Here is a 144,179-nt window from a genome sequence, read left to right on the forward strand (position 1 = left end):
AAGGAAAGATAAAAAATGTAACGTGGGACTGTATAAGATAGTAAAACCTCATGTGAAACACAAATATGGGGGATATTACATATATAAGTTTTCACAAAATATAAATACAAATAAACTAGAGAATGGAAAGATGAAAGAGAATAGCAGGTATATACGGCAGGGAAAACCTAGAGAAATTGAAAGGTGATGAGTTTTTCGTTTTAGTGCTCTAGTTAGCATTTGCAATCCCAAATCTGTTAAGTGCACTCATATCATTAAATCAGCTGATATAAATTATATTCCTTTTTCATGGCACCACCAGAAACTATTTCCTCACATTTCCCCCAACTTAGTTTATTGTTGTTTTACCGTTATAAATACGGTAGTTTGAAAAAAATGGTTACCAATACTTCACACCATTTCCATCAGGAGGTGAAGTCTATTTTCCCACTTCTTGAAGATGAGCAGGCTTCTGCCTAACTTCAACCAATAGAATAGGGAGGAAGTGATGTTGCACAAGCTCTGAGTCCAAGCTTCGAGGTGTGTTGCAGCTTCTGGTCTCACACTGAAAACCACTGCACCACCATATGGAAAAACCAAACTAGCAGGTTGGAGAATGAGGGCCACGCGAAGTGTCCCCTGCCAGGCCAGCTATCATAGCTAAGGTCCCAAACCTGTGAGTGAAACCCGCTGTAAATAGCTGCACCTGGACCAGACCAGAAGAACCACCCAGCTGATCTCAGTCCAAATTGCCAACCACAGACTCGACCTAGATATAATTTTTTGTTGCTGTAAGCCATGAAGTTTTCGGTTGCATATTATGTAGCAATAGATAATTGATAAAATAAATTAGCAAAGTCATGTTTGTTTGTTTGTTTGTTTGTTTGTTTGTTTGTTTTTTGGCTTATAGCCATTCTCCTCCTAGGTTTGACTTTTTAATCGGTCTCCTGAGGCATATTGGGATACTATCCTCGTTTAAAACCTGAAGGCAATTAAAGATGGTATAGGAGGAAAATGTGTCTTCGAGCAAAGAAAGAACAATTTTAGATAGAGAATGAGAGACTGATTCTGGTGTCAAAGGATGATCAATAGAGTTTGGAGAATTCAAAACCATATTAATGTTCCCAAATGTCTGTTTTAGATGTTACGTGGAAGTTCTTCTTCTGATGAGGTATAAACACAGATAGCCAGCCAACCAGAATACATGAAAGGATACTTTGTTCGATCAAAGAGCCTGCAGGAGAAGGGAGAATGAGGGCAGTGGCCAGCCAGGCTTACCCAGCAGGCTCCCAGGAGGCTCTGTTAAGAGATAGGGGGAAGAGTACGTGTGGGTCTGGACTCTTGCCTTTATTGTGCCCTGAAGTATGGGGTAGAGCTTTCCCATGGATACTGGAGAGTGGCAGTTTTACATATAAGGCATGAAAAGAAAGAGCTATTTGGAGGTGAGGGCAGCTCTTATCATCGAAGCCATATGGAGGTATAAGCCTTGCTAGTAAATTATGCTGTGCAAAAGGGCAGAAGTGGCAAGGGCCATTTGGAGAAGTGGTCAAGGTCTTTCACAGAAGCTAAGGGTGGCTCTTATCATCCAAACCACATGGAGGTGCAGGCCTTGCTAGCTGTGGTTATGCCCAGGACAGGGCTGGGGTGGTTGGTTACAAGAAGAACTAATGATTAAGCTGAGCAAGATGATGAGACACCTGTATTAGTCAGTCAAAGGGGTGCCGATGCAAAGTACCAGAAACCTATTGGCTTTTATAAAGAGTATTTATTTGGGGTAGAAGCTTACAGTTACAAGGCCGTAAAGAGTCCAGCTCAAGGCTGCTCTCTCACCAAAGTGAGTTGCCACATGTTGAAGCAAGATGGCCACGGCCCTCGACCTGGTCTCTCGTTTCCCTCCAGGCCTCCAGGCCTCTCTCTCTCCTGGTTAGTGCTCGCCTCTCTGGGCCTCCTACATCAATCTCGGCTGTCTTCCCAAGGTCTGCTGTAAGCTGTGAGGCAAATGGTCCAACTCTCCCAGGGGCCCCTGGATCAAAAATGACAGAGCTCTCTTCTGGTGTGTCTTCTTGAGAGAGCGTCTGCTTTTATCAGTCCACCAAGGGCGGGGGGCTCAGCCTGGGTCACGCCCTACTGATGTAGCCGAATCATAAGCCCTAAACTGATTTTATCAAGTAAATTTAATCAGAGGCACCTCACTGAGGTTATAACCAAAGGGTATCACACCCAGAGGAAGGGTAGTTTAAAAACATATTTTTTCTATTTTTGGGATTCATAAATAATCTCAAACTGCCACAGCACCAAATATAATTTCTTTTTGTGCCATTACAGTGTAGTCATGGTTCTACCATTTCTTGGTCAATTCTCTGCTTTCACAAAACAGACATTGTATAAATACCCTTTATAACCCGCCCCCCCCACACACAAAGAGACTTTGTAAGACCGAATTCACCATCCTGCATCTGATTTTTAGCTACAATTTTTTTTTTTTTTGAGGCACTGGGGGCTAGGGATTGATCTGACCTCATATGTGGGAAGCCAGCCCTCAACCACTGAGCCGCATTGGCATCCCTGAGTTGGTTTTTACATTTGTTTTGCTTGCTTGTTTTTGTTCATTCAGGAAGCACTGGGAACTGAACCTGGGACCTCCCATGTGGGAGGTGGGTGTTCGACCACTTGAGCCACATCTGGTCCCTACAATATTCTTTATTTTTTTAATGGTTTGTTTCACTTTTTATTTTTGAGATGTAGGTTTCTTTTTCTTTTTTAAGATTTATTTATTTATTTATTTCTCTCCCCTTCCCCCCCCATCCCCAACCCCGCCCCGGTTGTCTGTTCTCTGTGTCTATTTGCTACGTCGTCTTCTTTGTCCGCTTCTGTTGTTGTCAGCAGCATGGGAATCTGTGTTTCTTTTTGTTGCATCATCTTGTTGTGTCAGCTCTCCATGTGGGCAACGCCATTCTCAGGCAGGCTGCACTTTCTTTCACACTGGGTGGCTCTCCTTATGGGGCGCACTCCTTGAGCGTGGGGCTCCCCTATGTGGGGACACCCCTGCGTGACATGGCACTCCTTGCGCGCATCAACACTGTGCGCGAGCCAGCTCCACACGGGTCAAGGAGGCCTGGGGTTTGAACCGCGGACCTCCTATGTGGTAGATGGACGCCCTAACCACTGGGCCAAGTCCGCTTCCCTACAATATTCTTTAGATAAGGTATTATTTGAGGGTATTCTGAGAAGCACCCTGGTTGTCTGACCGTGTCTTGATCCAAAACTTTACAGCACTAAGCCTGTAAGTTACTTTCTTTAAGCTCTGATACGTAGTTGGAAGCATACAACTCTTAGTACAGGTGTTGTATTTCTTGTATCTCTCACATGGAGCTATGGAAGTAGTCTCCCATCCACCAAAATCATTCCTTCAACAGTCACTTTCTCCATAGGACTATCATCAATAGGTTAAGTAGCTATTTTGGTGCTGCATATCAAGAATTATAAGTATCCCATTCTTTAATGGCAACTGGATCTTCACTATCTTCCAATCCGACCAAGTTACACACAGTCACAGAGTCCCATCCTTGAGTGTCTGTGGCTACATTCAGTCAAAGTACCAGACAGTGTGTAGTAGCAGATAACAGAATCCACTCAAGCCAATTTTACACAGAGATTTAGTATGGGGAATTAAGTGCTTACAAAATTTTTGAAGTCTGAGTAGCAGCTTTAGACCAAGCTTTCTGGAATGAGTACAATAGAACTAGTTCATAAAGTGAGCTTGTACTTTTTCCATACCACAAAGCAGGAGAAACAAGAAGCCACCACTGCTGATTCTGGAACCACTCCCTTCCCCAGCTCTGCCATGATGTGAGGCTTCTTGCCTCTGAACACCCAAAAAACTAGATGGTCCTCAGGGACCAGTTTCTCTTCTAACCAACACAGATATACCTCCTTGACACTGCTTTCCAGAAGATGCAGTAGAAGCACAGCATCCAACTCAATACATACCCTTGAAGCTTCTCCCTTCATACTTGGTCATGCTTACATGTCTACATGTCTGCTTGGCCAAAGCTAACCTGAACTAGAAAGAAATCAGGGAAATGTAGCCTTTCACTGTCCATCCTCTATTTCCTGACTACACAAAGTATGTCTGGGCCCAAGGGCGTCAGCATCATCTGTAAGGAAATAGAGGAAATAGAGGTAGCAAGCCTATTTGCAGAACTGGACCCAACGTTTAAAATGCATGCAGTATGCTTAGTACAATGCCATAAGATAGGGCGTGCACAGGTCATGCTAACTATTAATATTAGCCTTGTAGTTATTGGCCTGGCACTGCTCATCTGTGAGGAAAAGCAGACTCCAAGTAGAGGGAACCTGACACTTCTTCGGATCCACTATAACAAGTTCATATTTTTAATGCACTTAAATCAGTTCCAGGCACATAGTAAGCACACTTGGAATATTTTTATTTATTCACTAACATTTTAAAAATGGACATACTTTAGGAACACTCTGGGGCCCATTCTGTCTTACAGTGCTTTCCTTTTAGAATTTCAGGAATTTAACCACTTTGGATGTGGTCCAAGATGGACTCATTTGATACAAATCTTGCTCTTGAGTGAAAAACATGAGAGGATGATTTCATTGTTCCTAAGACAAAGATTCTAAACTTCATTAATGGTGTAGCTCGCACATAGTAGGGAGAATGAATGGATGCTGAATATTAGGTCTAATTTCACGTGATTGAACCTAAACATGGCAAATAAAAACAATCCAGTTGTTTTAGAGGCTCACTTTTATGTTTCTCTTAACGCCTGTTTTTGTACTTATCTGTACTTCTCAACAACATGGGGTACTGGCTTTGCAGAACAACCCCAGAATAATTGCAAGGGAACTGCACATCTATTCGTCGCATAAAGGTTTTGTATTTGGGCCAATTTCAGTCATAACCTATACGTGCATTTTTCAAAAAGACCCTAAAGGCAGCAAGAGAGAGCAGGCACATCATGCAGAGAAAAGAACCTCTCAGTCTGCGAGGAGGTGCCGGAGACTGCACTCAGGGGCCCCATCCTGGGAAACCTGTATCCTGGGAAGCCTTGCCTGTAAAGATGTCATTTAATCCTTGCAGTATATGGTGGCAAATCCCGAGTCTGGTTCACCTGTGTGCCCTCACAGCTCCCGGATGCTTGGTTTTCCTGCCCTTCAAGCACCGCTGGACTTAGGAAGGCCGCTTGTGGTCTTCTTGTCCACACCTGCTTACTTATATTTCCCTCAGCTGTGCGTAGCCCACTTGGCTGCTGTGTCCAGTGCTCTGAGGTGGAAATTTTCTCTCTTCAGTCCATTCAAAGGAGAATTTTTATCGCTTCTGCTTCTCAGGTTTTGACTGTGAGGAAATGATCATTTTAAACAAGACTCACAAGAGACCTCAAATTTGGTACCTTCTTTGTTGATCTAAGCGCTTCAGGGCCAAGCAGGATGGCACAGCGGGGGGCTCACGTCAGTGAGGGCAGCCATTAGCCTACTTTGATTCAAGAAGGACTAGATCCTGAGGTTTGCGCTCTGTCCCTCCCGGGGTCGTGGATAGACTGTAATTTAAGTTCCTCAGGAATGGGGAGGAAAGCCCAGTGCTGTTGTGGCAGAGTGAGGGTTCAGCTGTTTGCTCAGACGAGGGGGGGCTCTACCCATGTGGCCAGTGTCACTATGATGGGTCCCTCATAGCTGGATGACCCATCCTCCACTTCCCAGGACAGCCCCGGCTTCTGCAGATTGTCCCCGTATCCCATCCAGTTAACAGCCCCATTCACTCCCAGACGTTTCCAGGTTTGGGCATGAAATTATATGGTAAACCTAATTTATCAACAAACACCAAGAGCCCAGGAAAAACTCACACCAGGATATACAGCAGCTGCTCCTGCCCTGTGTGGTTCCTGTAATTCCCATACACGGTTGTGATTTCTGCTCATTGAATTGGGCACTTAACTGAACCTTCAGGGACAATCTTGGGGTGGTTGGACAGGCACTTCCTTTTAATCTGTAGTTATCCTGAGCATAACTCTACTCTCCCTCCAACCTCCCTCATACAAGTCAAGACCATTGCCATCATTTTGCTTCTTTCTCACTTCTCTACTCACTTGATGTGCTTCACCTCCTAGCCTTTTCGTTTTTTAAAGAAACCATTGCTCCAGGTTGTTTTTAAAATTGTTTTTCTAGTCTAAAATAGAATAGATTCCTAAGAATCTCTGTTTAACAATTGGAATGCATGTACAGTTGCACCATAAGAAATTATTTATCTTGTTTATCTGCTTTACTGGACACTTGTTCTCTCTTTCGTGTATCCCATGTCTGTCCCTTCTTGGATTACATTTTTTATTTTGAGTAATATTTTCAGAAGGGTATGTGGGTAGTGAAATTTCTAAATTGGCCTGCATGTTGAAAATTATCTTCACTTTGCCTTCATAATTGAATGGTATTTGGCTGAAATGAGTTTCCTTTTTCTTCCGAATATTTTGACTTTTCATTGTTTTTTAGCTTCTCTTCTTGCTTATCAGAGGTCTGGTGTTTGACTCATTTTGATTCCTTTGTTAGCTTTCCTTTTCCTTCTACACCGTTTCTCTCTCTCCTTGGAAGCTTGTAACATTTTCTCTTTAGCCTTGGAATTCATAAAATCACCAAAATGTGCTGTTTCTTAATATTTGTTTAAAGTACAATGGTGGGCCCTTTTGATCTGCATGTGCAAGTCTGTCTTTAGCTCATGGAAATTTCTTCCATTATTTCTTTGATTTTATTTTTCCTTCCACACCCTCTATTCTCTAATGCAATTAGGTAAATGTTAGATTTTCTGGATATAACTTCATGTTTATTAACTTTCCTCTTATAGTTTTCATCTTTCTTTTTTGGACTTTTTTGGACTTGGAAAAGTTTAATCTCAAATCAGCCTCCCCCTTAAGGGTTTTTCTTACAGCTTTTTTACTGGTTGAAACAAGGAAAGTTAATTATTAGGGTGACATTCCTAAGGAGAGTCTGGAAAATTTAGTTTTTGCTTCCTTAGTCTTAAAGCATGTATGATACCTTGGATTGGGTAATCTTGGGTTGATAGGATGAGGATGGCACGGATGTGAAGGTACGACTGATGCCAGTGAAGATAACAAGTGAGGAAGCACATAGTTGTACATTTTTGGTGGAACTAAATCTGGTTAGCTCTGCCTGCCTCCCAGCCCATGAGGAGAAGTCACATTGAATGTTTCTAGCCTTCTAAAGTTCAGTACAGTGCCTTAATATTTAAGCGATCCTGGGTTTTACTAGTACTACCATATCTGAAAGTGAAATTGCTTGGCACATGAGAGGTGCTCCTAAGCTGTTAGTTACTTTTCCCTTTCCCAGGAGGACAGGCACTGGGTCTTCTACTTCCCTTCTGGTGCCCAAATACCTCGCACAGTTCTGAGAACACCTGGTTAATCGTGAACTACTTCCAATGGCTTTTCTCTAGATGGATGTAGGTGCACATGTTAAAGAGAAACTTCCTTTTTAGCCTGGTTACTATGTGGTAGGCACTATGCTGAGGACTTCACATGCTGTGATTCTATGATCCTCACAAACCATCCTCACCTGCACTTTACAGATGATTAAGCTGAGGCACAGATAACTGAAGAAACTTAACCAAGAGTATAAAAGAGACAGAGCCAGGATTTTACCTCAGCCAGCCTGAGTCTACAGTCCTCATGCTAACGCATTGCACTGTCTGTCTTTCTGTCAAACTATTCTGCCTATTTGGGGCACTTTTTGATTGGTTATCACCTCTGTGTGAATATATGTACAAATTCCCTCTACTAGAGTCTCTCCCCACCCACCTCACAGACTCATACACTTCCTAGCCAAGATGTATCCTTCCCCATCCTCAAGATTCTTTCCACCCTGAAAGCCCTTTCTGGTTCACTGTAGACCCCACAACACTTCTGTGTTCTTATAGATCTCATATTGCTGCCCTTGGTATTCTTTTTACTATTAAACAATTGTCTGTGTTTGATTTGTGTTGCACAAGTAGAGCGTAATCTCTTCAAAGTAAGGCTCTGTATTCTCCATTTGTTCTCCAATGTAATTTGGACCATGCTTGACTTTGCCCAAGGTAAGCATTCAATTATATGCTTGCTGAATGATTAGAAAAAGCCTGGTGGTTATTTTCATTCAGACTCAGGAGACAGAAGCCAAAGGAATGTACTGGAAGGACCATATGTACTATCTGAGAATTTGGTATAAGGCAGAGATGGGATTTTTAATTCAGAGAAAGGACAACGGATTATCCAGAAAGAAAAAAGAATTATGTCCTCTTTTTATACCATATAAAAAAGTAATTTAGAGATGGAGTAAAGACATAAAAAAAGTTCAAAATATTTTTAGGATCTTGGAGTTTGGAAGAAAAATGCAAATAAAGAAGTGGTTATTATGCCAAAACTTAGCAAGTTAAGCTTCAGCATAAGGGGGGAAATGATGTGGTCTATGGGTGGGAGGCCCGTTTTCTCTTCAGAGATAACCTTAACCTAAGCTGTCTGTCCTGACTTGTGGGTGTGGGATGATGAGAGGCTGCAGTCCTGCCCTTGGTAACCATGGCAACGACTCCAGTCCCAGGAAACAGTTATTTTATCAATGCAAACTCTATAAACTTTAAATATTTAGGGAAAATGCAAACCAAATGTGCTAAAAGCTTATCTAGAATGTATGAAGTCCATGCTAAAAGCTTACCTAGGATGTGGAAGATATATGCTAATTCAAGCCTATAGAGAACTGAAACAAAAGGACCATTTGGCCTTTCCTGTCTGTATAAAAGGAACTTGAAAGTCTTGTTCGGTGCTCAGGTTTGAAGCAGAAAGCTCCCGAGTCTGGTTGGCCGTCAATAAACCATTTTTCCTTCTAAAAAAAAAAAGTGATAAATTAGGCAACATTGAAATAAAAAGCTACTGTATGAAAAAAACATTATAAAGAATGCTAAAAGACAAGGGACAGATTAGAAGAAAATAATTACAATATATAACAATCAACCACTACCCAGGATATATAAAAATATGAGTAGGCAAAAAACAATATAACAGAAAAAAATGGGCAAAAAATATAAACAAGCAACTTTCTAGTGATAATACAATGGTCATAAACATATAACTCAATATTTATTCAAGGTTATGCAAATTAAAACAACTGCAAGCAAGAGAGTCCCATCCTTCAATCCTATGGGATCGAAGACCCCTCTCAATTAGAGGTGGAGGGGACATCACCATCCCAGAATTCTCAGGATTGGAGAATGAACTATAGACTAAAGTAGACTTACCGGTGTTCTACTAGAGACTCATTGTGATTTTAGCAATGGAAGAAATATTGCTAATGTGGAGGCAGTGGCCACTGAAGATTCTGAGGGGAGGGAGAGAGAAAAACAGATATAATAGGGGGGCGTTTTTGGACTTGGAAATTGTCCTGAATGACATTGCACTGACAGATACAGGCCATTACATATCTTGCCATAACCTACAGAATTGGGTGAGAGAGAGTGTCAAGCACAATGTAAACTGTATAGTCTATGCTAAGCAGCAATGCTCCAAAATGTGTTCATCAGTTGCAATGAATGTACCACACAAATGAGGGATGTTGTTAATGTTGGAAAGTGTGGGAGATGTGGGGAGCAGGGCATGTGGGAATCCCCTATATTTTTTATGTAACATTTATGTAATATAAGTATCTTTTTAAAAATTAAAATTATAAAGAAAAAACATAAAACAAAAAAATCACTATACTACCATATTTTATCCTTAATATTGGCAGATATTTAAAAATTTGGCAATATAAGGAAGTTATCAAATTGTGGAAAAATGAGTACTCTCATATGATACTAGTGAGAGAATAAATTGATGCGGTTATTTTAAAGAGTAATTTGGTAGTTGTTAATAAATTAAAGATAAGCGTGTTATATGACCCAGCTAGAGAAACACTTGCACATATATACAGGAAGATGTGAATTATGAACTGCATAATTCACTGCAGGATGTTTGAAATAATGAAAAAACTGAATAATTGAGTTACCATTACTTGAGGAATAGTTAAAATAAAATGTGGTGTATACATACAGTGTAGTACTATATAGTAGCTAAAGCAACAAATAAATCTATATGGATCAACAAGAAAGAACTCAAAAATTGTTAAGAAAATGCAAGTTTTGAAATAAATACTGTATGTAAGTTTACATTTCAAGATTGGGGATGAACAACAGACTAAAGTATACATTACTATTCTACTGTAGACATTATTATTCTAGCAATGCAAGAAGTCTTACTATTGATGTAAAGGCATTGGCCACCACAGGTTCTGAAGGATGGGAGAGGGAAGAATAGGTGTAATAGTTGGGCATTTTCAGGACATTGGAGTTGTCTTGCATGACAGTGCAGTGATGGATACAGGCCACTGTTTATTTTGTCATAGCCTACAAAATTGCGCAGGGCAGAGTGTAAACTATAATGAAAACTGTAATCCACGGTTAGTGGCAATGCTCCAATATGGGTTCACCAATTTTAACAAATGTACCACACAACTGAGGGATGTTGTTGATGTGGGAAAGTGTGGGAGGGGCGGGGGTGGGGATATGGGAATCCCTTATTTTTTTTTATGTAACATTTATGTAACCTAAAGCTTCTTTAAAAATAAAAAAATTAATTTAAAAAATGACACAAAATAATTATATTTTTATCTACTGATATAAAAATGTAGGAAAAAAATGTGTGGAACAATGCACAACAAACCCTTACTATTGACTTCTTCAGAGAGTGTAAGGGGAAGTTTCTGGGCCTCTGAAAGGCCCCGGGCTGGAATAGGGTCGTTGCCACTACATGCTATTGTTGAGGGGAAGGCTCAAGAACAGCCCAGCTTCGAGGGCAGGGGAAACAGACTCTGTCTCTTGCTGGGAGGAGAGACACACACACGGGCAAGGGTGCGTGTGGGGAATATTCGATGGCAGTCATCTTTGGAGACTGTCTTTCCTTCCTGTATTTTAGGCAGCTAGCATCTTCTAGCTCTTGAATCTTTTGCTTCCCACTTTATTTCCCATCAAAGCTTGTTCTGAAGAATAGATTTTGTAGGAGTCTTCTATTTTAGTTGTGAATTTAAAGCAAGATGTGCCACTCCCAGCAGAGCATTAATATCTTCTCTCTGATCATAGAAAGAAATGATTTATCTCTTCTTAAGGCAAGTTCAGGCATCAGCAAGTGGAGGAAGCTTCTCAGAGCTTTGCTTTTGAATCACGCCTCATGGTTCTCTAAATATTTCTTCCACTCCATCTTCTTAAATGCTGGCTAGGGATAAAAAGATAATGCTACCCTGGAGGTACGAAGTTCTCCATGCCCAGCTTCTGCTCTAGAGCTTGGCTCCCGGTAGGGTAAATAGACAAGGAACTGGCAAGTGTAATTAAAACCTGCAAGGTGTTATTGGAAGAATGCAGAGGAACCTAGTGGTCCATGGTATGCTGGTGTTTAACAACTGGATCTTCTGGGGGGGGGGGGGAAGGGTCCTAATTTGTTTTAGTGTTTGCCAGTTTCCATCATGTAAATAATACCATTAGTTTTGAGCTACCAGGGCATGATTACCACTGAACACAAAGTTAGGAGGAGAAATGTAGCTCTGGAGACCAAGTACTAGGCAACTGCTCTATTCCATAGCTCTAAACCAGTGGTGGTGGTAGGATGGGGATCTCAGAAGACTTCCTGGAGAAGAGCCATGTAAGGTGAGAACTGAAGGATGAGGAAGAACCCGTCAGATGAAGAGGACCACAGGTAGATGTTCCACGTTTCAAGGTCGAAAGGTGTCAAGGTCATCAGAGCAGGCATGGTGCCTCTGGAGAGTTAGAAAAGACCAGTGTGGATCAAGGGCAGGTTGCAAAGTGGTGTGTGTGTGTGTGTGTGTGTGTGTGTGTGTAGGGCCATGTGTAGGGTAGTGTGTACATATATGCCTTACAGAGTGGACAAGTGTGACCTGGGAATGATATAGTATAATGAGTATGGTACGTATGTGTGAGTATTGTGCTCATTTATGTGTGTGCATATACATGTGTGCATGTGGTGCGGCACAGTGAGGGGTGTGTGTGTGTGTGTGTGTGTGTGGCTGATGAGAGGAACGAGGGACTGGGGGGTGAAGGGGTGTGTAAATCAAGAAGCCATGTTCTGACTCTTTTTCGACACGAGATTCTGCTCACACTGTAGGGTAATCGGTCTTGGGGAGATGTTTAAAATATCACAGGATCCCAGCTAGTTTACAACTTGTGCCTTGGTAAACTTTCCCCTTGGTTGTACTCTAGCAGATGGCTCCTTGGTAAATTCAGAGCCTTCTTAGGGAAGACCCAGTTCAGTTCCGTCGTGTTTTCTCTGTGTCAAGATTTGATGGAGGGAGGAACTTTCCCAGATGACCGGGCCGAAAGTAATAACCAGAACTCAGGCCTCCGGAATCGCAGTTCTTGATTTTTCTACTTTCCCATCAGTAAAGCGGGAGTCAGAAATGAAATACTTCATTTGGTCCACGCTTGATTCTAAATAAGTAGCCAAAATACATACACGAAGCCCTACTTAATTTTATAACATTATTCAATAGAAAGCTACCCAACGGGATGAGCACCCTTCAGAGGTAAATAATTATTTTATGAAATATTCCACATCTTTTCATTTTCCTGAGTGACAAGACGAGGAGTCCTTTCATCTTAGCAGTGGCTCTACTCTCCCAGCAACACATCAGCAGCTGGCCAGGATTTGTAACTTTAGGAAAAAGAGAGATACAAAACAGCAACTATGTTTGGCCTTCTTTAAATTGCTGTGTTAGCACATGCTGCAATAAATGCTCATTATTCATCTGGGAATAGGGGTTTGGGTTGTAGATCAGGTTTAGACAATGTCTTACTCACAAAATAGAACTTGGTGACTCTCCAAAATTTTGAGTTAAAAATTTGGCACTAATAAAAGAAACGTGCCCATCACATGTTTTGAGATGACAATCCTGGGAGCCTGACCATAAAATAATCAATCTCACATAGCTTATTCACAAATGACCCTGACGAAATGCTTATCTAAACTAGGGTGACCGAGTCATGCTGAAAAGGAAAGAATTAGGTTTCTGCCTTTCTCCCTGTAGCCCCAAGGCTGATGGAAAAACTCCAGTTTACACTTAATATCAAATTAGAGCAAAGAGAGTTGAGTGGGAGACCTACTGGAACAACACACTGCCTGAGTCAGACTTTAGATTTACAGAGACCTGAAAGGCCAACTGCAGTGTGGAGACCCTTTTGCTCTTGCTCCTTACCATCTGGGGGCCTCAGTTTCCCTTTAGGAAAATGGATATAACATGTTCATCCTGTGAGACTACTGAGCTAACCCGAATTGACTGCTTTGAAAAAGTTTCAGACTCCGGTGAGTTCACGTTTTATTTGGTCACTTCCGTAACTCTCCTTTGGCTTAGACTGGCCCCCTATCCACAACACGCACACATGCACACACACCGTCCTGGAATTGAGTGACACATGGTGACAGTAAACATACCGTTTTGTACTACAAAACACATTTTTAAATTGGGTCATTTGTCTTTTGATCCTTAAATTGCTGGGTCACTTTTTATATCATGGATGTTAAACCCTTATTGGATATGTGATTTCCCAAATTTTTTCCTCCCATTGAGTAGGCTGTCTTTTCACTTTGATGATAAAATTTATTTAAACTACAAAAGTGTTTAATATTGAGGAGGTCCCATATATCTATTTTTTCCTTTCATTGTTTGTGTTTAGATGTACATTCTAAGAACCTCCCTCCTACCAACAAATCTCAAATATGCTTTCCCACATTATCTCCTAGGAGTTTTATGGTCTTGGCTTTTATGTTTAGGTTTTTGATCCATTTTGAGTAAATTCTTGTATAGGAAGTGAGTTGGGGATCCTCTTTCATTCTTTTGGTTATGGATATTCAGTTCTTTCAGTACCATTTGTTGAGAAGACTGTTCTGCCCAGTAAAGTGGACTTTGTAGGCTTGTCAAAAATCAGTTGACCATAGAGGTAAGGGTCTATTTCTGAACTTTCAATTAGGTTCTATTTATCATTGCACCTATCTTTATGCCAATACCATGCTGTTTTGACCATTGTAGCTCTGTAATATGCTTTTTAAAAGTACTTTTTAAAATTTTTATTTTTGAATACTTTAGATTACATAAATGTTACATTATAAACATAGGGGATTTCCCCTATGCCCCACTCCCTACCCCTCCCACACATTCCCACATTAACAACACCCTCCATTAGTGTGGTACATTTATTACAATTGATGAGCACATATTGAAGCATTGTCACTAAGTGTGGATTATAGTTTACACTATTTACATTATACTTTACACTGTCCCACACAATTTTGTAAGTTATGACAAAATATGTAATGGCCTGTATCCATCATTGCAACATCATTCAGGACAATTCCAATATCCCAAAAATGCTCCTATATTATACCTATTTTTCCCTCTCTCTCCTCTCAGAACCTTTGGTGGCCACAGCCTCCAAATCAATGATAAAAGTTCTTCCATTGCTAGAATCACAATAAGTCTATAGTAGAATAACAGTAAGTTTATGCTAGTCCATCATTCTTTCCCCAATCCTGAAGGTTCTGGGATGGTGATGTCCATTTCCACCTCTAATTGAAAGGGGACTTAGATTCCGTGGGCAGATGGATGAGACTATCTTGCTTGTAGTTGCCACTCTCCCTGTTCCTTGTAATGGGTGTTGTCCGTCATCATCTCCTTGTTAGTTGTCCTGGGTGAGTCCAATGAACTGGAGAGTAGGTGTTGCAACTCTCTTGAGATTCAGGGCCCAATTGGCACATGGACAGCCCAAAGACCTAAGTCTCTTGGACATAGACCTATCAAGTCTAGTACTAACTATAGGTTCACATAGAAGGAGCGGAAGAGACAAGTATAGGGAAACCACAAATGAGTCCAACTCTGTGACACTGGGGAGTGTAAATTCCACAGTAGGGCCCACTGGAAGAGCACCAAACTCTTGAGCTGTCTGCACTGCCTGTAGTGTCTTGTTATCTCTAGAGCCCTCAGGAGCCCTGCTAGGGTAGTCAGTGAGATCCTGCTGAGATGCGCATAAGCATAACTTCTGGAATGACCCCCTGACTCACTTTGAAATCTTTTAGCCATAAAAACTTATTTGTATTTACCCCTGACCTTATATTGAGTGAAGCAAGCCAGGCACCAAAGGATAAACATTACACGACCTCACTGATGTGAATTAAGCAAATTGAGCAGAATCACAGAGCTAGAGTCTGGAAGATAGGTGTACAGGAGACGGAAAGGGAGTAGATGGTTATGAACTGATGCCCATATGGGCAGAATCTATGATAAGGTGGAAGGGTATCGTTGTGCAGTGAATGGGCATGACAGTGGTGCAGTGAGGCTATTGGTTTTGGTGGTGCTGGTCTGTGAGGGAGATTGGGTGGGGATTTGGGTGGGCTTATCCATGGAACTGGGGGAGGGTCAGGGAAGGAACAGGTGAACTCTGGGGATTTGGGAATGTTCTTTTGACAAGTATGGTAGGAGAGGGTTACTGGTATAGGGTGTAGGATGTTACGAAGGGGTGGCATACAGGACAGGGCACTTCTGGGGCAGGCTTCTGTGGAATATGTAAGTGTTCGTCTTGTCATACATGTTATATCAGTGGGTAGAGACCCACGTAATAAACAAGGAAATATTAAACTCCCATCCTGGGGGGTCCTGCTGTGTTCTCAAATAGAGGGTCAAGAGTCTTTCAAGAACATAGGCCGTGCCTAATAAAAGAAAACAGACAATATGTCAAGCCCTCAATATTATTGCAAGTAATTGAATATTATTCTTCAAAAGGTGAAACTTAATGATTACCATAGGTCCCGAGGCGGGGAGGAGGGACGAATAGAATAGATGGAGCATAGGGCATTTTTAGGGCATTAGAATTATTCTGCATGATCTTGCAATGATGGGTACAGGCCATTTTAAATTTCATCAAAATCTATAAAAATCCAAAATGTAAACCATAATGTAAATCATTGACCATGGTTAGTAGCAATGCTTCAATATTTGTGCATCAATTGTAAAATGTACCATCCAAATGTAAAATGTTCTTAATAGGGGAGAGGAGAAAAGGGGGAGCATGTTGGATATATGGGAATCCCTTATATTCTGTATGTGACTTTTCTGTGACCTAAAGCTTCTTTGAAGATAAAAAGGAAAAAAAAAAAAAAAAGACACTGGGGGAATATACAGAAGAAAATGTCACTGTACATAGAAGACAACAGATCTTACAGTGATGAAAGACAATGTCAAAAAATATTTTTTTATTATTTCAAAATTTCTTTCAATTTTTTTATATTTTATTTGTTCTTTTAAAAACTATCATTATTTAATTTTCTTATTAATTTTATTCGGTCATTTTGTTGGTTTCATTTTTGAAGAGGTTTTGGATGACAGAGGGTCACAACTCTGGTAGGGGAGGGTCACTGGTGCGGGGTGTCAGCGATGGGGGATGCATGGGAGGAGGTGCACCTGGGGCATGCCTATAAGGCATATGAATGTGTTCAAGTGCTCATGGGGCATGGCCACATTGGACGGAGAGCCACATAATAACCAAAAGAATATCCAATTCCCATCCTGGGGAACCCTGTCCCATTCTCTAATGGAACAGCAAGAATTCCCTGAGTAGAAGGGAAGTGCCTAGTGAAGGAGGACAGACTATTGTGATGTGCATTGATATTGATGACTGTACTTAAGAACCTTTTGTCTTGAAATTGAAACTTAGCCTAGCATTATATGTTGTCTAAGAGTTACCTCCTGAGAGCTTCTTGTTGCTCAAATGTGGCCTCTCTTTAAGGCAAACTCAGAGAAGATGTGACAACAGAAGCAGAGGTATGTCTAAGAAAGAGAATAGATTTGAAGCTGCTACACTGATAGCTTCGAAGATGAAAGAAGGGAGCCCAAGCCTCTGGAAGCTGGAAAAGGCAAAGAAACAGGTTCTCACCTAAAGCTTCTGGAAGGAGCAAAGCCCTTGATTTCAGGGCACCCTGATGCTAGGGCTTCTGGCCTTCAGAACTGTTAGATAAATTTGCGCTGTTTTAGGACGCTGAGTTTGCGGGAGTTGGTTACAGCAGCGTTAGGAAACTTCTAGCAGGGGTGTGCATGGTGCGTGTCCTGTGGGGAGGCGCTGAGGAGAGGGTCATGCTTTTGCATGCTGCGCCCTCTACCTGTCTTTGTTTGCCTGATAACTCCATTGTGTCCTATAGGATTCAAGTTGGGGAGCATCTCGTTCCAGAAACCTCCTCTGCCTAGTCCCTCCCCTTAGAGGCTCCGTGGAATCCTGGTTATATAACATGGCATTTTTTTTGTCCTGTATGTTAATTGCATTTTAATTGTTCATGTGCATCCCCTCCTCTAGACCAGGGACTCTTAACCTTTGTTGTTCCGCTGACCCCTTTGCCAGCCCGGTGCAAACCACGGACCCCTAACCAAGCCCACACTGTACTGTGTGTTATTTAGTAAACATCTCACTCCCGCACCAACACGTGCCCACAGGAGTAACGTTTATTTGGATTTAAATTCAAACTCACCAACCCCTTGTTAAGAAACCCCTGCTCTAGATTGTAAGGACTGTTCTTATTTTCCTTTGTATTCCTGTGCCTTGGGCAATATCTGGCCCATGGTCTTCACTGGATAAATGTTTGCTGATGAAATTATTCAGTTGGGATTGTCAAGGCAGCGTGCTCCTCAGAAGCATTTGACTTATTTCCTCACTTTCAGGACGGAGTTGCTCAACTCATTGCTGCAAGGTTTACTTGGAGCTTTCTGATGACCCCTTCTTTGTGACTATTGCCAAGAATTCATACTAGAAATGTGACTACGTTATGAGGCCCTTCTGATAATCCAAGAGCTAAAGAATCATGGGAACCACATTACACAGAAACTGTTCTCACAAACGTGAGGAAACTGAGGCTCATAGAGGTAAATGGTTTGTCCAAATCATCGGGTACTCAAATGCTGGTCTGCTGGCAACACAGAACCAGTTTCTTCAACAAGCCATTCCCATCTCTTCCTGGCCTGTCTCCAGCCAAGAACTGTCCCGTCCCTTCAGCTTCTGATCCAGGCATCAGCAACTGTTCCCCAAATGTGTCTTGCACTTTCATCCAATCCTGCCTTTAGGCTTAACTGTAAATATAAAAATATTTAGAAACTAAATATTTTAGTTCTTTTTCCAGAAAACATAAATTGGCAAAAAAACCTTTCCTCTTTCTTAAAAGTTTTTACTTTTACATCCTTTTTGTAGAAAATTTGGAAAGTAACAGGAAAGTATGAAGATAAAAAACCAAAAATCACTCATTATTTTACTACTTAGCAATATCCACTTTTAACATTTTAGTCTATTTCCTTTTGTTGATTTCGATTTCCATGCATTTTTAAATATTTTAAATTGGGATATTAAAGCTTATATTCTCATTTTTCTGCTTAATATTATGCGACAGTTTTTCATTTCATTACTGATTAATTAAAAACATTTTTAATAACTGCATCATAGACCAACCTGTGGAGGTGCGATAATTTATTGAATCATTCCACAATTTTGGACGTTTAGAGCATTCAAAAATTCTGACCATTATATGTTAGTATATGTTTATTTATAAACCTCAGTTCAATTCTATGATTATTTTCTAAGAATAGAGTCCTAGAACAAGAAATGAGTGGGTCAAAAGCATGAGCATTGTTCCCATAGTTTCTTACAGCTTCTATAACAAATAGCCACAAACATAGTGGCTTAAAACAATGCTTGTTGGTTATCTCACGTTCTGCAGGTCAGAATTCTGGTGGGTTCAGATGAGGGCTCTGCTTGGGGTCTCACATGGCTCAGATAAAGGCACTGGTGGCCTGGGTTCCCAGCTGGAGGCTCCGGGCGGAATCGGCTTCCAGGCTCATGCAGGTGCTGGCGGAGTTCACTTGCAGCTCAGGTTCCACATGGCCTTCTCCATCGAGCCAGCAATGGCAAGCTGAGTCCTTCTTAGCCTTCAGATCTGACTTCCTTTTTGCCACATCAAACTTCAGTTGAAGGAAATTGTTTTTCAAGAGTCATGTGATTAAGTTATCCAGGATAATCTTCCTATTTTATGATCCATACCTCGATTATATCTGCAAAGTCCCATTTGCCATGTAAAGGAACATAATTGCAGGTGCCCAGGATTAGGATGTGAACTCTTTTGGGGGTGTGGGGTGGGAGGGGGTTGTTATAAAGGGCAGTGTTCTGCCTACTACGCATGTTATGGCTCTTTTTTTTTTTTTTACCTATTATCAAATTTCTTTTCTGAAGGTCTGAGGCAAGATTTTCTGCCACCAGCACAGTTTGAGTGTTCGCCTCCTCACACCCATCGGCACTGAGTATTATCTTTTGTTTATCTTAGTAATCTAACAGTTGTGTTTAATTATGATTTTGCTTTGCATGTCTTTGATTCATAGAGAGGCCAAACTATTTGTAAATATTTATTCAGCATTCATTTTTTCCTGAATTCATGTCCATACCCATTCTTTTATTAGATATTTAGTGTTTTCCTTACTGGTTTGTATTATCCCTTCATACATTAAAGATACAGTGGTTTATCTTTTGTGATAGCTAGATTTTAAATTGTTTATTCTTTAATGTACAGAATTATTTTTCACTGTTGTGTACTTATGTGTATTTATCTTTGCCTTTGCAATCTCTTCCATTACGTTTTACCTTCCCATATATCAAATAGTTCTTCCAAAATGTCTACTGTTATATTTCAGCTTACATATTGAGAGTTCTTTTATTTTTTTATATGGTGTGATGTAGGCTGTAAACAAAATTTTTTTTCAGTTTTCTGCAGGTCATCGATTGGAAAAGATACTGACAGGATGCTAGAGAAGCCAAGGCTATGCAAATTTTCTGCACAGGAAAGAAACGCAGAGGAGTCAAGAAAATGGCAGAACTTCCAGGCTAGTAAACAGGACCCAGTGAAGTACTTCCTCTGGCTTAGTCTCTTTGTGCCTCTAACAAGAGCTGAGAAAACTAATAACATTGCGTTTAAGTGGCCAGAAAAGGTTTGTGATGTCCTCAGGCTATCTAGGTGGTCCTAGGTCTCCTAACCAAGATTCCAAGTGACTTAAGAAGTTATTTTTAGTCAAATAGCTATATAAAACCAGAGTTAGATCAGCATACAGTAGGTATATCTAAGTACAAGGTAAAAAATATACTAACAAAAAAGAAAAAGTAATAGAAGCCTCTTTCTTACCCTTCAAACTGGTTAAACATTTAGTTAAGATGATACCATTCCAATTAATCTTGTCCCATTAAGACATGGATTGCAGAGCTTCAACCTATGAAGACCTGGCCTCAGAAAGATGTAATTAGGAAAATAAATAGACATGCCATAGACTGGGAATATATATTCACAATCTGGCAAAGGACACATATCCAGAATATATAGGGAACTTCTACTAACCTAGAGTGAAAGATGTACAACCTAATTTTACAAATTGGCTTGACTTGAGCAAACACTTGATTAAAAAAAAGATATATGAATGGTTATAAAACACAAGGAAAGGTTTTGACATCATTAGTAAATAGAAATGAAAACCACAATATCATTTCACATATACTAGATTAGCTAAAATGCAAGACAGTGCTAAATGTGGTGAAGATATGGAACAGCTGGTAACCTTACATGTGACTGTGGACCTGAAAGTGGTACAACCATTTTGGAAAACTGTTTGCAGTTTCTTATTAGGTTAAGCACACTCTTAATAACCCACCAATCCCACTAATAGTTCAACATTTCTACCCAGCCTAAATGATTGCACCTTCATTAACCATAAAGAAACTCCTTCGCTTCACGCCCATTCTAAGAGGTGTGTATGTGATGAAATAAAATGAAAATGATTTAGGATTGAATGCTTATTTTGTCGAGATAAGATGGCAACTACTTTCTTGACAGTTATCATGTTAGTTCTATCTTGAGGCTAACAGGGAAAATGGAACATATGCCAATACTGTAAGAAAGATAATATTTAGATTTTAAATTTTGTTTCATGTATAAATAATTCATAGCCTTCTTTACCAACAGAAAAAAAAATCACGTCATAATCATTTGAAAAGTTCATTTATTATATACCAATATACACTTTCTGTAATAAAAAAAAGCCTCCCAATACATTGAACCATCTTATAAATGAAATAAGAAAATATAATTTTTATCTGTTTACAAATGGGATTAAATTAACCAATACATGATACCATATGTATGTCTGCCCTGCAGGAAATGTGACCTATAATCCTAAAAATGGCCACGAGAAAAATGGTGCTTCATTATTTGGCACTGTAATATATTGCTCTGGAATATTTGTATAATTATACATGTTGATATTTTCAAGTTAGATATTTCAAATGGTAAAGCATTCAAAATATATACAGATTTTAGTCTTCCAATTTTTTGGATAAATCTTTGATATTTACATTTATATGTATTCAGATTAAGCATTTTTTTCTCACTCAGAAGATACCTTTTCCTGCTTTCTATTTTAATATACCCTTTCAATGAATGGAAATGGATATATATCTTAAAGATGCTATTCACTATTTTTTTCTAATAACATTAACTTAGAGGTTATGACAGTTTCTAGTATAGTGCAATTTCCATAACAAAGTGCACCATTTTACAGTATTATGCCTCTCAAAAATAACAGGAATCATGAATGTTTTCTTAGGCACATTTCAGAAAAACTATTACAAGATGATTTAGCAAGAGTTTGTTATCATACTTGGCTTTACTAAAGTATAAACTATACAACAAATATTCTTGCTACTGATTTGGAAAAAAGGGAGCAAACTTCAAAAATTCTAGGCAGTGAGTAGTAATTTTTAAATCCATTTTTTATGCTATAGAAGTGAGCAAAAATGATTGTTTGCATTTCTTGTAAGGTTAACTCTTTTATTTTTACAGAGAACTCTTCAACATTGTATTAAATGCCAAGTGGATGTCAGCAAATACCTGTGCAAGCTAAAATGAAATAAAATCCAATTTTAGACATGCTAAATGAAAAGGAGCCACCTCAGTATTGTTAATTATTTGCAAATAACTAACTTACTTTCTTAAAGATGATTATGATATTGTAAACATTGAAGAAGAGCATTACTGAAGTATGTATAACTTAGGTTTCAAATTTAAACTATCCTCAGTGGGCAGACACATACAAATGGATTCTTGAACCCACCAACTGAATTCCCTGTCCTTACCCTCAATAATATAAACAGTTTGACTGTGAGAGAAAACTACATATGTAAAAAATAAAAATCAAATGTACCATACATTAAAATTCTGATGACTACAGAATAATATATACATAAACATATAGCAAATCACAGTTTCCTGCACTGAATGTTTATCAAATAAAAATGTATCAAACAATACTGGGTAGTGTATCGCCACGTGAATTGTGGTCTTCTAAAAATTCTGAATGAGAATGGAAGACGAGAGGGAGAGCATTGTTCAATGATGAGAGAATGACAAGAAGACTAGTAATCACATTAAAAAGCAGATACTTCCAGAGCAGGCAGTCTAGCGATTAGTACTTTTTGTTGTTGCTCTGTAATTTAAATAGCCCCTCTCTGTATTTAGTTAAGATGTTATAACATTTATTTTAAAAATCAATTGAATAAAGAAGTTGCTAATTCAATGTCAAAGCCAGGATGGACAAAATATTCCTTTACTTTTGACAATAAGATGCTCGACTAGGGTCTAATCATTCATGTACTTTACAGGCATAGTTCCTAAGACACGCCTTTTGCTCCTATTATTAAACAGACTCAGAGTGTTTGGTGCAAAATTGGAGGGAGGTATTCCCTACTGATAGTTTTCCCACCAGGGCATTTTTGTTTGATGTTCTGAGAATGCAACTATTTGGTACTTTTTTGCAGGGAGGTATTCTCTGATGACCATTACATGCAGCTACCCTTCTATTCTGGCTTTTTTGGCAGCAAAAATATACCTAGATCATCTCACACTGCTCTGGTAAAACTTGGGTAGATACGTGCACCGCAGATTTTTAACACATAAACATCCAGTCTTGATAAAAAAAAGCGATGGTTCTGTCTTCGCAGGAACCTGGTGATATTACTAGTAAAAGTCTTTGGAATCTTCCTGTTATTTCCTATGAATAACATTCCAATCAAGAGAACTCAAATGTCTATTGGAGCATAACTTGCAACCATTTCCAGTAAAATAAAAAAAGAGTGTATTTTTTCCTTTGGTTAATGATGTTTGGAATTTGGAGGATTGTAAATCCAGTCAATTATAATGAGTGCCATGCTTCCAATCATGAAGATGATTCCAATCACAAGGAAAATTAAAGCCTGCAATTCAAAGAGAACTTGTTAGAGAGCAAAGAGAAACCATATTTCTTAGTACAGTTTGCTTTTATGTAATAAATAAAGTAGCAATCTTATTTGCATATCAAACTGTATTATTCTTGGAGCTCAGATGTCCATGTCTAACAGATTACTCTATTTAAAACCCTGAGGAAGGGCAGGGAATACACTGGTGAGATACAGCCTATGTGTTCAACTGTAGGGTAGATGGTTAATTGATTATGGTATATTAAAATGGTAGAATACCCAGCGATCATTAAAAATCAAATCATAAAAAAATATTTAATGGCCTAGGGAGTGCTCACAATCTTTTAGGCAAAAAAGAGCAGGCCATAAAGGAGTTCTATTTATGGTATTATTCCAATTTTATAAAACAAACACATAAAACCAAAAGTCTAATATTTTGGCAAATTCTTTTTTTAAAAGACTAAAAGAAATATATGTACGTATTTATATATTTATGTACATACATATATGTACACATGATGTCTTTGGATTGCATACATATATGTACACATGATATCTTGGGATAATAGGTGAGGGTGAGTTTGTTTTTCCTCTCAGTTTTTTTTTTACATAACTTCTCATTTTGTACAACAAACAAATTGCTTTGATATTCCTAGTAATTGTTATAATAAATAAAACTAAAATATCTTGTAATTTTAATACTAAAAGTGGTCTTATATATTACCACACAGATCTTCCTTCTAAGTCTATATATGAGAAAAGAGAAGCTAAAAATATCTTCACTAGAAAGCACCTCCGAGATAATATGACTCATTTTACAGCTGGTCAAACTGGAAATGGATTACAGAAAGGACAAATAACTTTTGCGGTCACACAGCTGTAGAAGTCCAAGAAAGATGGACTACACAGAGTAGGGAGAAGAGCAACACTGGTGAGATGATGGGAGAAGCTTTTGATACTAAACTGTCCTGAAGTCTCTGTGAATGACTTCTAGGGCAATTCAGTAGGAAACATTCTTTTCAATCCTTACTATAGGACTTTATTAAGTAGTTTCTGGTAATATTTAACTAGTAGAAAATCACAGTATTTCTAGTATATGTTTTTGTAGTACTATTATGGAAAAGAAATATGCACTCTCTAATAAGACTGTACTTTATATCTGTAGAGGTCAACTGGAAAACGAATGGTCCTTTTCTGACTCTCGGTCCACAGACAGAGGAACACTCCCTTTAGGAAAGAGCAGGGTACTATGGAGGGGAAAACCGAAGCAGCATCTTTTCTTTGGCCAGGCAAATCTAAAAAACATGGCCAAAATGTTTAAAGCCTAATTCCTTCCTGCATAACTTTGCATGGATAGTGCATCTTGGTGTGGAAACTGTTATGCACATAAGACACAAATGCCTGCAAGAAATCTCTATTAGCATTTGACATGTAGGACAGACTCAACAAAACATATTTGATAAAATCCTGGAATCTTCTAAGTGCCAGAAATCCACCCCTCTTTCCCTCCACCGGACAGCCAATCTATCTTTGAATTTAGTTCATCAATTCATTTGTATCATGTGCATTTTCCTGTTTACTTTTAATATAGTTCAAGAACACCTTACAATGGGGGAAATTGCAAGCCTTACTTACCCCGATCTTTTGAGGCGACCTAAGAGGTTCTTTCTTGACCAGTCTAAGATAAAAAGCTGCTGGAAGAATGAAAATCAGCATCGTGGCAGAAGAAGCCCCTGCGGGGAGAAACATAGGACAGTTCAGTGTTTCACCACAGCAGGACTTCTCAGCTTGGCAGTAATCTGGGACACGCACTTTAAAAAAAACAGCCAACTAAATGTTAAGCTACTCTATTCTCCTTATTACTAAAAGCACACACTTAAATCGCATAAGCTCATCTTGATTGCTTATGCACAGAAAACATATTTATAAAGAAAAGTGAAATTACCTGACATCATAGCTGCACAATAAGCATACCTAACACATAAATAGCAATGAAAAAGTTGAACTTAATAAAATTGTAAAGGGAATTGCCAATAAAATACCTAAGGAGGAACTCATCACACAACTGTTCCGTTTACTTCTTAATGTTCCAGTTGCCAACATCTAGTTTTTAAAGCTGTCGTAACGTATTTAAAATTTGAGTACCCTCTCAATCAATAGAATGAAAAATCAAATATAGTAACAGGCTACACACTTAAGGGAAATAACGTGATTTACATCATCAACCTTCTCTCCTAAAAAGCTCCTTTTCTGCTCAGCTGATTCTCACAGACCTGACAGCGCGTCCTGTAAAATCTACCTTCCTAATTCCTTCCTTGATGGCAAAGAGTTAAGACCTAAGTCCAAATCCCAAACCAACGACAAGATATGGCATCACTTGCATGGGACTCAGTCTCTCATCTGTCAGAAAAGGCAACCAGACTAGATGACCATAAGTAGCTTCCAGTGCTAACGTTTTCTGATCCGGTGAATAACTTCCATTGTTACTTGAGAGGGAGGTAAGGTGACCAGCTCAGCACTGGAGCCTGGCAAGGCAAACTGGGATGCTTGGAGTCCCCGATGAGCCAAGTATCCTTGACTAACCCAGGCACTGTCCACTCCACTTAAGGAAATATATGCTTGAGTGGATTAAATAAAAGTCTTTCACAAACTTACCTATGAATCCAAATATATACTTTATCGTTGGCACAAGGATGACCAGAATATTATTAAGTGCAAGGATTATGGCCGCAATCAGGAAGTGCCTTATCCAGCTAAAGGGTCTTTTGGGAAATAACAGTGTGGTCACTGATGTACGAATCTGAAATGAAAAAGTTCAAACACGAGGCCACTTCTTAGTTCTTGGGCTTTAATTACTATTTCAAATATTCTCATTTCAAAAGCATTTTCTTTCTTTTTCCTTTTTTCCCCAGAAAAGATCTTGATGCTGATTTTTTTTATTTTTTAATGTTTAAGAGAGAGTGACTGTTGATTTTCTTTGGTACTATAGCTTGAGCTCACTTTCTCAGTTTTCAGACTTGTTGTGGTAAAAATAATCTAAGTCAGAATAAGATAAAATATATAGATAATATATATAATTCACAAACCTAGCAAGACACTCGATCTCTAATCATGTCTCAACAGGAGATTAAGTTTTAAAGGCAAGCATTAAGTTGATTTATACATTATTGCAAAAGTAATTTTTACAGACCTAGGTTTTTCTTAATTTTGCATTTTGTTTTACATATTTTTGCCATCTGATTTTGAAAAACATAATCTTTCTTATACTCCTTTGCATTCTTTCTCCTGTTACCTCGCCCCACCAAGGGACTATAAATCCACGAAAGTCATGACAAAATAATCTTAATTTTCTTCAGTGTCTAGTGGTGTGTGCATAGTAAGTACTAAATACATGTTATTAAATTGAGCAGCAAGAATCATTTCCCTCTCTTCGGGAACCTTAACAGATTTTATCCCAATTTAGTAGCTGAAATAAGTAGGCAAAAGGTCGAGAGTGGCTCCATTTGCAGTAGCTGCTCAAATTACTCTGATGTAACTGGATATAGATCCCCGGGGGTAGAAGGGAGAGTGCTGATTATATTTGTAACAGCTTAACAAAGTTGAAAATATTCTTCTCTTTGGAATTTTTCAGTGAACACCTGAATTTAGAATTAGTCTACTGGCTTTTCAAGAAGTGAGTACATCATTTGATCTAGGAATTCACATTTTTTAAAATTCTGGGTTACTTTTCACTTTAAATTTTAGTTCTGAAGCCTCTGAGTGGTGGCGATGGGAACTCATACAGGAAGAAAATGTAAAATATACTTCGAAAAATGTACAAATGACAAAAACTTCAAACTGAACCACTCACAATTTCTAATGTGACATTCCTTTCATACCACCCCACCCAAAATTAAAGTCATCTGTTTAGATTTAAAAGGCAATTTCATTTCTAGAATGGTAAACCAGATAGTGGCTGGAAAGGGTTTGGGTGACTTTGTAGCGGATTTTAAAAATTGGGTTAGCTGAAATTACGAAAGTCATTCTGAAGAGTAGAAGGAGAAATCAAATGGTTTGTATTTGTTTTTCCCAGCAACCCAAAAATGCTACATTATGACCCAGAATTAGTGCTTAGTCTATACTGTCCAAGCTGGTCTAATTGGTAGATTTTGAACAACCTTTCTATGATGCTGACGTACTGCTTAAGGACTTACTTTTCTGAAAGTGTTTTAAACTTGTTCAACAGTGTTTCTACAGCTTTAAAAGACTCGTTTTCAAGGAGAGATCACACCTATGTGATTTTTAGGCCTTTGTTAAAAGTGTGCATTTAATTCAAAAAGCTGAGTAGAGGCAATCCTGTACTTCCTGGGCCTCTGAATTTAACTGCGATTTCCTAAGGTCTCACGGCTTCCTGAAAGACTAAGGTTTGGCCTAAAGATATGAGCACAGAAAGTTTCTGGGGATAATGGGTAGCCACTGTGGGAGTAAATGGTGCAGGCTTGCTCCACACAGTGAATAAGGAATAATAAAAGCCCCAATGGAATTGTTCTATAGCATTTACAAAGCATTCCCAGAGAGGACCTGAGGGCAGATGGGGACATGGTGGGCTGGTGGTGGTGGCGAGTGGTGGAAAAGAAAGAGGAAGCCTGCCGGTCATTTCATGTTAAAATGCTGCCCGAGGCGGTGAACCTGGGATCATAGGATCCTCAGTACTTGTATTTCCTGGCACCGGGACAGGGTGGCAGCTCTGGCTCTTTATCCACATTGCCTGCTCTTCCACATCGCTATGTGCCCTTTCCTCTACTGACACCAACTGATAAGAACCTGGGAATGTGCGTCAGGCCCTGTGGGTGGGGGAACTCCCTAGCCACAGCCACAGCCTAAGACCCAGAATGCTTCTGGAAAGGTTCTGTGCGGCTCTAGAGAATACAGCTATTGCAAGAGAAGGTGACCCCCACAGGACCCTGCCAGGAGGTGCTGTGTTCCAACGTGGGACCCCAGTGTGAGGGTCGGAAGTGTGGGGCAGAAGAGAAAGAGAATGCCTTGGCACTGAATTCCTTTTTGTGTTTTTTTAATCAACTCTCCCTTTGCTTAGAAGCGAATCAGTTTTACTTTGTACGATTGTTTAGGGCAAGGGTGTTGGAAACACCTATAGATCACTACTCTCTTCCAGTTCATGGCATATCTGTCCTATTTCCGTACCTATATCTACATACACTTCAAAATGCAACAGAAGGCAACGTGAGTGAAAAGAAGAGTTTTACTATAATAAAGTGAAATAGAATTAACCAGGGGATCCTAGATGTGATCTCCTTTTTTTAAGGAGTGGCAGGTGGCTTTTGAGGCTATATGTTTATAATAAACCTGAAAGAATGATTTGTTTTGCCCTTTTTTATGTTGGCATGTGAACTTTACTGCATAGTGGGAAGCACAACTTGGAAATGGCATTATCACTCCAGGGGGGGGAGGAGTTGTCCCAGAACCGACATCCCCACCTTATATCACCCCGCTCTACCAAGAGACTGCTAGTGAAAAAGCTATAGTCTTAAAGCACTTCATTTAGTCCTTTGTCCAACACACATTAAAAGTGGCCACAGTATTGCTGAGGGCAGGGAGAGGGAAGTAGAGATGTGATGTGGGGCATTTTTGGGATTTTGAGTTGTTCTAAATGATATTGCAGGGTCAGATGCTGGACTTTATATATCCTGCCGTAACCCACTGACTGTACTGGGGGAGAGTGTGAACTACAGCGTAAACTATTATCTGTGTAGTGCAGCAGTGCTCCAAAATGTGTTCACCGAGTGCACTGAGTGTGCCACGATGATGGAGGAGGTTGTTGGTGTGGGAGGGCTGGCGTAAGGGGTGGGGGGTATATGAGAACCTCTTATATTTTTTAATATAATATTTTTTGTGTGTGATGTATATATCTTCAAAAAAACAGTTTACAAAACTGATGATGTGGGGGGGGTGGGGAGTGGGTTATATGGGAACCTCTTATGTTTTTTGTTTTTTTCATGTTTTTTAATGTAATGTACCTTGTAATCTATTAACTTTAATTTTTAAAAAATAGGGGAAAAAAAGCTATTATTATGTGCCTTTTACTAAGAAAGGCAAAAAATGAACCTAATTAGAGAAAAGAAGGATAATAAATGGAGACATTATTTTGGAGACAAAAATAATAATAACCAAAAACTCTGTTGTCTCTTCTTAGGCTTCAAAGAAAAAGTGCTCAGTTATCATTTGTTGGAGGAAGGGGGACACAAATAGTACCTCAAACTGATAGGTTTCGTCCAGATTAGGTTTTATTTGTTTGCCTGTTTTACTAAATGTATGTGGGGATATCAAAGCAAAGGAAAAACACTTTTTATTGTTCAAGAGTTTCTTAAATCAAAGAAACCTTTTAGGAGAAACATGCTGTGACTTAGCTTTGACATACTGAAAATCTTGGCTCTAAATTGTAAGAAACAAACAAAAACACGAATAATAACTGGTATCACTTTGGGAAAAAAGTGTCTGAATTCTCCTTTGTGTAGGGCTTGATTGGGACAAGGGGGTGGGACACACTTACCAATCACCAGCTCTGTGTGTTCATCTCCAATTGTGGAGGTTTCGGGTTTTTAGCCCAGATTCTTACCGAAACTGGAATTCAGGGCAAGCATCAGCAAGGAAATAGGCTGTGCTTTATCCCGAAGAGCAGTTCATACATTTCAAAAGAATACAAGACTCATTCGGAGACTGTTTTGCTGAGTAAACATCACTGAGCTCCTCGTGCGCATCAGTCACCGCGCAGGTCCCTCACCTCCAGGGACTTACAACCCAGCGGGGAAGCAGACAGGACACAGATCTTTTCAACGTAGCCTTGTGAGGGCATAGACCCAATTATGTGCAACATGTTTCACAAATGCTAGTGCTGAACGAAATTCCATAATGAAGGATAAGCATTTCATAATTTCTCTGAATGTCAGTTCTAATGGACAATTTTGGTTCTAATGGGAGATGTTACAGACTATTGCTTTTTCTGACGGTCAGATTTACACCAGTGCTTTCTTATTTATCATGTAAGGGATGAATTTCTAGGGGGAGATCTGGATTTTCACTGTTGAGGTAAAATGTTCATCTAGTGAACGAAAGACTTATTTTCACTTCCCATTATCACAATTGCAGCCATCAGCATCAAATGCTCTGAGCACTGCATTATTCACATGTCACCATGGCCAAGTCCATCAGTCTCTGGAGACTCAGCTTAAAGCACTCTATTGGGGGCTTAAGAAAAGAGCAATACAGAAGCACATAATGTATTTCTTTTATAAAATGCTTTGATTCAACAATGATGTGAGTACCCACTTCGTGCCAAAATGTAGTCAATCAAATCTTTACACACATAAAGAAGAACTCCAGATATTCTTTTTGCAGTGAAGCAATTTGCTTGGAAGTTTTACCCTACAGAGTACCTTCTGTGTACAGCTGTCTTCTGCTTTGTACCGAAGACTGAGCTGATTTTAGCCTAACACTATGGGTATGTCATCTGAAATACTTACACATTTATTAGAGTGAAGACATTCTTTAAAATATTAGCTGCCATAGTAATAAAGATCTGATTTCGTACACTTAAGAAAATGAATGTGCCAAAAATATTTCAGCACACAAGCCTCATTTAAAGCAATCATGGTATCGTTTTATAAGCAGTTCTCATGCTGGGCTCTGTATGGAACATTCTGTGCCGACTACAGAGTCACTGATTTTCCCCCCCTAAAATAAATAAGTAAATTCAACGTTTATGAAAGGAGAAGAGTTGGCAGCAGGCTTATCCATAGGTGGTGATTTTAGCTCACGTGGCTCAGATCTCCATGCCAGCCCTACTCTGCGAATTCCGGAACAAACTGACTCCAACGGCAAATGCCAAGAGGGCGACCTAGTATGAGTTTGGCAGAGACCTATGTCACTTTGAGAGGAAGAGGAGATATATGGTGGATAATATAACCATTTTTTGAGAAATTTGGTTCTAGTGTGTAATCTACTTAACATGAATCCCCTTCTCATTAACTTTTAATGAATCAGATTAAGTAAGGCGGACTTTTGGATGTTACTGCCACAGAACACTTTGGGGAAAAGGAAATGCTTTCAAAACCGTGGTGAAAATGCAATATGGTTTGAAAGCTGATGTGGCTTTGGCTTTCAAGTTTCAGAAGTTCTATGAACCCTTACTCTTTTGTATTAATCCATTGGATTGAAACTCAAGATCTACTTATTGAATTTGAGTTTAAAAATAACTCTCATGTCTTTCTCCCACTTTAAAAATACTTAACAGCCCATATAGTTTTTATACCTACATATTAAATAGCAACTTTTAAGTGGCTCCAAATGCTACATAAAAATAATAATGTCCTTGGACATAACAATTGAAAACACACGTTATAGTTAAATCCACAGCGAGCCAGAACACGTGTACTTATCCACGGGGTCGAGCAGGATTCCTTCAGCAAGGCTTTATGTACTTACTGGGAACAGGACAATGGGCACAGTTAGCGTGACTGCCACGAGGACTGCCAGGCGCACCAGGAGGAGAGGGGTGTCAAAGGTGTACACTTTGATGTAAGCATGAAGTAATTCATCTTCAACTTCTCCTACAAAGAGAACTGAGTCAGCTTGGTATTATCAAGCCTGCAGTGGCTAACGGTAACAACATTTAACTACGGGGGCACAGTGCAGTAGAAGGGGCCCAGGTCTGAGAATTTAATACCTCCATTCTTATCCTGTCTGAGTTCATTATCTATGCAGCCTTTGCTTAAATGAAACCTTTACATAAAAAGGGCAGATCCAGATTTGGGAGTCCCCAAAGCTTATACAGTTGCAGGAGCTAATATAAAATTGCTAAGGCACTTCCTTATCTTATTTGCATCAGGATAAACTCATCACTGTTCTACAACAGCATCACAGAACTGACAAAAAACTGGGGTGTTCTGGTTGCAGGGGAGGTAAGGCCCAGCCCCTCCAGCTGGTCTGTCGCCTCCCAAACCCCACCCAGTGATCCTTGACACTGTTTTGCTGAACCCAATACTGAAACCTTAGGGTCAGTGACCTTTGAAGGTTTTCCCAGCTCAACAATTTTGACTCCATCATGACACTGAAATGCATATTTTTAGGTTTTTTGAGGTTTAAGTTTTCTTATGAAACTCAGGGTGAGTATTAAGTACCCTGAAAAGCTGAATTAATATGATTTTACAGGCTCTCTCAATGAACAATGCTCTAAGATTAAGATGCTATTGTCCTTAAAAATCCAGACACAAATGACAAGGAGATACTTATGAAATCAGATGTAGTTTGATTACTTCCCTCAAAATCAGACAAAAAGGGGTGAAAAAAATCTTTCATTAACTCATGACCAGCAAGGAATTAATGCACAATCTAAGGTGAGTGCTTGGTTAGTAATCAAAGTAAAAGAAGACCTAAGCAAAGAGTGTTTCCCCCTCCCCCTCCATATATTACTCTTCAGTTTAGCATGCAATCAGTCTAATTTCCCAAGTCAGGCAGAAAGTAAGATCCAAGAAGTCAGAGCAGTTTATACATGTATTTATGTTGATATATTAGTAAGTATGAACATTTACTATTAGGCCAATGACTAATCCCCTGAAATTTGTCTATAGGGCAGATTTCCCTCCTTCAAGGAAGGGAACAATTATCCTACTCCTTTTGTGTTCTTTTAAGATGCCATAAAGGAAATGTTTCGGGCATTATCTAATGTGGCCATAGTCACATAATTTCTTCTTTTTTGTTTCTTTTTAGTAATAAGTTCCCAGACTTAAAGGAATTCTCTCATGCCCCTCTCTTTCCTTAGGAAACCATTCATTATGACAGAACAGAAAAGTAAGGAAATTTGTTTAATGCACAAAGTCCCCAGATTTGACTAGACTGGAAAATAAGAAGAAAGGTCAAACTCAAGTACGTTATACTTTTTCTGCCATTTGCTTGGTAGTTAGTTATTCCACCAAAAGAGCTTTGCTGCATGGAAGTGTATCCACTCTCATGACTTCCAGCCTAAGATGGACTAAGAAGTCAAGCCCCCCAAAATTCCATCCATCTCTGAAAGAAAATAATCTGAGGGAAATGTTTTACATAATATATGTGGATTCATAAATTGTCGGAAGCCAGGCTGTTTCAGGCCCAATTTCCCCAGGTCAAGTGACAAGGCTACAATAGCATTTTAACTGAGTACATGTCATCTGTAGATCATGCTGCTTATAAAGGGTAATTAAAAGAATTCTAGGGGAGCAGATTTGGCTCAACTGATAGAGCATCCGCCTACCATATGGGAGGTCCGGGGTTCAAACCCAGGGCCATTTAAAAAAAGAAGAAGAAAAACAAAAGAATTCTATTAAAAGAATTCTGCCTGCTTGGGTCATGATCAGGCTAACCAGGAATTACAGAAGGAGAATGACCTTGACAGAGTACCCTACCGTAGAAGGTCAGGTAGCCAAAGAGGGCAGCAAGCAGGTACATGATGAGCATCCCAGTGATGGAGATATTGGACACTGTTTGCATCTTCCTCCGGGACCGGCTGAAAGGAGAAAGAACACAGAGTTTTGATTTTTTAAACTCACAAAAATATTACTTTATAAAATTAAAATGAAATTCAATAGAGAAAGGATGTACATCTGTGTTGCTCATTATAAAACCACATCTCTAGTGCACAAACTTAGAGCTGATTTAAATTTGTCTCAGAGAGCTGCAGAGGGTTTGTTTCCATTTTTCCTAAATACCACTTCAGTCTTAGAAACAACCATTTCCCTAAAAAAGGAACAATTTATTTCATGTCAACAAGTAAGTGTGTCTGAATAGTTAAGAATGTAATTAACATAAAGGCCAAACTGACTCCTAACATAGAAAGCTTTTGCATTTCATGGTAAAATGAGTTTAATAAGGAAAAGAACCTAATAGGCTCAGCACAACACAAGTGGGAGTTCAGACTTCCAGGAAGCCTGATAACATCACTGGACAACTTCCAGAAACCCTCCTAGAGGACACACAGTGCCTGAGGTCACTTGTCAGGCCTTGAGTATAACTGCAACATGTGAATAACAGAAAGTGTCTCAAAAACAATTTTACAAACAAAATGAGAATTTATAGGGACAGTTACTGCCACTTAGTGAGAATGAAGACTGGCGCTATTGATGTCTGGGCTAAAGGAGTTGAGAATTACAATGCAACACTTTCCCCCTAAGTGTAAAGAGAGGAGCTGCCAGGCATGGACTCAGACCTTGCTTTTTTCCCAAGCAGAGGTCAAACTCTAAGAACCATCCTCAAAGGGAAAAGGAGATGAACAAATCAAAGAATATTAGATGGAAAAAACAAGATTGTCTAGCAAACGTTTCGATTTGACAACTGGACCAGGAAGGCAGAGGCTGGCACGTGTCTCGTGGAGAATGACTTCTAAACAAGGGATGGGAATGGGCTCCCAATGACCCCGTGGTGTGCCCAAGGTCACTTTCAGTTCTGATTATATCACGTCCTCCCGCCAAAATCCACACATAAGTTCCCTACCCCTGCCAAAACTCTCCTCCTCCACCCGCTCTGAACCCCTTCCCTGGACCATTTGGGTGGGGAAACAGGAGAGAGTGAAGGCAGCCAGGGAGTGGGCTGCTTCACACCTGAGTCCTTACAGCACATTGCTGAGGAGGGGTGTAGCACAGACTCTCTCAAGGGAAAGCCGTAAACCATGTTTCTGTGTCAAGCCCCTCCGAACAAATGAGTACATTTTGAAAGCAAATGAGAAAGCCGAAATGGTGACTGCCTTACTCTTTAAGTTCGCTGTAGATGGGAAGGACCTCGGGGTGGCATACAAAAGCAAATGCTAGGATAGGAATTGCATAGGCCGTCTGAAAAACAGAGACAACACCACATGTTTAGCATTCCAACCCAGATCCCAATCCCAGACTTCTGACATAACAATTCGGAGGCCACGTTACTTACCCGGGAGTTGAAGACAAAATATTTTGGTTGACACTTGTCATCAGTGTGGGCTTCATACTGCACCCCACTGTCACGAAGAGGACCCTTGCTCTCCTCCAGCCCTGCAGGATGCCGCTGGGTGTAATCCATCATGAAGTTCACCCCAGTACTCTCAGAGTTGTTGGGTAACGTTACTATGTGCATCGGGAGCGTATTGTTAAATGTCAGGTTTCCAACGTTGTGATCCAGAACAGGCAGAGGGCAGGGTATTTGGAATTTCTTGTAAATCACCTAAACCCAGTCATTAAAAAAAAAAGTCAGCCTGCTGAGGAAAAACAATGAAACAAAAATTCGTATGTCTGGCTTATTCAGAGTGGGGAAAACTCTGCTGAGGATTCCTTTTAGGACTAATGGCCATGAGAGACTCTCTCTAGCCTCTGTTCTAAAGGAAGAGTTGGAGCTATGGTTGGCAGCTCTGCCCCTTACTGTCCACAGGACAGTATTTTGTATGAACCCTTCCAGTCCCTTCCATGAGAAAGATGACCATTTCCTTGCAACATATCATACCTTGTATTTTTAAAAAACTAATGATGATATGTCTCTTTGAGGAAATGCTGTTTTAATTTTGGCATCCATGATACTGTAAGAAGTCCAATGGGGGGGTGTTCTTCTTTAATTCCATTTCACTGCCCTCTTTTCATGGGTAGAATATGTGAGAGAAAATGGCTGATTCATGTGGCTATGGCTAATTTTACAGTCTACTCGTTTTTCTTGTGGGACTCGTCACTGGTTTATTGCCATGTCTCTGCCTAATGCATTCCTTTGGTCCTAATATACACCGAGTGTACGTGGAACAGACATACCATTAGCAGCTGCCTTGACATTCGAGCTCAACTATTTTTAAACTCAGTGACCACTCTTTTCTCACTCCAAATTAGAATACAAATAAATTGCTTGTGATGCAAGAACTATTTCATGCCATTGAAGTGCTTGAGCAAAAAGGAGGGCACTCATTCTGGCACTAAAAGCATTTCATACTGCACCAAACTACAAGGATCATGACAATAAATCACTTACCACGCTGACAAAAAACACCATGCAGGTGAGAGAAAATCCACTGGTATATCCAAGGTAACCTAGGAGTTGGCAAAAAATATCGGGAAGGTGAATACGGCATCTACAATCAGCTTATCTATTAGAATATGAAAAGCAAATAAAAATATTTTCAGTTAAAAAATGGCTTTACCTAAATTTTTAAGAAGAGAAAGTGGGAGAATAATTCCAACAGACACAAATATGACGAGGTAGTTGCCATTGAGGTACCATTCTCTAGAAAATAAAGAGAAACAAGGATGTTGGGATCCGAAACGATGAAGTACAATGAGTCAGGTGATGCCACGGGGAGAACCGAGGACATACCCAGTGTCTTCTTCAAGTCCCATGAATGTTCTGATGACTTCAGGTAGCTCGTACTTAATAATAAAGAGGTAGCTTGACATTGCTGGAAAGGAAAGCATGAGAGCTCAGGGGTACGAACAGCACTCAAGGCATATCTACGTTACAAGAAGTCATGACATTCGGGAAATCCTTTCTTCTCAGTAGGATGAGCATCCAATCTCCCAAATGGACAGAAAAGCCATCATGTATTTTCCATTGCTTCTGAGCTCTTTTCAAAAATAGACATTAGGCTCCAGCTCCTGTGTGTGGACCTTTGTTAACAGCCTCAATGCTGATTCTTTGTGATTCAGTGGAGCTACATCTTCAAAGTTTTATCCTCATTAGTGATGAATCATCATGGCCCTACTGAGTGTGCCTGTTTGGGTGTCTGTAACTTGGGCAAGGGTCTGGCAGCCAATGGCATGGGCCAGAAGAGAGAGGGCAGAGTTGTCGGGCAGAGTTGAGTAGACCACCCATCACCCTGACTTTCCCCAGATGGGCCTTCTGTGACTCTCCCTGAGGGGCAGGTAACGTCTCAGACAGTTTATTGTCTAAACTGACGCCTTCTGGGACAGGAGATGATAGCTTCTCTCCAATGAGGTTCTGAAATTTTTCTTATCTATATCCTAGTCTCCCTGTGGCCAAATAAGAAATGATCCAAAGTGGTAAAAACTCTTGAGTCTCTAGATAAGTGATATAGATGTGATCATATACTTTTTTGAAAGTCTGATGAATTCTATAAACCCTCTCCCTAGAAAAATGTATATTTATGCATTTGGCATTTCACACAATTTTGCCTACAGTTGTAGGAATTTATGAAGCACCCTATCCCCAGGTTCATCAATTAAGTGAAGTATGGTACAAATTTGTTACTTTACACTGGTCAAAAGAATTAAAAATAAAACCAACAAGTTTTGCATAGGATATTTCAGTGTGTGCTACATCGTTATGGTGAATTTTTTATAAGAGACATTTAAAACATATCTAAGTTACATGTCGAACTATTAATGATTTAAGAATATTTCTTTAACTTCAAACAAAAGTAATATGGAGATAATAATTCCACATTGTTTCATTTATCACATTATTTTGGCCGATCATCCAAAAAGCCCTGTGAAACGAGATACATGTTATTATCCTCATTCCCCAGTTGATGATATGAATATTAGAGCAGTTAAATGACATGTTCCAGATCACAGAGCTCAAAAATGACAGACCATGTCTAAAATGTAAATTTCCTGATTTCTGGGCTAGAACTTCTTCTCTATTATCAAATAAAATGATTTTTTACAGTGTCTGATCTGTCATTTTCAAACATCTGGTTAATCTTTACAAAGATCTCAGCTAAAGTTAAGTCATCTAGAGAGTAAACAAGGGAGATATTTCTGCTTAACTGGCTCAGTGAGATACCATTTTAGAGATATTAATTACTGACTTTCAGTGACAACACCACTATTCATGTGCTCGGTCTTCAAAAATTCAGAATAACCCAGACCTGTCTGGGAAATGCCAAGATTATTCTGCTAAAGTTAAAACATCTATGGTAACTGTTCATTTTCCAAGGGATTGAGAAAATTAATCCTTCGTAACATGGAGCCGCTAAATACAGAAATACAAGTGACTTCCCAGATACCAGAATAACCAGCAGTCACACAGAGTAACTGCAGTGGCAGCATTTCAGGGATGGTACTATGAAATTGATTCTTACTTCCTAAGAGCCGCCTTTCTTATGTGGTGTGGTTTGACTGAGGGACCATTTGGTAATTTATCCCATTATTTATGCATAGGAAAGGCTGCGTTGTGCACTACAGGTGGTGGGTTCAGGGCTAAACATGCTCATGTGCAGTTATTTCAGTTGCCAAAACAAGTAAATCAGATAAACCGTGAGGTGATACCAAAATTGTTTGATAATTTTCGTCTTGATAAGGGTGAAAATTTGAACCAGATGTAAAACTTAGAGGTAGGGGCCTGGGAGAGGTTGTTTATGCTTGTGGCTCCAAACCAATAAAATAAATGAGAAAATCCTGTTGTTATTGCCAAATTCTACCCAGTATTTTAGTCTGAATGTATAATACAAATATGAAAATTAACACAAATCAAAGATTTGGCCAGCTTTTATTTATATGCTTATTAATAATCCATTATCAGGAACAGGTATAGTTGGATACAGGATATTAAAAGAATTACTCCATTCTAGAAATCCTAGATAATCCCAAAGAGTTTAAACAAGGAGTTGCTTCCTTCAAAGAAGATACCTGTGCAAATTTATTCACTGAAGCTTGGTTTGTAATAGTGAAAAATTAGAAACAATCCAATTGTCCATCAATAAGGGATGAGGTAGGCCAATTACAGTACATATATACAATGGAAAATTCTAAATCATGAAAAAGACTAACATGCAAATACACTCAAGGCATAATTGTTAAATTAAAAAAGCAAGCTGCAAAATCGTATTATAAGATTACCCAATTTTGACATTAACAACATATTTGTTAAGTTAGGCATAGAGGAAAACCCGGAGTGGTTATTCCGAAGGTAACTTATTTTTTGTAATCTGTATATTTATGTCATGTTTAGTTTTTCACAATTCGCATATGTTTGTTTTATAATTATAAATGTCCACTTAAAAAACAATCACAGGGACTCCAGAGACATGGCTGTTGAAGCCGAGAATGGGAAGGAAGGGAGCAGACCCTGGGCCCTTAATGGGTGCCACATGTTACGTTGTGTAATCCTCACAGCGCCCTTGTGAGGAGGAGGCATTACACTCATTTTCATTCATGGGAGCATTAGACGCAATAAAGTGATTTTCCCAAGGTCACACGTAGTAAGTGTTACAGAAACAGACTCAGGTTCTGGTGTATCAGACTCCAAAGTCTATTCTATACCTCGAGGGTTTTAAAATATCTTTTTAAAAAATCATACCAGACCAGATACATGGCAAAGAGGGGAAAGGGGGCCAGAGGAAGAAGACCCTAACAGGCTAGAGAAGGGATGGGCCACGGCCACAGGAAGGAGAGAGAGAGAGAGGGACAGGCTGGAGGGTAACCAAAGCCGCCCAAGGGGAGGAAATAGCATGTGAAAGAAAGCTCAGATTTTAAGTATTAAAATCACTAAGGGTGGGGAGTGAATGTGAATGCCCGCCTCCCCCATGGGAGGGCCCAGGTTCAGTTCCAGTGCCTCCTAAAGAAGACGAGCAACAAGCAGACATCAAGCAAAACAACAAGCAGACAGAGCAGACAGCGGGGAAAAGCAGACAAGCAGGGAGCAGATGTGGCTCAAGCAGCAGAGCGCCGCCTCTCACATGGGAAATCCCAGGTTCAGTTCCTGGTGCCTCCTAAAGAAGATAAACAACAAGCAGACAACAAGCAGATATCAAGGAGACAACAAGCAGACAGTGAGCAAAAGGAAACAAGCAGGGTGCAGAGGTGGCTCAAGCAGTTGAGCACCTGCCTCTCACATAGGAAGTCCTGGGTTCAGTTCCTGATGCTTCCTAAAGAAAAAACAGACAACAAGCAAAAAGCAAACAAACAACAACAACAAAAATACAAGCAGACAATGAACAGACAAGTGCAAACAACGACCAAAAACAAAGAGCACACAAACAAGATAGCCATCTTGGGGTGGGAACCATTAGAGGAACTGAATACAGTTTGTTATGGTATGACTCAGGATGCAGAGAGCATAGGTAGGTAGGTAGAAAAATAGATATTAATAATTATGGGGGTTTGTTTGAAAAGTGTCAGAAAGGTAGATGGGACAAATCATGAAGAGCTGCATGTGTCAGACCAAGAAATTTAAATTTTATCTTGAAAATGATGGAGATGTGCTGAAGAATTTTATGTATGGGAACTGAACTTGAAAAAATTTATCTGGAGGATGAATTAGAGGTGGTAGCAGAGAAAACTCAAGGCAGGGAGAGATCAGTTAGATGGCTACTGCAACCGTCTGAACTAGAAATGGTGATCACCTGAACTGTGGCGGTGAGGATGGAAGGCGAGAGAGTTTCAAGAGAGAAGGAGGAGAGAGAGAATCTTTAAATCCCAGAACCATTGTGAAGGTGCTGGACAAACGTTATCATTGGCAGCACTGTTAAAAGTACCTATTTCTAGGCTCTACCCTGGAAATTATAATTCAGTAGGAATTATAAGAATCTGTAGGCCCAAGAAATCTGTGGTTTATAATGCTTCTGATGCCTAGTATAATTTCTAGAAACATTCTCCAATGAGCTGCTCCCCCCAGATACTTAATACTCAGTTTTATGGGGAGAAAAATTCAGTCCTATGTATAAAACATCATCTGTACTGGAAAAAACAGAAATAAGAACTGGGGATTTCATTATTGAAAGTAATAATTAAAGCCACAATTGTATTAGAAATCAAGAAAGGTTTTACTCTGTTTTAATTATAGAATTCAATTGGTAGAGTTTCATGTTTATGTTTTATCCTCAGATACTGCTATTTTTAATTCCAGAGCGAGAGAAATCTAAGAAACTTAATGTTTTACATTTCACAACTATAGAGCAGATATTTTTTCTGTTTTGAGTACTTATTCATTGTGATAAGACTTTTCTTATTTACTGAATATTCTACTGGAAGTTCAAGCAGTCTATGAAAGCCATATCCCCTTACCTCCAAGGTTCTGCATTGTAATAGAGACGAAAGCTCCAATTTTTCCAGGCCATCCAAAAGCCTTTTCCCCCAGTTTTTCATAAATTAAAGAGCCTAGGATTAAGACAAAATAACCTTGTTGAAGGATTGTTTTAATGCCTAAAATATTTCTATAGTATAATTCTACACTGGAGCCTTAAACATGGAAATAAACACCATTACGTACATTATAAACCCAACATACGCACCCTCCAAAAAGCCAAAAAGAAATATTTAAAATGTTTTCCACACAAGACACAATGGCTTCATTCATTTTAGCCTGAAAACTGTTATTTTCTATCATCTCCCTGAAATCTCTTTTTTTCTGTTTGGCTTGAACCTGAAGCAGTTGACTTTCACTCCTGTCTCTTACTTGCCCAAATAGCTAAAAACACTGAGAAACTGTATCTTCTGGGGTCAGAAAAATGAGATGTGAAACTGACTGAATCATCCTATAGTTAAGGAGCTAAAGTCTTAACTATGCTTTCTTATGGGAATGCTTTCTTATGGGAAGCGAATCCGAGCATCTGGAACTTCAGGGGTAACGTACCTCCTTCCTTGGCTGTCTTTAATAAAAGGTGAACTGAATACAGAGACAGGATTGCCACAGCAAGCAGCATGATTCTGCGAAGGGAATAGAGAGTAGAAAACAAAGTTTTATAATAAGGAGAATAATGTTAGGTGTTACAAAAAATGATCAAACTGAACTTTCCAATCGTTAATACTCCAAAAGTAAAGGTTTTTTTGGAAGTAATTTTCAGAATTCCACATATACCCTGTAATGTCACAGAACTGGAATTTCTCTGTATTATATGACAAAACCTATTACCTGAAGTTTCTAAGAAAGTTTTTTAGAGTTACCCAGTTGTAGAAACTGGTTCATGATTTAGAGGCTAAGTTTATACTTACTCAGCATATGGGTACATGTGTATCATATTTGTATGCTGCTCCATGAATACTGAAAATTGAAGGGCTATTTGATATCCTGTCTAAATCTTAAGTCTAAAATCTAGTAGCTAGTGCGTGCAGCGTCTGAGCTCCAGTTTTGCACTGTTCCTATAGTCCTGTCTATTAGATGACCAGGTGACTTAGGGACCAGATGGTCAGCCAATTGCGTGTGTAATTGAGAAAGCAGAGAGAGGTAAGTATTCGCTGCAGGATAGTTGCTGTTTTTTCATTCAGAGAGAATCATTTCTAGTTTGAGGACCCTCTACATGCCCACATATATGTATGATGTGTTTACATGTCATTATACAAGATGTGTAGTGATCAGTGTTTCCCTCCAAAAAAGAATTGTAGTCTGGAAATAATGTTATAGATAGAAGCATGTACATGACAAAATGAAGGAACAATATAAAACTTTGCCTGAAACTTCTAAAAAATACTGTCTTTTTTTCTTCTTCTTCTCTATTTGACATGGCAAGGACATACCAAATATTTTCTTCACAATTAATCTAATTCTTTGGTAATAACTGATGAAGCCAATGTAGCAAATATACATTTGGGCCCCTGAGTTGTAAATTTTTAAGTACATTAAGCTACATTGTGCTCTTATTATTTCCTACAAATATTGGTCTAGCTAATAGCTTATTTTACCATATGCCTTTTGAACTTACCTGTTTTTATAGAATCATGTAATTTGGGTTACATAATTTTGTTCTCTGTGAAAATAAGGAGCATTCCCTGTATTCCAAATTTATGGTTGCGCTGACAGAAAATACTGGAAGCAACACCAATCAAATACCGTGTTACTTGCTCTGAATTAAGGGAGATAGCTCAATCCAGTCCAAGCTATGCTACATGAACACATAAAACACACCCCAGGATGTTCAGCAATTCAGTTGCTGTGGCAAAATTAATCGGCTACATGTTAATTGCCTGGAATGAGTCCCTTGGTTTTGAAAGCGGAAGATTCTGGGAAGTGGCTGAGGCTCAGTCGGGCTCCCCTCTACCATATGGGAGGCCCTGGGTTCACGTCCCGGGGCTCCTGGTGAAGGCAGGCTCGCCCGCACGCTGTGGAGCGCCGCCCGGCCCGCAGGTGCTGTGGAGAGCCGACTCAGCAAGGTGACACAACAAAAAGGGAGACAAGCAAAAACACAGGAGAGTGCACAGCGAATGGACACAGAGAGCAGACAAGCAAGCCGCAAGCGGGGTGGGGGGGTGTAGATAAATAAATAAACACAGACACAGAAGAACACACAGTGAATGGACACAGAAACCTGACAGCACGCAAAAAGCCATAAGAAGGGGGGACGGGAAGTGGAGGAAGATTCTCCTCCCATGAAAAAGAGCTATGGCTCTAGGATTAGGGGAATTATTTCACATTTCTCTTCATGAGTGATCTACAATAACCTACTAGATAATTTTAATGGTATGTGCCATTGATAAGGTGAAGGTTATCTTATTGTCTTAGAGCTGGTATACACTACAAATGTATACAAAAGTATACATGAATGTATCTCTAGCCATTATGATTCAGAGAATAAAAATAAACTATTTCAAAGCTGGCTTATAAAGTTAAACTCGATATAAAAACCCACCCGCTAAAGAATATTCTACATCAAACGACTCAACCAAAGCCAAACCTGTTTATTATTTCACTAACAATATAAATATTTAGAGCCTTGATCCTTTGTCCTCAGATACTTATGTGATTATCTAATCATAAGTGGAGTTTAGAATATAAATAGCACATATTTATAATATAAATGTTGCGTTCCTAGACAGTTATTTCACCCTCCAGCACTGCATCTGGAACTGTGCCCTGCATCCACACCAATGCCTGACTAACCTGAGAGTTTATTCTCGTGAAAAATTCCACTGCTGCCAACTCTGTCCTCGAAAATACCAAGCTGTACATAACGCATGCGAACACCTGTGCCTGCCCGTCACAGGCGGTGTGGCATCCATCCGACAGGCCCCTGGCACGACACCCAAGCAGCGTTTGCCCGAGTATGGCTAAAATATGTCCACGTAAGAGTGGGCTTTTGTCATTCAGCAAATACTCCCTGTACCAGGCACGGAGGTAGGTCCCGGGGATACAGCTAAGGGCTCCACTCACTGGAGATTACAGTTTAATAAGGGAGATAGGCATTAGCCAAATAAATCAGACAAATGCACTAACATATTAAAACTGTGGTGAGGGTAAAATAAGGCGACTGGCCGTGGTCATGGATGTCAGGGGAAGCAGCACTGGGGGCAGGGCGGACCTGTGATATGAGAGGAAGTTACCTGGGTAAAGGAGAAAGGGTGTGTGCAAAGGCCCTGTGGTGGAAGGGCCTGTGGCACGTTCACAGCACATGCGAGATGAAGCCAGGGCAGGCAAGGCTCTGAGGCGTAGGGATGCGGGCTTTATCCCACGAGTAGAACAAAATCTGATTTGCGTCTGGGGCAGATCTTTTCTTGACTAATAAACACCAGATTACTCTTAAGCATCCACCGAACAATGAACTCCTTTATAAAATATACGAACTATTATATATATATATGAACAGGCGGGGCTGCTCCAGCACCGCGGGGAGTGAGCTTGCAAACTGTCTGCAATTTGGCTAGGGAGAGTTGAACAAGCCCCACAATGAGACTGTTCGGATTAGTTTAACCGAGATTGCTGTTTCAGCTAAATGCATGAGAAATTTGTTAACACTCTCTCGGCTCGTTCTTGCTCATAAAAATCAATCCTCAGATTGTGTAACTAAAGAACACCAGGGCGGGGAATGAATAATCAAAAATGAAGAACTGCAGGGACGCAGACCTGGCCCCCAAACGCGGGAGCGCGCCTGCACTTACACAAACAGGATGATCCCCGTGTTGGCCACGGCGTAGGACAAGCCCAAGATGCCGCTGCCCATGATGGCGTTGCTCAGGTTGAACGAGGACATTCCAAACGTGGTCGTGCCCGGGTGCTGGGGAAGGAAGGGACGCGTTACACACAACGCTCGTTAAATGAAGGCGGTTTCCAGGGCTCTTCCTCTTCTCACCCTGTCTTTGCTTCTGGAGTTGACTGCAGTCCCAAATGGAAGACTGAGTCGGAATGACAGTGAGTGACAACCATGACCCACCCTCATGAAAAGCCGGTGGTTTCCAGTGGAATGCAGGGCTTGGTCTCACTGGGGGTCTAAACCAAAAACACAGGTCAAGGAACATGAAAAAAAAAAGGGAAGCAGGGAGCCAGTGTGGCTCAGTGGTTGAGCACCGGCCTCCCACACACAAGGCCCCAGGTTCAATCCCCGGCCCTGTCACCTCAAAAAAAAAAAAAAAAAAAAAAAGGCAAGCATGTACGATTGCAGATTACATTTTAGATAGAATGATTTCTCCAAAACACCAATGAATTTCATCAATGATTTATTCAGCCATATGGCCGACAGGAAAAACAAGCCCTTCTTCCAGTAAGGGCCTGAATAAACAGAGAATGTGCTGATCGAGGCTTGGAAAATTTCAGTCACATTGTTTTTCCCACAGAGACCTGGATAAATCAGACACCGTCAAGCCCTGTTTACTGCTTGAAAGCATAGATTAACTTACATGCTCATCATCATAATGTGCCAGCTTCTTTTCCCCCAAAAATCCATTTGTCAGGAATTTCTGACTTTCAGCATCTTCATTAGCAAATTTGCTGGACACACACAAAAAGAGGAAAATAAGAAAGTGAAAACAAGTAAGCACTCTGAGTTCTATTTATGCTTCAGGTGATCTAACTAAGTGAATTGAGGGTGGAAAATAAGACCTCCGAAACTCTTTTTCCTCCTCTTTTCCACAAGTGCCCCTTCCAGAGCAACAACTGGGCTCAATTTGGGTATATATTTTGGGAAAGCGGGAAGAAATTTAAAAGGAAGAAAATAAGTTCGTTGAAAACTTTTATACCACATTTCTCCTTTCTTTCATTAACTATGCAAGAGAGAGAATCATTAGAGCTGATTTTGTCCCCGGGAAGAGTGCTTCCCAACAGGGTACCTAGTCTTGACTCTAACTGGGCTTTCTCAAGGACAGCCACACCATAAGCACATGATTTTATACATTCGACAATTATTTACTAAGTGCCTACCATGTGTCAGGCACTGTGATCCTGATTTCAAGTGATGCTGCAAACAACCCTGTGCAAGGAAATTTCACAACCCAACTCTAAATGAGAAGCTGAATGCCACCGTGTCTCAGAAAACGAAGCAATGTGCCCATACCCACTGCTCTTGAAGTCTGTGGTTTGTCGCAGAACCAAGGATCCCCAGGAAGCACAGGGTCCTTTAGTTGGTATTTTCCTCTTTTTTTGGTGCCATCTGTGTATACATATATCTCTGGCTGCAAAGTAGTTCAATGGTAGCTCTGTACTGTGTTTGGCTGGTTGTGTGTATGTTTTAATTACTCTGAAAATGAAGCTGGGTTATTAGACAATGGATGAAACTAAGAAAAATATCAAGGAAACCCAATGAATTCATAGAAGAGTTAGGAAGAGGACTGTAAAATGTTACTATCAACAGAATATTCTGATTACGGTCTACTTGGACATCCTGAAAGCTGCACAGCTTGTTCCGAGGTTACTGTACGGGTCAGCTCCTGCAGTTAAGGCCAGGGGCTCTCGAGCTGTGGACCTAGCACCGGCCACATTTCCAAAAGGCTTGGCTAATGGGTCCAGCTGCCACCATTGTATTTTTAACACTGGAAAATATCCAACAGGTTTTGTTTTGACTATATGAAATGCTTAACTATGCATGTTTCTTAAAAGTGCTTTCTAATTAGGTAAAAGGCAATGTTTACGGCATTTCTAGCAGGAAAGTGTAAGTTAAAGTAATTGAAGAGCGTTATTAAAATAACTGTCAGAAGTAAAAAAAAAAAAAAAGACAGATTGTCTTTGATAATAGGAGCTAATCCTGAAAATAATCTCCTGAGGAAGAGAGATGGCAGGGTTGCTTTTTGAGAATAGAGAACAATGTAAGGTATATGGAGAGCAGAAAACCCAAAAGTTTTATGTGCTTTTCTTTTTTTTTTTTTAAGATTTATTTAATTTATTTCTCTCTCCTTTTCCCCACTCCCCAGTTGTCTGCTCTCTGAGTCCATTCGCTGTGTGTTCTTCTATGACTGCTTCTATCCTTATCAGCAGCACACAGGAATCTGTGTTTCTTTTTGTTGCGTCATCTTGTTGTGTCAGCTCTCCGTGTGTGCGGCACCATTCCTGGGCAGGCTGCACTTTCTTTTGCGCTAGGCAGCTCTCCTTATGGGTGCACTCCTTGCGCGTGGGGCTCCCCTACGCAGGGGACACCCCTGTGTGGCGCGGCACTCTTTGCGCGCATCAGCACTGCACATGGGCCAGCTCCACACGGGTCATGGAGGCCCCGGGTTTGAACCGTGGACCTCCCATGTGGTAGATGGACGCCCTAACCACTGGGCCAAGTCCGCTTCCCTATGTGCTTTTCTAAAACTCAGGAAGAAGATACATCCCATTACACAAGTCAGGATAATGTCCTGGGATTCTACCCATATTTCTCATAGGAAGCCTAACACCCTTAGATGCTGCCAACTTCCATCTCCACTACCCATTTTTGTGCTCTATTTTAATAGAGTTTCATTAATATACTTGCTCTGTGAAGACTGGTACCTCATGTTCATAATTGGAAGTTGAGACAGTAGGATAAAATGAAGCCAAAATAGGCCTAAGGACTGAAAAACAGAATTGTCATCTGGATTTTATACTTAAGAATGTCCAACTCCCTATTTTTTACTTAAACCAATAAACTAAAATCTTTTATTCCAAGAGTACTTTTAAAATTTTTAAAGTAAAGGTAAACACATTATTTTCTTTTTTTCTTTTCTGAGGTATCTTCTTGTTCTTATTTGGCGATGAGGAGGTATAGTCATAAAATATACTAGGATTGCATAAAATGTATGTGAAATATCATCAGTGTCTCAAATGTTTTATATCAAACCCAGCATATATTGAAAACATAAGTACATTGATTCCAAATAAATGCATTATGTCAAATTTCTCAAAAATTTGCATTTAAGGGATCCATCCAAACCAAACAAAAACAAAACCCATCTTTTTAAGTGATCATGAAACTGCAAAATGATGACCAGTGTTTGAGCCAGGAGTGGCTAGGCCAGTCCCTGAGAGCGCTCCAGAACACATTCTGTGAAGCTTAACAAAAGCTTTTTTGCTCTTTTCATTATGACGTTTTGAGAAATCAAGTAGAAATACTCTGTAGGACTGTTTTGGAACAGTCTGCCTTTCACTAACCAACCCCCTTCAGAGTTCTTATTTGCAGGCATCCATCTCAGAAATAAAAGGTCTTCTGATTTAGATCAATTTACTAAGGTGGAGGAGAAAGAACAAAACTTCGTTGAGGGTCAACTATATTCTAGATACTCATTTAATCCTTAGAAAAGTGAGTATGGGTTTTCCTACTTTATAGAATTAATTTGCTGTTCTGCATTTGACTCTGAAGCTCAAAGAAGATAAATATCTTTCCAAAGGCAAGTGACTATTCTGTGCAGACTCCAAAGCCCTGAGTTCTACAACCTTGTGTTTCTTCAAGAGTCACCAACGTTCCTTGTAGCCTGAAGGGCAGGTCTAGAAAACACCATGATTTATATCTCAGTGGCCCCTCTAGGCCTTGAACATTACAACCCTAAAGTTCACTGCACTGAGCTCCTTGGAGAAGGAGCAGTTCCTCTTTCTGATGGCCTTTCCTGGATGTTGTAAATGAAATGAGAAGTCCTTGTTTGGAATTAAAATTCTCTACTTTAGAATTAGATTTGGGTCAAAAATTCCTTTCTAAGACTCTTATATCATGTATAATTTTTGTTTGAAAACATTTGTGGGAAACTAATTCATTTAGCAAATAACTATTTTGCACCTACCCATGTACTGGCAGAGTAGTACGGGCTGGGACCACAGAGGCCAAATAAGAGCATTAACCTGTTGTAGGTGGTATGATGGGCATCTGCTTAGGGTAAAGAGCTCACAAATGAAGGAACGGTCACTTCTACTTGATGGAGCTGGGGCATTTGAGAAGGCTTCACAGGAGACCTGACATTGAACCGAGTCTTATTGAGGTGTCATTAGAGAGAAGGGGGAAAGCCGATGGGTGGTACTGAGAGATGGCACTGCAGGCCAAAGGAGCAGCATGAGTGAAGAACTGCAAGTAGCTCAACAAGTCCAGAGAAGAAGGTACAGAAAGAGAGCAGTCAAGAATAAGACAGGAGAGGGAGGTCAGACTCACATCATGAAGGCCCTCGAGTGCCATGCAATGAATAGTCTTATCTTTATATTACAGGTAATGGTGAGCCACTGAAGGACTTTACCCAGGTAAAAAGATGCAATTTGCAATTTAAAAATATTACTCTTGGAGTGGTGTGGAGGGCAAGTTGGAAGAGTGAAACGTAAGGGGAGTGAGACAAATCAGGAAGCTATTCTGATAGGCAAGGGAGGAGGAGGGCCTAAAGAAAGGTGGCGAGAGAATGCATGGAGAAGAGAGGGTGGATTTGAAACATGAATGAGGTAAAGCCAACTGGATATCATTGACCACAAATGTGTGGGTCGGGGCAAGAATTTTTGGGATGTGAGTCAAGGTTGACTCCTGGGTCTTTTGACTGAGTTGCTGAATGATATTGGTGACATTTTGTCAGGTGGGAATAACTAGAGGAAACAGGTTTTGAAGGGAATGATAGAAGTTCAGTATTAGATATTACAAATTCGACTTTGTATATGAGCAACTCAGACATGTTAGTTCACCAGTAGAGATGCATGGTAGACAGTTGGACATAATGGTCTGAAACCCAATTTTTGAGAAGTCTGATAGGCTGAAGACATGACATCTATTCATTCGGTGGTGATAGTTGTGAATGTGCTTGCTCAGAGGATGCTTTTAGAGGGAAAAGGTCCCTATGGAACTTTGGAGATGGGGCAACATTGGAAGGACAGTAAAAGGAAGAGGAATCTGAGAGAGAATACTACAAGAGGTCAGAGGAATGATAGGATAATACAATTTAAATTATTCTACATTATTAATGGGGTCAAGTACATTGTACATTGTTACCTCAATTCTTAATTACACAAAGGATTGACACTATTATTATATTCAGGATCAGGGAATTGATGTGTTAACATCAGTGTCATATTATCTCAAACAGATAATAAATCCAGTTCTTTCAGGTAAGACCCATGTTTTCCATTTCCATACACCTCTCTCATTTTTCTGTGGAACCTGTGATTTTTAACCCCATACCTGCTCATTGCTGCCTTTTCAGAGTTTCCCATTCTAGTGTAGCTATCTTGGGCACTTTCTCCACTACTGCTCTCCTCATCAGGTTCCATGTTGATATTTCTCAGTTCCACAGGATTCATTTGAGCTGTCAGCACTTTCTTGTCCACACTCAAGCTCCTTCGGTGTAAGTAATATATTACAGCTTCAGCTTAAGGGTCTTCCACTTTGTGTTGATTTTCAGAATACTCTCTTCTGCTAACAATGCAAAATCAATCATTATAATTTTCTTTAAATTAGATCATTGAATATAAATACCTACTTGGTATATGTTTTCTGTAAAAACATGGAAAGAAAGTCAACTCTGAAATAAATTCAGATAGGTTTCTCTCTACTCAATACAAAAGAAGAAAAATGGAAGACAACAAGGAAATTTACTAATAAACCATCAACTCAGTGGATAGTTGTAGAGCGCCTATGTATAATGAACATGGTAGGGTCTTTGCTAGTCACTGCGGGAAGAAAAAGAAATCTTAAGACATGGCTGCACTCTTCGAGCTTTAGGGATTTGTCAGAAGACTGTGATTTAAAAGAAAGGGAGGCAAAAGTAAATTGTTGATAAAGGAAGATCTTCTGAGGCAGAATCTACTAGTGTCTCTATTAGCAGTAGTGTAAGAAAATTATTGTTTAATTTGCTATTTGGGCATGAAAGAATTAACACCACCAAAATGATACATAGTATGCAGCACAGGGTAAGGTCAGGCTTAAGGAGTCACCTTTCACGTCCTCGAATCGTGACGCCAATAATAAGAATAGCAACAAAAGGAAATATAGGTTTTTCCTTTGAATCAGCATTTCACCATCTATACCAAATTAATATGTATTTTAACTACAAGGAGATCCATTTTTTAGGCTCTGTTCTGCAATTAACTTACTAGATTTCAGCAGAAATCATTTAACTTTTTTGGATCTCATTTAGTTCAATTGTTAAGTGAAAATGGGGTGGACTGGCAGTGTATAAAAAAGGAGTCCATTATATGTTGTTAATAAAATTTCTTCTGGAATTTTTATTGTTAGATTCATCCAATTCTTATTGAAGCATTACATTGGGAGAAACAGCATCATTCTTAAAAGACGTAGTTATGGAATTTGCACTACCCATATGATAAGGAAATTCTGAGTAAAGAAACTAACATAAAAATTGTTCCAGAACTCATAAAACCCATAAATCCCCTGACAAACATGGAACTACCACATAAGAATGCCTCCACAATCTAGTGCTGCAACAGTATGCACTCACAGTAGGCACTCACAGTATCAGTATGCAACTCACACTTGAGACAAGTTCACAAGTCCAAATCACAAAAATTACAAAACCAAAAGGAAACTTATTATGATGAGTGTCAATAGGCACAAGAAATAATGTTCACATTTAAGGAACTACAGACAGCAAAACAATTTAAAAATAATTTTAAAATGAATATAATAAAAAGATTCAAAATAAGAAAATTATAAAAGGAGATCAGACTGACTGGAACAGAGTAAAATATGAATTTGAAAAATAAAAAATAAAGTAATTGAATAAAAGAACTCAGCTGAAGGGAGAGTTATGAAACTAGAATATAGACCTGAGGAAATCATCTAAATTATAGCACAAAGAGATTAAGAAATGAAAAATATGAAGAAGTTAAAAGGCATGGAAAAATAAAATAAATAAACCAAAAAAACAAGAATAAGGAGTTTATGTTAATAGTCATGCAATATAAGAGAATTGTAAGACGAATGAGAAACAAAATAAAAAGAGATAATGGCAAAGAAGTGTACAGAATTGAAGAAAGATAGTTCTTGGAGTTTAAAAAAGCATATAGAGTTTCTAGCAGAAGGAATAAAAACATCTCTATTCATTAGCATGAGTTTAGTGAAAGTGTGTAACATCAAAAATTAAAGAGAAAAATCTTGAAAGCTACCAGAAGAAAGTAGAAGTGAGACATATAAATGTTTTTTTCCTTAAAAAAAAAAAAGCATACTCAAATGGGCACAAATGTTTCCATCGCACACCTCAAGTACACATTTCATTTCCCAGCAGCAACCACTAATGACAGTTTCTATTTTAAGTCGTTTTGTTGTTGTCACCCTAACTTTAAAGATTTCCCTAAAACCTCTCTGATATGGTTTATTTACTCTGGACTAGTATCTATGAAAGATAAAGTAGCATACTTCTTTTTCTTAATTATTTTAGTTATAAAAATACTTTTAAAATTTTGAGAATCATAATATTTTCATTCTGTTCTGCAAAACAATTAAATCTCTCATTATTAGTCCATAGGTTGTTTCTAAACACTGAAAACCATTAATCAGTATTTATAACATTATCATTATTTTAAATAGTATACCCTGAAGAATGAAATTGTGTACTTGGCTACAGAATAAATGAAATATAATCATATGTTACTAAACTAAAACTTTGATAGAGAATTTTCCTTGCTCTCTAACTTTCCTAATGGCTTCTTCCTCCAACCTCTGGATCTCACTCAGCTGCCAATATTTCTTAAATCCCGTGACATCTTTCATATCACTTGTATTAGTCAGCCAAAGGGGTGCTGATGCAAAGTAACAAAAAATCCGTTAGCTTTTATAAAGGATATTTATTTGGGGTAAAAGCTTACAGTTATAAGGCCCTAAAGAGTCCAACTCAAGGTTACTTCCTCCCCAGTCTGTTGCCACATGTTGAAGCGAGAAGACAAGTGACCTCTATGAGGGTTCAGCCTTCTTCCTCTTAAGCCTCTGTGGGCCCAGCTTCTTCTGAACTCAGCTGGAGGCTGGAGGCCTCGTTACTTTCCAGGCCATCTCAGCTGCTCTGGTCTCTTTACACAAAGTCAGCTGTAAACTATCAGGTGAATGGCTCATCTCTCCCCCGGGCTCCAGCGTCAAAACCAATTTCTCTCCTCTGTCGTGTCTTTTTCTGTGACTCTACTTCTCTGTTCTTGATTGAGCATCCCTTTATATAGCCTACCAAGGGGGCAGGGACTCAACCCTGTATGCCCCAAGGACATGGTGAAATCAAAGCCCTAATCTTAATTTAGTCAATCAAAGGGTATCATGCCCAGAGGAATAGACCAGTTTACAAACATAAGCAATACCTCTTTTTGGAATTCATGAAAAATATCAAACTGCCAGATCACTTTTGTTTTATTTTGTTTTATGGGTGTAATATTCTTAAATTTCTCAAAGGCTACCAACAGGAAGTTTTCAAAAGTTCCCTTTTGTGCCTAAATGATCTGTTTCTTCTGGAGTTATTCTGATTGTTCATCTTAGTCCTCTTTCATGCTATTGGTTCTCCTTAAATTGTTAGGGATCCTCAGTTGTCTGTGCATATTTGTGAATGAAGAAATGTACTGGTTAGCTTAGACTGCCGGTACAGGGTTTCTCTGAAGTCATGTAGAGATATGGGTGTGTTATTCTCCTTATAGCTTTATACGTTCATGTTCAAAGTGAAATGGAAAATTTCCCCCTAGTTACCAGGAGAAAGCACAGCTTCGTGCACAAAGAATGTTCAAAATTCTTCTACGGAATCAAATGTGGTTTGAAAGACCTTTCTGTAGGCTAGCCTTTCTCCTCAAGAAAGCTAAGTTCTGTGAAACAGAGGTCTTTGGAAAGGACTTATTTCACATGCAGTGGTCGACTGGATGGTTGATTAAATTCAGTCATTCACAAAGATGTAAAATCAATACTTGAAAAAAAGATGCAGGTATCTCATTTTGCTGTGTTGTGTCTATTTTACAAATTGAAGGTTTGTGGCAACCCTGCATTGAGTGAGTCTCTCGGCACCATTTTTCCAACAGTATGTGCTCACTTTGGGTCTCTGTATCACATTTTGGTTGTACTCACAGTAAATTCAAAGTTTTTCATTATAATTATGTGTCATGGTGATCTGTGATTAATGATCTTTGATGTTACTATTGTAATTGTTTTGGGGCAACACAAACTGCACCCATGTAAAATGACAAACTTTATCAATAAATGTATGTGTTCTGACTGCTCCTCAGACCAGCCGTTCCCTCATCTCTTTCCCTCTCCTTGGGCCTCCCTATTCCCTGAGATGCAGCCATACTGAAATTAGGCAAATTAATAACCTTAAAATGGCCTCTAAGTGTTCAAATGAAAGGAAGAGTCCCATGTCTCTCACTAAAGCTAGAAAGGATTAAATGATTAATCTTAGTGAGGAAGGCATGTTGAAAGCTGAGATGGGCCAAAAGCTAGGCTCCTGTGCCAAACAGTCAGCCAAGTTGTGAATGCAAAGGAAAAGTTCTTGAAGGAAATGAAAAGTGCTGCTCCAGTGAACACACAAATGATAAGAAAGCGAAACAGCCTTATTGCTGATAAGGAGAAAGTTTCAGTGACTTGCATAGAAGATCAAACCAGACACAACATTCCCTTAAGACAAAGCCTAATCCAGAGCAAGGCTCTAATTCTCTTCAATTCTGTGAAGGATGAAAGAGGCGAGGAAGCCACCGAAGAAAAGTTTGAAGCCAGCAAATGTTGGTTCATGAGGTTTAAGAAACAGTTTCTACAACATAAAAGGACAAGGTAAAGCAGCAAGTGCTGTTGGAGAAGCTGCAGCAAGTTATTCAGAAGATCTAGCTAAGAACATTGATGAAGGTGGCTACACTAAACAGCAGAATTTCAAGTAAATGAAGCAGCTTTATATTGGAAGAATATGCCACCTAGGACTTTCATAGCTAAAAGGAAGAAGTCAATGCCTGACTTCAAAGCTTCAAATGACAGACTGACTTTGTTGTGAGGGGCTAGTGCAGCTAGTGACTTTAAGTTGAAATCAACACTTATTTACCATTCCAAAAATGCTATGGCCTCTAAGAATTATGCTTAATCTACTCTGCCTGTGTTCTATAAATGGAGCAACAAAGCCCAGAAGATAGCACATCTATTTACAAAACAGTTTTCTGAATATTTTAAGCCAACTGCTGAGACCTACTGCTTAGAAAAAAAGATTTCTTTAAAATAGTATTGTTCGTCGACAATATACACGGTCACCTAAGAGCTCTGACGGCGATGTTCAATGAGACTCATGTTGTTTTCATGACTGTCAACACAACATCCATTCTGCAGTACGTGATCAAGGAGTAATTTTGACTTTCAAGTCTTATTACTTAAGAAATACATTTCATAAGACTACAGCTGCTACAGGCAGTGATTTCTTGATGGAGCTGGACAAATTCAATTGAAAATCTTCTGGAAAGGATTAACCATTCTAAATGCTATCAAGAACATTCATGATTCAAGGGAGAAGGATAAAAATATCAACAATTAACAGGAGTTTGGAAGAAGTTGATTCCAACCCTCATGGATGAATTTGAGGGGTTCAAGACTTTACTGGGAAATGTAATGTTAAAAAAATAAAGACAAAAAAAAAAAAGACTTTACTGGAAGAAGTAACTACAGAGGTAGTAGAAATAACAAAGAGCTAGAATTAGAAGTGGACCTAGAAGATATGACTAAATTGCTGCAAGCTTATGATAAAACTATTAGGTTGGTGCAAAAGTAATTGTGGTTTTGCATTGTTGAAATTTACTGTTTGATATTGGCATATATTCTTAAATAAATGTGGTTATGTTATACATCATTTTAATATGCATTTCTTTCTTTACATGTTTTGCTAATGACTTATTACTTGCTGTTTACTTTAAATTTATTTTAGACTATGGAAATCATGTTAGACAAAAAGCAAACACAAGCGATTTTCTTATTTGAGCTCAATATGCGTGGTAAAGCAGCAACATCAACAACGCATTTGGCCCAGGAACTGCTAATGAACGTACAGTGCAATGGTGGTTCAAGAAGTTTTGCAAAGGAGGTGAGAGTCTTGAAGATGAGGAACGTAGTGGCCGGCCATCAGAAGTTGACAACGACCAGTCGAGAGCAATCATCGAAGCTGATCCTCTTCAACTGCACGAGAAGTTGCCAAGGAACTCAACGTCTACCACTCTACAGTCATTCGGCATTTGAAGCAAATTGGAAAGGTGAAAAACCTCCATAAGTGGGTGCCCCATGAGCTGATGGAAAATTTTAAAAAAACAGTCATTTTGAAGCGTTGTCTTCTTTTATTCCATGCAACAACAAACCATTTCTCGATCAGATTGTGACGTGCAATGAAAAGTGGATTTTATATGACAACCAGTGGTAACCAGTTCTGTGGTTGGATCGAGAAGCTCCAAAGCATTTCCCAAAGCCAAACTTGCACCAAAAAAGGTCGTGGTCATTGGTGGTCTGCTGCCAGTCTAATCCACTACAGCTTTCTGAATCCTGGCAAAACCACTACACCGGAGAAGTATGCTCAGCAAACGGATGAGCTACACTGAAAACTGCCATGCCTGCCGCCGGCATTGGTCAACAGAAAGGGCCCAATTCTTCTCCACGACAAAGCCCGGCCTCACATAGCACAACCAATGCTTCAAAAGCTGAACAAATTGGGCTACGAAGTTTTGCCTCATTTGCCATATTCACCTGACCTTTCACCAACCGACTACCACTTCTTCAAGTATCTCAACCATTTTTTGCAGGGAAAACGCTTCCAAAACTAGCAGGATGCAGAAAATGCTTTCCAAGCATTCATGGAATCCCGAAGCACAGATTTTTATGATACAGGAATAAACAAACTTATTTCTCATTGGCATGAATGTGTTGATTGTAATGGTTCCTATTTTGATTAATGAAGTTGTGTTTGAGCCTAGTTATAATGATTTAAAATTCAAGATCTGAAACCGCAATTCCTTTTGTACAAACCTAAATTAACAGATAAGGAGTTGCTTCTTATGGATGAGCAAAGGAAGTGGTTTCTTTTTTTTTTTTAAAGATTTATTTTATTTATTTCTCTCCCCTTCCCCCCTGCCCCGCCCCTCCCCCAGTTGTCTGTTCTCTGTGTCCATTCACTGTGTGTTCTTCTTTTTTTGTCTACTTCTGTTGTCAGCGGCACGGGAATCTTTCTTTTTGTTGCGTTATCTTGCTGCGTCAACTCTCCATATGTGCGGCACCATTCCTGGGCAGGCTACACTTTCTTTTGCGCTGGGCGGCTCTCTTTACGGGACACACTCCTTGCGTGTGGGGCTCCCCTATGCGGGGGACACCCCTCTGTGGCAGGGCACTCCTTGCGCGCATCAGCACTGCGCATGGGCCAGCTCCACACGGGTCAAGGAGGCCCGGGGTTTGAACCGCGGACCTCCCATGTGGTAGACGGACGCCCTATCCACTGGGCCAAGTCCGCTTCCCAGGAAGTGGTTTCTTGAGATGGCATCTACTCCCGGTGAAGATGCTGTGAACAGTGTTGAAATCCCACAAAGGATTTGCAGTGTTATATAAACTTAGTTGATAAAGCAGCAGCAGAGTTTGAGAGGATTGGCTTCAATTTCAAAAGGCGTTCTACTTTGGATAAAATGCTATCAAACAACATAAGTTACGGAGAAACCTCTCATGAAATGAAGGGTCAATCAATACAGACAACATCGCTGTTTTCTTATCTTAAGAAATTGCCACAGCCACCCCGACCTTCAGCAGCCACCACCCTGACCAGTCAGCAGCCTTCATCATAGAGGCAAGCCCCTCCACCAGCAAAAAGGTTATGACTCACCGAAGGCTCAGGTGATGGCTAGCATTTTTTAGCAATAAAGTATTTTTAATTATGTACATTGTATTTTTAGACAGAATGCTATTGCCCACTTAATACACTACAGTACAGTGTAAACAACTTTTGCTTGCACTGGGAAACTAAAAACAAAATTCTTGTGACTTTTGTGTGACATTTGCTTTATTGCGGTGGTCTGGAACTGACTTGCATTATTTCTGAGATATGCCTGTTTTAGAATATCATCATATCAGAAGACTTCCAGTTTCATAACATTTATAAATAGGCAGCTAATTGTCCCAAGTAGATGAGTCCTTATTATATCTAAGTTCTCGTTATTAAATATTTTTTGGTCTTGTGCTTTGAATAGGTACCCAAGCAAGCCAGGATAGAAGCAACTCAAAATAGTAAATTTCTCAAGTTTTACTTATGCAGTTTAACTTCAAAGAAAGACATCCTATCTGGAAAGAAAAACTGTCCTTGAATCAAGAGGCAGAAGTTATGACCCTCCCTAGTTATGGCAAACATTTATTTTACCTGATAAGTGCAAGTGAAAAGGGAGCCAACAATGCCAGAGCAGATTTCCCACCATTACTATTTGTCTTGTCTTTCGTGCCCCAGGACTGATGATAGCACCCTGAAATTTAGGTTTAGGTAGCAGACAGCCTCACATTTCATTTATCCTTTGGTTGAGCAAACTGGAAATAATCATGCAACTTCTAAAAGCCAAATTATCCAGTATCCAAGGAACTGATTTGAATCCACATCCAAAATGTACCTTAGATAAATGAATACAACTTTGACAATGAAATCAACCTCATATTACCTTCATGTTAAATTATCTTAAACAATTTGCCAACAATGCTGTTCTCTTAATACATCAATGTATCAAGATAGCTTGTTGGCCTATGGCATGATTTCTCCAGAAATTGGCTTCCATAAAGCATTCTTTATCATTCAGTCCGAATACATCTTAGAAAGAAACTACCAATAACAGTGGAAGTGTGCTTAACTTGACTTTCTTACTGTTGGGGCTAAGATTTAGCATTCACTTTCCTTTCTTCTACTCAGAGCTTAGATATAACATCTAGGAAGTATGAAAAAAGTTGGGATAAAGGACCCTATGCTGAAGGTTTTTTCTTTGCGAAAAATATTAAATGCTTGCTAAACAAGAATTAAAGCAAAAAAAACAGGAAAGGAATTAAAGCAGCCAGTTGAGGTAGAAAGGACCGCATAAAGGACATCATAAAATCTGAATATGCTATTTTGCTTACAGACATTCTATGTCTACTCTTAGAAGACAGATTCTCTACTCCTCTTAAACATAAACTCTCACATAAATTTCAGTTCATATTTTCCCAAACAGTAATTAGTTTCCTCAGAAATATATGGGGATATGTAACTTATATGACATTCGCACAGTGAAGCTTTTTACGTTACGCATTTTAATGCATGATATGTAATAGCCTTGAGGTGAATTATGGATATAATAAATTCTACCTTCTATATATTAGATGATGGCTCACCCCCCAGAGATACACTTTTTCTTCTTCTCAAAAGAAATTGTTTTCATTTATTTAAAGTAACTCATATATTAAAACCATAGTTTTAGTAACCCTTAAAGCATACTGTATAACATGGCTAAAGAAAACTCAAGAGTTTAGCCAGCAAAACTACATTTCTCAGAACTAAATTGTTGCTTATATGCTTCTTAGTAATATAAATATAAATAATTTCAAGAAAATCCCAAAGTATTATCTAAATATAAATCTAAAAACTGAATGATCTTGACTTGTAGCATAAACGACAATCTTTCCCCCCAAAACACTCTTAAATTTCTTTAATTTGCTTAGAGCAAAACCTCTTTCAGATGACTGACCATGAATATAATATGTATCATCAGTTAAAATATTTTAACTGAGTTATAAAACACTCATAGCTTTGCTATAACTTTCACATTTAATTAAAACCATCACCAGATGTTCTGTAAGATGCCCAACACGTGGGGATGCTTAAATCTCCTGGGAATTCTCCCCCGTCTGACTAATAATTTTGAGGACATCAACTCTTCTTTTAGATAATTGATTCCAGTTCTTCAACATTTAAAGCCAAGGTTATGCTCTACTCAATTTCTCAGTTTTTTCTAGGAAATTTGCCCTAAAAATAATCCCTCATACTAAAATGATCAAATTAAGAGGACAAGATAAGACACAACTTTTTGTCTTTTTTGTTTGACAATGTCGCCGTCCAAATCCTTAGCCATTCAGATCTGATGCACTCACTTGTTCCTTCTTTGGTTAGTCTAAAATTTTGTGGGTATTTTTTCAATATAAAGTACATTCAGAATGTACTTCTAAAATTCCTATTTTCTCCTAAGACGTATTATGCCAACTTTTCATTATATTCAGTGATTAACCAGAAGATATAAATAACTAAACACTTGCTCTTTGCCATTTTCACAATGTGTCCCTTTCCTCTTATCCACTGTCCTCATTTTATGTTCAAACCTAAAATTACTTGCAAAGGAAAACTGAAATCAGGATTTGGGTAAATAATTTCAATGTCTAGTGTTAGACTTAACTGGTCTTTTTTAAAATGAGAAAAAATTTACCCACATAGCGTGCTCAAACATTTTAATTTGTAATGAATAAACTACCAATGCAATAAAAGTAAGAAAGTAAGCATTATTTTAATCCTCCAAATATTCACGTGAAAACAATTTTACCTTAATTATCTATTCAGTCCTGTGCAGGCTTTCTGAGCAGTTCGGAATGGCAGGCCCCTGGAGCAGAGGTGACTTAAATGTACCTTTTGGGATCGAGACAATGATTTAAATATCAGGGGAGTGAACGAGACAAGCCAATCATCACCACCACTTCACCCCAACACCTCCCTCTGTCCAACTTGCGTCAGCTCTAAAAAAAAAAAAAAGGGAAGCTAAATCAGTTTACTGTTGTATATTTGGATTAAACATCAAGTTCACCAATTTCTATTTGCCTTTAGAATTTTGGCTTTTATACAGCAAAAAACACACTTACTGAAAGTTTTACCTTGATTGCTGTCTAGTGTTTCTTTATCAAGATTCTATAGGTTGGTTGACTGATAAATCTAGAAATGTGCAACTCTCAAAAGGTTTATGAATTGAAATCAAAGTTAATAATGATGGAATCAGATTGCTTACTGAAATGATACCAGAATGTACAGAAATGATTATGTAACTCAAGTGTTATTTTCTTTTGAACTCTTGACCAGTTCAGAAGAAATTTTACAGACCGTCAGAGACTTCCAAAGACATCAAATTACTAAAAATGCCATAAGACTTGGAAATCTTAGGCCATTATCAGCTACAGTTACCACTCCAAAGGAAGTACATCCTCAAACAAAAGCCTGTTTGGAATTTTAAAATAATTTACAAATGGACATTTTCCCCCCTTTTAAAACACTTTACTTAGCTCACCACATAGCAGAGGAAGAGTTAAAAGTGATGGTAAAAAATTTAATTATTCTGTATAAGTAATACAGCAACAAGATTTACCATTCTGAAAGGGAAGAAAAACAGGTTAAAAATCAAATTTAAGAGTTCTTTGCCTTTTAAATATTTATGACATGAATAAACAATCTAATAACCAATCAGAAACAATGCTAGATTACAACAGTTGTGTCAATTCCGTACTTCTATTAAAAAATAACTAAAAGTGCTTTGAGTAAGAAATTCTTAAATTGATGCAAGAGGAACATTAAACAAAATGTCTTAGTTACTCATTTTTCTTTTCCCTTTCAAATGTGCTTATGTAGTCTAATAAATTTATGGTATATTAACTTTTACTTGTCTCTTAGATAACTTGTCTCTATGTGTCAGAGTTATCCTATAGTTTGTCTTTTATCAGATGAGAATAATTATGTCTATAAAAATTATGATAACAAATATTTTAATTCCAGGGAGACCTAAAGAACATTCCTTTACAAATTAGGTTTCCACTATTTAATTGAGACCTTTCAACATAAGATTTTGTTCTTTGCAAGGTTTTTGTAAAGGTTAAGCAAGCTAAAAACTTGGAATTGTTAAAAAATTAAGTATTTCTGTTCTAGAAAAATTTCATTTAATAGTGGATCAACTGAAAAAGCATGAATGTATTCCAATATGGGAATTTTGTACTATGATATCATCACATAAAATAGGGTGGAAATAATAAATACATAAAGTTTTACTACTTCCCTTAACATTTTAACTTTTGGCTTTCTTATAATTCTGATCTTTTCAAGTGTACTGAATAATTCTAGTAAAGAAGCATGTTGGAGATTAAAACAAAAGGCACATGTAAGGTCTTTTTTTTTGAGTTACCAAGGCTGGGGATTGAACCCAGGACTTCACGTATGCGAAGCTGGCACTCAACCACTGAGCCACATCAACTCCCCTGAATTGGTTTTTCATTTGTTTGTTTGTTTGTTGTTTTTGTTTCTAGGAGACTCCAGGAACTCAAACCGGGACCGCCCATGTGGGAAGTATGTGCCCAACGCCTGAGCCATATCTGCTCTTCTGTATTTCTTTTGAGCCTACTCTACATGGCAAAATTCTTATCACAAAACTTTTCTAACACTGACTCAAAAATCCAATACACACATATAAAAACTAGTTTTACAAAATTTAGCTGAATTAGAAGTTTAGGAACTAGTTTTTTGACTCTTTTTTCTCTATATCATTTGCCATGTTTAGACATGGACAAAATCAACGAAGAAATGTGTGGTCTGGTCTTGACTAAATTAACAGTATCTTTCATAAGGAAAATAGAGAGTTAAACACTATATAGTCAGGACTTCTGAATTTTTCTTAAAATCATAACAATTATGTAATCTCATATGCATTTGCTAATATGTCTGTTCTCCTTTGATTCCTACGGCACGGCATATGCAACATATTCAGTTGGCCTCTGATTTGCTTCAAATACCATGAAAGAAAGAGGTAAAGGAGCAGAATATGTATAGAGTTAAAAAAATGAGTAAACTGAAAAATATGTGGAAAATGAATATGAAGCAATGGCGATGAGGTGACAAACACTTTTGTCTTTCATCTAAGTGCCACAAACAGGTACATGAGGTGGGCGGGGGGCGGGCACTAAGATATGTCCACATAAAGGCATACCTGGCTTCTAGACCAAATGACTAACGTCAGCAGGACTGCAGTGGCCTTAGTTCTCCAGGAGATGATGAATCCCTGGGGCTGAGGACATCCGAGAAGGCTTCAGCGAGCTAGTGGAAGATGAAGAGGCCTTAAGGTCTAGGGGAGAGTCCAACAGGGAGAGAGGAAAGGGAAAAGTGTCCAGGATGAAAAAACATGCAGAAATGCTAAAAGCATATTCTGGCAACAGTCTATGACTATAGTGGAGACTTTCTGGGACAAAATAGAAGAAAAGATTGGAATAGCCCAGACTGTAAAAGCTATTAAGTCTAGGGGATGCGGATGTGACTCAAGCAACTGGGCTTCTGCCTACCACATGGAAGGACATGGGTTCCCGGTGCCTCCTGGAGAAGGCGAGCTGGCATGGCGGGCAAGCGTGGCAAGCTGATGCAACAAGATGACACAACAAAAGAGACACAAAGAGGAAAGACAATGACAGACACAACAAACCAGGGGGCTGAGGTGGCTCAAGTGATTGAGCACCTCTCTTCCACATGGGAGGTCCCAGGTTCAGTTCCCAGTGCTTCCTAAAGAGAAGACGAGCAGACACCAGAGCACACAACAAATGGACACAGAGAGCACACAGTGAGTGCAAACGAGGGGGTGTGGGGAGAGGGGGGTGGTAAATACATACAATAAAGCTTTAAAAATAAAATACATTAAGTCTAGGAAACTCAGAATATTATCAAGGAGGAGCTCTTGAAAGCTTCAGAAGGAAATAATGAGGTCAGGAAGGTAAGGAAGCAGGAGGGACGATGGGATGGCTGTGAGAGTAAAGAGGACAGTGAAGAGGATGACCGATAGTTTGGGGACATGTGCCTGCCTAAGAATGACGGCAGAAGGGAAGAAAGATGGATAGGATTTAAATTGGGGTCAATGGTAGTTTGGTTCTTTTTCTTGTATCACTATTTCTTTTTATCACTTTCACTAGCTCATGATACATGCTATGAATTTTATGTGATAATTTAACAAGGACAAGAAAATAGCAATAAAATCTTCATTTTTGTACAAAAAAAGAAAGACAATATACAGGGTTAACTCATCCATCTCAGCACTTTTTCCATCAGTCCATGACTATTATCTGCAGATAAGGCCTATAAGGTCTTAGAATGCACATCTAAACTCAATATAATTTTATCTACTGAAAGCACAATATTGTTGGCTGAAAGTAAATTTAGGGACTCAGTGATCCATAGTCTACCTATGCATTGGGTTAGAATATTTCTTACCCGGATTAAAAAAAAAAAAAAATCACTGGTCATCCTGTTTAAATTTTCTAATTCCAATGATTCCCGCCAAGAGAAGGTTCCAGCTGGATCTAATCAAAATTAGTCAACATTAAAAAAATCAGATGTATCCCTCAGCCAGATCATGGCATTTTGCAATGTCACTGGGAAAGATAACCTCTTGTTCTCATCATGATTGTACCTGAATTTCTAATTTTAGTCATGGGACAAAATAACTAATACTCGGAAATGGAATCTTGTTATAGCCAAATTGGGAGAAGATGGGTAGAAACAGCATTGACTAGGAAACCAAATTACCTAATTTTTATTAATTTTGTATTGCTTCATTTCTGCATTCATTTGTTTTTCTATACTTCCACTTCAATTTCCCTTTAGGTCATCTATCTTTTTTCTTGTCACTGCTCCTTTTTAACTTTTCTATGCTACACCATTTAGATGATGCCTCATTCTCCTAAAAGACTTATTTTTAGCCCTTAGATTTGTAAACTCAAAACCTAGATCAAGTCCCAAGATTGTGTGTCTGTTCTCATCCTAAAATCATTAGAGCTTCCATGTGTGGGCAGCACTTACAGTAATCCAGCTGTTTTTAATAGTTTTGTAGGTGGATGTCTTTTGAATTACCTAGTGATTCCTAAAAATAGAAGACACTAACCTCTAGAGTTAGTAAAAATATTTCGATTACTTCTTTTACACATAGGATTTATCTGCTGGCTTTTGGTTTTGAAGTTTACAGTGTTGAAGAGAGATTGTGATCTTTGGATGTTACAGAACTCCAGAGTTCTTCAGTTTATCTTTCTTTCTATATAGATTATGAAAAAAAAGAAAGAAAGAAAAAATTTCATCGAGAAATGTGACAGGACTCTTCTAAATTCTAAATTATTCAATTAGCAGAATTCCATGTTAACATGCAGGTGCGACAAGCAGTGATAGACTTTTGCTATCATATTCCTTGCCGTACTTGTGGGGTAATGAAAGTTTGTGCTATAGGTCTCTCTCTTCCTGGTTATACAGTTATTAACCTCAATTTACAGAATAATATAAGGAATAAAAGATGATAAAACTAAGTATCAGCCAGAACTACATATCAACTTGATTGTAAGCACAGATTAATATATTAATTTAATACTAAAGATTAATAATGTTCTAACTGCCCTTCAGTAAGGCCATTTCAGATGTCAATGGATGCTTGGGTCACTTCTATTTTTTTTGAGGCTCCAACTATACTTACGGATTTTTTAAAAATCCAGAACAGGGTGACTAAATTGTAGTACATTTTCAAAGTTTGTGTTTAATGAAATAACAACTTAACACACATACAATCCAAATGACTCTCTGAATAGCCTCATTGAGGTTACCTTCAAAGATTGAAGGTATTGGGCCAGGACCTTCCTACCCAGACCCCTGGAGAGACCCGGCCTTTCCATATGAAAACCCTCCCAGGCCAATTAAAATGCAACGACGAGGAGTTCGGAGGAAACTGTGGATGGTATACCCCTCTTTTCAAATCCAGCCTTAAGCACATTTCCAGTTATACAATGGAGCATTTTGGAAATGTTTGAATAGTCAACTGCTATGTTGCAAGATTAGCAAACAAGTTTGGTGCAGGTTGACAAACTTATTGACTTTGCCACAGACCTTTTTCGCCTCAGCTGATGAAAAAAACGAGTTAGAAGACAGTCCAGGCTGTTGATATTTTGTCCTCGGCTCTTCCCCTTTTTAACAACTCACACTCTCCTCGTCTATTTCATTCCTTGACCCCACATTGAAATGATGCAGAGAAAAGAGTATTCTAAGCACATTCGAGGCTCTTGCCTAAGCAGATTTATTATGATCAAGAAGGATAACAAGGTCTAGCTTATGTGTGATTACAACTTAAATAATGTACTGGGAATTCTAAATGTTAAATTAGAGCTTTTAAAAGCTTGCTTTAAATAATAATCCCTACCCTTTAAAACGCATATTTGTGAAAACAGCACCGCTAAGAGATGTATAATTATAGTAAGAAGTAGAGCAACGCTTCCTAAACAATTAAATCACCTTGTTAACTTAAGTTCTTCATACAGAATGAAGCCTTAATAAAGTACCGGATTGAGTCGATTTCCTTTCCAATTAATAGCAACTGATGGTTTAAAAAATTACAGTCTTCGTGGGCCAGAGCACATTAATTCCCATTGCTCTCTTTCATTCTCCAACCCTTCCCTTTACTTTAAATGCAAATTCCTTACCAGAACAATTTCTGTGTATTTTGATTTTGTAATTTTATTAATGTTTGGACTTTGTCAACTCCGTGTATCGTGCTTGAATCTGGACTCCCAACAGTTTCTCTCGCTGTGACACAAGAGGCTACGTGGCTAGCCGGGATGAATAGAGGGCAAAGGAGACAGATGAGCACTCCAGCAGGGCTTTTGAAGGGAAGGGTCACGCTCCATGGTAATAAAATGAGCCCAGATGGTAGAAGAATCACTATCACTAATAACCAAAGATATGTTCAGGATGTAAGAAATGCATGCCAATCCTACTGTGTTCTTCAAAGGCATCTGAGCAGAGGGAGGTAAATATTAGACAGTGACACTGACATCTCCTGGTTGACTTTTCAGTGAACTCAGGGAAGGCTTTTCTGGCTCAGGTCTCCTTAGTAAAAGACAGAGGAGGTGCTGCTGTGTGGAACTCATGCCCACTGCTGGGCTCTAAGCTCCTCCAGGGCAGGACCCTGGAGCACTCTGAGTCCGTCACACAGGTGCATGTTGACATGTGCAGGCTCTTTGCTACAAGGCTTAATGGTGCCCAGCACGGCAATATGAACTGAGCTTCTTGTACATTATATATCGTTCAGTTAGGAATTCCAGTTCCTAAAGGGCTGGGTATAAAATTGGTAGCACTTCTCTTTCTTTAAATATAGGAACACTGACTCAGAGAAAGTAAATGTTTTGCCCTCATTCAGCAAGTCAGCCTAGAGGCCAGACATTCGGGCAGATTGGTATTTTAAGGATGTTTGGGGATGGATTCAAGTAAGACTTGAGAGCCAATTTGGATGAATTACAAACAATCCTTTTTGTTTATTTGCCTTGATTAATATTAAGTTCTGTCTGATACCGCATAAATGAATGAATGAAAGCCTTTGTGACAGGCACTGTTTCAATGTAAGCATCCAAAACCCTTATTTAGAACTTATTTATGAGGTTGCAACAAGAAACATTTTAATAATTGTTCTAATTGATGGATACTGCCATATAGTAAAATGCAGTAGTCCCCTGTGCTCAGAACCAATTGTGAGACAGTAAAAGTGAAAGTGCATGCTATATGCAAGAGCCATTGGTTCCTTTACAGAAAGCTGCCTTCCAGGATTATTAAACAGTACTTACAAATCATGTGTTTGAAGAAGAATGAAGATATACAAAATTACAATTATAATTTTTCAAAAGGAAGACACAAAATCTAATAGCAATATTACTCCTATGTTGTTTTAAAAATTACGGAGGTAATATATAAAAACACATGCAAAGGAAAAATGCCTGAAATGGCTCACTTCAAAATATTAATAGTAGTTATTTCTAGATTGTAGAAATACAAATTATTTTACGTTTTCTCACCTAAACTTGCCAACTAACCTTTAAAAAGTACAGATTAATTTTATCATCAGAAACAATAAGCATTATTGAAAGACAAAGACAATAAAAGCAAAGAGTTCCTGTCTTCAGGTTTGCAACAATTGTTCATTAATTCCAGCTATTAGCCACTAGCTAAATCTCTATATTCAGTCAAAATATTTTGAGTGCTTCACCAGCAAACAATCAATTCCCTTCAAAAATCTTTCATTCTGAATAGGTCCTTAAGATCTATTTAGAGTTTAGGTAAAATTATACATCTCCAGTTTGTTCTGCAAGAATGAATCTTTTTTCTTGTTAGCAAGAAGGACTCTAATAGAATTCAAAATATTTTTGAGAAATAGAGATCATTATTTTTTCTATACTGCTGTGAGAAAATTTCTTTGATAGGACAATAAGGAGTCATATTCATTTATTCATTCAATAACCAATATTATTGGAAACCTACATGTGTCAGACTGTATGCTAAGGATTAAGGCAAGAGCAACGACAACAAAAAATAAGACCCAGTCTTTGCTCTGAAAGAGCCCTGGTCTCCCAAAGGAATCCAATGTCTACTAAGTAACGATGGCATCATCTGGTGGGTCAACTGCCCAAGGCATCTGAGGGGCAGGGGATGTATAATGCCCAGCTTGGCTTGAAAGGAACAAGGAAGACTTTCTGGAACAAGTGACAGCTGCGCTCAAACTGAAAGACTGACTAGGAGTTGGCCAAGAGAAGTGGGACCGCAGGCTGAGAGGACAGAATGAGCGAAGGCAAGCAGCCCCTGCCTAGCTGACGTTCCTGGAAGATCATCGTGGGATCACAGGGGGCTTTGGATGCTATGTTTTTTCTTCATTAAAAAGTCCACCTAAGTAGTGCCATATAGAGCTAAAATTTTCAGATATTTGAAGAGAATGTGGTTGGTGAGAAATCGTGATAACTGCCAACCGTAAAAACCATCTGGGTATCACAAGGCAATTCTTCCCTGCATTTTGCAACCTTGGAGAGAAAGATTCCGTCTTCCATACTCAGAGTGTCTGATGGGCTCGGGTCTCTGCTTTGGGTTTGGACCATCAGGGTTGCTTTTTTATAATTTCATTAAGAAGGGGAAATTTTTAAGTGCCTGAGATATTTTGCTTCAAGAAATGTAAAATGCAAGAGTTCATCACAAGTTTTACAGGAATTAACTACTGACCTAGAGAAATCTTGACCCTTTATTGCTTTTCTAGATAGCTGATGATTATCTTTTAAGTGAAAACCTCAAGTTGAACATATTAAGCTTTTCTTAAGGAAGTTATTTTAAAATCCACCTAAGATTGATGCTGAAGTAAATCATGTAAGTAATTTATAAGTAATATTAATCTCTGAATTTGCATCTTGAGTCTTTAATTCTTCTTGACAGGGTCTACAGTACTGCCACAGGTAACGATTGGAAGGCTGACACATGCTTTTAGATGATGGGTGATCTGATTTTTACATGCGCATAAGACAATCAGATTGACTGAAGTCGTTTTGCCTGTACCCTTTCTTTGGTGTTTAAAAGGCTGGTGACATTTTCTTTGAAACTTGCTTAACACTTCTAACAGTCACTTTTTCTGAGGAAGCCAGAGGAGCAGTCACAGTTTTTGTCTTTGAAATGGTCCCTATTCACCCTTTTAATCTACATGAGAAAGCTTCTCACACCCGAAGGCCTGAGTGGCTGAACAGGTTCTTCCTCCCCTATAACGCTCTGCCTTGCTTTTGGAGTTAGAAGATTTGGCTTCAGGTTCTGCCTCTATCCCTTACTGGTTAGGCAGTCATCAAGTCGGTAAACTCTCTGGGCCTTCGTTTCCATTTATAAAATGGGGTGATAACATGACAACTGGGAGGCTCAAATGAAATTCATGTATTTATTAAGGACCTGCTATGTGCAGGAACTGTTTTAATAAATTAAAAAATAAAAATTTCTAACTCTAAAGTACAATATAAGCACAACTGTAGTTAAAACTGGCCAAATAGTGATTTCTTTCATCCTGCGAAGCTCCTCTACCACGATTTGGACTGAAAAACCTAAAAATGTATGTGGTAGTATATAATGGCCAAAGAAATATTAATATCAAAGTGTTTGTCCAATAGAGATATGTTGCATATAAAATACTGATATGTTGATATAAAAATCCCAATCCCAAATATTAAAACTTTAAAACTGGGTCTGATATCTATCATATGCAAGGTTGCTGTGAGGCTTAAATGAGATAATGGATATTGAAATATTATAAACTTATAAGATATTTTTATTGCTGTTGATTTATAAGGCTGATATGACATTAGCAAGACCAGTCATGAAATTATATTAGTTTCAACACATTTTGAAAAGTATTGTTACTGTTTATTATTCTGTTATTTCATTTGTTAAACTATTGATTGGCACTGTCCTAAGGCTGGAAAATGGCAGGCTATGACCCTGACCCATGGAATCTCAGAAAACAACCTCGTAATAAGGCATGGTTTGCAATGTGTTTGTTTAATATTAACCAACCTGTGAAACCGAACAGTGCCATGGTACATATTTACTCCTCAGCCTGTCCTGAAAACCAGTGTTTAAACATGCAAATTTGTGGGGGTTTGGTTTGGTTTTGCTTTGAGTTGTTGTTGTTCTTTTCAGTGAGATTCACAAAACGTGAAGACCCAAAGATGTTCCAAGACACATTTTCCAAATGCCAAAGTGACTTACATTTTGCTTATGCTCTAGGACTTCAGGTTGCTGTGCATTACAATACTAATTCCCAGACTTGCCATCCACACAGTTTCGGTCTAATCACAGTCAGATGATTCCAATGTAAGACTCCTTTAATCAGTATGAGTCAATGCCTGGATAAACTGGCAACATATATGGATAAGTGGTTCTCTTGGAGGCAGCTTCTTGATCAAATAGGATTCCATAATTGATAAGCATCTTCTATCTTTATTTTGCTTGAATTTAGGGCATCTTACAAGCATACATATATGCTACTTCTGATTAATTTACGGCTCCCGGGTAAGGTTATAGAATATGAGTAGAAGCCAAAAAAGACCGTGGCATCAAATTATTTAGGTACTGTTTGAGTCATTCTTTGAGATTCAGAAATGAGGAAACACAAATACATTTGCAGGTGCTTTGAAACTGGAAGCTTTGTAGAAATTTAAAATCACATTATTTAAAAATCTTTAGTGGCCTTATAAAATAATCATATGATATTTGGGAAACAGGTCAGATTTTTTTACCCATTAGGCAGTTAAATGTGAATAAATATAATGTCGATGGGGGTTAGTGGTGTCCACTCTGGTATTTTACTTTCTTTCCATTTCTTCCCTTTCAAACAGCGGCTGGCATGTTGAGCTGTTCTCACATGAGTGCTGTCTACACTGACATGAGGAAGCCCCCCTTTTCCTCCTGAACAGAATAATATCAAAGTCTATTTATTATTAGTACATACGTATAGATGTCTTTAAGCTTAACACCTACCCAGACTATTAAGAATCTGGCCTCAACAACACAGTTTAAAATTAAACAGTGTCGGGGAGCTGGTGCAACTCAGGGACTGAGTGCCTGCTTCATACGTACGAGGTCCCAAGTTCAATCCCTGATACATCCTAAAAAGAATTTAAAAAAAAAAAAAAAGGAAGGTATGGCCACATCTCAGTCATAAAATTAAATGGTAAGTTTAGTTTTTTTAAAAATTGAGAAAAAAATTTTTTAAAACTTGGTCCACTATTTGCTTCCTAAGATAACAAGAACTGATCCATGGAATCATTCATTTTCCAATGTACAGCCAAGGTTTCCCCAGGGCAGTTGTTAAGAAAACAATGCAGTGTTCCACTCCCATGCCCAATTATGGAAGGCAACAAGAGAAGTAGGAACTACAATATGAAAAATAAGAAAAAACAGGCTGCAATGAGTTGTTGAAAGACCCCTTAAGATTTTACTTAGTGTTTTCCTACCATGTTTCAGCTCAAAAGAAACATATTGAAATAATTCTTTAACACCCACCATAGCTATTTTTATCACGTTAATATAAAAGTTTAGAAAATATGTGGCAAAAAGATGAAAAACATTTTTAGATGTCTTCTTAACAGAGACATCTCCTTACGATGATTTCAATAAACTAAATCACTCAAGCTGAGGTGAAAATTCTGAGGCTTGGCTTATGCCTTTTGGAGATTTTGACAAATAAAAGTATTCTAGTTTTTGTATGCATTCTTACATATGCATAGACATGCCCATACAGCCTATTAGGTGTACATATAGGGTCATTTTCAGTGTGCTAATAGATGCCACATGGTTTGGTGGCACATGAGTTTTCACTTAAAATGTTTAAAAACCATTTTCTTTCAAAGCTTTGCATTATCTCATGCAATCACAATTATTCTATGTCTCAGCTGCTGAAATTATTTGAGAAAAAAATGTCTATGTGACATACATGAGATAGTATACCTCCGTTAGGAGACTTTTGGGGAAATGACTTCAGAGAGTAATGGGTAAGACGTACCTACAACTCTTTCTACACATAGCTCTATGAATCATACCCAGATAACACTCTGTTGATGTTTTGGGTAGACTGGTAAATTAAAACTACTTTTTCTTATATGGCTACGAGTCTCTAAAAAAGAGTCTGGAGTTTGTCAGAAGGATTGCCCTCATGCACAACTGAGCAGAGTCTAAGAGACAGATAAAGTAGATACAACCCCCAGGTATTGGTTCCTTTGAGGGCTAAAGAGGCCCACGGATTCTATGGTCATGGCAGATGGGGTTCACTGCCATGTCAGATGGCCCTTCTTTGGAGCTGGTGTTTATGTGTGATGAATCTGGACTCAGATGGGATCTCTCTTCATAAGACTTTCATGCTACTGTGCTGGAGTTGTAGTTGGTGTTGGTGTTTAAGATATATTTAGGGGATCTGAATCTCTGGACTGACAATGTGATAGCCAGGCCCTGAGCCTCAACAGACTCCAGCACCTACAATCTGATTTATTGGACTCACCTCACTCAGCTAAGATGGAGTTGAAGAAGGACAACCACCACACCATGGAGCCTAGAGTGCCTACAACTGAAAGCGAGAGGATTGCATCCAGTATCCATGAGGAATCTGAGCCTCCTCTTGACATAGAAGTGCAATGGACACAACCAATCCAATGTCCACAGAGAAAAGGTGGCATTGGAGTGGGAAAAGTGGACATGGTGGCTAATGGGTATGGGGAATGGCAGGAAGAGACGAGATGTGGAGGCGTCTTAGGGACTTGGAGCTGCCCTGGATGGTGCTTCAGGGGCAATCACCGGACATTGTAAATCCTCACAGGGCCCACTGGATGGAATGGGGGAGAGTATGGCCCATGATGTGGACCATTGACCATGAGGTGCAGAGGTGCCCAGAGACGTACTTACCAAATGCAATGGATGTGTCATGATGATGAGAATGAGTGTTGCTGGGGGGGGAGTGGTAGGGTGGGGTGGTGGGGTTGAAGGGGTCCTCATATATTTTTTTTAATGTAATATTTTTACAAAATCAATTAAAAAAAATAAAATAAAATAAAAATAAAAAATAAAAAAACAGTAAAAAAAAACAACCAAAAAACTTCTTTTTCTATTCTGTTCTGTTCTATTCTATTTTATTTTTGTACTCTACTTCTGTTCTACTCTACTCTACTTCACTCTACTGCATTCTACTCTATTCTTGCCCAAAAGAGTAACTTACTAAAGAATACAGGTATTCCTTATTTACTTTTCTGTTGTAAATGGAGATCAAACGTGCAAAGAGTTTAGAACAGGTCTTGGGGTATAGTAAGAACTAAATAAATATTTGTTATTCTTGGAGGTGATGGTGGTGAATTTTTAAATCAGTAGGACACATAAAATAGCCTAAGTACTTAATATTTTTATGAGAACCTACTCCCAAGCAGCAGATTATTTTGAGTCATAAAGATAATTAACCTATGTCATACAACTAAAGCTCAATTTAAAGATCTTATTTGATATTCTTGGCTGAAAACCAGATGGCAAGTTTAATTTCTGGGCCTCCTGGCAAATGTGTTAGAAATGGTTCCCCAACTTGTTATTGTATTTACAATATTAACAGATTCCCCAGGAGATATTACTTCCTTCTTTTAGTGGGTCTCTCAAAATATACGGCCACGTGGACACTAGCATTAGTTGCTTTGTGCTAACTTGTTATGGTGCTAACATTTCACATGTAAAACCCCTGAAAAAAATATATTTATAGCAGAAATGCTGACGCAGTCTTAATGCCTCCAGCACTATCTCCGTCTGCTGCAATGTCTGTTTACTCTCGTCTGGTATTTAATAGATGATATGGACTTGCCATGGCAACCTTCACAACACAAAGTATGTATGTACTTCTAAGATAAGGAGAACTTTAAAAAAAAGAAACAGGCAAAAAACAGGTTTAGTTGTACAGATTAGATATTTCGCAAAATGGAAATGTGGATAGTAATAATATTTTAATGTAGGACCATAAGAATATTTCTAAAAATTTTACTTGGAATATTTCCAAATACTATTTTTTTTTATTTTTTACAAAAGGAATCTTAAATGTTAAGTATGTTTAGATGTATAATGGTATCTCTGACAAAGAACACAATCATAGCAATGTAAAAATTTGGGTTAATGACTATCATTTTTATATAAAAGCATGGTCTTTAAATATAGTGTCCTATTTTAATTTTGCCTGACCTTCTCTGTATATGTAGAAGTTTATTTCTTAAAAGTGAACTTTGAAGAAACTAAAAAACAGAAAAAAACTAAAGTTCAAGTATAAAACATTTCTCCTATTTTTACTATGAAAAAATCATTTGTAGTTTATTGTTAGGTGGGCAGCTGATTGGGCCTTCTTTTGGCCTCAGTCAACGTCTTTGGTAGCCTAACTCTCATGGGACATTTGAAAGCACCATCTTTGACCATCTTTTTCCTTCCCCTGTTAAAAGAATGCTGCCCTCATTTATTTTCCTCCCCATTCACGTGTGCTGTCCTCATTTATTTTTCTATCAATTAATTTTTGTGGAGAATAAAGGGGAATAAAAATATATTCACATGGGCTATTGAATTGCTTTTCTAAATATTTTGGCCATGGATACAATTATTTATAAAGCTAGGGACTAAGGAATAGGAACATATGTAATATTAATTTTATTTAAAGAATTACAAGGGGGCATCACCAGGCTTTTTATTTCAATGATGGAGATCTTTTTAAAAGTGATGGTAAGAAGTAACGGCTTAGGGGGATTGGAAGACCTGGGTATAGAGTAATTTTCACAATGGAAAGGATTAAATTCCTGAAAAGACCAAGGCAAGAAGATTCCTGGTTAAGCAATTTGATAGCTTATGGAGAAGATACAGTTTCTATGGTTGGGGACAGGTCTGCATGCATCTGTAAAATATTTTTTTATATGCATAAAAGTAAAAATATCATTGATATTTGATGATATTTTTACATCTTACACCAGTAATAATAAAATATAATTCAATTTCAGTTATTTATCTTTTCCTTACTAAAACGTTTTCAGAGTCTTTCTGTTCCAGAACTTCAACAGAAGTTGAGCATCATAATTGCAAACCCATACTGCTTTGTTATAGGTAAACTTGCACATACCAATGCATTTTTTTAATTAGAGAAGTTGTAGGTTTACAGAAAAACCATGCATAAAATACAGAGTTCCCATGTACCACCCTATTATGAACACCATGCATCAGTGTGGTACATTTGTTACAAATGATGAAAAAACATCAAAACACTTTTATAATCCAGTGCCATTCTCATTTTATGGATTAGAGGTGCTGTCTCCTGCTTGCCAGCTCCCAGTGTGAGCCTAGAAATAATAACTAATTTGGATGCTTGAAATGGAAAAACTTCTGGTAACCTTTGATTAACCTACTAGGCCTACATGAGTAGATTATTTCTCAAGCCTGCCCCTTTGCCATGCAAAAACACATGTTTTCAACCCACGGCTTGAGAAGTGTTTCACAAGGCACGAGCTGCCTGCCCTTTTTGCACTGTTATAGCTCCCTGCCCTTAAACTGAAACCCAGTTCTAAGGAGTGACCCCAAAGTTCTTCTATCTCCCACGTCTTCCCACCAAAGCCCTTCCTCTCATCCATTTTACTTCCCTTTCCATTTTTCAGCTGCCACAGTTACTTCTCTTTTTCCTTTAATTATCCTCAACTGGACTCACTAGGAATTTATACGTATGATGTTAAATTCATATACCTTCAGAAAAGATACAATGAAGCAAATTCATATAAACTATGAGTTTTGCAGTTGAATAGGTAAAATTAAACAATTATTATCAAATAAATCACTTAAATATAGCATGAATAAAGTAATAAAAATTTATTATTAATAAAGGCTAAAATGCTTTCAAAAAGCACTTTCCTGTTCATATGGTTAGTGGAAGCACAGGTACCGAATTCTCTTATCTTTTCAACAGTTGAGCAGCATAAAGAGAAATAAGACTAAAAAGGTGTCTGGAAAGGTTTGCCTTTGCCTTTCGCCTTGGAGAGACGGGCCTTGGCATTCATCTGGCATTGCAGTATTCATCTGGCATTGCGGTAGGAAAGGCATGGAAGTGTGACCTTCATAACTCATCCTAGGATCTTTGTCTTAGGGAATAATCAAATGGTTTGGGTCTTGCCCTGTCATTCCACTTCTGCAAGTCTTCTGCCAGCTTTTATTTATTTACTATGATTATTATTTTTACTTTTAAAGATGCTTTAGATTATATAAATATTACATTAAAAGATAAAAAGGATTCCATATGCCCCCACACACTTTCCACATCAACGACATCCCTCATTAGTGTGGTACATTTGTTACAATTGATAAACACATATTGAAGCATTGCCACTAACCATGGATTACAGTTTACCTTATAGTTTATACTCTATCCTGCACAATTCTGTAGATTATGACAAAATATCCAATGTCTTCTGCCAGCTCTGAGTCGACTTCCAGGGACATGTCAATGAGTTCAGCCAGGCTAGTATTCTTTTTTTTTTTTTTTAAGATTTATTTTTTATTTATTTCTCTTCCCCCTCCCCCCATTGTCTGCTCTCTGTGCGCATTCACTGTGTGTTCTTCTGTATTCGCTTGTATTCTTGTCAGCGGCACTGGGAATCTGTGTTTCTTTTTGTTGCGTCATCTTGCTGCGTCAGCTCTCCGTGTGTGCGGCGCCATTCCTGGGCAGGCTGCACTTTCTTTCGCGCTGCGCGGCAATCCTTACGGGGCGCACTCCTTGCACGTGGGGCTCCCCTACGCGGGGGACACCCCTGCGTGGTGCGGCACTCCTTGCGAGCATCAGCACTGCGCATGGGCCAGCTCCACACGGGTCAAGGAGGCCCGGGGTTTGAACCCTGGACCTCCCACGTGGTAGGCGGATGCCCTATCCCTTTGAGCCAAATCCGCTTCCCAAGCCAGGCTAGTATTCTTAAGAAAGGCAGCTTAGGCAAGTCACAATACCTAGGAAGCACCTCTCGGTGAGTCAAATCTTGATTCACTCCAAACCATTTCACGTTTCATTTTAATATTATTATATGATGACTTTTTAAGGTTAAAGGTAGATTATTTTTAGGCAAACCAGATTTGCAGAATGAGTACAGTGTTGCTTAGACATGATTTTCTGATGATGCTTTCCTCAAGTAGCGTAAGATAGGCCCCCAAAATCAAATGTCTCATTAGTTAGCTTCGAAGATGAAGTACATTTTTATTTCTTATTATGTATGGAAAAATTAAGAGTTATAAAAAGTAGGCAGAATAATATAATGAGCCTTCATGTAGGCATTGTCTTGTTTCAACAATTATCAACCATGACCAATTATATCTCATCTAAACCACCAGTCCCCCACTCCTAGTATTTTATCACAAATTCCAGATTATCATTGCATGGCAAATATTTCTATGTAGATCAATAATAGAAAAGTACTTTTTAAAACAGTGTCATGGGGTACAGTCTTTCAAATCAAGACAACACCTACTACTGACTGGCTATGTCTTGCAATCTGAGAGATAGCTGAGCAAGCACCTCTGAATGAGTGCATCAGGGTGCATTTGGAAACCTGATTGAAAGGGCATGCCAGCCAGCTCCTTTCAGGAAGAAAGAGATAAATTGTGGCTAGTAAGAAGATGTTTGGACTAAATTAGGCAATATGTAGTCTCCACAGACTCAAGGCCACCAGGCACCGGACCAATGAGGAACAGTTTATGTTTAAAAAGGAAAACAAATTTATAAGGGTGAGATTGAGAAAGCAAAATATTGGAATTTGAGAAATACATTTTAAAAGTGTGTAAATCAATGAATTTCTGAATATGGGCAACTCTATAGAACAAACAAGTAGATTTGTTCTATAAATAAATTGCAAGAGAAAATAAAAAGAAATGAGGGGTGGTCGAATGTATGAATTAAAAGACTGGAGAGACATATCAACCAATGAATGTGTGAACCAAGTTTGGAACCTAATTCAAACAAACTAAGGGTAAAAAGAAAAGACAGAAAGACAATCAGGGATATTTGAACACCCCTGGATATTCGATAATACTAAGGAAATGTTGGTTTTTTTAGATATGATAATGATATTTTGGTTGTTCTCAAAGAGTTCTTATCTTTATGAGATACATACTGAATTATTTATGGATGAAATTATATGATGACTTGGATTTGATTTGAAATAGATTAATAATGATTGTGGGGGCGGCAGAGTTGGCCCAGTGGATAGGGCGACCGCCTACCACATGGGAGGTCCGCGGTTCAAACCCTGGGCCTCCTTGACCCGTGTGGAGCTGGCCCATGCACGGTCCTGATGTGTGCAAGGAGTGCCCTGCCACACAGGGGTGTCCCCAAGTAGGGGAGTCCCACGTGCAAGGAGTGCACCCCGTAAGGAGAGCCGCCCAGCGCGAAAGAAAGTGCAGCCTGCCCAGGAATGGCGCCACACACACGGAGAGCTGACACAGCAAGATGACACAACAAAAAGAAACACAGATTCCCGTGCCGCTGACAACAACAGAAGCGGACAAAGAAGACGCAGCAAATAGACACAGAGAACAGCCAACCGGAGTGGGGGTGGGGGAAAAATAAATAAAAATAAGATCTTAAAGAAAAATAGTGATTGTGTTGGGAGTAGTAAAAGGTGTAAGTATAGATGAAGCCAGACACTGGATGAAGATACTATTCTATCTACTATTCTATCTACTTTAGACTCTCCCTGACAGAAATATCCCTTATTAAAAGTTTGTATGTTTCCTAGTTTAGAACTACTACATACACTTTCCTTGATATCCCCCCAAAAAGTTTGAAAGCAGAAGGAAGATACTAAAAATTACTTCAAAGGTCCAGAACTTTCTATGAACTCATACTTTTGAGTTTTCCCATCATAGAAAGCATTTACAATGATGACCCTGAGGCACTCAGATATCTTGAAAAATTGAACCATGCTCAGTAAATTTTTTGTTTTAAAATGAACCTTACTGCATTCTAATTCTTTGAAAATCAACAATCCCTGGCAGGTAAACTAATTTCCTTTTAACCAGGACACTACATTCCCTAACCACGTAACCAGGGTTTTTCTCTACTCTCAGCTAGGCAAGTGGGGAATTTCGAGCAGAGTTTCTCTTTTCTGTGCCTGTGAAATTTAAACACGTTCATGTGCATGTGTAGTTAACTAAAAAGTCCTGTTTTGGAGGCATCTGGGGTGGGAGAGGTTGCTGCTTGGAAACACAGGCATAAAGCATTCCGATAACTTAAACTAGTCATTATACTTAGGGTGCAACCCCAGGAACAGGTTACTATCAGAATCTGTGTGTGACTGCACCTTTTACTCAAAACCCAATCTACCTTACTGTTCTGTGTATAATTGCATTCGTGGTCTAAAGGCAACATTTTTAGACCTGTAATTCAAAATACAAAAGGGGTTTGTTTTAGCCATTGATGATAACGAAAATCATGCTACAGTTTTACCCTTGATTTGATCAAAGCTCTGTTTTCAGTGAAATAGCAATCAGTTTGTAGGGGAATGTCAGAAAACCTAACCATTTAGTCTTAGGTAGATCAAACAACCAGCTGATTCATTAAAAGTTTCACTTTTCTAAGGGTACAGGTTGTATCTGTAAATAGTTTCAAGGATAGATGACTAACCATTAGATTATTTTAATCACTCTTTGAAGCCAATATCTAGCATTTGTTCTCTTCTTTATGGAAATTCATCCATTATTTGATTATCTCTTACCAAAAATGAAATCTGTGCCAAGCCACACATTATTTCTATCAGACCTAAGAAAGGAAGACTCTTTTTGTCTTAATCTATTTGTGTCCAAACCCAGTGGGTAGGAAACTGGAAATTCTCTGGTCCTGGTTGATAGGAGTAGAGGGACAGCAAAGGGTTGAGAGACCTAGCAGAGCTGGAACAGTGAAGTTCTGTGGTCTGCATCTCCCACTCAGGACGTAACCTATTTTGTTAAAGTGTGAAATATCATTTTTTAAGGTTTTTATATTAACGATCAGATAACTGGTAGTAATAATAAAAATTGTTAATGAAATCTTACCGTGGGCCCAGTGCTGTGCCAAGTACATCACATGTATCACATCTGCAAGATCCACCCCTGTGGGGTGGGTATTATTATCCCAGTTTTAAAAGTGAAGCAACTGAGGATTATCCGAAAGGTCAAGTCATATACCAAAAGACAAATAGCTCTTGAGTGAGTGGCTGAGCCAGGACCCAGAGCTCATGCTGCTAAGGATTCTCCAGCACTGTCGGGCACCTACTTTGTGTTGGACACTATTAATAAAAATAGGAGCCCTATCTTCAAGAACATTTGGAACTGAACTGTAGAACTCATTATGAGACAGAGCAATTAGAGCTGGTTTCACAGAGGAAGAATGAAATGACTTCAGAGAGAGTTTCAGTAAGAACTGGGATCACAAGTTTGGCCTCAGTAATAAAACAACAAGAGTCTACTTGAGCTAAAATGGAATGTTTGGGTAAAGTCTGGCTGAGGTTGACCTTGACTGCCAGGTTGAGGAGTTTGAAGTTTATGGAATTCTGCTATAAAGAACAAAGCATTATTTTTATCTTTCTTTAGTGTGTGGATACTGCTATCGTATTACAAGATAGTTTGAAACTAATTGTACAGCTAATGCTTGTTTTTTTTCTGCGTTGATATGTTATATGAGGCATTTTTAGTTTTCTTTTTCTTTCAGAAAAACTATTTCTCTCTTTAAAGAAAAAGCTTTTTTTAAAAAATCCCATCATCCCTCAAAAAACAAAAAAAAAACACAATGCCTTCAATGTTGGTGACCATAGTCAATATATTTACATTTCAGATCGCACCCTTGTAATGACTGTCATCATTAGTCAAATAAGTAAACAGCATAACATAAGGGAGGAAAACAAAATTCAGTGGGTCTTTTGTTTGCCCCCTGACTTTCAGCAGTGTTCACTTCCTGAAGATGACAGAGTGGAGTTATCTGCCCTACCACATGTGCGGGGCCTTCACGGTGCACACGTACAGAAGGCATGACCCAGAAAAGCCTGCGAAGTGAGAGGAGATAGCCAATGTTGACTCAAAATAAAAAGTCAGAAAGACAGGATTTTGAGAGATTTGGAAGAGTAGCGTTAGCAATAAAAGGAGTTATAAATTATCTTGCTATAACCATCCTTCGTAAGTTTAGACTTTAAAATCGGCACCCCCTATCTTCTGTCCTTTTACAGGTTTAGGGCTAATGAATATTTTTCTGGCAACAGAAGTCAATAATAAAAATTGAGATTTAGGGCCATGCATTCAATAAGACTCAGGTCTAGTCAGGGCTCCAAACTGATACTTTTATTCTGTGAGTTGACAATATGTCTCTGAAAGTCCAAAATGTGGAATTCTAAAAACTGGCATGGGTTTTTACAAACGCTTGAAGATCATAAGGGATATTTTGTTTTCCTTCTCTTTGGGAGGAGGTGAGGCATGAGATAGAAAGTTCTCCAGTAGAGGCTGGCTACCTAGACCTAACTCTTCTAGGTACTATTCAGAAAGGATCCATTTCTCTTAGCCAGTTACAGTGTCCACTTTCCAGGGTCCCCATGATTTGGGCATTCAGGTGGAGAATAACAGTCTTGTTTTAAATCTGATTTGATGGGAGCAGATGTAGCTCAAGTGGTTGAGCGCCTGCTTCCCATGGACAAGTTCCTGGGTTCAATCCCTAGACCTCCGAAAAAAAACTGATTTGAAGCGACCTCTGGGAGGTGCTCCTCTCCTAGTGGGTAGGGGTGAAAGGCCAGAATAAGTTAATGCTGACAGTCCCGTCTCAGGACTGGACATCCTGCTCTTGACAGTTGCCATTGGGCTAAAAATGTTGTTTTGCCTCTAGGTAATGCCTATCAAACTGCAGAGCCACTCGCTGTCCTTTCCAGCTGTCCCTCTGCCCTGAATGTCATTTAAGTGACTGGACATAGCTGGCAGGGAATTTCCTATTGCAGTCACTTTTTTGTTATTAGTTTCAAGACACCTAAATTGTCTTAAGAACATGTAAAAACCACAGAATAGATTATCATATGGATGTGAAACTTTAAAAAAAAAGATTTTATGCTTTTTGTCTAAATATATGCCTTTTCCCTGCCCTATACTTTTTCTCTTTTCCAGTCCTCCAATGTTGACCTGTTTTAACAGAAGGTATAGTTTATACATCCTTTTGCCTTATCACAAAGAAATGTTATTTTGAAAAGAAAAATTTATTCAAATTTAGCCCTCATACTTTTCGCCTCACCAAGAGACCTCAGCACCTCTTTAATCCCACTGAAATTCTAAATAAGTATAGTAATTGAGACAAATATACTGTTAAATATAGTCAACAAACAAGAATACCACTGAGAAAAAAAAGACGTGGATGACCTATTGATACACACAACATCTTGAATGTATCTCAAGAGCATTAAGCTGAGTGGGAAAAAATAAATCTCACAAAGGTCCCATATTATATGATAGAATATCCTCAAAATGACAAAATCATGCCATGAAAAACAGATTAGTGGTTGCCAGGAGTGGGGTGCAGCAGGTGGGTATGACTGTGAAGGGGCAGCACAAGGCAGAGCTTTGTGAAAACGGAAGTCCTGCATCTCAGCTGTGGTGGTGGTTACACAAATATATATATATACGCACATATATATATGATAAAGAGACATAAACCTGTACATATACCTTGTACCAGTTTCAATATCCTGGTTCTGACATTGTATTATAATTATGTCAGAGGTAGCCATTGGAGACAACTGGATGAAAGGTATATGGGTCTTCTCTGTGCACTTTTGCAACTTCCTGCAAATGTATAATTATTTCAAGATAAAAAGTTTAAATATAGATAAGTCACGCAACAAGCAAGTGTAATTAAATATAACCTAGCTGACACATGCCAAAAAGGCATCCGATATAAGAAGGGGAACAAAAGTGAGCTGTGACTAAAGAAGTGCTTCAAAAGGCAAGAAGGCATTAAAGAGTGACAATCTGTTCTCAAGACTATTTAAAACAGCTCCATCAATGAGGTGCTCAACCTTTGGATTACTTTCAGGCATTCAGAAAGTGACATTGGCAACACGAACGCTTTCTGGTGGATCTCTCTAACAGCCAGGTAACAAGTTCCTCCCATTTGGAAAAATTCCAGAAAACGAGAGCACAGCTGCCACGCGGAAAACGTGGCCGGGCCTCACCACGGCGCGCGCGGCCCGGGCCTGCCTCCCCAGGGGCTCCTGCCCTCTCCCTTCCTTTCTCAGTTCTGTGCTACGCTTAGTTTTCACTGCTCCTTCCCAGTTGGTCTCACTCGCCCCGCTCCTCTGGTAGCTCCCCCCCCAGGTCGCAGCCAGGCGGGCAAACCTGAGCGCGGCGCGGGGCTCCCGGGGGCGGCGGCCTGCGCGCCCCCTGCGCGCGGAGGTGCGGCTCCTGCTCCCGCGACGCGCGCACGCCCGGGGGCCGCGGGAGCTGCTGTTCGGCGGCCCGCACCGAGCTCCCGGCCGCGGCCCCGCCAACTGCCGGCCAAAGGAGCCTCTGCGTGAATTACATCTTTTTTTTTTTTTCCTTCTTTAACATTTTTATAGTACTGCGAGTGTACCCAGTGTTATACAATTATGCCAAAGCAAAGAGCCAAGTCCCCTCCCGAAGAGTCTGCTGTGTAAAAGGGGCGAAATGACGCAAGGCAAAATGACAGGACAAACAGGGTAGATAGAGAAACCTACGCAGGAAAGATAAGGTACAATCAATAAGATTTTCGATGGAAAAAGAAAAAAGGAAGGACTAGATTAGGGCCCCAGATCCTCACTGTAGAAATTAGATAGAAACATTTGCAATAATATCAATAGTAATAACGTTTTTTACTGAGTGCTTATGTGCCATGCAGGATCCTCACAATAGATCTGTAAGGTGGGCACCGTAAGTATAACGAATTGGAAAACCAGGGTTTCTTTTAGCTGTTTAACTTAATAAACATATCTAGGCTCCTTTAATTCTGATAAAATTATTCTGAGGGATTTTACAGGGGAAGAAAATAAAGCATAGTTCCAAGCTACGAAACTTGCTCAAGGTCATTTGGCTAGAAAAATGGCAGAGCGAACTTTGAACCCAGGAAACCCAACTCTGGAATCAGGATCTTAATTATGATGATCCTGGCACTGGGATTTATATCCACACAGCCTGACCTTTGAGCCTGCACTGTTAATCATGTGCAATAATTTAATTTTAAAAATATTTGCATTAACTGTGACAAATGACCCAAAATCATTTTGCAAAGACTTTGATAGTGCAATGAAAAAGTGTTTATTTGAAGAAAAAAAATACTATTTTTTTAAAAAAGAAATAGATTTTCCTTTACCCATTCATTCAACAAACATGCCCTGAGTGTTTGTGCCAAGAACTATGTGAGGCACCAGGACTACAGCAGTGAACAAAACAGACAAAAATGAGAGGAAACAAGGGCATTGGAAAAGATACTCATTTTAATGACGGATACACACTAGATTTATCTGGAGTGATGAGGGTAAAGAGCTCATAGGAAACACGAGAAGGCTTCATCTCTCTGTTATCCAGGGAATGACATTATTCTGAGTTGAACTATCCTGCACGAATATTCTTTAATCCTTTTTTATTTCTTTTCATTTCCTCCTTTCATTCATTTTAGTTATGACAGAGGAAAAACACACACAAGCATTTAATAGGGACAATGATTAACATTTCAAATGATGCTTTGGGTAGTGGAAGTAATAATGATGATAATAATAGCAATCACACAGTGCTTACAATGTATCTGGCATTGGTCTAGGCATTTTACATGTATTAACTCATTTAATCCTCATAACAAGCTCCTGAGGTAGGTGCTATTTGGCCCAATTTTATAGATGAAGAAACTGAAGCTCAGTGATATTAAGAAACTTGCCCAAAGACCTAAGGCTAAAATGTGGAGGATTTAGTCTACTAATTGAAATTAGGTTTTGGATTATTTGTAGATTCCATTTACCCTTTGAGTTCCCTTCCTCGTAACAGTATGATTAAAGAGTATTTTACAAATGTGGATATGGTGAATAGGCATGCAGATATCTGAGCCTGGAATGAAAAGAGTTTAGATTTTGAAGCTTGTTATTTGGAAGCCTACCCAAAACCAGACTCTTAACTGGCATGAACATCTAATAAGGAAAAAGGAGGGCTATATTTGTTATTGTCACTCATTCCCTGCTTCACCCTTGTTTTGTTGTTTTTTTTTTAAATACATGTTTACTTCCTGGCTCCTCTACAATACACTTAGATAAAAAAATAAAACCATTAAAAACTAAGGATAGAAATCTCCCAGTCACCTACCCCCCACAAACACACACATAAAACATTGAAGAGATTTATGTGGATGTATAGATTGTATCTATGCTAAAATAGAATATCCCCCTGAGAAGCAGAAAAATAGTTTGGTTTTCTTATGCAGAGGAAAACAAAGCCTGGTATTCCCATTTAAGCACCAGTTTAAATCCCTAACAATATAAGGAATCTGAAAAGGTACAATGGTCTATTATGGGGCCATAAAATAATAAAAATGTATTGCTAATTCCTGCATTCAGTCATTTTGCTTTGTAAGTGAGCACAGGTCACTCATAAAATCCCAGGGAGGGTGGAGCTATGGGACACTTGCCAGGCAAGTACCTCCCTAAACACTTCCTTTCCTACCTTCTTCCCTTGCATTCTCCACTCCCACCTTACAGAACTCTTAAATCCTCAATTCTCCTTTCTGTTTAGGCTGGTCTCTCTCATGAGAGTACTTCAATTCTTTGCCTGGCTAACTTTTATTACTGCTTCAAAACCTAGCTCAGGATCACCTGTTCTTGAAATGTTCCCTGACCCCTTTCGCAAGCCAGATTAGGTGCCAGAGTGCTCAAATCTGATTTTTCCCTGGCCCTTATCAGGCTGTCGTGCAACTGTTTGCTTATTTATTTTCTCCCTCCCACTAAACTAATTCACTTATTCAACAAACATTTATTGGACACCTGGTATTGGCTCAGTACTGTGCTAGGCGTTGGGGAGAGAGGAATAAAAGAGACTCCCTAGTATGGGAAGGTAATGATATTCAATAATCGTGTGTGAGATGAATGAACGGAATTAGATGATATGCTCTATGAGGGACTTGGTTCTAATGCCAGCACCATCACTTAATGTTGTTCCGTTCTTTTTCCTTATTCACTCTGGGCTTCGATTTCCTCTCCTATAAAATGGAGGTAACAATGCCCACAGCCTGGAGTATTGTGAAGACTGAATGAGATTCCCATAGGTAGAAGCTTGGCACAAAGCCTGGCTCTTGAGTCTTCCTTTCCCTTCTTCTGTCTCTCCCCTACTTCTACCCCTTGCCCTTCCTGTAAGATGTTATTAGGGCGGGTATTTCTTAAAGAGCTGGATATATTCCATTGTGGCATGCAAGATGGTTTCAGGTAGCATATGGAAGCACATTATTAAAACTTGTATTAGTTATGTAATTATTTTGATATATATAAAATATGTAACTATTTTACATAGTTATAAAACCCCATTAAACCCCACTAAAGTCTTAATTCTACAGAAATGGTTGCTTTGTATATGTAAGTTTTTTTAAAGAGAGTGATTGAATTTTTAAAAATATTTTAAATATTAATAAATAAGTACAAAGAATGAAACAAAAAAATGAAATTGATAGTATAGATGCCTGACAAACACTGCAGAAATGAAAGGCAAAGACAATGACATAAAAGAAGAAAAATATTTAACACAGAAATCTACAAGCTGCTATATTTATTATACTTGTCCTCAGCTTTGAAGAAACTGACATGTAACCATAGGGTACTAGTGTTTCTCAAACACCACTTTTAACAAATCCATTCCTGGGGCTTTAAGGCCTCAGAGTTGTATGATTGCATGGCCATGATTTTACTCTCTTAGGAGAGGATTAGCCTGTAAAAAACTAAGAAGTCAGCTTTGGCGCCTCACACGTCACTTGGCTGGCTTTGGCCATGATAAACCACAAAGTGAAATAGAATTGTTCATTTACATTTAAGAGCTATTAATGCCCAAATGGAACTTCCAAAAATATTTCGCCTTTCCCACACTGTTGTACCTCCATTTCCTGATTAGCAAAATGGTAAAACAATCGAAACTATCTCATAAGGTTCTTAAAAGGGTCAAATGTCAATATAAGGGAAACACTTAGTAACGTATAAGGAACATAATAGCGCTATGTACCTGAGAGAGTCCTCGTCGTCGTCATCATAAATCTAGTCAACACTAGTCCCTTAGGGCACCTAGCCCTGCAGAGCAGCTCGCCTCCCGTCCCTGCAGCTTCCAGTTATTTATCCCCTTACACCAGGCTGTTTGTTGCTTTGTCATAAAACCAGCCTTCTAAAAACTTCCTGTCTTTAAACACAGTAATTTGGGAAGAGGGGATAGTCTCTTCGGTGTCTCTCTCCCTACAAACTTCTACCCAGAACCCAGATTTTCTGAAGATGCATTTGTTAGAATTTGAGAGAGGCTATAGCGGACACACACACACAAACACACTGGTTGTGCTGCATAAGGAGCGTCTCTACCAATCCCCCTACTCTTTAGAAACCATACGACATGGCATGATTTCTCTCCCCCTCCCCCCCCCCCCCACCCAGACGTGAAGGTCTATTAAACGGCTCTAACCAAAGTTGACACAAACCCAACCCATCGCCTCGCTCCCTGGCTCTGGAACTGGAGTGTTCTTTTAGCGATCTGGGTGTGGGATGCTCTTTCTCCAAGAGAACACAATTTAGGAATGATTACGTTTGAGCTGCCCAGAAACAAATGAAGATGGGTCCAGGTAACACGTAGGCGCCCCAGCCATCCCTTCAGAGGGAGAGCGCGCGCTGCCAGGTCAGGGCGGCGAGCCTCGGGGGCGAGGGCCCCGGAACCGCGACGCGAACTGCCGCGCTGGCGTCCACGTGCCTCGCCAGGGCCGCCCGCAGGCCCCCGTCCCTCTTTTCCAGGGCCTACGATTACCCTAAAACGGAAAACTAGAACCAAGAAGAGCCTTGCTCTAGCGAAGCCAGGCCCAGGACTTGAAAGGCCCTGCCGAGCACCGGGGCTCCGGGCCTCCCCGCCCGCCCTCGCCGGTCGCCCGCTTGGCTCGCGCCCCTCGGGGAACCTGGCCAGCAGCCCCGAGCGCATCTGCTCGGATTCCGGCGCGCAGACAAGGGCGCTCTCTCCCCTCGCTCTGCGGGGTCCCCAGGGCAAGCTAAGGGGCCCCGGCGCCTCCCCGACACCGGCCGCCCCCACCCCAGGGCGCAGGGCCCGGCCCCGCCACCTCTCGGCGGAGCGCCTCGGGGTGCGCGCGGCCCCCGGCGCGGCGGCTCCCCACTCCCGGCGCTCACCCCGTCCTCCCGGGGCCCTGCGCGCTGCAGCTACCTGTTCCCCTCCTTTCATTCATTCTCCGCTCGCCTCTTCATTCTCCCGCCCGCCCTCGCCCTCTCCGGGTCCGGGCTCTGATCGCGTTTTGCCTCCGCTGTAGGCTGCTCGGCTCCATCTCTTTCCCGCCTCCCTGCCGCCCCTCCCTGTCGCCGGGCGAGCTTCAGGCCCCCAGTCCCACCGCGCGGGACGCCGGCCTCCGCACGCCAGGGCCGTCCTTCCCACCTTCCACCCCGAGGCGCCAAGGCAGCCCCAGTCACACTGCCTTCTCCCTCCTCCTTCCCCAGGCAGACTCCGCGGGGACCCCCGGCACGGAGACCCCACGCGTGCTGGCCTCCCCTGCCGCCCAGCTGTCAGCGACGACGGATCTATTTTAAGCCCACACCCCGTGTCCCCGCCCCGAGGGCCCGGGCGCGGGTCCCGCGACTCGGGTGACACCTCGCCAGCGGGATCCCGAGCTGGCGCGCAGCCAGCTTCCCCAGCAGGGTCGGGGCCCCTCGGCTGGGCAGGCGGGGCGGCCCCAGCGGTGCAAGGCGGTCTCCGCTGCACCCCACGCGAAATCCAAGCGCCGAGGGAATCCCGGGGCGCGGGGCCGGGTAACCCCGCACCCTGCCGCCTTCCCGCCCGCGCGCCCGGGGACTAGGTCGCCTTAGCACCATCACCTCTGCCAGGCAAGAGTCACACAGGAGCTCTCCCAGGCTCTTTTCTCTCCATATGCCTAGGTTGGCTTAATTCCTAGTCAGGACGGCCACGAGCCAATAACAACCTGTCCAAAGCGTGATCCTTTGGAAAATAATAATAGTCAGGGACTAGCAACACGTTAGAGCCACAGCACCGAACTTCAGACGGCTGAGAGAAGAACACGTGCGTGTGTCCCGGCGCACACTCACAAACACCCCCCAGGCTGGGAGCCAGCCACGGGTCTCTTAAGTCTACAGGAAAACGTAAAAAGCTTCACTCACCCGCCTCTTTCTCTACCCTCTCCGGATTGGGATCCCCGGGAAGGATCGGAAAAGGGTGGCCTGAGATACCCTCCTTTCTTTTCTTTTCGCCTCTCGGGAAGAGTGGAAATTTCCGTCATGTGATAGGGGCAGCATCCCCCGTGTCGCATTGCCAGCGGACCCTCCCTTCGAGCGCAGCCACCAATCGCCGGGCGGCAACCGGAGCTGCGAACAGCAGCATCCTCCCAGGTGGGGCTGAGCTGTCCAGCCGTCCCCCAGGAGCGACGCCTGGAGCTGCTCGCTCCTTCCTGGGTCCCCGCTAACAGCGAAGATCCTGGTGTCAGCTTTCGTCAGTTGGGTTTCTCCGCTGGCCAACACTGCATGAACTGTGTCTCTCTCCTTCATGCAGGGATACATGCTGATCTTCATTTTGAAGTCTGTAAAAAAGTAGTCAAGGCAGGCGACTGGCTAAACTTACTCCAGATCTGAGGGTGTCAAGCCTGAACTTTATGTAAGAAAAAGAAAACATTTGGAAAAGGGGTACAAATGAAAAATCTGTCATTCACAGTGAAAGTAAATATGCAGGAGGGAAGCCGGCGATAACTTGCTAGCACTTAACCTTGGGTAGGAGTCTTTTGTGATTTTTTTCCCCTGGAATTCCAGATTACGCATAATCCATAGTAGACATGATGATGGAATTGGGATACAATAAATAATGCAGTAACTTCACGTCTGTTTATTAAAGACACACCTATATTTTTAAAGGAAAACTTTATATTAATGTCATTTTCTGAGGTTAATCAAAATTCTTGTTTAAAAGAGGTCCCATGTAACAAATATATCCCCAATTCCCTATTTTAGTAGTTGGTTATCATTTTTTTGGGAAAATAATATTCTCCAAAGGACACTTGACCCTAGAAGCTGATCTGGCAACACAAATTACTTTCCGAATTCCCACATATCCAGTTTAACTTTGTTCAGAATGGTAAATTTCCCTGTTTGATCTGAACACCTAGAACCTCATTTTTTTGCTCCCACTGGCACTTTGAAAAACATGATAACAACAACACTCACTCAGATTACATATAATAGTCAGGAACAGTAGAGACACTATATTAACACAGAGGAAGACACTTCAAATTGTCCTAAAACCATCCTAGACTGTTAATTTCAATGGAAGGATAAGGCATTGCACACCTTCACTGGAATTACCATTTTGGAACCTTGAAAAACCACCTGAAAGAAATGTTTTTAAGAGTAATTTTTAAACTACTTTAAGCTTGTTGAAACTAGATTCTCTTTACACTATCACACTTTTCCATTGGTTCCTATTTAAGAAAGGCAAGCATCTTTAATAAAGCTACTGAAATGTCTAAGTTAGTAGGACTGGGGGAGGGTTAGAGAGCGATCAAGGTAGATGTAGATTTCTCTCTGCCTAACCTCAAATTTAGTAAAAGCAAAAGTCGGGTTTAGAAAACAAAAGCCTTCCAGACCAACACAAATCACGATGGGATCAAAGCAATTTGTCCTAGAAACCAGTTTACTGTGCATTTGCTCAACTTTTTAATGAACTGCTTATTTAATCAGTTATTGCCATCTATATCTCAGCTAATACAGAAAAGATCAAAAGCAGTGGTTCACTGCCTCATTTGTTATGGGACTATGAGTTATTCATCTTAATATGCTGTTAATACTAATTAGGTGTAAACTGAAATAAAAGGAGAGCTTCATCTATAAAGTAATGAAGTGCTGAACGAAGTTTCAGTTGGTCATCTTTTGTGGCTATTGTTTATCAGTAGACTTTTAGAAAAGCTCTAGGAAATTCCTGGATGGAATGAGACAACTACAACCCTTCATCTTCTGTGCTACAGCCAAACACTTGAGCTGCCTTTTGACCAGGCTGAACCTCCCCGACAATCCTTAAGAGTTTGTTTTAAACCAGTGTTTGAAAGGCTGGGAGGCGGTGTGAATACCACGCAGGGCCATGTCGGGAAACACATTTTGTTGTCATCATCAGGTCATTGGGTGGCTCTGGGGCAACAGCTTGGTCTGAACTTCAGAACTGCCAACCAGTAGCTGTGTGAGCTTGGACAAGTCACTTAAGTTCCTGGTGCCTCAGTTTCTTCATCTGAAAAAAGGGAGAACATTTCTTGATATGTTATTTTCCTGGCATAAGTTATTTTTAGATTGTACTATAAACTTACCTAGTAATGGAGGGAAACAATGTTCACAATCTAGAAAAAAGCTTACAGGACAGTTAGAATGTATTGAGCACTTGATAAAGTTGAACCGATTGAAATTCTCCACTTATTGTTGATCTTTGATGGCTACTTTTAAGGAACATCTATGCAAAAAATGTTCCCCAAATGTGTTCTTTAGAACTAAAGCTAGTACTTGAAAACAGAGTTCTATGCTCCAGCAAGTTTGGGAAACACTGTATTAAACAAAATTATGGGATTCATTATAGGTTTTGATAAGTCAAAATCTTCCCAATTCTCTTAAGCCAGGGATGGAGCAGGCAGTACTTCTTATGAGCAACAGCTCTCAGATCTAATGGTCCACGGAACAGTCATGACTAAATTCTAAAATACGCAAATGCCCTAGGAAGGAAATAGATTGCAATTATTATTGAAACACCGCAAGACAGCGCTACAAAGTTCCTTGATGTATATATTTTCATTGTGACATTTGATAGCAGTTAACTTTAGTAGGCTTTTATAGAAAAGATTTTTTTCTTTCGGTGGTAGTTTTACCATTTTTAATCAATAATGAGCACAATTAGTAAATAACATTAAAATAGCTTTATGTTTTAATAGCTTTAGGTGATAAAACACTTTTACATAGAAGATGCCACTGGATACTAAAACGCCTATTATATATGCATTATTATTTTCCCCATTCAAGAGGGGAGGAAAATGAGATTCAGAGAGGTTAATTGACTTGTCCAAAGACACAGAGCCAATAAATGACAAAATTAGAGCATGAACCAGGTTTTCTGACTCTAAATTCCGTGCCCTTGCCATTCCCAGTTTGCTCCCTTTTCTTCTGAACATTTTCTTCATTAAGACTCTGGTTATTCTTTTCCTGCCTACGATGTAACCAAACTAAAATAGCATGCTTAACCATAAAGTTAAGATTTAAAAAATAAGTCCTATAAAAGTGATTATCTCTTTCTCTGTTGCAATCACATAAGCCTCCATAAAGCATCTAATACCGATACAATGATTTTCTTTTATGTGGATTCAATTTCATTTATGTAAGAAACGGAGTAATACCATAAACTATGTTTTGGTGGGGTTTCTTTAATGCTATGTTCCCTAAAGGAGTTACTTCATGTCTGGACGACTATTTCTTACTGGCTCTAGGAAAAAGATACTTGGATACTCGCCATCTCGGTTTCATCCACGATGAAGCAACCAGATACTGGATCTAGAAACAAAAATATCAGACTGGATCTGGATCTTAGAAGATCCAATTCTACTTTGCAAGTCTAGGATTTCAGGGCCCAGACTTTGAGGTGAAATGAGGGAGTCGAGCCCAGGTGTCCCTGGGTATCACTCAGAGAGGACAAAGCGTGTCGCGTGGTCAGCACCTGACCCCCATCCCCAGGAAGGCGGGCTCCGGCCTCCCTAGGCTGGACATGGCCCTGCAGGGTCTGGAAACGACCTCTGCTTAACAGCCTTTCCTGCCTGACAACCCCTCACCACACCCCTCCATCTAGCCCATTTTCTCCCCACTCTAAACCACTCACCATCCTCCATTTCTTCTTCCCACTGCACAGTATTCCGTGGTGTGTATACACCACAATTAGTTTATCCAATCATCAGTCAATGGACACCTGGGTTTTTTCCAGCTTTTGGCAATTGTGAATAATGCTGCTATGAACAGCTGTGTGCAGATGTCTGTTTGTGTCACTGCTCTCAGTTCTTCTGGGTATGTACCTAGGGGTGGTACGGCGGGGTCCCATGGCAAGCTGTGTTCCACTTCCTAGGAACTGCCAAACCGTCCTCTGCAGTGGCTGTACCATTCCGAGGTGGGTGTCTTTATCCCCACTTTTCAGGTGAGAAATAGAGCCTTCGTGAGTTAAATGGCTACGAGAGGCAGAATCAGAATTAAGACTCTCGTGTTTAAGAGTCCAAAGCCCTCCCTGGTCTCACCCAGAGTTTGGCTTGCTCTTCTGGGTTCAGGAAGCACAGCACTGCTCTGGCCCTGCTGGGTGAGCCTCTCAGCAGCCAGTCTCTGTGTTATTCTTATATGTGTTCCCGGCACTGGCATAGTATTTGGCACACAGGTACTCAGTAGATACTTGCTGAGTGAATAAATGAATGAACACCCCTAATATTTGCCTAGTGTAATTAACGCTAAGATGCCCACATCGTTTGTTAACTAGAACTATCTGTGATTTACCACTACAGATATTTTGCCTCTTCTTTCCATTTTCCTTATCCCCAAAGTTAAGAGGCCTCGTAACTGTGTGGCCAGTTATAATTTTGGTGCCCAGAGAAAGACACTCCCTGACTGCATCCTTTAGGCTACCGGCTTCTTTGACATGCTTTGCACAACTAGTGTTTGAACAGGGACTGGCATTGATTTAATAATTGCCAGGTAACCCAATAGTATTGCAGCTTTCTGATATTAAATTATTCTGAAAGCAAATTTTAACCTTTTGTGACAATCCTCTGAGAGCTAGAAATGTGCTCATGTTAGCCTTAATTTCATAGTTGCTTTATTTGAGAAAATAAAATGAAAGGAACTTTCAGTGAAAATCAGACATGTTTAATACTGAGAATCACCACATTAAAAAACATAATAAGTTATATATATAGTTCCCAAGCAAATAAGAGGTTGAATGCATGGTTACTGAATCATGCTCTGTTGTTAATTAGACAAGTAATTACTGTCTCCATACCTCAACTCCTCATCTTAATTTGGGAATAATAATTGTACCTATTCATAGAGTTGGTAAAAGGTTAAAATGAGTTATATGGAAAGCACATAGAAAAGTGTCTGGAACATTTTATATATACATTTTTCAAATGAAAATGCTGATTTAGCCACGCCCTTGTTAGTGAAAAGTTCTGATAATTATCCCCCAAACTTCATTCTATTCCCATGGATCTGTTTCCTCATCCTTCAACCTTAATACAAGAGGGAGGGCTGCTTGACCCCTATGTCCTGTGCAGTGTTCAGATCCTATAATCGCCTACTTTCTGGGTGTTTACTTCTTTCATTCCCTGGTTGCCACAATTTCCTATTCTTTGCCTTCAGAAGAGATGGAGAAAAGGAACGTGCTGTTAATCTATTATAGCCTCACAAGACTAAATCCAAAGTAAAACAAAACTTGCAAAGTTCTATGAAAACCTTTAACTTTTAATCTTCAAATCTAGAAAATGGATGGTGTAAAAGAGGTCAGAGTTATTTGCCCATTTCTCCATTCTCCTCCAGCATTTGGCTGTCCAGTGTTATAGCACTGTTTCATTCTTTCTTACTCTATAATCGCTTGTTTGCTTTGCTCCCCTCTGAGGCCCTAAGTCCTGTATCTGTTTTGTCAAAACATATTTGCTGGATAAATAAAGGAATGGCTGGATGGATTCGCCAGTTGATGTTTCTCTATATTTCAAGAATTGTTGCTAATAAGTTTACTTTTCTTAAAGATGAGGATGGAATCTGATCAGTGTCCCATTGAGATACTACTGGGAAGAAGATTTTGGAACTTAGTGGTTTTAACATTGTAACCTGGTTTTACTGGGAGTCTTATCTCACTTTAGTCCTCAAAAAGGATCTTCCTAACCTATGTGAGGCATTTGTGATGTTGTATCTGTGCCCACCCAGCTGCCACCGACTGAGCGTGAGTCTGCATGCTCTTCCACTCAGGGGCCAATGTCCTTCCAGCCCCTTCCATGAGGAAACACTCAGAAAATTTAGGGATGCATCTCTCTCATGGCCACCCTGCCCGGCGAGGCTTCAGCAGACAACAGGAACATAGGATTACGTAGATATGGCAAGTTCTTCTAATGAGAGAGGCACATCTCAGAAGGTCATTCCAGGGTAGAAGATTAAAGGTGAAATTCTGGCTAACGTGACTCCTCAAAGGAAGGCCCTGGCATGAAGTCCTTTTCAAGGACCTTGTGCCCCTCAGATTCTGCCTTAACTCGAGACTTCTGTCTCCTCTGGACTCTGCCTGCCCTCAAGCCACCTCCTGTTCAAGTCACTCCATCCGGTGATGCTTTCTCCTTCCTCACACACTCAGCCCCATCCACACTGACTCATCTTCTTATCTAACAGTACTTACTGGGGATGGAACTGCAGGTGAAACACACACGCAATACCCCTTCTCGAGTTTCTAATTTGGTAGATGGAAATATTTCCATCAAACTGTGACACAATAAATTTCAACTGACAAGAGAATACAGTGAAAGAAAGTACCCTGGGCCTAGCGAATCACTTCTCTGAGGAAACAGCCCTTAAAGCTGACTTTGAGAAAAGTCGTTCCCTGAGCTGTTGGTGAGTTTAGCGTACTGCATGCCCTTTGGGAGGCTGTGCATTCAGTTGAGTCGGGATCTTTGCTGGCGTTTCTGAGATGGTGGGAGTGAACAGAGCCATCTCCGCTGGTGCAATGGCCTTAGGTAATAAGAGGGCACCTTCCTTGCTCAGTTGTTCTTTGCTCATTTACTCCAGAAGCAGATGATCTCTAATCTCCAAAAGGGGATAAGTGTGGGACCTCAATTCCAGTTTTGTCTTCCCACCAGTGGGAGCCATGGCTGGCTGGTTCCTGCTACTAGGTCCCCTGTGAATCAAACACACCTCACAGAAGCACATTCCTAGAGATAACTAGACTTATACCTCCTGGCCCTGTAGGAGTAACAGAATCCCACCCTACCCACCCCCCCATCCAGTGCTTTTGACTTTCTTGCCCTGCCTGACGCCAGCCACATGGGACTAACGTTCACAGCACACAGGCTGCCAGTGGTTGCTCCCGTTGCTTTCTGGAAGGAGTGATCCACTCGACGGGATCTTTTTGATATCAACGGATGAGCAAGATGAGGAAGGGAGGAATTTGTTAGTTCATTTTGCCACCAAAAGTTTAGGAAGGAACATTCTGGTCCTTTGTAATAGGCCAGCCTGTGAACTGGAGAGAGCCTCTTTGGGAGCCAGTGAAGAATGAGCCTCCAGTGGGGCAGTGAGGGCCTCCTACCTCCATCTAGAGAAGCGGACGGTCCATGAATTAGAGAGAGATTCCTTTAAGCCTGAAACCACCAACCCAACGACAACGTGGGAAAGCCTATCGGAAACTGAGATGTTCGGTCAGTCCACTTTTTTCCCTTAACTTTTAAACTTATGTTGACAAATTGCGGCACGTAATACGTTAGGAAAGGTGTGTTGCAAGATTCTGCAATATTTAATGTGTAAAGGACAAAGTCACGCATCGGCCCTAGGTGCTGGGTGTGTTTCTTGTGTTTGTGTTTGACATTCGGACAGATTTATTGAAACATTCAGCGTGCTAGCTGAGAAATCATTCAGTAGCGGATTAGTAATATATTTTGCCACTACCTTGAATGTATAATTTAAAAACGACTATATTTCATAACTAAGCCTTTGGCCGAAAAAAACAAGGAGGATCATTTAGCACGTTTGTCAAAGACCAAAAAAGAATCAGATTTTGAACATGAAAAAGATCAAGTCACTGAATTAAACAGCAGCAACGGCGCTAATCCAGAGTCCCACTGTGTTGGCGGGTTGCTGTGGAGCTCGCCCTTTGCTACAGCCCTCAGGAGAGGTGGGGGCAGGCACACCCCTGAACGTAGGCCAGAGCTAGCAGGACAGGAGGGGCGGCTGCTCCGGGGAGCGTGTCCCAGCTGCAGCCCCCCCAGAGAACGGCCCGGCAGGCTGGGAGGCAGGGGCTGGGCCCGGCTCGCCCCTTCCTTGGTCTTCTATGCATGCACTGCAGCTTCAGGAGGCTCCTGCGGTCCCCCCTTCTAGCCGTGCCAGCCAGGTAGGGGTCCCCTGAGGAGGGAGGTAAGGTCGCCCCGCAGGCCCCGGAGGGGAGGCCTTAGCCAGTCGGCGTCGTGCGTAAGGCGGGTCCGGGGCCATCAGACCAGGGCCTGAACATGGTGAGGGTTCCCTGAGCTCAGCAGGGACCCCTCTGCTCCGCTCGGCTCCTCTGAGGGGCTGGGCCCTAGACTGGTCAGCATCGGGACGGGACCCAAGGGCTGTCTCTTTAAATTTAACCAAAGTCCATGTTAGCATCTCAATTTGCAATGTGAAAGGCAATCTCACCAGATGAGTGGGGTCATCCCTAGCCCAAGGTATAAGCTTGTACCCAAGTTGATCAAGAGGATCGTGACATTTGACCTCCAACTATAAATGCCAAACATCCTCATCAAATGGAGTCTTTTATTCATAAATCCATTGCTCTGTTAGCCTTGATCTTGCTTTAAAATCATGCCCGAAGCTAGGATGGCGCTCTTCACCTAAAGGTTTAAGTTGGCCTCAGCCAGTTAGAGGGAACGTGACTTGGAAACATCGTCCTAACTTCCCTTTTAAGTGTCCTTCTCTTTCCTCTGGTCCCTGCATGCCTATCCTCCAGCCTATTTCCTGTTTCTTGCAGGGCAAGAAAGAACATTTTGCCTAACCACAAAGGCAGTTTGTCCCCTCTGGAGTAGCATTCCTGTCCCTGGACACCCCATCAAAGCTTAATGCCCCTTTTCTCAGTTTATCAGATTTTTAGGTGTTTTTTTTTTTTTAGGTATCAGCAGACTGGATATGTTGGGAAAGTAAGCCATTAGACGCCAACTGCGCCAACACCTGCTTGGTTGGCAGGTGGAAGTTGCCCCTTCCACCTGTTGAGCACCTGTGGCGGCCTCAGCAGTGTCCTGCTGTGGAAGAGGCACTGCCCTTCCCAGAGCCGGCTTCGGGAGAAAAGATATCGGGTGACATCCGTCTAATGTGTCTTCAGCTCTCTCCTGCCCCGTGGGAGGTGGGTATATGTATGGGGTGTATCCCAGAGCTGTCATGTTCTCATCCCTCTACTTATCCAAATCTACTCCAAGGAAACACCTGAGAAGCCCACTAGCACTGAGTGTGAGGGTTAAGATGCTATGTTTGCTCATTCAGCGTCCATTTTTGAACACACGTGCTGGATATTGTCTGACTTACAGACAAGTTAACACAGTCTTTGTTCTTAAGCATCTACTGGGATTATTCAAAAAATAATTAGGCTAAACAAAAGTAAAGCTGCCTATTATAGGATTCCATCTGTGTAGAGTGTAAGTATAAATCAGTTCATTGAGATGAAATTAAATTGGTGGCTGTGTAAGGCTGGGGAATGAATGCTAGAGGGTATGGAGTCTTTCATTCTAGAGGAATGAAATTGTTCTGAAATATTTGAGGTGATGAACATACAACATTGTGATTACGCTAAAGGTCAATGATTGTACACTTTGGATAGATCATATGGTATGTGAATATATCTCAATAAAACTGCCTAACAAATAAATAAATAATTGGGCAAGAATAGCCAGTAAAAGCAGCTATGTACAGCAGGGGAAATACAGAGTGAGAGGTGAGGAATTTTCTTCTTTGTTTGTTTGTCTGTTTTTTGTTTATTATTATTATTATCAAAATAAAGAACATGTTCTAATAATGACTGAAGTGATGAAAACACAACTATGTGATTATACCAAATACCATTGACTGTACACTTGGAAAAAGTAAATATTGGTGAGGGAGATGGAGAATAGAGTTTAGGAGTATATTTTAATGAATGTAAAACTAAGCAACCTCTTAATTCTATTAAGATACTATTGGAATATATTTCTAAAACCCTCCTGAAAGCAAAGGGTTAAACGTTACTTATTCCTATTCTATGGCATTTGAAGAGGTCCTCTTTCTCAGGGGTGTTTGCATATTAATGGGGGGAAATTGTCATAGCAAAAGGAGTAATTTCTGTTTGTGAAATTTTAGGTACCAGAGAAGAAAGTCCTCCATCCCTGAAGGCTGACAGGTCAATCACAGGTTTGCGTTAGACTTCTCGGGAGCATGTGGTGAAGTGTAAGCCCACAGGCTCCCTTCTGAAGAATCCCCCTGAGTGACGTTGGGGCGTGGCCCTTGAATCTATTTGTTAATCACGTACCCCAGGATATTTTGGCCAAGTTTGGAAACCATGGCTGTACCTCTGGGAGTGCCTGATACGACACCAGGTTGGGGCATGCCTCATTGGAAGAGCAGCTCTAACCTTTCCTCAGACCCTAACTTAAGGACAGGGAACGGCAGACCCCAAACAGCATCAGGTCCTTTGGGTGTCAGCGTCCAGCCCGCCACGTGGGTCCTGCGTGTTCCAGAAGCCACATGCATGAACCGCAGCAGGACGGGGCCCGCCGGCACGGGGCCCGGGCCGAGGCCAGTGTCTGCAAACGGGGGCCTGGGCTGGACGCCTGGGGGACAGCTCCCCAGTACTTGTGAACAATTCCCTAAGCCCTCCCCAGACAGACCCAATCAGAGTTTCTTGGGGGAACCCTAGGAATTTGCATTTTTAAGTTTCCCCAAGTGGTTCTTGCTCCCATTAAGACTGGGAACACCTAGGCCACCCTCACCCACTGAGGAGACGCGGGAGGGACGCGTTGGAGGGTGACAGGCTCAACAGGCCTGACTCGGCACCCAGAGGGTCTGGCGACTCCAGCCGCAGCGGAGAGACCTCTAGTCAGAAGTAGGAAGTTCTAAGGTGTGGGGAGGATGGAGAGGCCCTGACTGAAGACATTCAGGGAGCCTTTGGCAATGGGGTTCTCTGAGTGCCATTGGTCCTGGGAAGTGAGGCAGGACACCTTCCCTCCAAGGAAACTGGGGTCCAGTCAGGTTGCCTGGGAAGAACTCAGAGGAAACAGGGTAGAAGCCGCCGTCAGCCCTGGAGGCTCCAGATGGAGTCCCCGCTGCTCTGAGGCTGACTCTCCAGGTGAATCGCATGGCAGCCCTGCACGAAGGGCGGCGTGAGTCTGGGAAGGACAGTACTCGAGGGCACTGCATTCCCCCAGGGGTCTGGGAGAAAGGAAGGCGGCAGGGAGTCCTAACTGCTGGGAGAAGGTCACTCGCCTCAGCCCTGGGGTAAGTGTTTTGAAGTAACATTTTCTCCTCGTAGTCCCTCAGCCCTACAAGGAAATGATGATAAAGAAAATAGAATCCTAGAATCGGATTAATTGCAAAAAAGCATTAATTTGTTTTCCCATATGAAAAGCAGCTGTTTTATGGAGCCAATAAAATTAATTTGCATAACACGTGTCCATTTTAATAACAAACGGAATTCAAATGAAAAAACACAAAGGATGTAAAAGAAGTACACAAAAAACCTGTAGTTAAAGCAATCCCATTCTGGAGGTACTTTTAAAAAAAGCTATTTCATTAACAATTTGTGTTCTGTGAGTTGAAATAAATAACAAATTTTAAAATGTGAAGTGAGACGAAGGGATAAATTTTTAGCAGGATACTGTTTAGTGTCCTAAAAACATGGTTTTATTCTTTCTTCATTTACAAATATTTATGACCTGTCTATTCTCAAATACAAAGTTCCACCCCTATATAAACTTAAATCTAGTGGAAGAGAATATATGATGTGAAAGATACAATATGATATATGATGTGATATGATCTGATATAATATAAATATATATATACACATATACAGATGAGATGGAGAGATGGGATGGGATGGGCTGGGATGGGGTGGGGTGGGGTGGGACGGGATGGGATCCCACAAGAACCGCCAGGGCCTGCCTCCCCTCTTATTTCTGAGCTTGTTCAGAGCGGCCATCTCACCACACATGGCCACAGTCTCCACGCAGCTGCCTGGACCTTCTCCCCACCCTTGCTCTGGCACCGACTCCACCACTATGGCCTACAGAGCTGCTCGGAAAGGCTCCTGGAGGGACACTCAGCGTGCAGTCTCCAGGAATGCCCGAGCTTCCCAGGCGAGGGGGCAGTGGCCGGGATGGGCTGGGGCAGTGGTGGGAAGAAGGAGCTGCTCCCTGGCCCCAGGGCAGGAAGCAGCGGCCCGCACCGCCCCTGCATCCTCCTCCTCTTGCTGTGCTGCTGTGAAGGCCTCCCCGGGCAGGCAGGTTAATGGCAGGAAATGAGTTGGGGGCAGGGAGGGAAAGGAGTGGTGGCCTGGCAGCTCCTCAGTTGGCAGCAGCGAAGCCTATGCCTCCAGTGTCAGTTTCTCAACTGCTGAATCCATGCCTGGGCTCTGATTTAGCCCTGGGAAGAATAATCATTTTCAATAAGCTTTTACCAAGCAATACTGCCTCTCAGTCTTATGATCTTGGAGGCAAACATTGCTCTTAGGCAAACATTGTTTAACCTCCAGATATGAGATAGGAAAAGAGGTGGGTATATTAGAGTTATTTTTAATGCTAGTAGTTACATGGCCCCCAGCAATTATTAACTGAATTTAGCTCTTTTTTGCAAATTGTCTATTTTTATTGCTTCAGGAAACAATTACATAAATCTGATAATAAAATTTCATTCTAATGTCACCAGGAACATGATATTACTCTACATTACCATCTCGCAACTAAGTACAGTAACCACTGACTTTGCTCTGACAAAAATTAGTACCCTTGTGGGGTCTGTGATCTGGTTTAATGTTGGGAGAGGGCTGGAGGAAAGGCCCTTGCTTTAGGATGCCTTCATCAGGTAGAAAGTTGCTCTCCTTTTCCTCTCTGGACCAGAATGTTCAAGGCGCCAGATTTAGGATCAGTAGGGGAGGGACGATGAGGAGAGGGTAGGAAAGAGGAGAGAAGATGGGAGGAGCTGGTTCCACTTCCCTGTTGCAGAGACCTCCAACCCCCAAGGCCCCAATTCTCTGTGATGACCAAGGACAGCCCTTCATGATATACCTCCGAACCACTTCTAAGAACTTTCCAAATTTAACAAAGCACGTGAATATACACATTCAAGAATCCCAACGAACCCCAAGCAGGATCAACCTGAAGAGAACCATGCCCTGACACATAGTAGTCAAACTGTCGAGTGCCTGGGATGAGAAGAGAATTCTAAAAGCTGCAAGAAAAAAAGCAGCATGTTATGTTCAGGGAGTTGTTTTTTTATTACTACAGTTGTTGCTTAATTATGAAATATTTCATTCAAATAAAAATTACAGAGACATATGACAAACACCCATGTATCCACTCCTATATTTAAACAAATGCCAATATTTTGCATGTTTTAGACTTTGTAAACAAATAACACATTAAAAATTCATTTGGAGTCTGATGAACATAACTTTTTGTCTTAAAAACTTAGTTAAGAGAAATTTTATTTCAAGTACATAAATTTCTTCCGAAAGTGTTTTCCTTTTAAATGACTAGGGTGTGTCTTCTGTTTATTTACTTGATTACAATTTGTCTCTCCCCTGCACCCTCACTAGTATATTATAAGCACTAAGAAAAAACATGAATAAATAAGTAAATCTCAAGCGGTTTTATGTGATTTATAGGTAGTCTTGTCTGGATCATGTGGAAACAAGTGTGATAATGCTGATAAGAAAGTTATGGAATTTCAGGTGTTCATTGCTAGAAATCCTTCCCTCCTATGTTTCAAAGGTAACATCAGGCTAAAGATCCCAGTGGTGGGAAGCAGATGTGGCAAGGGATAGGGCTTCTGCTACAATATGGGAGGACCTGAGTTTGATCCCCGCAGCCTCCCAGTGAAAAAGAAGAAGAGAAAGTGTGCCTGCACAGAGAGCCCAGGTGGTGAGCCAGTGCCCAAGTGGTGAGCCTATGCCCGTGCAAGTGAGTCACAGGGGAAGGTGGAAAAAATAACACACACCAAAAAAAAAAGAGATCCCAGTGGCATAATGTGATAAAGGACAGGGGAAGCTCCTGATTTAGGATGATAGACTTTTTTTTTTAGGAATCTTAGTGAAATGGAAAGAGCTCTGAATTCAAATCCCTGGTCTGCCTCATAAGTATTCTTACAGCTTTATCCATGTTTGACAACTCTCAATCTCAGTCTCATTACCTGTAAAATAATAATATACTACCTTCCAAGTTGGTTGTGATAATTAGATGTTATATATCCACAATGCCTGCATCATAGTAAGATTGAGTAAATATTTACATACTAAAAAATAATAATAAACAAATAAATGAAAGGGAAGCACCCAATGGAGTTACTGGCAAATCATGAATAGTCAGTGAAGGGTAAGCACAATAATAATCATGTTCTAAACTAACTAACAAATATGCTTTCTTGTAAGAAACAGGAGGCAGTGAGATGATCTAGGAATAGAAGGTTGAAAAATAATTGAGGGAGAAACCCTGGGCAATTTCCAGAGCAGGTCTTGTTTCAGGCCATGCTACAAAGGCGGTTGAATATAATACTTTTAACTGGTCAGATTGGGAGGACACAGTGTTACCTGCCTGTTCATAGGCACCTATTTATATAAATGAGTGGTGAATTAGGGCCTCACAAGGGGAATGAAAAGGATGAGCCTGACATGGAGGAGTAGAATCAGCAGAGGGTTATGTCAGGAAGGTCAAGTGAAGAGGAAATGGTCAGCACTGTCAGACCTCTAAAGATATTGCAGGGACAGATGCTGGACATTGTATTCCTGCCATAACCCACTGAAATTACTGGGGGAGAGTGTGAACTACAATGTAAACTCTAATCCATGCTGTGTATTCACCAAATGCAACCAATGTGCCACAATAATGAAAGAAGTGGGAGCAGTGGGGGTGTGGGGTGTGGGGTATATGGGATCCTCTTATACTTTGTAATGTAACATTTTTTTGTGATCTATGTATCTTCAAAAAAAAAACAATAAAAAAATTTTTTTTTAAATCTAAAAAAAGAAAGAGTGACTTTGACTAGAAATGAAAATATACCTGCTATATATAATCATCACAATAAAAAGATCATTGAAGACTTTGGCAACAACAGCTTTCAGCAAAGCTGTGTTGTAAAAAGCAGAATCAACTGACCTAGGCAGTGAGTGGGAGGTAAGGGATACAGACGGTGAGCTTATATTATTCTTTCAAGAAACTTGTCTAGGAAGAGAAACTGGATTGGGTAACGAGGGGGAGACAGCTGAGAGAGAGAGGTGTTTTGTTTGTTTAGTTGTTGCTGATTTTTATTTTGTCTTGTTTCTGGGTGAGCAAGACAGTATTTTTATAGTCTGAAAAAGAGTCCAGAGGAAAGAGAGATGCCCAATATACTGGAGAGAGCAAGGATAATTAATAGAGTTGAAGTTCATAAGAGGTATCAAAGTACCAGCCCAGCTCTCACCAACCCACTGGTGCCCCCCACAGCCAGCTTCTTCCAGATAAAAACGTGACACCTCTGAATCCCTTCCCCACTCATCTTTGAGGCCATGGACTCTAACACGCATCTGCATTCCCCTGACCTTCTGCATTGCCTCTTAATTCCTCAGCCTGTACTCACCCTTAAGAACTAATGACTGACTTAGCATCTCTGGCCCCTGGCCATTGTCCTCCTTGGATATATTGCTGCCTTCACTCACAGCTGTTGCAACTCTTTTGGTCACTCTTAATAACTGCTACCCAGCCCCGCTCCCTGGCTGTCCACGCAGAGGAGCAGTGCTTCCCAGAGGAGATCGTGTTGTAGCTCAAAAGTGAGTCCTTGCTCAATGTGCACCAGAATCAATTAAGTGACAGTGGGATTTTCTTTTTCAAGGATTTGTTTTATTTATTTATTTCTTCTTACCCCCTCATTGTTGGCTTTTTCTGTGTCTGTTCGTTGTGTGCTCATCTTCCTTGTAGGAGGCACCTGGAACTGAACCCAGGACCTTCCATGTGGTAGGTCGGAACTCAACCTCTTGAGCCACATCTGCTTCCAGACACTTGGGTTTTGGGAAGAGAAAGTTTATTCAACAGAGGCTAGGCTTTAGGAGAGAGGAGGAGGAGGGCAGTCCTCAGATCTGCCTCCCCAAGGCAGAAGCGCTTAGGATTTTTGTGGGATTGAAGAAAAGGGAGGTGGGCTTGTGCTGTAGTGTGGAATAGGGCAGGTGGGCACCATGCTGACTCATAGGGTGCCCGACTCAAAGTGACATTTTGAGCGTGATGAGTCAGGGGTTAGAGATGATGGGGTTAGAGATAGTCTACCCTCTGAGGATGCACAGGTCGGTTGCATGCTTAGTTCACTCGACGTTTAAGGCTTAGGCTATTATACGTGTCAGATGGGACAACTCTGCTAGAACTGGCTGGATTTAGCAAGATAGCTTAGGAATTGGGGTGGTTGGTTCCTTCACTAATAAATACTAAGGGCTACTTCCAGGAGTATCAGACTTCAGGTTGCAAAACAAGATAAGGGGACACAGGTGGGACCAGTTACAAGGTTTTTTTTTGTTACTGTTCAGTTACAAGGTAAAAGTTATGCAGTTATAAAACACAGCATCAGTATCAGAGAAACAAAGCATCTCGTTACAGTTCTGTGAGTCATAAATACCGACTTCTGGCTATTTTAAACTTTTAACATACATCAAGGTACATTGAAATTTGTCAGAGGGTTAGTAAGTGCCTAGGGAAGCAGATGTGGCTCAAGTGATAGAGCTTCTGCCTACCATATGGGAGGACCCAGGTTCAATCTCTGGGACCTCCTGGTGAAAAAGAAGAAGAGAAAGCGTGCCCATGCAGCGAGCCAGTGCCCACGCAAGTGGCCACATGGTGAGCCAGTGCCTGCACAAGTGAGTCACGCAGCAAGATGATGACACATCAAAAGAAAGACAAGGGGAGAGTCAAGGTGAAGCACAGCAGAGACCAGGAACTGAGGTGGCACAATTGACAGGGAATCTCTTTCCCCATCAGAGGTCTCTAGGATCGAATCCTGATGAATTCTAAAAGAGAAAAATGAGAAGACTACACAGACAGTAAAAACAGCAGGGCAGGTGGAGGGAAAGGGGGAAAATAAATAAATCTTTAAAAAAAAATTTAAGTGCGGGATATGCAATTCAGTGGCCTGAAACATATTTGCTAATTTGTGGTTGGTTACAATTATAAAAGAGGGAACACTGGGGCACGGGGGGAAGGGTAGCCTCTGAGGCTGGAGAGGATGAAGGAAGGGAGCAAGTGGAATTTTCTGTGGAGGGGGACTCTACCATTTTTCCTAATATAATTCTGCACTATTTTGATTTTTTAACATGATACCATAATACTTTAGAAACAAAACTATTTCTTTTAAATGCTAGATGAGAGGAGGTGCATCCCCTCCTCTGTGGAACAGATGCCCGGCCCCTGGAAGGCCCTGCCCTGGCTGCAGGGGGACGGGTAACAGGCTCTGTCTCTGCTGACATGGGGCTTTCTGTTTAGCAGGAGAGACACGCAGACGTGAAGCACGTAATTACACATTTATTTACGTCAGTATGAAAGTTGGGACTTTAAGACTGTTTCCCCCAAAAGCATCTGTGGTCGGGTGAGGCCATTTGAAAGGTCTGGACTTGAGAAGGGGGCTTGAAAGGAATGATGAAGATTTCGACGAGGAGCTGTGGGGACAGCGGGGCCTGTACAGCCCACGGATACGTAACTGAGAGCAGAACTATGCAAAGTTTTTGCTCGTATGTGTCTCCAAATTCAGGTCTTGAACTCGATTCTAAGCGGGGCTTGCACACCTCATCCTTTCTTCAAGAAAGCAGACCCTTCTCTTTCAGTGTCTCTTAGCCATCACAATCCTTATCACAGCATGGCCGATTATAATCTCTTGCTTATGCAAAAGTGTCTTCACAGTAATGGCACTGGTGCTAGAGAATCCGTATCTCCAGGTCAGTTAAGGGACCAAATGAAAGTCTGGATTAAAAGCAATACAACGGTGTTCTTAGTAGATTTTCAGTTAGATCTTAAGTCTTCTCATAGGAGCCATCCAGCCCTATTCCCCTGGATTTTGGCAAGCACCGGCTTATTGCCTTGCTAAGACATAAGCGCAATATCCCCAGTTAAGCATCTAAAGCCTAATATTACCAATAAATTGACTCCACTGAATCTAAAATATTTAAACAAATATATCTTAATTAAATTCATTTAAACCATGAATGCCTCGGACGTTCTTTTTCCTTCATCTCAGATGAACGTTTCTTAATATCATTCACTATTTTATCAGAAAAAAGTTGCTGAAAATGGAAGAAAATAAAAAGCAAGACAGGTATCACTAACATTTTTCTCGCATATGTAGCAGTGCTTTATTTTGTTTATCCATCTAGAATGGAACCATAGACCTTGTAGGTGGGAAGCCAGCACTCACCAACGGAGCCATGGCAGCTCCCCTGAGTTGGGTTTTTCATTTATTTGCTTGTGTTTTTTGTTTGTTTGTTTTTAGGAGGCACCAGAACCAAACCCAGGACCACCCATGTGGAAAACAGATGCTCAAACTTTTGAACCACATCCACTCCCAATCCAATGCAAGTTTTATCTTCTATATAATACATTTTTTAATGTACTTTGAGTTTGTTGTTGGCTGGTGAATTAAAATCCGGATGTTGGAAAGCGGATTTGGCTCAATGGATAGAGCATCCGCCCACCACATGGGAGGTCCGTGGTTCAAACCCCAGGCCTCCTTGACCCGTGTGGAGCTGGCCCATGCGCAGTGCTGATGCGCGCAAGGAGTGTCCTGCCATGCAGGGGTGTCCCCCGCATAGGGGAGCCCCACATGCAAGGAGTGCACCCATAAGGAGAGCCGCCCAGCGCGACCAAAGTGCAGCCTGCGCAGGAGTGGGGCCACGCAAATGGGGAGCTGACGCAACAAAAAGAAACACAGATTCCGGGTACTGCTGACAAGAATGCAAGTGGACACAGAAGAACACACAGTGAATGGACACAGAGAGCAGACAACTGTGGGGGGGGGGGGGAGAAATAAAAAAAGTAAAAATAAAAATAAATAAAATCAGGATGTTTTCAAACATTAAAAAATAACCAAAAAAAAAAAGCAGCGGGAGAGAAAAATATATTACCCAAATTTATAGCCAACTTTGATTTATTTGTTTTGTATGATGCCCCCTATATTCCTCTCATTTTTAAAATTAAATTTAACCTAATTTAATTTTTGTAAAGATACTTAGATTACATAAATGTTACATAAAAATATAGGGGCTTCCCTTATACCCTGTTCCCTACAGCTCCCACACTTTCCCACATTAACAGCATCCTTCATTAGTGTGGTACGTTTGTTATAATTAATGAACACATTTTGGAGCATTGCCACTAAGCATGGATTATAGTTTACATTGTCGTTTACACTCTCTGCCACACAATTTTGCAGATTATGGCAAGATCTATGATGACCTGCATCTGTTGTAGCAGTGTCATTGAGGACAATTCCCGAGTCCTGAAAATTCCCCCATGCACACCTCTTTTTCCCTCTCTCTGCCCTCAGAACCTCCAGTGGCCACTGCCTCCCCATCAGTGATACAAGTTCTTTCACTGCCAGAATCACAATAAGTCTATAGTAGAATACCAGTAATTCTACTTTAGTCCATAGTTCATTCCCCAATCCTGAGGATTCTGGGGCGGCAATGCCCACTCCACCTCTAACTGAGTGGGAACCTCAGTCCCGCAGGGCAGATGGACAGGACTCTCCCACTTGCAGTTGTCGACTCTCTCGGTTCCTTGGGATGGTGGTTGTCCTTCACCATCTCCTTGTTAGTTGTCATTTATTTTTATTGGATATATATTTGAGGCAGCTTATTATGTTATAAGCTGTGAGGAGGGAAGATAAGGAGAAAGAGATACAGTACTGAACTTTAATAACATCTGTGATTTGTTGCACATAGTTGGCAAGTAAAAATATTTATTGAATTAAATTGAACAATGATCAAGACTGTGGGGCTGATGGTTGAGATACATGTTGCTATGGTAGCAAGTTGAATCAGTAATAGTGGGGAACAAGGAACGGAAGGAGGCAAAAGGCAAAACGGTGAAAAAAAGCAAAATGGAGACTCACAAGGGTGAAAAGTGATAGATCTGAGATCAGACAGATATGTGTGTGTGACAATATTGCATGGTCAAATTCCTTAATAAGTAAGAAATTGAATTAAACAATCATATCTAGTTATTTCATTTTAAACTAATACCTCAGTTTCCACATCTCCTCACGTCACATGGTGCCAGGTGATGTGAAGGAGTGTCACTAGCCTGAAGGCCAGGACAATTATTTTAAAAATAATTTCTCCTTTCAATTAAGGTCCTCATTTATCCATGGGCTGATCCTGTCTCAAATCTGTAGTGATTTCCTGTAGCCTTCTAGACTTCTATTGCATTTAGGCACCATCTCATTTTTCAGTGCCAGGATAAGGGCAAAATAAAGCTTTTAAAAGAAGAAGAAGAGGAAGAGGAAGAAAAAGAAGGAGGTGGAGGAGAAAGAAGCGGAAGAAGAAAGGAGAAGGAGAAGAAAACAAGGACAGGAAACAACAAAAAGTATAGTCACATTCTTAGCCGTCTAGCATCTGAGCCCCCTTCCTGTGTTTGGAGAATTCCTTGCTATATGAGTCTGGGTGGGTGGCCCAGATACTGCTAGTTATTAAAGCGAGTATGTCAGGAACTTGATTTCCCTACCTCCTGTGCAGCTGGGGACATAGATGACTTCGATTTCACTAGCATACCCCACCCCAGAGCCGCGGAGACTGGGAGGGCTCTCCGGCAGCAAGGCCACTGGTGTGAACTAGGTGCTAGCTTCATCACCTGCAGGCTGCAGTGCTGAGAAGTGGCCGTGATGGGTTTCCCAGACCAGTCCTGCAGTGTGACTTGGGCGTTTTCCAGATTCTCCACCCAAGGCTCCGGCTAGCCTGTGGAGTGCCTTTGGGTGAAAAAGAAAAAGGTGGCCTCTCCTGGTAGGTGCTGGGCTTTGCCAGCATTTGATGGCTCTGTCTGTGTTCTTTCAGTGACACTCTGTGCTACCCAGGCACCTGTTACTAAATTTCTTTTCTGCCTGAATGAGCTAAAGTTGGTCTTGTTTCCTACAATTAAGAAACATCTTGATAGAATAAGGCTACCACACTTGTTCAATTATATACATAAACCTTTTCATAGTGTTATGAGCCCTTTTGAATACAGTAGAATTCTTTTATACACCTAATTGCCTTATTACCCAGAATTGCCACAGGGCCCATTATACACATAAAAAACAAAAACCACATAACACAGCTAGTAAAGCTTTGATAGTTGGAGAACCTTGATCTGCTAAACCAGTGTAAATAATTAGCTTAGCTGTACTTTCAAATGTTGTATTAAAGCTTAAATGGCTCAACTTCTAGCACTAATATGAGATCTTTTTCAAGTTACCTTTGTTTCTCTTGCCTTGGGGAAGAGGGAAAGGAAAGTAGTTATCAACTTGCCCATGGGAATTCTTTATTGCACAGCAATATGAGCCCACTCACAGGAAGTGTAAGCTTTGGCAATTCAATGTCAGCAAAACATCTTCCATTATATATAAATAATTTGAATTATATTTTTCCTAGGGTTTACTTTGTAAATTTATTTGGTTTTAGAGCAGCAAAGAACTGTAAGTACACATTGTTTATGCTTAGTTTAATTATATATTTAAATAATATTATAATTTAAATGGTTTAAATAAATCCTGGAAGCCAATGAGGATTTTTCCTTTGAAATGAGTTGCCATTTTCTTCCTTAAAGTTGAGAAAATTCAGTTGTAAGGATTTATGAGTCTCTCCTTGGTCCCACTTTGGTGGTCCCTGGCTTTGCTGATCTTCCCAAATGTGGGCTACATTTCTCCAGTGACCTCCCTGCATTGGGGAGCTGTACCCCCTAAGTAGTCCTACCACTGCAAGGGCTTCTGAGTACTTTCTTAAAAATGCAAATTTGCTTCCAACCTCTGACTACTTAAAAATATTCAATAACTTACCTCTATTTTTTTTTAAAGATAAAATTCAGAATTCTTAACATGATTCAGAAAGCTCTGTATAATTTGGGTCCTACCTACCTCCCAAAATTCATTTTTGCAAACTGCTCCTCCCACAGTCAATTCTATCTCAATACATGGAAACTCCATCATTTCAGTTGCTCAGACCAAAAGCGGTGGAGTCCTTCTCAGCTCCTCTCAACCACATGCCAAAATCTTTTAGGCTCTACCTTCAAGGTACATACGGATCTGCCCACTTCTTATCACTTCCACCACCGTTCACTGTTGCCTGCTCCAAACCACCACCATCTCTTGCCTAGAAGGCCTCAATAATTTCTTCATCTCCATGCCCTTAGCTCCTGTATTCGTTTCTGTTGCTGCTGTAACAAATTACCACAACCTTAGCGGCTTAAACCAATGCTGATTCACGATCTTGAAGTCCCACAGATGTCCAGCGGGGTTGGCTGTTTCCTCTGCTCTGGGTCCCACGAAGCTGAAGGTACACGCAGGACTGAATTCCTTTCTGGAGGTTCTGGGGATGGATCCACTTGCAAGTTCATTCAGGGTGTCAGGAGAATTCATTGTCATGTGGACAGAGGACTGAGGTCTCGGATTACCTGCAGGCGACCTGCTGGGGGTCCTCCTGGAGACCACCTGCATTCGCTGGCTCACGGCCCCCTTTCCTCCACCTTCAAAGACAGGAAGCGGGTCGAGTCCCTCTCGTACTTCCAATCTCTCGGACTTTCCTTTCTGCCTTATTTCTCCTCATCGCTGCCTCTTCTGCTGCATCTCCCTCCAGTTGGAGAAGTTTCCCCACATTTGAGCCACACGTGATTAGATTGGGCCCATTCGGATAATGTGGGATCATTTCCCTATTTTAAGGTCTGTAACCTTAATTCCGTCTGCAAATTTCCTTCACAGTAGTACCTCGATTAGTGTTTGATTGGATAACGGGGATGGTAAACTTGGGGGACCTCTTTGGAATTCTGCCTACCACAGCTCTCCTACGGTCTATTTTCATCACAGCAGCCATTTTTAAAAGAAAATTGGGGAAGTGGATTTGGTTCAACTGATAAAGTGTCTGCCTACCCCATGGGAGGTCCAGAGTTCAAACCCCAGGCCTCCTGACCCATGTGATGAGCTGGCCCACGCACAGTGCTGATGTGCATTAGGAGTGCCATGCCATGCAGGGGTGTCCCCCACATAGGGGAGCCCCACGCGCAAGGAACACACCCCATAAGGAGAGCTACCCCTCGTGAAAAAAAGTGCAGCCTGCCCAGGAGTGGTGCCGCACCCACGGAGAGCTGACGCAGCAAGATGACGCAACAAAAAAAAAGAGGGGCAGTTTCCCTGTGCTGCTGACAAGAATCCAAGCAGACACAGAAGAACACACAGCAAATGGACACAGAGAGCAGACAATGGGGGGGGGGGGGGCGGGAAGGGAGAGAAATAAATGAAAAGTTTTTAAGAAAATTAAAAGAGAAAATATGAAGCCACTTTATGTCACTCTTTTCCTCAAAACTCTTCAGGGACTTTCCATTTCACTCCGAGTAAAAGACAAAACCCTTAGAAGACCTTTGAAGTTTTACTGGATACTATGCACCCTTCCCCTATAACTCTCTAATCTCATCTCTCCTTGCTCCTGCTCATTTGTGTCCAATCACACTGGCCTCTGATTTTCCTCAAACTTGTTAGCCATATTCTTTTTTTTTTTTTTTAAAGAATAATGAACTTATCAAGCATAGCAAAAAAAAACCCACATAAAATTGACTCGTAATATTTCTTGTAGCCTTAAGTAGAAACAAAGGGCTCATTAGCTTATTTTTTCAGTTACAAAAGTGATGTGTTTATAGAAAAATTATGGATAAAATACAGGGTTCCCATATACCACCTTATTATTAGACCCTGCATTAGTGTGGTACACTTATTACAAATGATGAAAGCACGTTTCTATAATTGCATTATTAACTATGGTCCATGGTTTTCTTTAGGGTTCACTGCCTGTGTTTTACCATCCCATAAATTTTTTTTTTAAGATTTGTTTATTTCTCCCCCCTCCCTCTCTTGTCTGCTCTCTGTGTCCATTCGCTGGGTGTTCTTCTGTGTCTGTTTGTCTTCTCATTAGGCAGCTCCAGAAACCAATCCTGGGACCTTCTGGAGTGGGAGAGAGGCAATCATTCTCTTGCATCACCTCAGCTCCCTTTTCTGCTACATCTCTTATTATCTCTCCTCTGTGTCTCTTGTTGTGTCATCTTGCTGTGCCAGCTCTCCTCATCAGCTGGCACTCCTGCGCAGGGCAGCACAGGGGGAGGGTGTCAGGGGGTAGCACTCCCACGTGGGTCGGCACTCTGCGTGGGCCAGCTCACCACAGAGGCCAGCTTGCCCTCACCAGGAGGCCCTGGTGATTGAACCCTGGACCTCCTATGGTAAACGGTAGGCTAACTGCTTAAGCCACATCTGTATCCCCCAAAGAATTTTTAAAAATTTATTTTATTCTAGGAACTTACATACAACTTAAAAATTTCCCCTTTTAACCACATTCAAATATATAATTAGAGCTTTTTTTTAAAGATTTATTTTATTTATTTCTCTCCCCTTCCCCCCCATTGTCTGCTCTGTGTGTCCATTCGCGGCATGTTCTTCTGTGTCTATTTACATTGTCAGGTGGCACCGGAAAACTGCGTCTCTTTTTGTTGTGTCATCTTGCTGCGTCAGCTCTGTGTGTGCAGCGCCACTCCTGGGTAGGTGGCACTTTTTTCATGCAGGGCGGCTCTCCTTGTGGGGCGCACTCCTTGCGTGTGGGGCTCCCCTACACAGGGGCACCCCTGCATGGCATGGCACTCCTTGCGCACAGCAGCACTGTCCATGGGCCAGCTTACCACCCAGGTCAGGAGACCCTGGGGATCGAACCCTGGACCCTCCGTATGGTAGACGGATGCTCTATCAGTTGAGCCACGTCCGCTTCCCAATTCAGTGCTGTTAATTATACTCACAAAGTTGTGCTGCCATCACCACCATCCATTACCATAACTTTTCCATCATCCCAAATAGGAACTGTTTATAATTTAAGCCTTAACTCCCTATTCCTTACCCACACCCTGTCCCTTGGTAACCTGTATTCTAGATTCTAACTCTGAGTTTGCTTTTTCTAATTATCTCGTATCAGTGAGATCATACACACTTGTCTTTCTGTGCCTGGCTTACTTCACTCAACATGATGTCTTCAAGGTCCATCGGTATTGTCACATTATCAGAACTTTAGGGCTTTGCACTCCCTACTGTCCTCATGCTTGCTCTCCTTGGCTCTTCTAGGCCTCTGCCCAAACATCACCTGATCAATGAGGCCAATCCCCTGCTCCCTGTACTTATCCCCCTTACACTGCTCATTCCCCCATAGACATTAAAAAAACAAACACCTGAATAACTACTCATTTCCTTAATATCTGTCTCCTCCACTAAAAGTAAACTCCATGAATGCAGAGGCTTTGTCCCATTCATGGCTTTATCCTCAGCATATGGAACAGCACATGCCACATAGTAGATGTTCAACCAATATTTATTGAATGCATGAATGGATGGATGGATGAAATAATTCATTCTTCTTCATCCTTTAGCTTTCGGCTTAACTAGGACTTCCTCATGGCTGGAACCTCCAGTGCCTGCCTCTGTTCTTGCAGGGCTGTCTCCCTCTGGTCTCTGTTTCCAGATTTCCCTGTTATAAGGACACCAGGCATGTTGGACTAGAACAACCCTAATCCAGTGTGTGGCCCCATCTTAATTACTTACATTTGCAAAGACCCTATGTCCAAACAAGGTCACACTCACAGGTACCAGGGGCTGGAGCTTGGATGTATCCTTTGGGGGACATAATTTAACCCACAACACTTTTCATTTCTTTGTAGCAAAGTCAGCATTATCACATTTCCCCCCAGATATCTTGGGTTAAATTATTTAACAGAAGACACAATGCAAGAGAGGTCTTTCTGGAACAGAAATCACAATGTTGCTATCCTGAGAAACACATGCAGGCTGAGGGTCTATGCAGTGTGTTGCACAAATGCTCCATTGACTGAACTGGGTCTCACTGAGTGTGGGGGAGACATACCCAACAACTGGGTGCTGCAGCAGGTAGTTTCACATATAATGTATTGTGTGTGTGCTTAAGGTAAAGGATGCTGCTATATTCCATTTTACTAGTAAGGGAACCTGACATTATATTGGGCTTCACTTTTCAGGAAGTTTTGGATCACAGAGTGGTTCAACAATGCCAACGGAAGAATACTGGCATGGGATGTGATGGACAGGTGATATATGGTTGACAGGGAGTTATACAGGGCATATGTCCAGGGGGCATGGAAATGTTTGGATATACTCATAGTGGAAACAATTAAAAACAACAGCTGGGGGGGTACTGGGTTACTGGCCGGGGGGGCTCTGTCATGGTCCCTAGGGGAGCAGTGGCAGTCCCCCAGGTGCAACGGTAAGGATCAGGAAGGAATGAGGGTCCAACAGTGAGCCCCTGATACTAATGACTATGCTTGTGAGCCTATATGCCTGAAATAAGAACAAGGCCTAGAGCAGCACTGTGCCTAGGAGTTCCCTCCTGACAGCCTCCGTGTTACTCAAATGTGGCCAGTCTCGAAGCCAAACTCAGCATATAAATGCAATGCCTTCCCCCCAGCGTGGGACATGACACCTGGGGATGAGCCTCCCTGGCACCGAGGGATCACTACCAAGTACCAGCTGATGATGCAACTAGAAAATGACCTTGAATTAAAGGTTTAACGCAGACCAGCAGAATATCCCTGTCTACATATAATAACAGGAGTTAAAAATGCTGTTTGACCTAAATTAAGGGGGAAAGGGAAAGGGCAAATGAGTTTATATGGCTATGAGTCTCTAAAAAAGAGTCTGGAGGTTGTCAGAAGGATTGCCCTTATGCACACCTGAGCAGAGTCTCAGAGACAGATAAAGTAGATACAACCCCAGGTATTGGTCCTTTTGAGGGCTAAAGAGACCCACAGGTTCTATGGTCATGGCAGAGGGGGTTCACTGCAATGTCAGTTGGCCCTTCTTTGGAGCTGGTGTTTCTGCGTGATGGAGCTGGACTCAGATGGGATCTCTTTTCACAAGCCTTCCATGCTACTTTACTGGAATTGTAGTTGGTGTTGGGGCTTAAGATATATCTAGGGGATTTGAATCTCTGGACTGACAATATGATAGCCAGGCCCTGACCTCAACAGACTACAGCTCCTACACTCTGATTTATTGGACTTACTCCACTCAGCTAACATGGAGTTGAAGAATGTCAACCACCACACCATGGAGCCTAGAGTGCCTACAACTGAAAGCAGGAGGATTGCATCCAATATCCATGTGGAATCTAAACCCCCTCTTGACATAGATGTGCAATGGACACAACCAATCCAAGGTCCACAGGAAGGAGGAATACAGTAAGGATCAGAATGGACTTAATGATATTCTATTCATGACCTATTGTGGTTAATAATCGAGAAAATGTGGCATTGATGTGGAAAAAGTGGCCATGGTGGCTGCTGGGTGCGGGGAAGGGGAGGAAGAGAAGAGATGTGGAGGCATTCTCGGGACTTGGAGTTGTCCTGGGTGGTGCCCCAGGGACAATTGCTGGATGTTGTATGTCCTCCCATGGCCCACTGGATGGAACGTGGGAAAGTGTGGGCTATGGTGTGGAACACGGGACATGGGGTGCAGCGATACCCGGGGATGTACTCACCAGACGCAATGGATGTGACATGATGATGGGGGAGAGTGTTATTGGTGGGGGAGTGGTGGGGTGGGGGCGGTGGGGGCGAATGGGGACCTCATATATTTTTTTAATGTAATATCTTTTAAAAAAATGAATAAATTGAGTAGAATTTGAAAAAAAAACTGCTAATATCAGGAAACTTACAATGACATTTGTGGGTACAGGTATATTTGGAAACATCCTATGAGAAATAATGCTCTAGCATAATATTTGAGAATTTCTAATGAGGAATGGGGAGTGATATAATAAGAGGAATAAATGAGGAATAAATCAGGGGTCTATTTGTCAAGCAAGGCCATATGTTCAACAAACGTTTTCTTTTAAGGCATAGTAGTTATAATTTTGCTGATTTCAATTGAACATAAAATTAATTCATTCACAATATTGATTATATTGAAATGTGTATCATTTTTATCATTAAAGGGCACTCAAAAAAAAAAAAAAGTAAAGGATGCTGTATTAGTCAGCCAAAGGTGTGCTGATGCAAAGTACCAGAAATCTGTTGGCTCTTACAAAGGGTATTTATTTGGGGTAGAAGCTTACAGTTACCAGGCCATAGAGCATAAGTTACTTCCCTCACCAAAGTCTGTTGACACGTCTTGGAACAAGATGGCTGCCAAAATCTGCAAGGGTTCAGGCTTCCTCTTCCTCTTGAGGCTCCGTGGTCCCAACTTCTCCCAATATCAGCTGCAGGTCATCAGGCTCTCTAGGCTTTGCTCTCTCCCCAGGGCTCGATTCTCTCTGGGCTCAGGCTTGCTTCTCTCCACAAGGTCAGCTCTAGAGTATCAGGCTAATGGCTCGTCTCTCTTCCTGGGGCCTCTGCTGTGTCTGTGGAGCCATCTCTAGTCCTCTGTGTTCTTCTCCTGCATGTTCACTTCCCGCGCTCCAGCTCAAACTCAAAACTCCCTTCTCTGCAGTGCGTTTTCTCTGCGAGTCCCTGCCCACCAAGGGGATGGGGACTCAACATCCTACTGCCGTGGCCCAGTCAAAGCCTTAATCAAGTAAGCCTCTGAACCCCGTATAATCTAAGATGCCCAGAGGAACAGACCAGTTGACAAACACAATCCAATACCTATTTTCGGAACTCATGAACAATATCAAACTGCCACAGATGCTATAACAAATCAGTGCTGCATAGGCTGGCTTTAAAGGAGGTGTGTGTTGCTTGTGGACTGTTTAGGAGGCTTTTCCCATCCTAGACTTTCAGCTTCCTGACAGCCGAGGTCCTGCTTGTGTTGTACACGTTCTGCCTCATTTTGCTGGTACCACTGACCACTTGGCTTAAATAACAGCGCTCCATGGTCCCGTGGTCCTGGAGGCTGGACGCCCGCCCCCAGGCTCTCTCCTGACTTCTGGTGGGCAGTGGCAGCCCTCGGTGCTCCTCAGCTTGTGAAGGTCCCAATCTCTGCCTTCGTCGCATGGCACGCACGCTCGCTCTTGCGCTCTCTCACTGTCCCTTTTGTACTGTGTCCAAATCGCCTCTGCTTCTCAGGGCATCCGTCACCCTGCACTGTGGGTCCATCCTAAGCCAGCTGTCTTCCTCTTAACTAATAACAACGCCAAGGATCCTGTTCCTAAATGGGGTGCCATGCGCGGGGCGTGGGTTAGCGCTCGAGCATATCTTTTGGGGGACGTGATTCAACCTATAACACGTCTCTGTCCCCAGTGCCAAACACAGGGCCTGGCATAGAGTAAGTACTCAGTCAGCATACGTTGAATTTATAAATGAACAACAGTTTTTTTTTCCCACTGGCCATGAAGACCAGGCCACACTAATGTTTGAATCCCAATATTATTCAATGTCATTTTCAAAGCAAGATAAAACAGTTGAACCTATTGTCTATTTCCTAGTAGGCTTTAGAATTAAAAATCAGCCTGTAAGAAGTGAAGTTTTGCAGCTGGCGTAATGGCCCCGGGGCATGTAAACCCAGTGATAATCAGGTCCTGTTCTGGTAGATGGTCTGGGAGAACACAGAGCCCCAGCAGGTTGGGGCTGCACGTGTTCAGATGATACTTTGAGACTGTCCCCTGGTCTTTTCCCTCTGGTTGAGAGACCAGCGTTGGAGATCCAGCAGCATTCGCGCCTTGGTCCAGGAAGGAGCCTCAATGCTGCATTGGTCCCAAGCACAGCCATCCCAAGGGAGACTTTGTGGACTCTCAGAATATACACCTTAGAACCGAAAGAGGGGAATGCGTGGGGAGGGCCACTTAGTCTTCCTCCTGAATCTGCTTTCCTGTCCACTCTGCCCTTAAGGAGGTCCTTTTCTCCTTTCGTAAGTCCGCGTATTGAGGCACAAGTTGATGTGATCATTTGAATAGGCTACAATGTTGTCTATTTATGAACAGGACTCTTTAAATCTCCTTAAACCAGAATACTAGTTCCGCAAATTTTTTAAAGTGAAGAATTTATTCGTTGGAGTCATACATTCAACAAACATTTAAAATGATCGTCATTCGATTTTTATGAATGGTCCCAAAGAGAAAGCTGTATTGGAACATACTCTCTGGGTGTTCCCAGGGTGTAGTGGATTTCTCCAAAACAATGAGAAGTTACACATCAGGGTCAAAGCTAAGGAGACAAAGGCACTTTGTGGTGAGGGATAATGATTCCCCATATGATTTTAAGTTCAGTTTTCTGATCTGCCCAGGCTTAGTTTCCTAACTTCTAAGAGAGGGTGAACATTTCTCCTTAAGCGTTTTGAGAAACAATTGACAAGCTAATTACAAAACACTTCGTCAAAATAAATATGCCACACAAGGGCTCCATAATAAAGAATAATTAAGACTATTTTGTAATTGAAAAAAAATTTTTAAGGAACCAACAATTTACTTATTTATTTATCCCGCTCTCCCCCGCCCCACCTCCAGATGGTCCTCTTATCTGTCTGCTCATTGTCTGCTCACCTTCTCCAGGAGGCACCAGGAACCAAGCCCAGAACCTCCCATATGGGAGGCAAGTGCCCAACAGCCTGAGCCATATCCGCTCCCTGCAGCATCTGTTGGCTTGTGGCATCTGCTCGTTTAGGTGTCTGCTTGTTGCAGGGGGTGTAGCATCTAGCTCATTGCAGTGGGTGAATGGCTCTCATGTTCTTTAGGAAGCACCTGGACCCAAACCTGGGACCTCCCCTGTGGCCGGCAGGCACCGAACTGGGTGAGCTACACCTGCTTCCTTGAAGGGGGTTTTGAAAGCTGATCAGAATGATGTGGATGATCTTAATTTCAGAGCTGATGTTTTGCTTAGATTTTGTTTTCTTTTCTTGGAAATAGTGCCGCGGGGAGGGCTGAATTGGTGGGAAGCACACTGTTAGGTCTGGGCTTTCTGTTGTATTTTTTTTAAAGATTTATTTAGTTTTATTTATTTCTCTCCCCTTCCCCTCTGCCCCCAAGTGGTCTGCTCTCTGTGTCCATTCGTTGTGTGCTCTTCTGTGACCGCTTCTATCCTTGTCAGTGGCACCGGGAATCTGTGTCTCTTTTCATTGTGTCATCTTGTTGTGTCAGCTCTCCATGTGTGCGGCGCCATTCCTGGGCACGCTGCACTTTCTTTCACGCTGGGTGGCTCTCCTTAAGGGGTGCACTCCTTGTGCGTGGGGCTCCCCTCCGCGGGGGACACCCCTGCGTGTCACGGCACTCCTTGCCAGCATCAACACTGCACGTGGGCCAGCTCCACACGGGTCAAGGAGGCCTAGGGTTTGAACCTTGTGGTAGGCCCTATCCATTGGGCCAAGTCCGCTTCGTTCTGTTGCATTTTGACAAGAATTGAAAGACAGCAATGAATAAACAGTTCTTGCCTTCAGGAAACTTAGAGAGAGTGGCGGAGGCAGACAATTAGGCACTTACAACCCCCTGTGGTAAGTGCTGCAATAGCAAGGATGTTGGTGCAATGAAATACGTAGGTGGAGACTATAGTAAAGCAGCTAAAACATGAAAACTCTGTAGAGAGGAGGAGCAGATAGGAAAAGACGGTTACAGGTGGAATGACGATGCCTTAGAGAAGCTAAAAGCAGTTCTTGTTATGCTGAAGTGCAGAGAGAAGCGTTGCAGGAGCAGAGCTAAGTATTAGAAGGCTTGCACACACACTAGGAATTTAATACTTTACCCTGAGGTCAAAGGGAAACCTTTAAAGGTTCTAAACAAGGAAGAAACATAATAGGATATGCGCTTTAAACAGCCTCTATGGACAATTCTTCCATAAAAGGAAAAACTGATAAATTGGACCTCATTGAAATGTTAAACTTTTGATCTGAAAAAGTCTATGTGAGGGGAGTGGAAAGATGAGCTAGACTGAGAGAACATATTTGCAAACCACATATCCAACAAAGGACTAGATTCTGGAATATATTAAAAAATCTCTGGAGGAAGCAGATGTGGCTCAAGTGATAGGGCTTCCACCTACCACATGGGAGGATCCAGGTTCAATCCCAAGGGCCTCCTGGTAAAAAAGAAAAGGAGAAAGTGTGCCTGCATGGCAAGCCAGTGCCTGCGCAAGTGAGTCACGCAAGATGATGATGCAACAAAAGAGAGACAAAGGGGAGAGTCAAGGTGAAGCACAGCAGAGACCAGGAACTGAGGGGCACAGCTGACAGGGAACCTCTCTCCACATCAGGGGTCCCCAGGATCGGATCCCAGTGAATCCTAGAGGAGAAAGATGAGAAGAGGAGACAAAAAGAAAAATAGCTACAGAAGATCACACAGTGAATAGACACAGACATCAAAAACAGCAGGGTGGGGGGAGGGAGTGGGGAAAAATAAGTAAATAAATAAAAACTTTTTTAAAAAAATCCTCAAAATTCAACAATAAAAAACAAAATCCAATAAGAAAATAGGCAAAAGTCATGCCCAGTCATTTCACTGAAGAGACCAACAGATGGCAGATAAGGACATGAAGACATGTTCAATATCATTAACCATCAGAGAAATGCAAATAAAAACTACAACGAGGGAAGTGGATTTGGCCCAATGGATAGGGCATCCGCCTACCATATGGGAGGTCCCTGGGTTTAAACCCAGGGCCTCCTGACCTGTGTGATGAGCTGGCCCATGCACAGTGCTGATGCACGCAAGGAGTGCCCTGCCACGCAGGGGTGTCCCCCGCGTAGGGGAGCCCCACGCGCAAGGAGTGCGCCCCGTAAGGAGAGCCGCCCAGCGTGAAAGAAAGTGCAGCCTGCCCAGGAATGGCGCCGCCCACACGGAGAGCTGACGCAGCAAGATGATACAACAAAACAAGACACAGCTTCTGGGTGCTGCTGACACAAGTGGATGCAGAAGAACACACGGTGAATGGACACAGAGAGCAGACAACTGGGGTGGGGGCAAGGAAGGGGAGAGAAATAAATAAAATAACAATAATAAATCTTTTTTTAAAAAAACTACTAGATGTCACTACACATTTATCAAAATGGCTAAAATAATAAATAGTGACAATACCAAATGCTGGTGAGGATGTAGAGAAATTAGAGCACTCGTAAAATGCTGTGGGAATGTAAATGGTACAGACACTCTGGAAAACATTTTGTCAGTTTCTTATTAAAATAAACATGAAATTACCATACAATCTAGTGATTGCCTTCTTGAGTATCTACCCCAGAGAAACGAAAACTTACGGTCATGCAAAACCCTGTACACAAATGTTTGTAGTAGCTTTCTCTGAAATAGCTAACCACTTGAGTCAGACCAGATGTTCTTCCACAGGAATGATTAAACAAACTGGGGTACATCCATACCATGGAATGGCACTCAGCAATAAAAAGAAACAACATTGATTTACGCAGCAGCTTGGATGAATCTCCGGGGAATCATGCTAAGTGAAAAGAGCCAGTCCCAAAAGGTTACACACTTCAGTGGTTCTCATACTTAAGTGCCTGGTAGACTTACTAAAACACAACTCACTATGAAATTCTGGGCTCTGCCTCCAGTATTTCTGATTTAGTTGGTATGAGGTGGATTGGAGAATTTGCCTTTCTGACAAGTTCCAAGGTGCTGCTGATACTTCTGGTCAGGTAACCACACTGCGAGAACCACATAATTCGAGGGTCAGTGGGGTTTCTTCCTCGTGTCCACTCATTTCCAAGGAAAAAGCTGAGAGTCTAGCTGTTCCTCAGCGTTTCTCTTACAAGTCCCTGGTCTCCAAGCTAAGCTGACTGCAAGGCCAGGACTTGGAAGACTGCCCACGCAGTGGTTCTCAGACTAAGGTCCTGGAGCAGGAGCAAGACCGTCACCTGGGAACTTGCTAGAAATGCAAATCCTCAGGCTTGTCCCCAGACCACGGGAGTCAGAGGCTGTCAGGGTGGGGACCCAGCAATCTGTATTTTAACAGGTCCACCATGTGATTCCGATGCATGCTCGAGCTGAAGAATCACTGGATTAGAGAAAGATGAGAAAGGATGTTGGAAGGTCAGATAGGACTTTTTTAGTGAATATGAACACGCACGAGGGGCCTTCCAGATGTACCGAGTTTTAAAACAGGATGTGGCAAAGGAAAAATCAAGCGGCTATTGAGGTCTCCTCTCTTTCCTGCAGATGCCATCAGCAACGTAACTTATCTCCTTTCCAGCTGATGCTGATCTCGTTAAAAAATTAAAGGATCATAAAGCACACAAAGAATAAAGCCCAAGTTAGCGCTAAGTGGCAATTAGTGGTATTAGGCAATGCGCATTATATGCTTCTAAACATATCAACCTGTTCATTTTCAAAGTGAAAACAACTAGACAGTGTTTGTGAACTGCAGGGCTGGGGGAGGGGAGCGGCTCTTATTAACTGCAAGTCACAGGATCAGTTACCCCAAGAACAAGTGCATTTCGAGTAGGTTAATCCTGCCATCCCAGAACTTAATCTCTCAGCTACCCGGGGAAGGCGTACTCTGGTTTTTCCATTATTCTGCTGTGAGGCTTCTGGAAGCAAAGAGCAGTATCTGGTCTTTTGGTCCCTTCTATTCCTGGCTGAGATTTTGGATGAGGCTCTCCACATTCGGAGAAGCAGAAGTCACTGGCACCACAGCTCAGGGTGCTACGAGCGTATGTGTTTAACCCCCACTATATGCCCATGAGTCATCACTGCTCTATTTGTGGAACAGGCAAAGATCAGGCAATTTTCAGTGCCTGGCTTGGCTCAGTAGTTATCAAACTGGATGTTAACTTGGAATAACCTTTACTCATTTATTTATCGCTCTGCCTACAAATTAGCCAGCAAAAAATGCCTAAAATTTGTCATATGTTTTCAACACATTGTTCGGAGAAAACTGACAGCTCTTGAACACTCTTATTTGTTGACATGGTCCCTGAGTGAGTTCTTCTGAAATGTCTCATTAACTCAGACTTCGTAAGGAGATAGTATGGTATAGAGGAAAGAGCCTAAGTAGTGGATTCAAACCAGTTTTGTTCTCAAGAGCAGAACCACCACTTACCAGCTGTTTGACTGGGAAAGTTATCTGAATTCTCTGAGCCTCAGTTTTTCTGTCTGTAGCACGTTAAAATGCCTGCCATATATGGCCAATTTGAGAAAAACGGAATGGCATATGCACAGGATCTGGCATGTATTTGTCTCACAAGAACACATCAATCCTTCTTGGTAATGAAGATAATTGCCTGTTTTGGTGAGAGTTTTTCCCCCATAAATTAAATAGTACATGGAGGAATTTAAGTGCTTCTGTGACAGGTCCCCGTTGCTTGCTCTTGTTTACTTTTCTCCACTGTTTCAGCCAGCGTGAAGTTAGCCCTTCCGAGGTTCAGTCAGTTCTAGTCCATTTGCCAAGGATCCGAAGGCTCCTTTTATGGTCTGAAAAGCGATACTCGAATCTGGAAAGCACCCAAATCATAATGATATTCTAACTCATGTTTGTCAGACAGAGTTACCAAAAAAAAAAAAAAAACCCAGACTATAAAATATTAAAAATAAACAATATTATTTTCCTACACCCTCAAAAGGACTGAACAAGAAACATGTGAATGCTTAGACCAGTAAGACCAAAATCATATCATGATACATGATTATAACCAAAATATGAAGTAGGGGCAAGTTGCTAATATTCAAGCATAAGGGTAATCAGAAACTCACTCTTAGGCCTTTGGTAAATCTGAAAAACAATTTTCTTTAGAATAAATATTTAAAATAGTTTTCGGGGGGATAGAAGCAGCCATAGAATCTACCTGAAAATAAGTTTCGTTAGACGGCAAAATGGCACAGAACGCATTCTCCAGTTCGCCACCATTCCTATCCCCCCTGATGTTCTGTGCTCACTGGTCCACCTGCTTCATTCCAAGCTCCTGAAGGCATTTACGTTTGCAGATTCCAGTTCCAGCCTCTGATATCAAGTTACTACTCAGGGTTCCTGCTCAGGCAACTGGGCTCCCAGGGCAGGAGTCTCCGCAACGCATCAGAACTGGGCCATTGGGGAAAGAATTTGCTCCTTCAGCCCAGAGATGGTAGCAGTTTCTTTCCTGCCGTTACTAACCCTGGAATAACTTCACCTTATTGTCTTTTGCTCCTGCTTACCTTCCAACAATCTTTTAAAGGATGTCGGCCTTAAATTTTATCTGTATTAAATGGCTGAGCTATCTTGCATGGTTTCTGTTTTCCTGTTGGGACTCCGGCTGATAGAGTCAGGCTGCGGGAGTGGACTGAACACAGCTGCGATGGAAAGCCAAGCTGCGTAAGTGTACCCACCAACCTTCACAAAGCTAAGAGGAAAACCAGGAGTCCCCAGGCGTTTGAGGAAGACCGACCACATGAAGATGAAGGCCGGTATGGACAACAACCAAAAACACTAACTCTGGAGAAAAGGAAAAAATTGGTGAACGAATGAGAACATGCGTCCTTTTTTCACTAGTATCAGAATTAAGAGGATTTTGCAGCCATACGATTAGAACAGGCTACTATGGAAACTGAGCATTCAGAAAATGGAGAAGAGTGTGTTACAATTAAAAATATAATTGCCCAAATGAAAAAAAAATTAATGCGTTGGCTGGATAATGAATTGGACAACTGGACAACTTGATATGGAAAGTAAATTCAAAGAACCCTTTAAACTCTGTAGAGCACATATATTATATCCATGCTAAGGGTAAGTAACGGGGGCAGGGAAGCAGGTATTGTGCAGGTTGAACGCACACTTCACGCGTATGAGGTTCTGGGTTCAATCTCTGGTACCTCCCCCCCTAAAAAAAATAACAATAATGATAGGGGTATATGGGAATTTTTTCCACAAAACAAAAAACAAAACAGAAGGGTGTACAGGATTTTTTCTTTTGGGCTAGAGAACACATTCAAAGGTTTACTGGGGCAATGACTGCACAACTCTGTGAGGAAAGTGGGAGCCACTGAGCGTGCACTTTGGATAGAACATACAAGACGTGGGACTGCATAACACAGGGAACCGTGTGGTGGAAGGTGGACTGTGGTGAACAGTACAAACATGAGCGTGTTCTCTCGTGAACTGTAACAAATGCACAACGCTAATACATAGTGTGTGCTGTGGACCGTAGTTAGTGGTAATAGTCTAATGCTGCTCTTTCATAATCTGAAACAAATGTTCCACAGTGATGCCAGGTGTGGGTGGAGGGTGGAGGGTGTTGGCATGGGAATTCAGCACACTGTGCGTGATTGTTTTGTGAGCTCACAACTTCTTTAATAAAAAACAGTTTTTTAAAATGGAGCAAAGAGTCAATGAGATAGGAAATAATAGTAGCGTTTAATATGTGCCCAAGCATTCTAAGTGCCCTAATTATGTATTTTAAAATTCGTACAACCCTCTGAGATAAGTGCTATTATTATACCCATAGAGAGGTTAAATAACGTGCCCAAAGTCACACAGCTAATGGGTACCAGAGCTGAAATTCAAAGCCAGAGAGTCTGACCTCAGAGACCTGGCCTGTAATTACTGTTCCACATTGCCTATTTTAAAAGCAGGGCTAAGTTAAGGGGTGAGGAAAATATATTCTTGAGGTCCAAGAGTCACCTAGTTGGGGCTCCAGAAGAAGCAGACAGAATGGATAAAAGGAAACAACTGAGAAAAGGGAAGAAGAGGGTAGACCAGACTAGAAGAGAGTAAAACGGAACAGTAAAATATTAGCCAAACAAAAACCACATTGTATTAGTCAGCCAAAGGGGTGCTGATGCAAAATACCAGAAATGGGTTGGTTTCTATAAAGGGTGTTTATTTGGGGTAGGAGCTTACAGATACCAGGCCATAGAGCATAGGGTACTTCCCTCACTAAAGTCTATTTGCACGTGTTGGAGCAAGATGGCTGCCGACGTCTGCCAGGGCTCAGGCTTCCTGGGTTCCTCTCTTCCCAGGTCTTGCTTCCGTCCGGGCTCAGTGTTCCTCGCTTTTCAGGTCTTGCTTCTCTCCAGGCTCAGAGTTCCTTTCTTCCCAGGGCTTGCTTCTCCTTCCTCTGTGGGCTTTCTTCCTGGGGCTCCAGCTTAAGACTTCAGCATCAAACTCCAACATCAAAACTCCAACACTAAAAACCCTCTAACTCTGTCCTTTGCCATGCCTTCTATCTGTGAGTCCTTACCCAACAACGGGTAGGGGCTCAACACACTACTTATATAGCCCTATCAAAGCTTAATCATAATTTTTAAAAAAGATTTATTTTATTACTCGCCGCCCCCCCGCCATATTGTCTGCTCTCTGTGTCCATTTGCTGCATACTCTTCTGTGTCTGCTTGTCTTCTCATTAGGCAGCCCCAGGAACTGATCCTGGGACCTTCTGCAGTAGGAAAGAGGTGATCACTCTCTTGCACCACCTCAGCTCCCCTTTACTGCTGTGTCTTCTTATTGTCTCTCCACTGTGCGTCTTGTTGCGTCATCTTGCTGCACCAGCTCTCCGTGTTGGCTGGCACTACTGCACAGGGCAGCTTTCCCACATGAAGCAGCATTCCCACTCAGGGCAGCTCTCCTGTACAGGTCCACATTCCCACATGGTCCAGCTTGCCATGTGGACCAGCCTGCCCTCACCAGGAGGCCCTGGGCATCGAACCCTGGACCTCCTATATGGTAGACAGGGGCCCAATTGCTTGAGCCACATCCATTTCCATGTAATCAAAATTTAATCACACCCAGGTACAGACCAGTTTATAAACATAATTCAATATCTATTTTTGGAATTCATAACTATATCAAACTGCTACATACATCAAACATGCTGGTGAAAACTTTAGAACTATAGGATAAGAAGAAAACCTTAAAGCCTCCAGAAAGAATACCAACTCTCTACAGAGAACTGAGAGTCAAGTTAACATCAGATGTTTCATATGAGCAATGCAATAATTCCTTGAAAATTCTCAAGGTTTAGACTGAGAATTATATAGTCAGAAATATTAATCAAATAGGTGTGCAAAATAAAGACGTTTTTGGACATGTAGGAACTCATCAAGTCTAGCATGCATTGCTACTCAAATAGATAAACTATAAAATGTAAAATGATTCCAAGAAACAAGGCAACTTGAAATATAAGAAATATTGGCAATTAATGTTGATTTACTTCTTTTACTCAGAAGTAAAACACTCCAGAACAAAACTAACATGAATTCATTATGCTTGGACTTGGAAAGTTTCATTTTAGAAAAGTGTAACTGATAATAATATATTTTCTTCTCCATAATTCCAAGCTCAGTAATCATTTCTACAGGCAAATATTTACATAATCCTAATATTATAGTTATATATATTATATATTATATTGCATATTTTTGTTTGGGAATTTAAAAATCATACTCATAATTTTAAAAATGTCTTATAAATGATAAAGAAAATTAAAGAGTGTCACATTATAATATAAAGGGATTTAAGTAAAACAAAACCACAAAAAACCAAATTGCAATTATTAAGCAGAGCTCAACTGAGATCAAACAAAATTTATCCCCTTTGGGGAGGGAGGAGAAATACTTTGCTTCTTCGTTTTTTCAGAATAATGGCAAGATGTTCTTTTCTTTATTATGTCTCAACTATTCTTGAAAATACAAGCCACAGCACCTTCCAGCAAACCTGAAGAGATTTCGAGGCAGTAATCCAAGACAGAGACAATGGACTGAAACCAATTTAGATGTGCTGTATCTAAAAGTTATCTGAAACTTTTTCAGCAAGCTAAGTATTTTGAGAAGTCAAATAACCAACACTTCCTGTTTTGTGTTATCCGTTTCCAGAATTTACTCACAGATTAAATAAAGGTCTGTTAATAAAACCATACAATATTATAATCATATGAGATTATAAGGTTCAATGTTTGCCTATTTTTCTCCTACCTCCTCAACTTTGAATAATTTGTTTTATTTACAACTATGGTATCTTGAATAACTCACACAAGAAAAATATTAAACTGAGGACAAATTTCTTTGTAGGTGATATGAATCTGAATATCTCTTCAGAATTTTCACAATAAAATGAATCCAAAGTACACTCAAAAGAAATATTCATTTCATCTCTTACATATTACAATCAGCTATAAAAGATAAAGTAATTTAGAAACAGCATGGTATACTCTAGCATCTTCTTATAAATTTAGTTACCTTTTATAATCAGCAGAAGAGATTTAATTAATTTAATTAGATTTCAGAGTCATGTTGGTGAACAGTAACACATTGTCTTCTGCTTCGGTGGGAGGAAGAATGTGGTAAGCTTGATTTAAGAGTAAGTTTAACCTTGCTTTGAAATCAGATTTCTTTGAAGTGGTAAAAAAAATTCTCATATTTAGTCAGACTCTGTTGACTTGCATATGGGTAAATAAAGTTTGACTTTTGAGCTGTACTTGAAAAACTGATGTACTTCGTCTCCCTCACCAAAGTCAGTCAAAACCAGTGCCATATGTATAGCCAGAGGCTAATAATGGTACCTGGAAACTTTGATTGGTATCATATAGTTACTCATTAATACCTTCGTTCATTTATAAAACATTTTTTGAGAGCTTTTCATGTGTTAGTCATTGTGGTAAGCTCTGAAAAACCAACGATGAAACAGAGAAACCTCCCTGTCAGGAGGTTAAAGTTGTTCATGGGATGGCACATAAGATGGAATATAGACTCTAATTCAGAAATATGTCTCCCTTTCTGTCTAGCTGTAAATTTGCATTTGATAAATCAGAATCTCCTACTGAAATAAACTGTACTCTGATTTGAAATGAGGTTCTTTAGAAAGCTGTACATGTCAGGAATGAAGAGGAACTTCCTTTTAGACACGGCATATTGATCACAGGGTTACCTTCTTTTGCTCTTGGACACCAATAAAATGATAAATGACCAAAATGGGAAAGGGATAGGAGTTATTGACAGACAAGAGCCTTCAGGAAATTTTCAGATGAGAAAATTAAATTGAGGCATGGTAAGTGACTTAATAGGGTGATGGAAGTTGAAACAGAAGCGCCTGCTGAAAGGGACTCTGCTGAGAAATGAGCTAGTTTGCTCTACTGAAACTCTTAAAATGTCTCAGAAATTGGAGGCACCAAGGTGTGGATATAGCAGGAAGTTAAAATCAGGGAAATAAGTTAGAAGTCTGCATTCGAAGTGGTTGAACACTCCCAGATCTTCTCCTTCGACTCTCATGGACAGGTGATATGCATTGTTCCCCACATACCGATCACCGCTCTCTAAGAAATCACAGTTTTGCTCTTTGGAGAAATTAATTAAGAGATATTCTGGACCTGGAAACAATATGTGCAATAGAGTAAGACCCAGGGTTGAAGACAGAGTGATCTATCTTTGAATATTGCTTTTTTGGAGAACTCAGTGAAATGGCCCACTTACTGCTTGTTTTAGTTTGCTAAAGGCTGCCAACACAATATACCAGAAATGGGTTGGCTTTTATAATGGGGATTTATTAGGATAAGAGCTTACAGTTCCAAGGCTGTGAAAATGTCCTAATCAAGGTACTATCAAGAGATGCTGTCTCACCAACGGTTGACTACTGATAGATCCTGGACTCCTATCAATTGGCAAGGTAAAATGGTGGTCAGTCTCTGCTTTCTCCTCCAGGCTCACTTTCTCCTCGAGCTTAATTGTGGGTGGCCAGGCACATGGTTCATCTCTCCCAGAAATAGATCTCTTCAGCTTCAGGCTGCTCCATTGATTCCAGCCTTCAGCCTCTCTCAGCCTCTTGGAGTTTCTCTGTCTTTCTATGGTTGGAGGCAATCCTGGAGTCCTCTTTCACATTTTTCTGTGTGTCTCTTCTTTCAGTCTGTAAGTCTCCAGTGAGAGGATTAGGACCCAACCCGGACCCTGCAATCCAATCAAAGTCCCTTAACTAAAGTGATCTAATCAAAAGTGAGCTAATAAAAAAGTCCCTTCACTGAGTATAATCAAAAGGTCCTACATAAAACAGGCTTACACATACACGAACAGATTAGCTGAAGAACATAATTTTCTGGGGTCCACAAAAGACTCAAACCAGGACATTGCCCAATAACTCTAGAGTAAAGCTTTAGCCCCTCTTATGCATATAGAACTTCTAACCAGTCTAACTAGTGTCTCTTTCTTAAATATGAATGGTCAAGTCTTTTCAACAAATGATATTGGGATAACTGAATATTCACATTCCATAGAATGAAGTGATCCCTGTCTACCACGGTACACAAAAACTAACTAAAAATGGACCATAAATATATATGTAAGAACTAAAACTATAAAATTCATAGAAGAATAAATAAGGGTAAGTCTTTCAGTTAGGCAAAGCCTTCTTAGATAGGACCCCAAAAGTAAAAGCGATAAAAGAGAAGATAAATAAAATGGATTTCATCAAAATTGGACATTATTAAGAAAGTGGAAAGGCAACCTACAGAATGGGAGAAGATGTTTGGAAACTATATATCTGATAAGGTTTAATATCCAGAATATATAGAGAACTCCTACAGCTCAACAACAAATAGACAATCAGCCCATATTACAAAATGGGCAAAGAACTTGCATAGATATTCCTCAAAGAAGATAAACCAGTAGCCAATAAGCACATGAAAAGATATGCAACATTATTAGCCACTAGGGCAATGCAAACCAAAATCACAGGGATATAACAACTCACACACACTAAAATGGCCACTATAAAAAAAAAAAAAAGAAAATAAATGTTTAGGAGGATGTGAAGAAACAAGAACCTTCCTACATTATTGGTGGAAATGTAAAATGGTGCAGCTATTTGACAGTTCCTCAAAAAACTAACCATAAAATTATCATATGACCTGGAAATCCCACTTCAAGGAGATAAAAAGTAGTGTACAGATGATAATGAGTTGAGTGAAGAAGTGAAATGGAAAATTAATGCTTAATGGGTACAGGGTCTCTGCGTGGGGGATGGGCAGATTTTGGTAATAAATGATGCTGCTGCTAACACAGCATGTGAGTAGAGTTAATGCTATTGAAATGAATGCTTGGGAGCAGTTGAAATGGGAAATTTTAGGTTGTATATGTGTTACCACAGTTTAAAATATATATAGAAAAACTAAAGAGACAATACAGGATCCTGGAATGAATCTAATAATGGAGGAGAAAATGATCCAAAGGACATTATTGGGACAACTGGAAAAAATTGGACTATAGACTGTATGCTTTATAAAAATATTCAATTTCTTGAGCCTGATAACTGTCCTTAATGTGGTTACATAAGTATTAGAGAAAAGGTGCTCATTTGGACGTGGAGACAGATGACTGCAGGCAGAAAGTCTATTAAGAAACTCTCTCAAAAGAGAGGGTCTGGCTTCAGCCTGCCCCTAGAAGGCGGGGATTTGAATTTATGCAGTACATTCCTAGGTGTGGAATGATAGTCACTGGGAGGAGGTTGAGGGTCCAAGTGTGCAGGGGCCAATAGGAAGCCCTAGAGGTGAAAATTTTCTCTTATCTGGCTGGAGGGTAGTGGTTTCGGGAGTTGTTTTTTGTTGGAATGCTGGAGGAGCGAATGTGCTTTGATCTGGAGTGGGTGAAGGCCTCTCTCTCACTTTACTCCCATTGCCATGTGGTTTCTTTGTTCAACCTTTAGGGGAAGTGCTGTGCTTTTAGGCATGTAGGCTTATACGGGGGGCTTGTCTTTCCTCAGTGCGTGTCAGGGAGAACTGAGTCACAGCTTGTTAATTATTTTAAACCTAGTGAGGGGGAACCTCTAACAATTAGTAGATATTTTTGCTCTTTAGAAATATGCATGTAACTATGAAATGATAAAGGAGCATAATATATGCAACCTACTCTAAAATATTAGAAAATAATTGATGTAGAAAGACAGAATGTTATAACAAATGTGAAAAAATGTTAAAATTTGGCAAATCTTGTTATCAGAGTAGGGGGTATATTGGAGTGCTTTGCATTATTTTTGTATTATGTTTATAACTTTCCTGTAAGTTTGAAATTATTCAAAATAAAAAGTTAAAAAACGGAAAGCGGACTTGGCCCAGTGGTTAGGGCGTCCGTCTACCACATGGGAGGTCCACAGTTCAAACCCCGGGCCTCCTTGACCCGTGTGGAGTTGGCCCATGCGCAGTGCTGATGCGCGCAAGGAGTGCTGTGCCATGCAGGGGTGTCCCCCGCATAGGGGAGCCCCACGCGCAAGGAGTGCGCCCCGTAAGGAGAGCCACCAAGCGCGAAAGAAAGTGCAGCCTGCCCAGGAAGGCACCGCATACACTGAGACCTGACACAACAAGATGAGGGAACAAAAAGAAACACAGATTCCCTGTGCTGCTGATAAGGATAGAAGTGGTCACAGAAGAATACGCAGTGAATGGACACAGAGAACAACAACGGGGGGGGGGGGGGGGGGCTGGGGGAAAGGGGAGAGAAAAAAGAGTAAAGTTAACAAGGATTGATTCTGTGGCAGCAAAACAAAGCTGATAGTCATTCCAGAAAAATTTATTTTAGGTAAAAGGTTTTCCTAAGGATAATAATCGTGTTTTTCCAATGAAGTTAATCAATGTTTCATCTGATATATAAAAACAGATGAACATGAGATAACCAGCAAGATGGCAGCTGAGTAAGGAGCTCCTAGAGTCACCTTGTGCTACAGGGCAATTAGTAGTCACCCGTAGCTACCTAAAGCACCTATCTGGGGACTCCAGGAGATCAGAAGAGTATCCTTTAACATCCTTTGAAGGAATGGAAGGAGGAGACTGCCCACCTGCAGAGAAGATCCACAAATAGAACACTCCATGCCATGGAGGTCAGTGTCCTCCCTCCACCGTCAGCACAAGACACCTCTGGAGCTATTCTGCTGCGGGAATTGCAAACTCCACTTCCCAAAAAGGGAAGGAAGAGATGGTTGGGCACCAACTTTAGCTACTGATTAGTAAACTCAGCTGGCTAAAATACAATCCTAAGAACAGCGAAAATTCAAACCTATCCAAGTCAGAAAGAGGCAGGGAGCCATTATTTTAATGCTGCCCCTGGCACGAGGGGAAGCTGGGCTGACTGAAAATCACTGTGCTGGTAGGGACCAGTTCCTTCCACCCAGATTGGATTGCAGCTCTAGCCTAAGCCCCAGCTCCACCTCCGACAGGGAGGAAATTGGGGAACCTGCGCTAGCCTCTCTGGGAAAATACAGGCCGTGCCACAGAGGCTGGTGATCATTGTACTCTGGCAGTGCAAGCCTCCTTGGGAGCTGTTCCATGGCTGGAATTGGAAATTCCATTTCCCAAAAACAGGGCAAGAGAGATGGTTGGCTACCAACTTCAGCTACTGACTAGTAAATTCAGCTAGCTGAAGTATAACCTTAAGAATAGATAAAATTTAACCCGTTCAGGTTGGAAAGAGACCAGTAGCCACCAATTTGACTACCCCCCCCCCACCCCCACCCCCCGGCATAAGGGGAATCCAGGTTGATTGAAAGCCACAGTGTCAGCAGGGCCCAGCTTCTTTCACTCAGATTGGACTGCAGCCCTAGGGTAGTTTTCAGCCCTACCTTTAGCAGGGAGGAAGCTGGTAGGCCCCGCACCAGACTTTCTGGGTAACTACAGGTACATTTGGCTGGCATGGACTGAATAGTCAGAAGTCTACCTGGGTAACTGCGGTCATTTTGGACCCACATAGCATAGATTGCTGTCTGCACCTGCAGCTCATCAACACCCCAGTCAGGGAAGGAAGCGGCATGAAGCTTCATCAATCTCTCTGGGCAACTACAGTCTAGGCCTGCACAGCTTGGGTTGTTACACACAGCTGTGGCTCTGTTCCTACTCCTGGCAAAGGAGAAAGTTGGGAGAAGATTCATCTGTCCCTGGGGCAATAAGGGCAGCTTGAGCCTCCACAGCTTATAGCACTGACTACATCCTTGGCTCCTACTGCACACCCAGCAAGGGAGAAAGGGCAGGAAGCCCTAAACTAAGAGAGTAACTGCACCCAGAATAAATACATCTAGTAAGCCAGATGCCAAGACACCAATAAAAAATTACAATCTACACCAAGAAACAAGAAGCTATGACCCAGTTAAAGGAACAAGATAAGCCTCCAGATGACATAAAGGAGTTGAGACTACTAATCATAGATGTTCAAACAAATCTCCTTGATAAATTGAATGAGATAGCTAAAGAGATTAAGGATATTAAGAAGACATTGGGGGAAGTGGATTTGGCTCAATGGATAGAGCATCTGCCTACCACATGGAGGTCCAGGGTTCAAACCCAGGGCCTCCTGACCCATGTGATGAGCTGGTCCACATGCAGTGCTGATGCACTCAAGGAGTGCCCTGCCATACAGGGGTGTCGCCCATGTAGGGGAGCCCCATGCACTAGGAGTGCGCCCCCTAAGGAGAGCCACCCAGTGTGAAAAAAGTGCAACCTGCCCAGGAGTGGTGCCATACACATGGAGAGCTGACACAGCAAGATGACACAACAGAAAAAAAGAGAGATTCCTGATACCACTGACAAGTATAGAGGCGGACACAGAAGAACACACAGCGAATGGACACAGAGAGCAGACAATGGGGGGCGGGCAGGGAAGGGGAGAGAAATTTTAGAAAAAGAAGACATTGGATGAGAACAAAGAAGAATTTGAACACATATAAAAATATAGCACATCTTATGGGAATGAAAAGCACAATAAATGAAATTATAAATACACTGAAATCATATAATAGCAGATTTGAGAAGGCAAAAGAAAGGATTGGCAAGTTTGGAGAAATGGCCTCCAAAATCAAACATATGAAAGAACTGATGAAGAAAATAATGGGGAATTGAACAAAGTCTTAGGGAACTAAATGACAGCAAGAGATGTGCAAACATATGTGTCATGGGTGTCCCAGATGGTAGAAAATTTCCCAGCCCTATTGAAGGACACAGATATCCAGGTCAAAGAAGCACAATGTACTCCTGTCTGAATAAACCCAAAGAGAACAACTCTGAGACACATACTAATCAGAATGTCAAATGCCAAAGACAAAGAGAGAATACTGAGATTAGCAAGAGAAAAGTAATGCATAACATATAAGGGTACTCAATAAGATTAAGTGCCAATTTCTCATCAGAAAGTATAGAGGCAAGAAGATAGTGGTATGGATATATTTAAGATACTGCAAGAGAAAAACTTCCAGCCAAGAATCTTATATCCAACAAGATTGTCTTTCAAAAATTAGGGTGAGTTTAGAATATTCACAGAAAAACAGAAACTGAGAGAGTTTGTAACCAAGAGACATGCTTTGCAGGAAAAGCTAAAGGACGTGCTACAGACTAAAAAGAAAAGGCAGGAGAGAGAGGCCTGGCAGAGAGTCTAGAAATGAAGATTATATCAGTAAAAGTAACTAAAAGTCTCAAAAGAGTGATGAAAATAAAATAAGACACATAAAAACCAAAGGTCAAATGGGTGAAATAAGAACTGTCTTTACAGTGATAACATTGACTGTTAAGGGATTAAGCTCCCCAGTCAAAAGACAAGTCTGGCAGAATAGATAAGAAAATATGAGCCACCTATATGCTGTCTGCAGGACACTCACCTTAGACCCAAGGATACCAAAAGATTGAAAGTGCATGGATGGAAAAAGATACTCCACACATTCAGTAACCAAAAAAAAAAAAAAAAAGCTGGAGTGCCTATACTTATATTAGATGAAATAACTTTTTTAAAAGATTTATTTTATTTTTTTCCCCTTCCCTCCAGTCTCCCCCACTCCCCCCATTGTCTGTTCTGTGTCCATTTGCTGTGTGTTCTTCTGTGTCCACTTGCATTCTTGGCAGCACCGGAGATATGTGTTTCTTTTTGTTGTGTCATCTTGCTGCATCACTTCTCTGTGGGTGCGGTGCTACTCCTGGGTGGGCTGAACTTTTTTTGCATGGGGTGGCTCAATGCGGGGAGCATTCCTTGCACATGGGACACCCCTCCATGTCACAGCACTCCTTACCCATGGCAGCACTGCACGTGGGCCAGCTCACCACATGGGCCAGGAGGCCTTCGGTTTGAACTCTGGACCTCCAATATGGGAGGCAGATGCTCTTTTTTTTTTTTTTTAAGATTTATTTATTCATTTATTTCTCTCCCTTTCCCCCCTGCCCCAGTTGTCTGTTCTCTGTGTCTATTCGCTGTGTGTTCTTCTTTGTCTGTTTCTGTTGTCAGCAGCATGGGAATCTGTGTTTCTTTTGTTGCATCATCTTGTTGTGTCAGCTCTCCATGTGTGTGGTGCCATTCCTGGGCAGGCTGCACTTTCTTTTGTGCTGGGCAGCTCTCTTTACAGGGCACACTCCTTGCATGTGGGGCTTTCCTATGCGGGGACACCCCTGCGTGGCAGGGCACTCCTTGAGTGCATTAGCACTGCACATGGGCCAGCTGCGCATGGGTCAAGGAGGCCCAGGGTTTGAACCACAGACCTCCCATGTAGTAGACAGATGCCTTAACCACTGGGCCAAGTCCACTTCCCCTGATACTTTTATCAGTTGAGCCACATCTGCTTCCCTGAAATAGACTTTATTTATTTATTTTTGTATTTTTTTTAGTATTAAAGTTAATAGATCACAAGGAATGTTACATTAAAAAACATAAAAAATATTAGAGGTTCCCATATAACCTATCTCCTCTCCCCATCACATCATTTTTGCAAATTGTATGTTTTTGAAGATATATATATATAACAAAAAAATTTTTACCCAAAAAATATAAGAGGTTCCTGTATATCCCCACGCCCCCACCCCAATCCTCCAACACCAACAACCTTCCTTATCATTGTGGCTGCTCATTGCACTCAGTGAACACATTTTGGGGCACTGCTGCACTACACAGATAATAGTTTACCCTGTAGTTCACACTTTCCCCCAGTACATTCAGGATTATGGCAGGATATATAAGGTCCAGCATCTGACCCTGCAATATCATTAAGGCAACTGAAAATCCCCAAAATGCCCCCACATCACATCTCTTCTACCCTTTCCCTGCCCTCAGCAACTACTGTGGCCACTTTCTCCACCTCGATGCTAAAATTTCTTCTATTACTCATCACAATAGTTTTATAGTAAAATATCAGTAAGTCCACTCTAGTCCCTTTTTTATTCCTCCATTCTGTGGACACTGGGATGGTGATGTCCTCTCCACCTCTAGATCAAGAGGGGGCTTAGATTCCACAAGGATGATGGATGCAATTCCTCTGCTTGCAGTTGTAGGCACTCTTGATTCCCTGGTGTGGTGGTTGGCCATCTTTACCTCCCTGTTAGCTGACCTGGGTAAGACCAATGAACCAGAGAGTAGGAGTCGCTACTGTGCTGAAGCTCAGGGCCCAGCTGGCACATGGGCAGTCCAGAGATTCAAGTCTCCTGAGTAAGAACCATCCCTAGTGCCAACCACAGGTTCAGTAAGAATGACAGAAGAGGCATGTGTAGAAAAGTCACATCTGAGTCCAGCTCCATCACACTCAGGAGCACAAATTCCAAAGTAGGGCCCTCTGACATGGCACAAAGCTCCAAATGCATCTGCCATGACTATATACCCTGTGGATTTCCATAGCCTTCAGGAGAACCAGTACCTAGGGTTGTATCTACTTTGGCTTTTTCTGGGGTCCTGGTGAGGTGTGCATAAGTGCAACCCCTCTGATGACCTCCCAACTCTTTTTGGAAGACTCTTAGCCATATCAACTCATTTGTCTTTGCCATTTCTCCCTTTTATTCAAGGTTAAAGAGCAGTTTTTAACACTTGATTCAACATGTAAGCTGAGATATTCTGTTGATCTGAGTTGATCCTTTTATTTGAGGTCTCTTTCTAGTTGCTTCTCCAGTTAGTGGTTGGTAGTAATCCCTTGGTGCCAGGGAGGCTCATCCCCAGGAGTCATGTGCCACGTTGTGGGGAAGGTAATGAATTTACATATTGAGTTTGGCTAAGACAGTGGCCACATTTGAGCAACATGGAGGCTCTCAGGAGGTAACTCTTAGGCACCCTACAGTTCTAGACCTAGTTCATATTTCAGGCACACAGGCTCCTAAGCATAGTCATCAGTATCTAGTATGTGCAATCTGAGGAGGAAGTCAGGAAAAAAATGCCATTTACAATAGCAACTAAAAGAATCAAATATTTAGGAATGAACTTAACCAGTGATGTAAAGCAATTGTACTCAGAAAACTACCACTCATTATTCAAAGAAACCAAAAAAGACCTAAATAATTGGAAGAACATTCCATGTTCATGGATTGGAAGACTAAATATCATTAAGATGTCAATTCTACTCAAATTATATGCAGATCCAATGCAATCCCAATAAAAATTCCACCAGCATTTAAAAAATAACTGGAAAACATGATTATCTCATTCATTTGAATGGGTAAGGGGTTTTGAATAACCAGGAACACCTTAAAAAGGAAAAATGCAGTAGGAGGACTCTCATTTCTGAACTTTAAACCATATTACCTCACTACAGTGGTAAAAACAGCATGGTACTGGCATAAAGACAGACACACAGACCAATGGAAATGAATAGATAGTTAAGAAACAGACCCTCACATCTCTGGTCAAGTGATATTTGACAAGCCCATCCAGCTCAGACAGAACAGTCCATTCAACAAATACTGCTAGCAGAACTGGATATCCATAGACAAAAGAAGGAAAGAGGACCCTTATCTCAAACCTAATGCAAAAATTTACTCAAAATGGAACGAAACCATAAATACAAAACTAAGAACCATAAAGCTTCTAGAAGAAAATGCAGGAAATATCTTCAAGACATGGCAGTAGGTGGTGGATTCTTAAAAGAGATAAGAGGAGGACTGAAATGGACTACTTATGTTTAATAATATAGAAGGTAATTAACTTTATTGTAAAAGTGTGGAAATGTATAGAATTGATGGTAAAACATTAGAGTAAATGACAGCTGGTTTAGGAATCAGAATGTGGCTGAAAGGTATAGTCTAGGGGTATAAATGCTAATTTAAAGAAAGCTAGAGAATAATCTAGGGCCTGACTAACACAATAAACCCAGAGGTGAATGAGAATTGTGGTTGATGGTACAGATGCAAGAGTTTCCTTTGTGAGCTATAGCAGATGTACATCACTATTGCATGGTGGTGGCAATGTGGAGAAGCATGGGAAACACACTACTGGAGTGACCTATAGACTATGGTCAACAGTAATAATGTAATATTCATGCATCTAAGTCAAAGATGTACTGTGTTTATAATGGGGGAGCAAGGAAAAAGTGTGCCAAATGTACTTTATGGACCTGGTAATAGTTTGATGATATTATCTCATAATCTGTAACAAACGTTCTACCATGGTGTGGTGTGGTAATAGAGGGGTGTTGTACGGGAATCCTGCACATGAACACAATTGTTTTGTGAGTTTACAACTTTTGTCATAAAAATATATTTAAAAAACAATAATAGGGTGGGTTGGGGAAAATACACCAAATGTAAGATAAGGACTATAGATAGTAGGAAGATTTTGAAGATTTCTTTCCTCATTTGTAACATATGTTTCACAACAATGCAAGGTGTTTGTAGTGGGTTGATGTGTGGGACCCCTGTATGATGTTATGCATGTTTGCTTTGTAAGTTCACAAATTTTACTGTACACTTGTTGTTTATGTATGTTCATATACAAATGATATAAAAAATAATAATGATAGTGTGGGTTGGGGGAATAATACACCAAATGTAAGATACTTTGATTGGTAGTAATATTTTGAGGATGTTTTTCAATCCTTAGTTAAAAATGTTTCACAGGGAAGCAGATTTGGCTCAATGGATAGAGCATCCACCTACCACATGGGAGGTCCAGGGTTCAAACCCCGGGCCTCCTTGACCCATGTGGTGAGCTGGCCCATACACAGTGCTGATGCGCGCAAGGAGTGCTGTGCCACGCAGGGGTGTCCCCCATGTAGGGGAGCCCCACGTGCAAGGAGTGTGCCCCGTAAGGAAAGCTGCTCCTCGTGAAAAAAGTGCAACCTGCTCAGGAATGGCACTGCACACATGGAGAGCTGACGCAGCAAAAAAGAGACAGAGATTCCCAGTGTCGCTGACCAGAACACAAGCGGACACAGAAGAACACACAGCAAATGGACACAGAGAGCAGACAACTGGGGGTGGGAGTGGGGAGAGAAATAAGTAAAAAAAAAAATCTTTAAAAAAATGTTTCACATTATTATTATTATTGGAATAATGAAAATTCTCTATAAATGATTGAAATGATTAATGTACAACTATGTGATTATATTGAGTACCATTGATTGTACACTTTGGATGGATTTATGCTTTATTAAAATGTATCAATATAATTGATTTGTTTAAAAAAATGTTTCACAGCAGTGCAAGATATTGTTGGCAGGGTGACGTAATGATGTCCCAGTATGATGTTATATATGCTTGTTTTGTAAGTTCACAACAATTTCTATACACTTATTGTTTATGTATGTATGTTTATGTGTGATAAACTGCAATAAATTTTTTAAAAATGGAAAACAAAAACAAAAAAAAATAATTTTTATAGAGGTATAACATGTAATAATCCTGACTCATGCCAAGTATACACCAAGAATATAAGAGTCTCAGTAAATCTAGAGTAGGACTTGGAGAGCTATAGTTTTTATAAAACATGCTATAATCAAATGAAAGAAATAGGGTTGTTAGCAAATAAACGTCTGAAATAATAACTGAACTTATGACTGATAAAACTGTGGTTGATGAATGTCATAATGTCATGAGGCAAAACACTACCAGGATTCTAATACACACAGGAAAAAGCTAAAACAACCATTTCTTAAGACTTTGGATCAGCATTATCCTTGAGGGTAAAACTGTATTTAATATTATGGACAGCAAAGGTATTGACAAATCACCTGGTATTTCTCTTAATGCATATAATTTCTGATGTACTTATGTTAATAAAATTTTACTTACAGGGAATTAACCAAGGGAGCCTAAGTTATGCATCTCTTCTGATTTGACAAATCTTTCCATGCAATTCATCAAACAATTTCCAGGTGAAAAAACAAACTTTCATAATTTTCCAGGCATCATCTAAAAACCTCAAAGTCTGTTTTAAGTACGAAAGATCATTTTTTTTACCTCTACATTTAGGATCTAATTTTTGCAAGGTAAAAATAAAAAAACTTGGACACTTGGTAAAGATAAAATCATAGGTGGGGATCAGACATAGCTCAAGTGGTTGAGCGCCTGCTTCCCACACATGAGGTCCAGGTTCGATCCCACCTGCCTCCTAAAAACAAAAACAAAATAAATGAGCAAACAAATGAACAAACCAACTCGGGGAAGCCAGTGTAGCTCAGGGGTTGAGTGCCTGCTTCCCACATACAAGGTCCCGGTTTAATCCCTAGCCCTGGTACCTCAAAAAAACAAACAAACAAACAAACTCCAAACCACTGAGAAACACTTAAATGCCTATTTAATAATAATAAAATATTTTAAAAACCTAATATCCTTTCAGTTATTGTGTGGGTCTCCACTCACTGAAACAACGCCCATGAACACTTGAACATATTCATGTGCCTTAGAGGCATGCCCCAGGTGCACCCCTCCCCACGCACCCCCCATCACCAACACCCCTGCCAGTGATCCTCCCCTGCCACAGTAGCGAACCTTCTGTAATCCAAAACCTCTCCGAAAATGAACAAAATAACCAAATAGAATGCTTAAGAAAATGAAATAAGAATTTTTAAAATAGCTAAAAAATGCAAAAATTAAAAATTAAAAAATTTGAAGTAAAATTCTAAAAAATTTTATGCATTGTCTTATATCACTGTAAAATCTGTTCTCTTGGATGTACAGTGACAATTTTTTCCATGTATTTCCCCAGTGTCTTATTTTCTTCATTTAATCTTAAGAGAAGCTTTAGGGTACAGAAGAGTCACATAGAAAATATAGGGGGGAAACGGACTTGGCCCAGTGGTTAGGGCATCGGTCTACCACATGGGAGATCCGCGGTTCAAGCCCCGGGCCTCCTTGACCCGTGTGGAGCTGGCCCATGCGCAGTGCTGATGCGCGCAAGGAGTGCCGTGCCATGCAGGGGTGTCCCCCACGTAGGGGAGCCCCACGCGCAAGGAGTGCGCCCCTAAGGAGAGCCGCCCAGCGCAAAGGAGGGAGCAGCCTGCCCAGGAA

General features: G+C 40.8%; 1 protein-coding gene across 18 annotated transcripts; it reads right to left on the reverse strand.

Annotated features, from left to right (window-relative positions):
- Window positions 1-21,123: 21,123 nt before the first annotated feature.
- On the reverse strand, window positions 21,124-90,241 carry SLC38A4 (solute carrier family 38 member 4). Of its 18 annotated transcripts, none has more exons than XM_058307866.2 (19): window positions 90,102-90,200; window positions 63,350-63,456; window positions 60,935-61,017; window positions 50,598-50,831; window positions 46,557-46,751; window positions 45,904-45,994; window positions 45,169-45,284; window positions 41,933-42,006; window positions 41,365-41,457; window positions 36,716-36,797; window positions 36,543-36,625; window positions 36,374-36,432; window positions 35,318-35,587; window positions 35,144-35,223; window positions 33,805-33,905; window positions 31,850-31,974; window positions 26,027-26,171; window positions 25,007-25,104; window positions 21,124-23,389 (listed from the first exon to the last, which is right to left on the reverse strand). In XM_058307866.2, the coding sequence occupies exons 4-19, from the start codon at window positions 50,714-50,716 to the stop codon at window positions 23,288-23,290; spliced, it is 1,833 nt and encodes a 610-aa protein (XP_058163849.1). In that variant the 5' UTR covers window positions 50,717-50,831; window positions 60,935-61,017; window positions 63,350-63,456; window positions 90,102-90,200; the 3' UTR covers window positions 21,124-23,287. The 18 variants fall into 18 exon arrangements, with proteins under 18 accessions (XP_058163849.1, XP_004470480.1, XP_071074896.1 ...); XM_004470423.2 differs by having other exon boundaries at window positions 50,598-50,828; window positions 90,102-90,191; XM_071218795.1 differs by lacking the exon at window positions 90,102-90,200 and adding an exon at window positions 84,088-84,451 and having other exon boundaries at window positions 50,598-50,828.
- Window positions 90,242-144,179: the final 53,938 nt, after the last annotated feature.

This window comes from Dasypus novemcinctus, chromosome 12, assembly GCF_030445035.2.
Source record: "Dasypus novemcinctus isolate mDasNov1 chromosome 12, mDasNov1.1.hap2, whole genome shotgun sequence".
In the NCBI taxonomy this organism is placed as follows: domain Eukaryota; kingdom Metazoa; phylum Chordata; class Mammalia; order Cingulata; family Dasypodidae; genus Dasypus; species Dasypus novemcinctus.

Coding starts and splice junctions, on each gene's coding strand:
- SLC38A4 (XM_058307866.2), bottom strand. CDS start 50,716: ATGAATCCTGTGGAACTGAGAAATATCAACATGGAACCTGATGAGGAG. Junction 36,626..36,715: donor GGACTTGAAGAAGACACTGG/GTATGTCCTCGG, acceptor TTTATTTTCTAG/AGAATGGTACCTCAATGGCA. Junction 35,224..35,317: donor ATTTTGTCTTCAACTCCCGG/GTAAGTAACGTG, acceptor TCTGTTTTTCAG/ACGGCCTATGCAATTCCTAT.